The sequence below is a fragment of the Arvicola amphibius genome, chromosome 13, assembly GCF_903992535.2.
Source record: "Arvicola amphibius chromosome 13, mArvAmp1.2, whole genome shotgun sequence".
Lineage (NCBI taxonomy): Eukaryota > Metazoa > Chordata > Mammalia > Rodentia > Cricetidae > Arvicola > Arvicola amphibius.
The window spans coordinates 45,081,712-45,225,260 of NC_052059.1; the positions used below are offsets into that span (position 1 = coordinate 45,081,712).

The following is a 143,549-nucleotide window of genomic DNA, read 5'->3' on the forward strand; positions in this document are numbered from 1 at the left end:
TGGGGCCTCCCCAAGCTGACCCCACCTGGGAAGCGCCCTGTGTGTACAGCTGGCTTCCTGCCTCCTTGCTGGGAAAGAGGCTGGCCTTCTGACCTGCCAGGCTGTTGTTTGTTGTGTTTCTAAACAATGCTTAAAGTCCTGCTTCCTCCAGGGGTTGGGGGAGGTGGGTGAATCTGTTGCCTCCCAGCTCTACTGTCAAGGGAAGCAAGAGGTTTTACATTTCTTCCCTCTCTACGCCTGGGTTTCCTCCTGTATGGATTATAAATGGAAGGATGTTATGCGAAGGTTAAGTAGAGGGTTTAACACATCGCAGCAACATGGTAGGCCTACATTGCTAGCACTTCACCTGCCACCAAACAGATCAGCTACATCTTTACGGTTATAAAATGGCATGCTGAAACCTACAAGAGCAGGGAGCATATCTAGCTTGATGAATGTTAATATTAGAGGCTTGGCGTTGCCATGCAAAAGCAAAGCTCCTACCTCAAAGGGGATAAGAGTTTCTTCTGGAGCTATATGTGAGACCCATGTGACCATGGCCCGGGAACATGGATGCAGGATCCCCCAGATTCCATCTTTCATATGGAAGCAGCTTTGCGAGCTTTTCAAAAATAGTAAGAGAACAAAGAACTTCCTAAAACAAAGAATAAGACCCTTCTCAGATACATTGCTGGAAGCATTAAGGTTACAGAAATGATAGCTTCTGTGGTCCTTGTCTCATCTGTGGCCCCTTCCTCTGTTTCCAGAACCACCAGCAGTCAATGCTCTCTCTAACCAAAGCCCAAGAAGGTTTTCTGTAGGACTGAGGGTGATTATGTCACTGTGATTCCATGCTGAGGGAGAATGGGCTTGCACCCTGCAGGGACTGGAAACATTCTAATTCTACAGAGAGACAATTGTGTTCTCCATGCAGAGGATGGAGCCAGTGAAGGCAATCTGAGGCCTAGCAGGCGGTCTTCCCCTACTAAATAGCCTCACAGCCAAATCTGTGTATTGGATAGGACTCAGCACCCTGTACAGGCATGGGCACATGGTCAACTACAAGCTAGTCATGTAACCTAGGAACAAAGAGAGAAAATAGTTTAATTAAGGGCCAGTAAGACAAGCCAAGGGAGAAAAAGAATGAGCCGAGATGACCGCAGCATGTGGCTGTTCCTCTGATTGGGTCAATAGCATGTGATCCTCTCCCTGGCTGAACCAAGAGGACCTATGAGGAATGTGTGAGCCCACATTGGCTTAGCCTGTGATATAGTCAGAGAAGAACCAATTTCAACACAATTACCTCAGTCTTTGCTCAGTTCCTGCCGTAAGTCCATAAGAAGCCTCTACGTGACACGGCTCAGTGGGCACCCTCTCTTGGGACTGCTCCTGCTCTCAGGAGTCTTTCTCATTTTGTCTCAATAACCTTTCACTTTGTTCAGCTCTTTGCCCAAGTCCCTTATTTCCCAGCAGCTTAAGAGCCACTGTCCCAATGTGGCTCTGGTGAGCTCTGATCATATGGTACCCTAGTCCCTTGGGTTAAGCCCACTAGAGCCACGAAAGGCTCTGCTGCTCTCAAAGATCCGACATCAGTATGTCTTGGCCTTTTCTCATGCTTTCTATAAATTGTAAGACTGCCAAAGACTCCTCCTATGTCTAAACTATAAATGAATTAACTTTTTAAGACCACTTTAATTCCTAATGTCTTTTGGAATTCAGAGGAACTAAGGTGGGGTGCTCAAGATCAGTTGTAAATTATCTCCTCATCTCTGGTTTTTAACTTTAACAAAGCTCACTGTTGCCAGGTGAGATAGTGGGTAGAGAGAGCATTTACTTTCACTACGAAACCTGAAATGGAAATGAAACTTTTAAATGAAAGAATATATACATCCATTGAACATATAACATTATTTACCCGCTTACTTAGTGAGCGACTAAATTGCATGAATCAAGCACAAACGCTGTCCCAGCAGGTCCCCACCCCAACCAGAGGTTTCATTTGCTGTGGTTTCAGTTACCCTTGGTCAACCACTCTCCGAAAATATCAAATGGTAAATTCCAAAAACAATTTACGAGTTTGAAATTGCACAATACTCCGAGTAGTTCGGAGAGATCTTGCACCACCCTGCTCTGGATGAGAATCACCATTTTGTCCAGTGTATCCATGCTGTGTACACTGCCTTCCCGTTAATCACTCAGAGGTCGTCTCAGTCATCACATCACTGCAGTGCTTGTATCCAAGTAACAACCCCAAAGCCCAAGAGAAGTGATGCTGTCAATTTTATTCTGGTATACGTTATTATCTATTTTAGCTAATAGAACCTCTTACTGTGCCTAATTCATAAACTAAACTTTATCATATATATACACGCTTTGGAAAATCACTAATAAATACTAGCATGTATGAATATATGTATGTATATGTATAACTGGCTCCAGGGGTCTTGAAAGGTAACCCCTGGTGATGGGAGGACTACTGAGTACTGTATAGCCCCAGAAGCATCTTCACCACCAGCATAATCCCTAAGATACCAAGAGGGCTCTCCATTGCCTCTGACCCTGGCCTGACCTTTGTGGAGGATCACCCAACAAAACCGTGTTCTTTTTTCTTGTTCCACTCTCAAGTCCTGCAATGCAGCCTTCCTCTTTCAAAAGGTTGGGGTGTGGCTAAGGTGTGCACTGTGGTATAAGGTGGAGAGGAGAGCTGAGCAAAAAGGAGGCCTCCAGGTGGTCTCTCCCTCAGATGCCAAAATTGCTAAGGGTACCCCATTTCTCAGGCTTTGTTGGAATGGGCCTTGTGCTCTGCATGCATTTGCTCCTGCACTCCCAGGGATGCTGAGGTTTTGCTGACTTCCCTCTGTATTTGGAAAGAGAACCTTGGAGAGGCTGTTTGATTAGTTAACTAATATGATTAGAAACAGAGAGAAGAGCAAGGCAGGGCATTCGGAGGCTGTTCTGGAAGCCTGGGAGGTGAGTCTGCGGTGGAGGGAGGCTTCTTTGGGTGACATGGACATCTTTTGAGATGCTTTGATGGGGGCTGGGATTCAGAACCCATCCCAACTGACTGAGCATTGCCTCCTTAGTCAGTTGTCACCAGCTCCTGGAGCCTTACACTGAGACTGGGAATGTGCCACTAGAGGTCACTGGAGTTTGCGGCTCTGCACCTCAGCGCAGCAAGGGAACCAGTGTTGAATGCCTCCGAGTGGAGGCAACCAAATCGACACTGGGACACGGGACAGAGTTTTCAGGGACAGTGAATGCTCTCCCTGGGGAGAAAGTCCACTCTTTTACTGGACAGTTTTCCATGTCATTCACTCCAATCTCCCTCCCATTTATGCTCCCAGATGCGAATTCTGTACTAGGAAGACCTGGCCACTAATGTCTCTGGTGTTTGGGTCACCAGGGCTAAGAAAGGAGGTTTTTAGCTTCATGTCCTGGATCCAGTTATAAGGAAAATATGATCCCTCTGTGGCCCCAGGGGGATTGTGTCCCAAAATGAAGGGTGTTGCTTTCTTTACTGAAAATTCAGTTGTTCCATAATTGTGCTTTGTTTACTTCTTTTAGGCAGAAGGAGGGAAGGCTGGTTTGAGTTTGAGGTTTGGGTCTTATTTTATGAGCAAAGTTCTTCCAGACCTAAGGTCCTTATTTTAAAATTTTATTTTCTTTGTGTGTGTATACGCGCGTGTGCACGTGTGTGTGCATGTGCACACACACACGCACATGCACGTATACACACACATGCCTGATGGGGAGCAGCAGGCATGCCATGCTGTATGCCTAGAGCTTAGAGGACAATTTTATGGAGTTGAATTTCTTCTTCCACTTTTACATGGGCTCCAGGGATCAAACCTTCTGAGTGAATATCTTGCTGGTGTCTAGGGTTCTTTTTTATTCTTGCTCTCTTTTTAATAAAACTAGACTTCTTGCCTGAGAGATCTAAGGGCAATGCGTGACCTAATGTAGTATACACAGCACAGTGTGGCACTCAGTAGATGCTTTCTCATGATCTCATTGCTACTCCTGAGGGATTCAGGCCCTGTTTGTTTACATCTGTCCCCTCTTGGATATCACAGGGTTTAGTATGGCCATCCTTATGTGTCTTTAGCAAACAATTGAACTAGCTCACAACTAGAACTTAGGCAAACAGATTTTAACCAACTATTTTTTAATCTTTGTGGAGGATTCAGAAGGTTATATTAGACTAACATGATGCTGCATGCCTGTGATCCCAGAGCTCAGGAGACAGAGCAAGAGGATCCTGAGTTCAAAGTCATGCTGGGCTACATACTGAGTCAAAGTCAACCTGGGCTTACAGGATACATGAGACTCTGTCTACATCCTTGTCAAAGAAGTGTATCTTATAAAATTCCCATCATGGTTCTTGTTGTGGAGTACTTACCAGAGAAGACTGCTCAGAAATGGATTTAAGTCAATAGAAAGTCTTTATTAGCCAGTTAATGACTACAGTGGGTGTTTGAGATCCTAGTATAGCCCTGAACCTTTCTCAGGGTGAGCTTTTAAGCACAAAAAGCCATGCCCTGGATTGACATACTTCAATGAGCAAGAACAGTTAGCCAGAAACAGAACTACCAAAGCCAAAAAGCAAGGTTAGTAAATTTAGAGATCTGCCCAGAGCTATGGACTTTGATGGCTTAGGTCTTTTTGTTCTCATTTTTGGCAGTTAATGCTGTCCACATACTGAGTTTTACAGTTCAAATGGCACTTCCATCATGGAGTCAGTTGTGCTAACGTCTGCAGGCCTCTAACAGTTCTAATGGCCTAACTGGAAGAAGCAAAATTGAAACACAGCTAAAGGGGCTAGTACAATGGCTCAGCAGGTAAAGGCGCTTGCCAGGCAAGCCTGGAAACTTGAGTTTCACCTCCAGGACCTACATAAAAGTAGAAGAGAACCAACTTCACATAGTTGCCCTATGATCCAAATATGCGCACACTGGCACAGCTCCTCCCCCATCACACATTCGTACACTCGTAATAATTAAAGAAAAAAAACTAAGAGTAGGCACAGAAATGAATACACAGAAAGTGATCTGAACGGTTTAGAACGATACATTATTTTTTAAGCAGAGATCTAAGATGTGTTTATAGCTGGACTCTTGCCAACAGTGAGCTGTGTCAAATGCTGGAGTTGGGGAGAAGGGGATCAGTTATGCGGCAGAGACATGTGCTGGGGAGGCGGATGTTAGGGCGTAGGCAGTATTGGGAGAGCACTTGGCTGCCTGGAGGTGGGGTGGGAGTGCCTGGCTACAGACAAAAAAGCCTTGGAAAAGAGAAGTTAAGGAGAAAGACACCATTGTCTCTTCACCATTTGGCTGTTGATTCCCTTCTCCGTCAAGGTATAATAAAGTTATATAATTAAAATCCAGAAGTGTTCTGGCTGGTCCCACACCCGGTGTGAGAGTCTTCACGTTACAGCTCTAAGTTAGAGCCATCAAATCACTGCTTCATACACCCCAAGTTCAAGGAACTTACTCTCTAGGAGGAAGTCCCACCCCTCCACCAGACAGTTCTAAGTGGTATTTAATCCCCACTTTCCCTCCAGTTTTTGCCCAGGGCAGCTAGTGCCATTCCAGAGCCATAGACTGAGTTTCTTCCCTCTTCCAGGATGTTGACACTTGTCAACAGCTGCTTTCACATCTTAGATATGTGTTCCCAAATGCCACTATCACGATCAAACTACTGTGAAATGACCCCTTGCCTCTAAGCCTGCCACCCTTTCTGGTAGCCGAATGGGGAGCCTCCATCCAGATGCTTTACACTCAGCTTCCCTGCTATGCCATGATTCAACACTAGATGGCACTGTGGACAAGCCCCCCCCCCCCCCCCCCCCCCCCCCCGTACAATGCTCCAGGACTCCAGGCTAACTCATTACGGATGCTTCCTAATCCTGTGTTCTTGAGTGACCAACTGCTGGACTTCTTCAGAATGACTACCCGTGATCCCTTTGCTCTGTGAGGTGATGAGCATATCGGATGCTTGTCTATCCAGCACCCAATCCTCCATTCCGTGACAGCCAAGGAGTTTTCCTTTGAAGAACGATTTCCTCACATGACATGATGTGGTTCTTGTGGGTTCTGCCGCTTGGAGATGTGTCCACATTGGCTAGTCCATGTTGGAATGTATGTTGCTATGGAACCAGGATGAAGAAGGATGGGGACCACATCCATAAGTAGGATAAGTTAGTTATAGCAGGATACTTAGTTTAAGTAGGATATCTGACATTTGAACCCAAGGGTCTTATAACAGGACCTCTTAAATTCCCTTCCCCTCCCTTCTGGAGTGACAAGTCTTTTTGCCCTTTCTGGGCAAATACCATACTCTCTTGTACTCTCATCTTCCTGCCTAAATACTCTTTCTGCCTCCATCTCTGGGTGAACCAGGCTTTTCTTTCAGGACACCAGCAACTTTGAAGACTCCAAGAAAACAGCCTGTAATCCCATGGCAGTCACTAAGACTAATGTTTGCATTTGGTGTAGAGTGCAGTAGTGGGGAATTGGGGGTAGGGCTGAGAAAGAGTCTAACAACAACAATCAAGAGGGAAGGCATATACAGTGGAATGTTCTGTAGTGATTGACAACCATAATCAAGAAGCTGGGAGGTGGTTTAACTAGTAAAAGTGTTTCTTACGCAAGAGTGAAGATCAGAGTTCAGATCCCCAGAGCCTATGTAAATGTTTGTTCGCCAGCCTATAATCCCAGCCCACAGAAGAAACGGGATACCTGGAGCTAGCTAGATACTTAAACTAGCTGAATTGGTGAGCTCTAGCTTTAAGTGAGAGACCCTTCCTTGATACATATGATAGAGAGCCATCTGGGAAGATTCCTGTTTCAATTTCTGACCTCCATATGCATGTATCCAAACTCACTTGCGCGCACGCCAACTCACACACACACATTCTACACATACCCACTTCAAATCCAAGAGATGACTTTATATGAAAAAGTTAATCATTTTCAGTGGTAGGATTATTAATAATTTCCCATTATTTTTAAGACTCTATTTTTAACATTTTACAGTGAGAATGTATTATATATACTGTAGGAAGAAAACTAGAAGATATTTTGATGTATTAATAAAGTATTAGACATTTCATTCCTATAAATGTTTATGAGCATTAAGTATATGAATTCCACCTTGGAGATTTCCTCTAAGGAAGCAATTGAAGTTATAAAATAAGATGTTAATATGGCCTTATTTGTAGGCATGTAAAGTTTAAAAAGTCTAACATTATAGGAATGACAGAATATATCACCTCTTCCAAATCAAAAGAAGACTGTCAAGACTGTGTCTATTTTGCCAGTCCTGGTGGTACATGCCTTTGATCCCAGCACTTTCGAGGCAGAGGTAGGTGGATCTCTCTTTGAGGATAGCCTGATCTACATAGTGAGGCTCTATCTCTAATGAGAATTGTGTCTAAGTTTGTTATGGCAATGACAGATTATGAAATATTATGAGGTAAGAAAATGTAGAATATAGTTTTATTCTGATTATTACTATACCTTTTTAAATGCTTAGAAACGATGCACTATATGAGTCTAGAATACAGGTTATTTTGATTGATGTGACATAAGGGGACTTTAGAGTCTTATTTTCCCTTGTCAGCATTTTTCAAGTATGATCATTAGTCACTTATGTTAACAGGAACAAACATGTAATTATTTGAAAACATGGCATGCTTGAGTGCTGAAGGAATTTATCAGTCTCTGGAGAGCCTCCTAGGGTTGGGTGGAGACAGAACGATAAACAGCTGTCCTTTAGGGTCCCAGAGATCCACTCCCAGAGAACAGGGCCTCCAGCCACCCTTTATCATATAGAGCATACTGATCCCAATCCAACCTGGGCCCTAAAGGTCTATCTCAGGGCTGGGGTTCCTTCTAGGGTTGGATACTACCTGGGAGAGCTAGCACAGTGTCTTCTACCAGCTCACTCCAGCTCAGGCGGCCCCACCACAGTGGGGTGAGAGAGGACTCTTCCCCCATCGCTTAGGCAGCATCACTGAACTTGAGCCTCCCCCAGGCCTCCCTCACCCTTCCACAGAATGGCCCACCCAGCTGCTGGCATGGCCCTTCTTATCTCTAGGCCCAGCTGTGCCTTGAAGGGCCTTTGAGTCCCCTAAGCATCTTGCTGGCTTGATTCACTGGAAGAGACAGCTGCCAGAGTATTAGGTAGTTGTAAGACGGGGGTGTTGTTAGAGGGAATCTCATCAACAGGCACAACAGGTGAAGCCAGGTGAACGATGCCTTGCAGTTTTTTGAGGTGATAAGCTGCCTCTAAAAGCTATGTATGGACACCAGAAGGGGCTCCTTGCTTCCTTAGAGATGGCATTGGATTCACAGGCCACTTGCAGCTATCTGTTTGGCCCTAAGCCTCAGACCATCAATCAGCAAGTGCCCACAAACCTCCACTGTGGACTTGGTGACTTTCAGGGACACAGGGACATCCCATATCCCTGGCCTCCTGGGAACCTCGGTTTCCTTATCTGCAAAATTAGGGGCTTGTCCGAGAAGATCATAAAAAATAAATCATACTTGCCTTCTGAAACTGCTTCACTTAATGGGAAGGTGGGAAACTGAGGCCCCTGATGAGGACTGTCCCATAAAGTAGGTAGAGTACAGCCGGAAAAGAAAACAGAGAAACAAGATGGAGCTTCGACCTTTGGGAGGAAATTGTTTTCTTAGTAAGGATAGTGCTTCACACACAAGGCTTGCGGTAGGGTTCTAGGGAAGAGAGAGGCCGGAGACTTGTTTGCATTAATTCCGATGCACCTGATGAAGTCCTGGTGTGTTTCACCTTAGGTTTGGTATGATGGGGAGGGGTGGGTGTGCATGAATGTGTGTGCATGTGTTGTGTTTGCTCACGCCCATGCACGCACACACATCTTCATGAAGAGGAGAGATTAATTTTAGGTTTCATTTCTCAGATGCCAACCCGTGTATGGCATCTAAGGACAATTTGTAGGAGTGAGTTCTCTCCACTGTGTGGAAGCTGGGGCTCAAACTCAGGTCATCAGACTTGGCACAAGGGCCTTTATCCACAGAGCCATGTTATCTATCCTTTGTATTTTCTTTTTTGGGTTTTTTTTTTGTTTGTTTGTTTGTTTTGAGACAAGGTTTTTCTGCAGTTTTTTAGAGCCTGTCCTGGAACTAGCTCTTGTAGACCAGGCTGGTCTCGAACTCAGAGATCCGCCTGCCTCTGCCTCCCAAGTGCTGGGATTAAAGGCGTGCGCCACCACCGCCCGGCTCCTTTGTATTTTTTTTTTTTCTTTTTTCTTTTTTTTGGTTTTTCGAGACAGGGTTTCTCTGCAGCTTTTTTAGAGCCTGTCCTGGAACTAGCTCTTGTAGACCAGGCTGGCCTCGAACTCACAGAGATCCGCCTGCCTCTGCCTCCCAAGTGCTGGGATTAAAGGCATGCGCCACCACCGCCCGGCTCCTTTGTATTTTCTTAAGAAATACTTTGTATTTCTTCTCTCCCATCTTCCTTCATCTTTTTGATCTCTTTACATCCAGAGATGTTCTTCACACAGATGTCCTCTCATTATGCCTAATGACTTGGAAACCAGCGTCAATCTTCATCTGAGTCCTCAGCTCTGCTAGCTCGGGGGAAAGTACAACAAGAAGGCAAATTTCATCTGCTTCATCGCTTGTAAGAACATGAATTTATGTTGATGCGCTGCTTTTGACTTTTGTAAAGCTAAAAAGAAAAGAGACTCACATTTCACGTCATGCCAAGAGGTGGAGTAGGATGGGCTGACAGTGTAGCAAGGGTTGAACTCTCTCCCCATCCCCGAGACCCTGTGTCTTTAGTCACTGCCTTCATCTCAAGGGTAGCATTACCTAGAAGGTGGTATGGCTTCCCAGGCTAAGTGAACAGTGAAGCCGCCTGTTCCCTGGTCAGGACTAGTGAGCCAGGATTCCCCAGCAGGTACATCATTTCTAATGTTACATCATTTGGCAATGCCATTAGCATGACTAATGCAAACCTTCTTGTCAACCCAACATCTTTTATGAACACTAGTGTATATATACTTTCAGGTCCAAAGGAAACTCCAATTCTCCAAACTCCAAAAGGTAGTCCAAATATCCAAAAATGGGCTCCACCTAGACTACAGCAGGATTTCTGGTGCTTAGATGAAAGCCAGCATTCCTCAGGAACTTGGGAAACTGGTTCCCATCTACCAAGCAGTCATTTCCCTCACTTCTGGTAGAAGGGACACATGGCCTCAAACTCATTCTGCATCAGAGATAGGTCTTGAACTTGGAATCCTACCTCTTACCTTCCCAAGCATCTGCATTGTTTAAACCACCAGTTTGTGGTAATTTGTCAGGGTAGCCATGCAAGATAAGTGCAAATCCTCTTGATTTAGTAAGAAGAAAAACTACTTAAAGACTTTTAAAATCCTTTTACATGTAAATAATCAATGGCAATTTATTACAAAGACTGACTGTTAGGTTAGCTTAGCCTTTGGATATTTGAATTCGAAGTCATTTAAGTTACACATCAAGGCTAAAACTATTAAGTTAGGCTTTGTAGACTGAATTTTGTGTTAGAGGAGTGGAATTTTTCTCTATGAAATTTGCCTTGAAAGAAGACCCTGCATGCTCCCCCTCATATATGTATCCTAGCCAGTAATGTATACATGTGTATATATAAATGAATGTGTGTATGGGCGTAGTATAACATGTAGAAAGGAGAATGAGAAAGGGTAGCGTTAGGTGATGAGGAAGACTGAAGTGCAGGAAGAGACTAATGAGTTGTGCAGAAAGATGCAGAGCTATTTGTTTTTCTAGTGTTAACTGTGGTGGATTGTGTGTGTGTGTGTGTGTGTGTGATAAAAATGTAATCGATAGTGGAAGCATAAAATCCAATGTGAACGTCCACAGCTTCAGAATGGCAAATCTAACAGTGTAAAAGTTCACTGAGATGTGTAGGCTTGTGTCTGGCTAACTTTTATTTGAAAGTTCTTTACAATAAAGTGATTGTTCCTTTTCAAATAAAGTTACAGATTTCTCCTTAAGACTCCTGTCAAGTCTAGCTATACCTATGAATAAAGGCTGCTTAGTAGAGACAACAAAGACTAATGCTGTTAGCAAGGTGGGAAGAAATAGGAAATCGACCCAGATTGCCTCTGTGTGTCTTTCCACTCTGATGAAGAATTACCCATGTATTTCTTCTCTCTCTCTCTCTCTCTCTCTCTCTCTCTCTCTCTCTCTCTCTCTCTCTCTCTCTCTCTCTCTCTGTGTGTGTGTGTGTGTGTGTGTGTGCACGCACGCGCATGCCACAGCATGTATGTGGGGGTCAGAGAGAGTTAGTTCTCTCCTTACACCGTGTAAGTTCCAGGAATCAAACTCAGGTTGTCTGCCCCACTGAGCCATCTCACTGACTCCTCCACCTATCTTTTGAGACAGTTTCTCTCACTGAACCTGAAACCCAACATTTCAGCTGTCCTGGATGGCAAACGAATCCCTGGAGTCAGCCCGTTTCCACATCGCAGCATAGGGCTGCAGGGATGGGCTTCCTGGTGGTTTCTACATGGATGCTGGCAATTAGGTATCAGAAAAGAGCAGAGCAGGCCATGGAATGTGAGGATCCAAGAGCTGGATGCTCTTAGCCTTGCTGGTGTTCATAGGCCCGCTGGGGCTGTGGTATTGTGGTATTGGCAGTATGCTGAACCAAGGCAAACATCTTACATCAGCTGCTGAGTTAGACATGTACACGGAAAACAGTTCTTTGTTTGTTTGTTTATGTGTTTGTTCTTTTCCCAGAAGGAGTAGTCATGAGACTTTCAGCTTTGAAATATTTCTTGGCTCTATTTGTGCTTTGTGTGTAGCTGTAATTTATAATGACACTGTGTGTCACACCTGTTAGCTTATAGAAATGAATACTAACTATACAAATTGCTATTTCTAGTAATGACTGTTTGGACTATAATTCTTTTGTGGATAAATATGGGTTTGAACAATATAATCCCTGAACCTAATTGCACAGTTGAACATGGAAGTTATGAGTGTTGCTCTGTAGAGACCTATCTGCTTTTCAGAGCAGCAGCCAACTGGCCAAAGAGCTCATTTAGCTCTCTGATAGAGACAGCACAAGGATAATGACTGGGTACTCAGCATGCCATTCATGGTTATCTTCCTGGTGACAAGATCCTCAAGTTTTCTTGCAACCTCATGTTGAGATAGGAGTTTTAACTGCCACTCCCTTTGGAACCATAGGTTTTTGCAGAGTGGAGCCATCACAAGCAGAAAACACTGGCATCTGGTTTGTGATGGTAGCAAACACGGAGACAAACAAAGAATTATTTTCTATGTGCACGTCTAACTCAGTTGCCTTGGTCTGGCGTGTTGCCAATACCACGGCCCCAGAGGCATCGGAGACAGAAGGCAGGACTGTGAGGCTTGTACCCAGCATTTGAAAGAAAGAAACTTAGGTCCCTAGAAAGCAAACACCCTGCAAATCTGGATTCGAGCTTTGGGATGAAGTAAAGACCTGCAGGTGACAGGTCAGAGTAGCATAGGTGATTCTCAAGCTAACTGGGGGCCCAGTGAGCATGTCTTCTACCCACCATCATGTCCTGAGGCGAGGACATATATGAACATCACCAGAGTCATTTATGAAAGGCCTAGCTGCTGTTGCTGCTTGCCTCAAGAACGTTCTGGTATCAATGGTAGGGCCTCCATGTCTCCTGCATTCTCATGCAAAGGACTCCACTGCACATTCATTCGCAGCCCAGGCTGGAGCAGACATTCAGAGTGTAGCTGAGAGTGCATTTGGGGGCGATGCTCTATTAGAATGGCATCAGTTGATTCAGAATCTGTCACTTGAATCCCTTCCATCACCAACTCTAGATTTAGGGTCTCTGAGATTGAATCCTGTTCTTCTGTTGCTGTTGCTTGACCCTCCTAGGCCCGCAGGAGTCCATCTAAAGCCTCAATCCATCTGGGTACTGGGGATGGAACCAGGGTCCTTGGTAAGAGCAGCAGTGCTCTTTACCCTCTGAACCATCTCTCCAGCTTCACCTGGAACATTTTAAAGAGTACTTCTTTAAAAGCCCATTTGACTGTGATGCCAATAGATACGTGAATGTCCTGCTGGACTCTTAGAGCTGTGGGAGGACTGGTCATGGGTGACAGCCACTTTCAGGGAGAGCAGGTTGCTCCCAAGTCATAGAGCTGGTTTCTACCACATCCAGACAACGTCAATTCCCACATACAGACAAAGCACAGGAAGTCGGGGCGTAGCCCTCAATCCACTCGGTGACATCACTGAGCTGGAAAGTAGTTCTTCACATGCAGACTGTGGAGCAGCCAGTGTGAATGGTAGGTTAGTCACTGTCCTGACAGTCTTATCCAAGAGGATACAAACAGGAAGGCCTAACTAGATGATCCTGCGGTGGTCATCATCTACAGAGGTGCTGAGCACGCTCCTACTTGGAGTAAGAGGATCTTCTCACCCTAGGGAGGCCCTGTCGAGGGAAGACACTATGCCTTGGCTCCTATAGTAACAGGCAAGGGGTAAAACACAGACTGTTGGCGATAACTTCTAAATTTACTGAGTTGTGACTTGTCCTGCTCTCTTAGTCTCTTGGTTGCTCATCAAATCCATCTGCTCTGCCTAGGAAACCACTTGGCTGGTAGCTGTCACTATTGTCTTATCTTTCCCCAACCTCCACTTGTTGTTTCTGTTGTGTTTTGTTGTAGACGCACTCATCGGGGAAGGAGATCAGGTCTTCCCAGCTGGATGCTATCGTGTATGGCCATGTCTGACTCTGGGGCTCACCCTTCCCTAACAGATGGCTCCTGAGGCTCAGAGATCCTGTTGAGAGACATGACTACATCCTAATCTGGAGTGGCCCAGCCACCTGTGGACCACACAGCTGATGGCAGGCCTCCTGCTTCTACAGATTGCTGGGGTGGCTGCCGAGCACCCCTGTCCCTGGGGCTTGTTTTTGCTCCTGGGAGTTCTGGCTGCTCTGTAGCCAACAGGGAAAGGAAGGACTCTGTTGTTATGTGACCTTTATGGCCTCCAGTCTTTGTGACACCTACCTCTGTGTAGCCAGAAAGCCTCTCATACCCCAGGGACCCTATCTAAATTATCTTGTGAAAACAGAGCTCTGAGAGTAGGAAATGCAAAATAGCAGATTCCTGTTAACATTTTGCTGTTTTAATATGTTCTATGTTGTCTGAATGGCAATGTGTGTGTGTGTGTGTGATCATGTCTCCTGCCTCTCCTGTCTTTAAACAAGGCTTTTCTCATTATGTTATGCAAGCACAAAAAAAGGAAAGCAAAATAATTTCTGTTGAGAATTGACAATATTTTGATGCACATCTTTGGTCTTCTTTTTTAAATTTATTATTTATTTTATATACATTGGTGTTATGCCATGGGTGTCCGTCCACTGGAACTGGAGTTACAGACAGTTGTGAGCTGCCATGTGGATGCTGGCAGTTGAACCTGGGTCCTCTGGAAGAGTAGCCAGTGCTCTTACCCATTAAGTCATCTCTCCAGCCTTATCTTTGGTCTTTTAATGAGCATACTATAGCAAAAATAAAACAGTACACAACTTCATTTTTACATATTTCTCCTAGCTTTCCTCCTTCATATGAATCAGTGTGAATAAGTTTTATATTAAAGAGAGAGGCAGACAGACAGACAGACAGACAGACAGAATGAGTGTATTTGTGTATGTGTTGCCAGGGCTCAAACCTTGGGCCTTATGCAAGCCAGGCAAGCAATCCCCTACTGAACTACAAATCCATCCTCCTTTTTATAGGACAACAGCATACACATGTACCATCTTTGATTTGGCCAGTCTCATCTCCGTAGCCCTTTTGTTTGGTTTTCATTTTTCCCTGTCCTAAACCTGCATCTTGAGGTTTTTCTTGCTCTGTTGTAATCCTTCTGAGGCCCCCAGGATGACTACCTGTAAAGATTGTACCCGAAACTACCTTTGGAAGTCTCTTGCTGTTCTGGGCTGCTACTTTTATGTCAACTTGATACAGGTTAGAGTCGGTTGAGAAGAGAGAACCCCAACTGAGAAAATGCCCCTACCGGATTGGCCTGTAGGCAAACCTGTGGGGCATTTTCTTGATTAATGATTGATGTGTGTGGGCCCAGCCCACTAAGCGTGATGCTAGATCTGGGCTTGTGGTCCTAGACTGTATGAGAACACAAACCGGGCAAGCTGTGGGGAGTAAGCCAGTAAGCAGCACTCCTCCATGGCCTCTGTACCGGCTCCTGCCTCTGGGTTCCTCCCTTGAGTTCCTGTTCTGACTTCCTTCAGAGATGGAGTGTGACCTAGGAGATATAAGTAGGACCTATAGTTATAAGTTGTTTTTGTTCAGGGACTTTATCCTAGCAATAGATAAGCGAGGCCACGGTTATTGTGGCAAGTCTGCTAGGAAAAATGGCATGTACCCTGAGGAAAGAGAAGCAAGCACAAACAGTGGCTTTTGTTATGAACGGTTCAAAATGCTTTCTGTTGCTAACTGAATAGACTAACTTTGTACCACAGTGAAGAGGAGCAGAAGGCTTTGAAATATCCTGTAGTCCCCCACCTGACGCCTCAACTTCCCACTTTCCAGTGCTGCCTTTGTTACAGCTGATGAACCAACGTGGCATCGTTGACGTCCCGAACCCATTTTCTTTCTTTATTATTTGGACTCTTCTAGAACGTTACACAACTGGAATTATATAATATGTGGAGCTTTTAGATTAGTTTCTTTTGCTTAGTAATATGAAAGTAGGTTTCCTATGTATCCTTTCAGGCTTTGGTAGCTCACCGCTTTTTAGTGCTGAGTAAGTTTCCATGGTCTGGATGTACTACTGACATATTTAATCCCTACAGTATCTGAGGAAAGCGTAGTTGAATAACTCAAAAGTTGAGCTATTCAACTTTTATCTGACGACTCGCTGAAGCATAGAGAGAGTAAACATCTCCCTCACAATCACAGAAGTAGGAGCCAGTGGAGCATTGTTGAAAACCTGTCTGGCGTCTGAGTTTATGCCTCTCTCAAGACACAGTGCCTGAGCTGGGTGGTGGCGGCGCATGCCTTTAATCCCAGCACTTGGGAGGCAGAGGCAGGTAGATCTCTATGAGTTTGAGGCCAGCCTGTTCTACAAGAGGACCTGCTCCAGAGCTACAGAGAAACTCTGTCTCGAAAAACAAAAACAAAACAACAAACAACAACAACAACAAAAAGGCACAGTACCCCTGAGTGTGGGATCCTGGAAAAGGTGGCGGGGAAGAATCCAGAAGACTGTGAAACAGGAGTTTGGGGTTCCTGGAGTGGTGAAAGCACAGGACTGGCAGCCCTGTCTCGGTTCAGCAGCCTTGAGGGCTGGAGCATGCAGGTGATGGAGTACTGGATGCTGCCACTCCCCCATCTATTTTTATAGCCGTGGCCTTGGACTCTGTTGTCCACGTTTCAAAGGGAGACCGACTTTCCAGCCAGTGGAGCCCAACAAAGTCTTCAGCACCGCCCCTCTGCTTTGCTGCATGGCCAACGTTAAGAAAAACCGAGCTGTTTTGTAATGTGTTGGTAATTGAATTTGCCAGAAGAATAGCAAGCTGCGTAAGGGGATATGCGTAATGTACTCCAAATACCTTTTGAATCCTGAGGACTTATGGAAGACAAGCCCTCCAGGAGCGAGGGGGTGGGGTGTATGACTAAAAGGTTGCTGAAGAAAGCACTGAGAAGGTGCTGGTGTCCAGGGTTTCCCTCCCTGTCCTTTCTTCCCTTGCTCTGCTCCTCTCTCCCTTGAAAGCCTGCACTTGGTTCCTGACCTATCTTTCTATATCTTTACCAGGATGAAGAGTAACAGCATCCAGAGGCATCTAGCAGTGGGTAGGCTCCCCTTTAGGACTTTGATCTAGGCCAAAAACTTGTTCATTCTCCTGGTCTTTCTAATCTGGAGCCAGCAAGAGAGATCTGATCAGGTAAGACAAGGAAGTCCCCCCCCCCCCATCTTTTTTTCTTCATTTTTTTCCTTTTATTGAAAACAGATTCTTTCCTCATACAATATATCCTGATGATAATGTCCTCTCCTTCTACTCCTCCAAGTTCCTCCCCACTTCTAAGAGATAACAATCAAAGATGACAAAATAAAATATAATAAGACAAAGTAAAAACTATCACAATGAAGTTGGACATGGCGACCCAACCAAGGAAAGGAGTCCCGAGAGCAGACACAGGAAGGAGTCAGAGAGTCAGGAGTCCCATGAAAACACTAATGGCTTAGTATTCTACACAGAGGACCTGGTGCAGACCCATGTAGGCCCTGTGCTTGCTGCTTCAGCCTCTGTGTGTTTCTATGTGCCTTGCTTAGTGGATACAAAGAGACTTGTTCTCCTGGTATCTGTCATCCCCTCTGACTTTTAGAATCTTTCTGCCTCCTCTTCCTCAGGATTGCCTGAGCTCTGAGGGGAGGAATTTGATGGAGAGCTCCCATTTAGATTTCCTCTCTGCATAATGTCTGGCTGTGAGGCTCTGTATCTGTTCCCATCTGCTGCCAGTGGATAGCTCTCTGATGATGACTGGATAAGGCTCTGATCTATGAGTATAGCAGAATATCATTAGGAATCATTTTATTGTTTTATTTTAAAGACCAGTAATATTTGGTTTTATCCTAGATCTCTGGGCTGTCTAGTCTCTGGCTCTTGGTTACCCAAGAAGTGTCAGGTATGGGCGTCTTCTCATGAAATCAAATCAGTCATTGGTTGACTACTCCCACAAGTCCTGTGCACCATTGTCCTAGAATACTTTGCCAAAGGTTTTGTGGCTGCCCCCTCTGCATCTTAGCCTGTCCTTCCAGGACCCTGTCTCTAGTAGTGATCTCACCATGGTCTCTGTACATACGGTCCATTGAGTTCATCTGCCAGTTTTTCTGAGAGAGATGAAGACATGGTCAGAGCCCTGTATGCATAGAGAGGAAGAACCTGACTTAGGCTTCCCACGGCCTCAGGGGCAGTAGTCACAGGTAGCTAGTGCCATGAGTCCTTTGCTGTTGTGCACACATACTGCCTAGATGGGGTAGAGCCAGAGGATGGACCTTGACATAGGCAAGATTATCTGATTTGTAAGTGTAGACATGAGCTTGAGTGACAGATACATCCACTCCTCATTGTCACACAGGCCACTTCCTTCTGGGAGTTCTGAAATTCTCTACATCCACGGACACTGTTCTCCTACTGAGATTCTTTAAGGTTTCATCAAGGGGTTCCCCCTTCTTCATACTAGACTTTGAAGGTTCTTTACAAATGGTTTCCTCACCACAGCAAGTCAGGAGTCCATTCTCCCTCTGTGAAAATCACCCTGTAGAACGTGTGAATGGGGCCTAATAGTAAGGCCAAGAGGAGCTAAAGCCAGAGTTTGCTAACCCCCAAACAAATGCAGCGCTTGAGTCACTCAACCCCAGATGCATCCAACTCCAGATGCATCCAACCCCAGACGCATTCAACCCCAGATGCATTGAGCCTAGAATCATTCAACCCCAGATGCCAACCCCAAATGCGTTCAACCCCAGATGCATTCAACCCCAGATGCATCAACCTCAGATGTATTCATTTAAAGCACGAAAGTATTTAGATTGCGGGATGAGAGTCTCCCGTGCATTGCATCAGTTGGGCGGACTCTGTAAAGGTGTGTTTCACCTTGGAAGGAATGATAAACTACTTTGCAGTTTCCTGGAAGAGACACTAGGTTGCTAAAAGAGGGTAAAATATGTGTTCAAGGGGATAGTTGGAAGAACCAGGAGGAATCAGGATGGAAGAGATGCCATTGAAGGGGAATAGATGGGTACCTGGCAATCAGCAAGGTCTTGCCTGGTTCTTAAAGGCAAACAAAGATCTGTAAAAGGAAAATATGTGTAGATCAAATTTGACATTGTAGGAGCAAGAACTTTCTAGAAATTAGAAATATATATATATATATATATATATATATATGTATGTTATGTGTTGCATAACAGATCCCATGATCATAGTGCTCACACACGACTCCACTGCCTAGCAATGTCCCCAGATAGCCTGGTTTATGTAAGGACTCTCTGAAACAAAGTGAAATTGCTCAATGTGTTGACCTAAAGGCATCTCTGTGATTAGGTGACATATGAGCACACTGAAGAATGAGAAGAATCAAGGGCGATGGTGAGGGCTGTCTGGATGGGACAAGCCACTCAGGCTGGCCAGCTGCTGGGGGACACCGCTAGAGCACAGCCGGCAGATGGACTCTCCTCAGATCTCATTCTAGAGGCTCAAGAGAAGGAGATAGGCTAAAACTTTCAAGCCTTCTTAGAAACATTTTGACTTTCGTTTGCTTATGCATGTGAAAATTCTAACCGAACGAATAAAAGCCATGGTAATATTTCTAGTTCACTTTCAGTATTTTGTATGTCTTTGTATGGCTCCCAGTTTCGGGTCACATTTTCTTCAGCTCGGCCCCTATCCCTACATCTCCCTCTCCTCCCCTTTGCCCGCTCTCTCTTCTCTTTCTCCAGCCCCCTTCCGCACAGAAAGGAATCTGTGCCTTGGTGGCAGGGTTTCGAAACACTTGGAGCAGTGTCATAGCTAGCTGTGCTTCAGAAGTCTCCATTAGTACCTTGTTTAGTCTGAGATAATTCTTCTCTTCTTGTCTCTTCTTGTCTCTCCCCTCCCCTCAGTCCTTTCCCCCCCCCCCTCCCCTCCCCTCCCCTCCCCTAACTCTCTTCCTCTGGCTAAGTTCGGCTGGACTACATTTGGGTTTAAGAAAGAAAAATTGACAACATGGAAAATACTAAGAATATTTCAAGGAAGGGAAACTAGGACTGCAAGGATGGTTTGGAGGCATCAAGTTCAACACAGCTCATGTTGAAAGTCTCCCCCCCCCCCAAAAAAAAGAAAAGAAATAACGAACACCAGATAGACTTAACTCTGTAAACCAAGTTCCGTTTACAGACAGCAGGAAAGAAAGGTGGCTTCTTTCAGAAATGGTGAACTCCTAGAAAGAGCTAGAAGTCCAGCTCAGCCTTCAGACTAGAAAATTAAATTTCCTAAATAAAACTATAGAAGTAAAGGGAAAAGGCATAGATGAACATTTATATAGTCCTTGTGGGAAACACTTTCTTGTCAATCAATCAATGAATTATTGCATATTGATTTTGCGTTATGATGTGTGTGAGAGTCGGCGAATGCTTGTCATAGCACCCACGATGATCAAAGGATAACCTTGGGTGGGTCCGGACCAAGGTCTCTTTTACCGTTTCTGCTGCCTATCCAAGGCTAGCTGGCCTGAGCTACTGGGGGTTCTCCTGCCTCCAGCTCCCATCCCACCATAGGAGAACTGGGTTACAGATGAGCGCCAGTGGCCCCTGGCTTGTGTATAGACTCTGGGACTTGGAACTCTCAGATCCTCATGCTTGTGTAGCAGGTTTCACCCAGTGAGCCATCTCTTCAGCTGAAACTTGCTTTTGAAAAACTTCTTTTCCTCAGGTTGGGTCTGCGATGTAGACAAGAATGGGCAGGAATCTATGGTCTCCCTGCTTTGACTGTCTTAGTTTTGATTATAGATGTGTGCTACCTTATGCCGAAGAAAGTTTCCACTAAAGATCAAAGCTGAAGTGAAAGCTACACATATTTAACTAAAATATGTGAGCCGGGCAGCGGTGGCACACACCTTTAATCCCAGCACTCGGGAGGCAGAGGCAGGTGGATCTCTGTGAGTTCGAGACCAGCCTGGTCTACAAGAGCTAGTTCCAGGACAGGCTCCAAAGCTACAGAGAAACCCTGTCTCGAAAAACCAAAATAAATAAATAAATATGTGCATGCCAAAAACTCAGTTTACATGAAACCAACTGGCAAATCAAAGAAGGAAATATTAACTATACTGCTCCCACTGTGAGCTTAGGCTGGAAGAAATGGGCACTCATGTTCTGACTCGTAGGTGCCAACTGACACCTTTTTTAGAGGTGTATCTAGCAATGTAGCTTACAGACTTTGAAATTTTCAGGTTCTGCCACAAAAGCCCCAATTATGGGCAGAGGTTTCCTCTTCCCCTATATACATACACACATACATACACACACATAGTATGTGTGTGTAGTGTGATATGTATGTCTGTCTGTCTGTGTGGTGTGATACAAATGCGTGTTTGCCTGTGTAGTGTGATATATATGTGTGTGTGTGTGTGTGTGTGTGTCTGTGTATAGTATGATATGTATGCATATGTGTGTCTGTCTGTGTAGTATGAAATGTATGTGTGTGTCTGTGTAGCGTGATATGTATTTGTGTGTGTCTGTCTGTATAGTGTGATACATATGTGTGAGTCTGTGTAGTGTGATATGTATGTGTATGTCTGTGTAGTGTGATACATATGTGTGTCTGTCTGTGTAGTGTGATATGTATGTATGTGTGTGTGTGCAGTACCATATGTACGTATGTGTACAGTGTAATATGTATGTGTGTGAGTGTAGTGTGATATGTATGTGTGTGGCATGTGCCTGCCATGGTGCATGAGAAGAGATCAGAGGACAACTTATGGGAGTCAGCTCTCATCTTTCACTGCGTGTGATCTGGTATCTAACTAGGGCCATCAGGATCAGCAGCAATACCCTTGTGCATCTTTCCAGTCTAGGACAGGGCTTTCTAAAAACACAAACAACAATGACAACAAAATGGTCTGTAGGGCGATATTAATTTTGCAGTAAGAACTTATGCTCAAGCAACCACTTAAGATGCTTTGAAGCTGGAACCCAAGTCGTCATCTAAGAAAGGTGATATCCAAATCAGTCTTCATTTAACCGTGGAATGAGCAGTTGTGCAGGGCCCAGTGCTGAGAGGAAGAAAGTCTGATGTTGTCATGGATATTCTGCTGAAGTTGTTGGAATAACTGAGCTGTCCTTTATGTATCATCTTCCAGTTAGCTTTTAGTTTTGTTCTTTTATTTTGACATAGATTTTTTCTTATATAACCCAGACTGGCCTGTAATTTGTGCTCCTCCCACCTCAGCCTTCCGGTGCTGGGATTACAGGCATGCACCCCCTCTCCCGCCCCCCAGCCTCAGCTAATGTTTAGTAATAAGCTTTGAGTAGAAGCAGAAGTGAGAATTGGATGGTTAAAGAATCAGAGCGGAACCAGGCTCCAGGGGTCCTTGGTACCTCAGCCATCCTCCTCAACAGCATCCGAAGCTGTTGCAGCTCTCCACTGAGGCCATCCTCCTCGACAGCATCCGAGCTCTGCACTGAGGAGCCAGAGAGTGAATAAAACTAGGCGCATTCTGGTGGGTCTGGGCCCTGTGTAGGGAAGGCCTATGGGCGGGGTGGGGAGCGATACCTAGAAGTTGCAGTAACTCTCCCGGCCCTGCTCTGTCACGTGATTTCCCTTCTCTTCCAGGCCTTGGGCTGTTCAAGGCACTCTTCTGTGAACTGCTTAGGACACCATCTGTCCCACCCTCCAGTTTACAGTAAACACATATTCAGACACAAGTGTCTGGAAGCTGGCCAGTGACCCCAGGGCAAACGCTGAAAAGTAGCATAACTTCCTTCGTGCCCTATCCTTCCTTTTCCCAACCCCATATCACAGACACACAGACACTCACAAGCACGTGCACACACACACACACACACACACACACACACACACACGTTTATGCATCTGTATAAAATCTAGGAACTAGTGACATGTGCTTTGTTTTCTCCCCCTGCCTGGTCCCTCTTCCTCTCCACGGCTTCTCTTCACCCTCTCTTCTCTATTGCTCCCCCTCCCCCACAACCATTGTTCACTTATAGACAGGCCTGAGGCCAACACAATTGGATGGAGAGATTTTTTTTTTTAGAAAAAAAAATACAAAATTAAGATATTGAATTTTAAGCGCAGGGCTTTGAAAGCCATCAGGAAGGTGAAGTTCCACTTTGTAAGCTTCATGACAAATCTGCCTTCTACACTGGCTGGGACTTTTGGTACCTGCATGAATTTCCTTTCAGTTTTTCTATTCATAAATTATTTGAAGATTGATGTAAGTTATATTCTCCATGACTTTTTTTTTTGAGATAGGGTCTCACTGTGTAACTCTGGCTGTCATGGAACTCACTATATAGACTAAGCTGACCTTAAACTCACAGAGGCCCACCTGCCTCTGCAAACGAATGCTGGGATTAAAGGCGTATGCCACCACTCCCGGCTCACAGTGATATTTTTATGCCACTTCTCCCCCCCCTCCCCCGCCCGTTCAACGTTTTATGCAGGAAATGTAAGCTTACTGATACACTTAGATACTGTAGTTTTTCTAATTGCCCTATAGGATTCTGTTTTGTGAATCCCAGAATTTACCCATTCTCTTGGTTCCGGTTTTCCAATACAAACAGTAGTTAGTAAGATGGGAGCAGACTACAGGTCCACCTATGTACACACATTCCCACTACACAGCAGGGAAGTCGGCTTCATTTTGTTGTAAGCCTTGAATAGAACTTGGTCAGCCAAACACAAGCCTTAAAAAAAATTGGGAACTTGATGGTGGGGCGAGGCGGGGCCAAGGGAAGATGGGGAGACAAAAGCGTGAAGGGGAGAATGGGGGGAGCTCGGAGGAATGGGATGCTTGGGATACAGGAAAGGTGGATATGGGAGCAGGGAAGCATATATCTTAATTTAGGGAGCCATCTGAGGGTTGTCAAGAGACTTGACTCTAGAGGGGTTCCCGGGTTTCCAGGGAGACGCCCCCAGCTAGTTCCTTGGACAGCTGAGGAGAGGGAGCCCGAAAAGGCCAGATCCTATAGCCATACTGATGAATTTCTTGCATATCACCATAGAACCTCCACCTGGCGATAGATGAAGAAAATGACTGAGCCCCACATTGGAGCACCGGACTGAGCTCCCAAGGTCCTGATGAAGAGCAGAAGGAGGGAGAACATGAGAAAGAAAGTCAGGAACGTGAGGGGTGCGTTCACCCATGGAGACGGTGGGACAGAACTAACGGGAGATCACCAACTCCAGTTGTAATGGAACATGAGACCAAACCAGACTCTCTGAATGTGGCCAACGGTGGAGGCTGACTGAGAAGCCAAGGACAATGGCGCTGGGCTTTGATTCTTCTGCATGGAGGGGCTCTGTGAGAGCCTTCTCAGCTTGGTTATCACCTTCCTGGACCTGGGGGGAGTTGGGAGGACCTTGGTCTTAACATAGAGTAGGGAACCCCCGATGGCTCCTTGGCCTGGAGAGGGAGGGAGGGGGGGTATGGGTGGAGGGGAGGAGAGGGAAGGGAGAGGAGGAGGGGAGTAGATGGAAATTTTTAAATATAAAAAAGTAAACCATAAAAAAACTTCCACAAACATCCCAGCTCTGATGAATTCAAAACCTAATCCTGAAGGTTCAGGAGGTAAAACATGTGCCTTGCAGAAACTGGAGTCTGATCCTCAGAACCCACAGAGAAAACACAAACATGGTGGTGCATGCTTGGAGGAATCGCAGCGTGTGTTGGGGCAGCAGCATGTGAGAGACTGAGGCAGGGGGATCAAGAGTTTGCGATTAGCCTGGTACACACAGGGTTTCAGGACAACCTGGGTTATATAAGATTCAATTTCAAGAAAGAATGAGGATGATAATTTGGACTTCCTCAAGCACATGATACCCTCCAGTGGGGAGTTTAAAGTAGAGGCCACAGGAAGAGACAGCGAAGTTTACTGGCATGCTGTTTGTGGTAATGAGGAACTGTAACCCTATATTACACCTCTTTGTGTTTGTTTTTGTTTGGTTTGGGTTTTCAAGACAGGGTTTCTCTATGTAGATTCGGCTGCCTTGGAACTCCTCTGTAGACCAGGCTGGCTTTCAAACTCACAAAGATCTGCCTGATTCTACCTCCTGAGTGCTGGGATTAAAGGCGTGTGCCACCACTGCCTGGCATGTGCTAGCTGTTTAATGCCAGGTTCCCCCATGGGACTGCGGGTTCTGGGAGGGAAAACCTGCAGGTATTTCTAAGGCCTGCGATGCAGAAGCAAGTGGGGAACACGAAAAGGAAAATAGGAAATTTAATCCATCCTAGCTATTAGTCAAGTAAAATGTGGTATAGTTATAAAATGGAATACTAGATCACATAAAGAAGACATGTATAATTGCTTATATGCAATTTGAAGTTCTTGTAAGAACTATACCTATATTCCCAGGGTGGTTAGTCTAGTGGGTGGAGGAGGACTTGGAATTATGGATAATTTAGTTCTGGGAATAAATGTCTATTTTTTAAGGTACATACATTTATGTGTGACTTGCTTAATTAAAAATATCTTAATATAAAAAGCCAGAAGAAAGAACATTTATAAGCCTAGTTCTTGAGAATAAAATAACCAATGATTTTTCATCATGCTCTTTTTCTTGTAAACATTTTCTAGACTGCCCACAGTGTTTTGTCTATCACATTTGCAATAATAAAAAAACAGTTCTGTTTGAGACTATTACTAAACATTTCAAACATTCTCAGAAAGTTAGATGGAGATCACCCTAACTCTTTCTACCTTGCTCCTGCCGCTTAGTCTACAGAACTGTGTTTGTAAGTGTGGTGAGTTTTACTGCAAAATTACACAAGTCCCCAACATTTGGAAATATAGAGAAAAAAAGATCCCTAGCTTCACTTAGCCAAAGCTAGCCCAGAGCTTGCAGGTAAATGTTCCACTTCTTTAGGGTCTACCAACCAGCACATTCCAAAGATTCCACTTCGGAATGTAGGAGATTGAACTCCAGCTGAACGAACCCACACTCTGGCAGTGATTCCTCTCAGGAAACAATGTTTTATCCTTAGTCGGTGTCCTATTTCAGGGATTTGGGAGCAGAAACAGTCTCAGAGATCCCTCCCAGTTCTCCTTAGCAGAACAGGTGTTCACTCCTCAGGACAGACGGGTGACCAGTGTCTGCCACTGGCTTCTCCTGCTTTCTCTCCACGCCAGAGTGGGCTCAAAAGGTAACCCCGTTCCCAGCACTCGGGAGGCAGAGGCAGGCGGATCTCTGAGTTCGAGGCCAGCCTGGTCTACAAGAGCTAGTTCCAGGACAGGCTCTAGTAACTACAGGGAAACCCTGTCTCGAAAAAACCAAAAAAAAAAAAAAAAAAAAAAAAAAGGTAACCCCGTGAAATTGTTCATGAGATAGCCAGAGGAAGGATTCATGCCAGGATCCCCAAGATGAAAGACCTCACTTTTCATGTAGCTGTTTCAGTTTCCTTTTTCAGTTCCTTTTCCCTTCTTTCCCCTCCCTTTTCTTCTCTTACTCTCCTCTCCCTACCCATCTCTCTCTGCCCTCCCTTCCTCCTTCTTTTCTTTCTTCCTCTCCTGCCCCTTTCTGATTTTCAAGGATGCCTGAAGTTCTGGCTTCAAGTCCAGCAAGTGGTTAAAAGGTAGAAAGCAAAGAACAGCCTCCTTTCTTGCTGAGCTGTGCCTTCCGTGAGCTGGGAAGCTTTCCTGTTGGCACAGGGATCTTGCCACAGAATGAACTGTCTGTAAGGGGATGATCCTACAAGGATGCAGCAGACAGGATCTGTTGTGAGGTTGTGAGGTTGCAGGCAAGAATATGCATAAATGACCAGTAGCAGTCTTCTTAAGCCATGATGGGTATCTATCTTCACAGCTACCAAAGGCCCAGAGAGATTGCACAGGGCCTCTGATCTCTGATGCTCAGTCAGCCAAATCAGAAGACAAGGAATCCAGAGCATGAGGTAAATAAGACTCTTCTTCCTGTATGTCGCTCAGGCAGTCACTGAGAAAGGTGATTCATAAGAATCCCAAGCCTCCGAGTCCAGGAAGTTCTAGCTCCCTGGATGGTGTCAGGTGGGGCTGGAGTAGAACTAAAGAACCATAAATGATGCAAACACCACATGTGCTCTGGAAGGAGAGTCTCATTCTCAAGAGTGCAGGCCTATGCAATTGCTCCTATCATGAGTTTGGCCAACATAGGCTTAGAACAAAACAAAAGTTAGTTCAGACATGGTGAGGAAGGAGACTCCAGGACTAGGTAAGGGTGTCACATTTTGTCCTTCTGGAGTCCCTGGAGTCCAATCTGACCATAGATTAATATCAGTGAATCAGTGATGTTCCTGACCATGATCTGTAGAGGCAGCTTGTGCAAAATTGGAGGTTAGCCTTGTGTCTTTCCAAAGGCCTGATCCCAGAGGAGGGCATCTGATCGGCCCAACTGACCCTCTGGGTTGCAGTTCAGTCTAGGACTATGTGCTGTAGTAGACTTGAGACATCCATACCTTTGGCAATGGCTGGATGGTGGTGGTGGGGGCACTGTAAGTGTGACCGGAGCTAGGACAGGAATGTGGTCCAGAGAGATGGAGACACTTGTCCAAGGCTTGAGCATCCCACGAGTCTGAGGCAGCGCTGCTTTATTTCCACCCCACCATGTTGCCTTAGATGCAGGGAGCTAACACATCTCCCAGAGACATATTAAGAGCAAGTCCTGTTGCCACCACTCAGTGCCTCAGTTAGCCACAGTGAGAGGCAATTAGCTCGATGCCCTTGAAGCCAAAGATACAAGGTTAACATTCACAATAATCAAAACACATCTAAGAAATAATCCTTCCCTCTTCCTTTTCCCTTTCTAGACTAACCCCCCACCTCCCCCACCGCCCGCTCTGCTCCCAGCTCTGCAATGGGTGTGTCCCACTGATCAGCCCCTCCCTGCTTATCCTGGTGCACCTGCCACATCTTACTTCACACGCGAGTCTCTGGCCTGAAAGCAGAACCCACCCTTTTGCTAATCAAGCAACAAGGATGAACAAGTTCATGGGAGATAACTGTGCCTGGGCTCTCACTAGAGGAACACCAGCCTCCTGGGTTATTCACTCTGGCGTGTGAGCATTTGATGGACAGTCCAGCAGCTCCCTCACTGTGCCCACGAAGGACCCTTTTCAGAGCTTTGATGGGCTGAGCTGGGTACTCCCAGCCAGAATTAAGCTGAAAGATGAAACCTCTGAACCCAGCTGGGCTCTTGTCCCTTCACTGCTCAGAGCCTTAGGGAGCTTTGTCTCCTGGGTTCCAGTGCACCTGAATGCTCTACCTGTCTCTAAGCAGGTTCTCGCCTGGATCTGGACAGCCAGGTTGGGTTACTGTATTGTTGCTGGTGGCTGTCTTGGTCCATCCAAGTTGTACACAACAAAAACAGAGTTGGACCTCATTAAGGGAGCCCCTCACTCATAACTACTCCTGTTTGGTACACGCAGCAGAAGCTCCTTTCAGCCTGCAGCAACCTACTTACTTTTTTAAAAGTATGTTTCATTCTATCTCACATGTATGGGTGTTTGCCTGCATATATGTTTATGCATCACTTGTGCGCCTGGGTCTGTTACCTACAGAGAGGTATGGGATTCCCTGAAACCGGAGGCACAGACAGTTGTGAGTTTCCACGTGGGTTCTGGAAATCAAACCTGGATCCTCTAGAAGAACAGCCAATGCGTTAAAACCTCTGAACCATCTTTTCAACCCCTACTTCATTATATTTAAGGATAGCTTTGACGTTTAGGAGGATTGGAACAGTTGCCATTTAAATTTGTCTAAGCTGATGCCCAAGAAGTAGGGGCCTGGTAACACTCACCCTAACCCAACTCAGCCCCTACACTTTAAGGGTGCTCAGATACTATTTGTTAAATGAGTGAACCACTCTTGGGCATTGCCTAAGATGGCTATCTCATTCTGGATAGTGTTCACAAACCTCAGTGACCGGTCACACATGTACAGAATGGGCTGCAGACTTCTCTGCTCAGAAGCCTCTTTTGCTGGGCACACTGAGAAGACTTCAATTTCCACAGACCTGGTTCGTGCTCCAGATTTACAGAAGGGACTAGAAGGCAAGGCCAGCTCTGAGTTTACCAAGAGAAATGAGAATCTAGAATGTGATGACCATGGTGTTGACAGGGTCTTTCTATATAACCCAGGGTGACTTTGAACTCCAAACTTTCTTATCTTAATCTAATATGATGTAATATTTGGTGATGAAATACACAAAGCAATCTCTCACTTTTGTATTTTTAAGTGTGTAGTAATGACACTAATTCTGTTCATGTTATGATGCAACCACTCCCTCTGCCATCTCCAGAACATTTCTGTCACATCAAACTTAAAACCAAACCAGATACCAATTTCCCCTCTCTTCTCAGGCTCTGAGCACCACGACTGTTTCCATGTCTCAGACTCTTCTAGGTACCTCATGTAAGTAAAGTCATATAGCGTTTGTTCTTTTTCTTAATGTTATTCATAACTACTATGTATATGTGCATTATGTGGATATGGGGGTTCCATGTGCCAAGGCCAACATGCAAAGGTCAGAGGACAGCTGACCTTCTCTTGGTTCTTCCCTTTCCACATTTAGGTAGGTGCCTGGAACCGAACTCAGGTTGCCAAACTTGTGGAGCAGGCCCCTTTATCTGCTTGTCCATCTTGCCAGCCCCATTGGGTCTTTTTTGAATTCCTTATTTTACTTATCTCGATGCCCTCAAGGTTCTTCCATGGTGTAACGTGCGTCAGAGTGTCCTTCCTTTGTAAGGCTGAGTCATCTTCCTTGGGATGCACAGTCGACATTATCTCCTTCTGAGAAGAAACCAACCTAAGTGGAGTTGATCTGTACCAGCTCTGGGTACAACGTCTATTATCTGGACACTTCACTTGTGTAGTATAGCAATAAATTCCTTTTTTGGCTATATAGCATTGTTTCAGTCATCAAACATTTTTTATTGGGTGTCTAATAAAGGTAATCAATGGACTCTCTTGGAATTTGACCTCTGGATCTAGATTTCCTGGGTCAGGATCTAAGTCACACCTTTAACCATGCCCCATTCTGCAGGTTTCCTCACTTCGCAGGTCTTCCGGCCCCTTATCTGGCCCACCTCATGGCGCTGTTGTGAAGATTAAATGAACTGGTGTGCTGAAAACACAGGAGGGCCTGGCCTTTCATAAATGTGCTATTTCACTGCCCAGGAAGGGCATTGGCCCAGGTGCTGGGAATGGCAGCCAGTCAGGCTGACCGGCAATAGACCCTTTGTGGTTCGCACTCTAGTGAAATGGCTAGACTGGTAAGCCATTACATGACAGCTTGGATTTATGCATAGGCAAATGTGTAATTAAAAGATGTATTTTTATACAAAGACTAACCTCAGTCAATTATACTTCAGCAAATCTTAGGATCAGAGAATTACAGGGCCACAGGAAAGCATGAACATGGAGCCCCTGGCTTTTTCTCATTTACTTGCTCACCTGTTTATTAAAAATAAGTACTTGTCAGATTCCTCCAGTGTATAGATTTTAGAAAAGGTCAGTACAAAAACCAAAGGATCTTTTCCCCAAGAAGATAGCATTTTTGCGGTGTATGTGTGTGGGGGGAGACAGACAACAAACCATAAGCATAAACACTCCAATTAAATGATGTACAAATCAAGAAATGCAACTGGGTTGTATAATGAGGGGCTTTATTTATTTAGCATGTGTTTGTGTGTGTGTGTGTGTGCTTGTGTAATGTATGAATAAGTGTGGGAGGGTAAGAGTGCATATGCCTAGGTATATGTATATGGAGGTCAAAAGTTGATGTCAGATTTCCTCTTCCATTTTTTTTTTTTTTTTTTTTTTTTTTTTGAGGCAGAGTCTCTCACTGCTCCTGAAACTCACTGATTGGCTAGGCTGGCTATCAATCTCTTGTGATCCTCCTGTTTCTGCCCCCAGCACCCACGCTGGTCTTATAGGCATACTCAGCTCTTGACGTGAGAGCTGGGGATCTAAACTCAGGTCCCTGTGCTTTCAGGGCAAGCACTTTCTTTACTCAGTAGGGACCTTTTCAGTCCAGGAAGGTATTCTGTTGAGGTCAAGCTGTCTTGTTTCTTGACAGGCAGGGTGAGTGTTTTGTGTGAATGACTCGAGACGGAAGGATGATTCCAGGGTTTTTGTTTGAGCTACTAGTGGTAAACCTTGGGCGTTGGGGTGGTTTCCTAGGGAAGTCGACTTCTGTATGGGAACTGGAAGGGGGATCGGCATCCATCTAGTTGAAGAAAAGCAGGAGCCGTGTCCTAGTATCACAAAGACAGTGACAGAAACATATGCACTCCCACCAGTTCAGAAGTACTTTGGCCTGCATAACACATTCTTTATGTTTAGGATTTAAGGGGAGTGTCTCATATATTCGAAAAGTATGTATAATGCTTTTAAGTAGGCGTGTGTATGTGCATGCTCATACAGGTGGATGTGTGTACCTGTGCATGTGGAGGCCAGAGGACAACCCTGGGTATTGCTCCTCAGGTGTTACCCACCTTTTCTGAGGCAGGGTCTCTCTTGAGCCTGGAGCTCACCCTTAGTTCTAGATTTGCTAGCCCGAGAACCCCCAGGGAGCTCCCTGTCTCAGCTTCCCTACCACTGGGGTTACGAGCACACACCATTAGCCTGTTATTTTCACATGGTTTCTGAGAATCAAAGTCAGACCTTCATGCTTGCAAGGCAGGCCCTTTACTAACTAAACTGTTTACTGAGTCTGGACATCTCCAATTTTTAAATATTTAGAGACTTTTAACATCCCAAGAAGCGTTGTGTCTACTGAGAGGCAGGTGAGTCGGAAGTCTGTGGTGCTTTCCAAGAGTTGATTAAAGTGGATCGGAAACTGGTCCAGGAGAGAGTCCTGTGTCACCCTTCTCCTGCTCATGGTATCGCCCTTAGGCAACCGCCATTGGGGGCAGATACACATGGATCCAACCCATTGATTTGGCTTGAATGTCCCCAGCTTACTCTTTAATAACAGCTCTTGAGAGGGAAGGCGATCAGTGATGTGAAAGGGCTGGAAAGCTCGAGAGACCCAGGGACTAAGTGAGCAAGCTGCTTTCTTGGGACAAATGGTGACTTAAAGGACAAAGAGGTGCAACGCTGAACTTTTCAGCATGCCTACCTGTTTCAACGGATAGGAGACAGCGTTCTTCCACGTAACAGGTGCACGTGTCTTGAGCGATATGTCCATCCCCCTTGATAAGTCAAGTGCGCATTTCTGATGGGTTCAGATTAGCAGTTGAGGGTCATACACACCACACACATCCAGCTTTAGCAGATACTACCAGACTGCCTTCCGAAATGACTGTATAATATTAATGCTGGCTAGTTTTAAAACAGGCTAAAAATGCTGTCTGTGTTCACGGCCTGCCCTGATTTTTGATAAATCGTCTCTTGTAGGCAGATTTCCAGGGGAAAGCTGTGGCCGTGTTCTGCTTCTTAGACCAACTGGGTGAATTTGGGCTACATTTTAGAGAATGTATGTATCACAGTAAGGGGACCCCTGTAATTGACAAAGCCAAATTAGAGCTTTACAGTTTGGGTGGAGCTGGAGCTTTAATGGAGGGGGAACATCCCATCCAGTTGGTTCAAGCACAGTCCCTTGGGAACCTCGGATATTAGATTCTCCCACCAGCATAGTGGGTCATTTAGGACGCCTGAGGCTAAGACTCCTTATAGTCTTCCTTGCGCTAGGCTAGTCTTCCTCCCTCCTTCCCTTCCTCTCACCCACTTCCATCTCTCTCTCCTTTTATGTTTTTGCAAGTAAGCAAGGATTCCTGAACATCAGAGGAACAGCTACTTGGAGCATGGAAAAAAATGTGAAAAAGGGTTGCCCTTTTTTGTTTTGGAAATTATATTTTTTTAAGGCTAGCGCTCTCTGTCTCTCTCTGTCTCTGTCTCTCTCTCTCTCTCTCTCGTGTGTGTGTGTGTGTGTGTGTGTGCGCACACACACACACGGAGAGCAGAAGAGGGTGCCACCCCTCGGAGTGTAGGTGGTAGGAATTGAGGGTCCTCACACTCTTAACCCCCCCAACCATCTCTCCACTACCACCCTTTTTTCTTTTCTTTAACTTCCTTTTCTTTTTCCTTTTCCTTTCCTTTTATTTATTTATTTTTCTTTTTTTGTGATGGACTCTCACTGTAATTCACGCTGGCGTGGAATTCACTGTATTTGTTCCACCATATTAACTCACTACATTTGTTCGTGAGCCTTAGACTTGTAGCAAGCCCCCTGCTTCAGCCTCCTGAGTGCTGGGATTACGGGTATGCACCCCTATTCTCTTCTGTCTTCCATTTCTGAAGGAACTACAGATATGGTGACCCATGGTTACCCTTCGTCTCCATCACCTGAGAGTCTCTGGTGTCGACCCCGCTTTGCTAGAAGGTGACACAGGGTTCCTTTGCACGACCTTCTCCTGTGGATTCATGACTGCTCTGCCACGGTGCTCCACCAGCAGCTGGAAGTTGGGAGAGACACGTTCCACATAAACAGAAGCTGCCAACAGAGGCTAGCAGCCAGAAATTCACAGGGACGGTTGTAGGGGCTAGTGTTCCTGATTAAGGGCAGCCCTTGGGGGAAAAAAAAAAAAAGGTGTTTCTTTACTTAATCCTGGTGTGTCTCCAAACACAGAAAGTCTTCTGACTTTCCTGCCACCCCCTCTTCGTTCTCCTAAAGTACACTCTTCTTTGCTCGGTTGTCTGTCTGAGGCATTGGAAATGGGGTACCCATGCTGCCTGGACAGATGTAATTACTGATTATCTTAGCCATGCTGTGGAGCCTCTGTGTAAATCATCTGGGGGAAGTCAGCCAACATGGCTGCACTCCCATGCTGTGTCAGGCGAGTTTATAAGTAACTACTGATTTCTCTGAGCACATATCTGAGATAGGACTATTGACAGCAATAAAAGCTATCTTATCAGCCTCAGAGTTTATTACAGAGGTGAGAATACTGACCAGGTGGGAGTGGCTCATGTCTAATTTCAGCAATTGGAAAACTCAGGCAGGAGGATGACAGTAACTTCGAAGCCATCCCGGATTACATAAGTTCAAGGCTAACTTGGGCTATAATTAAGATCTTGATTAAAGCAAAGCAAAACAAGAAACAAAATCAAAATACCGCCAAAATGAAACAAAGAGCGGGTGTGCAAAGGAGTTGGAATCCATACCTGAAGTTTGCTACTTCTTCTGTACTCTGAGACAAGTTCCTTTACGTCAGTGCCAGGCCTGAAGGTTAACCCGCTAATTTCCCTCCCTCTACCGTCTCTCTCCCTGACCTCCTGCCTCACACCTGCTCTCATGTCACAGCTCCTCCTGACTCAGCTCACTCCATTTTTTCTGCTCTGTGAGGCTGCCTTTGCTGGAGGCCTCATGCTGCTCCATATCCCCTTTTATGTCACCGATCTACTTCCAACAGAAACATGTTTGTTTGAACTCCTTTGTCTCCAACCCAGAGCCTATCCCAAGGAATGTCAATCTCTTACCCGGTCCTTTGACCTGACCTTACATGACATTTGTTATGAGGGCAGGGAGGTTATCTGGGTGGCAGTTCGTGCACACACCAACATTCTTCATGCCCAGGCTAGGAATCATAACCCAGCTGGTACTGTGGCACTTTCAGACACCCACTGGAATCGCCATGCAACGCATATGAGTTCCCAGATGGCTTCATGGAAAAGGCTGCCCTTAAGGCTGTCAGTTATGACAAAAATCTAAGGAATTACTCAACGAGCTGATGAAAGTCCGTTTTTCTTTTTCTCCTGCTTATCCGAAACCATGACCAGATACACTAGTCTGACTCCTGACACCCATGATGGGAGATCATATCTCCACTTTGATTTTATCTCGCTGTCAGTACCTGCATTGGAAAAAAACTCCAGCTATTAGTGGAATGCCCCTCATACCCTCAAAGAGACTTTACAAAACAGCCTTTAAGGTCTTTCATAACAGAGAGAAGAAACTTAAACTCTCAGAGGAGATCAAGCAGAATACCAAATGCTAGCAGCAGCCTCACACCAGGATTTATTGCAGGGTAACTCAAACAGGGGAGTGCCGCTGTTTGCACTCAGGACGAGCCCACCTAGGGCAACTGAGCAAGAACCTGCCCCAGCCTACAACTGCTACTCACTCCTACTCCCCTGAGGGGAGAGCAGGACGCTGGAAATCAAACTGTGCTTGGCGAGATTCCTGCCAAGTCCCAATCACCCAGTCCCAAACTGGGATTGCTGGGATTGCCAGTTTGCTTGAACCCACAACTGCTGCCGACTGACTGGGCCTGGGGAGGTGCTGCTTCTGCCGCCGCCACCCTTGTTCAATCCAGGGAAACGCTGCCTGTAACTGGTAAGGTTATTTCTTTTTAATCTGATAGAAGAGTTATTCTGTTTTACCAGGGGGACCCCTTCCTCTGTGATGGGGGTGAAAGTCTTTCCAAACAAACCTAAATGACTGTGAATCTTTTGGATCATTCCCTTCCCTGTTCCCCGCTGTCTGACCACTCTCCTGGGGCATGACATTCTGGAAAAGTTCCGTGTCTCTCTTATCTGTCCATCACAGGTTCCCTCCAAAGCAGCTCCTCTCCTCCTACTTTGCCACCAGACCTTCCTAGGCCCAGGACACCTTCATGGCTCTTCATTCTCCGAGTATCCTCTGGTCTGGGATGCTGTTTACCACACTATTGCTGCCTTTCAACCTTCCATACTGATTAAACTGTAGGCTCCCTTTGTTTTTGTTTTATTTTGTTTTGTTGTCCGCCAGGCCCAATATCCTCTTGCCCCGACTGGCCTCAAGGAACATAAACCTATAATTATCCGAGTCCTTAAAGCCTCCATTTTAGGACTTACCAACTCCCCCCACAACAAGCCTATTCTGGCAGACTAGAAGCGGATGGTTCTTATCTCCTAGTCCAAGACTTGCCTGATTAACCAAATTGTAAATGTCACTTTCCCCTGGTGCTCCTCAATCTTTACACCGCCTATCCCATAATTCCTCCTTCCACCTGTCAGTTCTCAGTCCTGGATTTCACAGCTGCTCTTCTCCTCCTCTCTGTCTGTCTTCGTCAAGATCTTTCTGAGGTGACTTGGACAGACCCTGTCACCTAAATGTCCATCTAGCTAACCCTGACAGCCTTTCCCCAAGGGCCTCATTTCTTGGGCCTGGAAGTCCTCTTTATGATCTGCTAAGCCTCACACTCCCCCCCGCCCTCCAGTCCCCTGCACTCGTCTCCAACGTGTAGACAACCTTTTCCTCTGCAACCCCCTCATGACCTGTCCCCACAATATATCTCCATCTCCCTTAACTTCCTGGCTGACCAGGAATGCCCAGAGTCTTCTCCCAGGTCACCTACTTTGGCTTCACCCTACCCCCCATTCCCGCGGCATACCTCAAAGCTTCAAAGCTATAATCCAGGACATACTCCCTCCACCAGAAAACAGAACAGAACAAAACAACAACAACAAAACTATGTGGGATCTTCTGTCCTTTCTGAGCCTAGTGTGTAACTTTCTTATATGGATTTCCAGCTTTGGGGTCTCAGCCAAACCAATTTATCAAACTGCTTGTAGTACTCTCTCAGAACCTCTGGACCTCTCCCAACCTCCCTGACCCACCTTCTCCAAGCTTAAGGAGGCTCTGACTTCTGCATTTCTTTTGTTCTGTTTGTCCACTCCTCTTGCAACTTAGCTTTAGGTCTCTTCTGTCAATTTTATGGAGAAACACCCCCAAGTAATAGCCTACGTGACTAAGTAAGACTCAGTAGCATAGGTTTGGCCATTGCTTAGAGACCCTCAGAGACTCCTGTCTTAATGATCCAAGCCCTCAGTCTCACATTCTAAAACTCATTATCCATTACTGTCTCTGTCTGCAACTGTCTCCTTAGGATCATAAGTCAGTGCTATTTTCTTTCCCAGTCACATTAAACAGACACATTCTTTTTATCTCTCCACTGTTCCCAGTTACCTTTCAAAGGTACAAAGCTCTTAATCCAGGCACCCTTGTCCCTAAAGCCTTTAGTCCTCCAAAGGACTCCGACTCTTGTATTGATCTCCTTGACTCTTTGCTCCTCTGTCAACCTGTCAAATGCTCCCATTGCTGAGACTTCTAACTGGGTCATCGGTGGGAACATATATATATATATATATATATATATATATATATACTATAAATATAAATGTAAAATTTAATTAATTCTTTGGCAATTTCACATAATGAACCCCAATCCCACTCACCTCCCTGTCCCTCCATATCCTTCCCTCACCCCTGCAGCATCTCCCCAAAAAGAACCCCCCAAAACAGCTAAAAACACAAATAAAAGCACAACACAAATAAGCAAGAAAACAAAAAAACACATCTCTGGTAGGAGCTTTTTTTTTAAGGATTCATTTTTATTAACGTGTAATTACAAGTGTGTGTGTGTGTGTGTGTGTGTGTGTAGTGTATATACATGTGAGTGCAGGTGCCTTTTGAGGCATGAGGCATTAGATTCCCCTAGGGACGGAGTTACAGATGGTTGTGAGGCACCTGACATGGGTTCCAGAAACCAAACTCTGGACTCTGGATGAGCAGCAAGTGTTCTTAGCCACTGAGCCATCTCTCCAGCCCCATGGGAGGAGCTCTTTTTAAAGACTCCCATTAAGCTTCAGGCTTAATGTCACAGATGATACTATTTAATGTCACAGATGAAACTACTAAAAAAGTACAACCCCTCCCCCTCCCCTTCTGCCTCCCACCACCTCCCAGCAAGCAGAACTCTTTCCTCTTCTCTGGCCTTCACGTTAGCAGGAGACCAAAGGCTACCGTCTACATCACTTCCAAAGTGGCACACTATACTCTAATTCTCATGCCGCAATTTGGCCAGAGAGAGGGGCTTTCAACAGGTCAACAGAGCACCCCTGTCACTCACAACAAAATCCTTCAGGTTGGCTCTCTGCCTCTGGCAGTAGCAGGCATCCTCCACAAGGGCGCCAAGGCAGTTCTGACCAGATAGTCAGAGGCAACTCTCGAAGATGACACCCTCATTAAACAGGTACCACTGGTCTCCGCCTCAGGTTCTCCCAGTCCTCTGGAGTCTGCTCACTCAGAGCCTGTCTTTCCTTTGTTCACTTTTATCTTTCCAGTCTCTGTCCCTTTTCAATCTATCCACCGTGTGTGTGTGTGTGTGTGTGTGTGTGTGTGTGTGTGTGTGTGTGCGTTCGGGATGTCAGGCTACCCTTGACAATTCTTGAGACTCCCATGTCCCCTTTTCTGTTCAAGAGTGGTTCCCCCTTTCCACCCTCCATGGTCACTCCCCTACGGGACATCAACCTCTGCTCACCTTGCTCAAGACATATCTCTGCTCTCCACCTTGTCATAGACCCCTCCCTCCCTCACCAAGCCCCAGGACAGCTCCTGAAACAGAACTAGCAGACAGGCTTCATCCAGCATGCTACCCTCTCCATGACAGAAAATTCCCCAACTAGGTCTAAGAGGACACACGCAGTGTCTCTTATCCTTCAAATCGATCCTTGCTTTGGCCTGCCTTCATCTCTGCCATTTGATGATAGAGCCATGTTTATTTCTATGGTAACACAATACTTGGCTCCTCCTTAGGCCCAAACACTCTTTTCACATCCTCTGTAGACCTCTGTCCTCAGGAAAGGTGTGCCATGCCAATGTTCTTCTCATACCACATTAGCTCATGCTTGTAGTCCACCTGTCCCGGCTATTTTATCTACCTATTGCTTGCCTTCATTTTCAGCTTCTCCCCAGAAAAGCCCCTTAACCCTGGCACCTTAGAATTCAAGTACTACTGGCCCACCACGACCTTCTCTCCAGCACCTCCTTCCCATTTCTGGATGCAGGAACTGCTTTACATTTAACGAGTCACATTCTGTGGTCATTTGGCTCACAGATACTTTCCTAAATTCACATCCATCCTGAGTCTTCTGGGCGGGAACTTCACCAGGGAACTACCCCAACAGTAGCAAAGGTAGAGGCCATCTCTCGCTGGCTACACCACTCTGAGCTCAAAAGGGCTCCAGATCCTAACTTTAAAACTCTTAATCCTTCTGGTGACCCTCCCTCACCTCTTCTCTCACAGGTCTGACCTCTCAACGCATAACCTGCACGGCCTGGGGCCACCTGTACTTACCAGCCACCTTTGAACACCCCGACCGAGCAAGTTCCAGGACTCGAGAATCCACCGGACCAACTTCTCTGCGCCCCACACTACTTCCGGCCACTCCCAAAGCACCATGATCTGCCTTTGGGTCCTCTGTTTCGTCCTTTTCCCCTACTCCTTGTCCTATCCGGAGAGCTGGATGCCCCTCATAAACCTAACCCAGCATATCCTACGTGATACCAACTCTTCCTTTTTTCCCAACTGCTGGGTCTGCTTGTCCACCCGTACCCAGCGCTCTCTAGCGGTCCCAGCTCCTTTGTCCACTTGGACAGACTCACCCATGAAGCTTCACCTCACGTACTCAGTCAAGCCCTTTTCTGGCTCCTATCCAATCACTGACATTGAGAGGCGCCTCCAACTCTTCCACCCATTGACCGCCTCCTATTCTTTCCACAATCCTGACCGACGGGCTATTGCTTTCCTTCAGCTCGTCAGTTCCACAGGCATATTCCCGATCATCACCCGACTCACCTCTGTGATCTATCCTGATAAGGACCGCTTCTTTGAGTCTGCCCAGCGCCCTTTATGGGGACCACTCTTTACTGAGACGCTCCTCATGTCCCAGGCTCCGCTCTGCATATCCCGCTCCTTCAAGGTCCCGGCTCACGCCACTATTGTAGGCACGCTCTCTGCCTCTTTCTGCAACTACACTCTTCATATATCACCTTCCAATAGTCATGTGAACCTAGATCTGTCCACTACCCATCTATTCAAACAGGCAATGAAAAGACCAGATGCCAAATGGAAAAATCCGCTCCGCTTTTCGGGACCTCCCTCCCTAGTCTCCCCAGAACGCTCTTACTATCCGTGCCCAACCGACATCAAACACTGTCATACCTCCCCAGCCACTCCCTGGATGCGCTGTCCTCTCTCCCCGTCTGGCACCTGCTATAATCTCACTCTATTTGAATCAGACAATTTAACCCATCCTGTTACTATGTCAATGAACCCTACCTACTTCAAGCTCAAACTCCAGGGCCACAGAGACCCCTATCCACTCTCCCACTACCAACCCCTCACAGGAGCTGCCCTGTCTGGACAATATTCTGTCTGGGAAAATGAGGTAACTATTCAAGAAAACTGGGGTGTTACCTCAAACACATTCTCCCATCTCCTCACTTTCTCATACACCTTCTGTCTCAACTCCTCAGGCGTTTTCTTCCTCTGTGGAACATCAACTTACATGTGTCTCCCGGCCAATTGGTCCGGGGTGTGTACCCTTGTCTTCCAATACCCAGACATCGAACTTCTCCCCAATAACCAAACGGTGTCTGTCCCCCTTTTTGCTTCAGTTCTTGCCTCAGCTTCTCGCCCAAAGAGGTCCCCTCACCTCTTCCCCTTCCTTGCAGGCCTGGGCATCTCTTCCGCCCTCGGTACTGGTATAGCTGGCTTGGCCTCCTCAACTTTTTATTTCCAGCGGCTTTCTAAGGCTCTTTCGGACACTCTGGATGAAATAGCCGCCTCTGTCACTACGCTCCAGAGCCAGATAGACTCGCTGGCGGGTGTCGTTCTTCAAAACCGCAGGGCGCTGGACCTCATCACCGCCGAGAAAGGGGGCACCTGTCTCTTTCTCCAAGAAGAGTGCTGCTTCTTTGTAAACCAGTCTGGAGTAGTCCGAGATGCAGCAAGGAAACTCCGAGAACGAGCATCAGAACTTGGCCAGCATTCTGACTCTTGGGGACAGTGGCCCGATCCTGGATACTGGCTGTCATGGCTGACTCCCTTCCTGGGACCTCTCCTCTTCATTGTCTTCCTCTTGACATTTGGGTCTTGTCTTCTTAACTGCCTAACCCGTTTTGTGTCCCAGAGACTTGGCTCCTTTGTCCAAGATGCCACCAAAAGGCATGTGGACAGTATCCTTCAAAATGTCCACTATAAAAGACTGCCCCAAGACGCCCCAGATGAAGACACCACTCTTGTGGAACAGGGAGAAACTGGAAGAACACCAGAGATGCCCTCCTTCCTCCCCAGTTAATAGAAACCAAGACGGGGTGTTAGTCACTGCCACAGTGTTTCAGATCCACGACAATTCCAGAAACTAAGTAATTTTGCCTCCAGAACTAACATTACTTATGTTTCCAGATTCAATCCCTTTCTGCCTTATCACTGCTCCCTCCCCAAGATGTGGCCATGAGAGCTAGTTCTCCATCACCTGAGAGTCTCTAGTCCACCATTCAACTTAGTTCCTAAGCTACTCATAGCAACAACCGAGTGGAGGCCAGAAAAGGAACATTTTCAATGTCCCTGTCTATAAGTGGAGAGTGGCCTCTCTAGTTTCTTATACTAGAGGTCTCCGTTCCCCAGGTCTGTGCTGTCATGGAGTGTCACGGAGTGGCTTGCTCCCTTGTCTTTCCTGCTTTCTGACCTCAAATAACATCAAGGTGGCAGGGACTTTCCAGAAGCTGGAAGGGGACAGCAAGGTCCCCTGTGACAGCTTTCAGAGAGAGTGTAAGACGCTGTTGTCCCCTCAACCTTAGGCTTTAGCCTACATAAGTTAATAAGTTTCTGTTGTCTCAAGCTTCCCCTAGAAGCATTTTGGTATAGTCGGCCCAAGACATGAATCAACACTGAGCTGCAGGGTGGTAGAATATTCTGGAGCTGTCTGGGAGCACATGAACCAGGCATGGAGAGTGGAGGGTGGGGTAGGATGCAAAACTGAGATGGGCTTGGTAACTGGGATGGGCAAGAGGACCACGAAAAGGGAAGGAAGAAGGGAGGACAGAACCAGGAGAGGAACGAGAGGTCGAGTGGGTGGGAAGAAAGAATGGAAAGAGAGGGAGGAATTCCAGGGGAAGGATCTAGAAGTTCAGGCTGGGGATGTTACCAGAGTTGTTGGGGGCAGAGCTGGGGCCCTGGCGGCCCTAACAAATTAGACTTGGCCACCTCTCCTCAATAGGCCAATTATCATCACAATTAATAGTGAAAAGCATAAAAAGACTGATTCAGTGTGGCCAGTGTGGAGCAGAGAGGTCCATGGAGTAGCCCCCTCACTCCCCAAGTCCATGCTCAGGGTCCTGACATGAGCTTTAGGTTTAAATAGAAAGCAAGAGGTGGGCATAACTAAGCAGTCCTATTGACGGTACAGTTCCACCTGCCATCATCATTGTCCCAGTTTGGTCTCTTCTGCAAGGTGTTCTGACATGTTGTCATAGCTGTGTGACATCTCTTCCTGGATGGTAAGCTCCTAACTAGGTACCTGGACCCCAGCCTCTCCTCCATCTGGTGTGAGACTCCTGGGGAAGATTCCAATTTCGTAGGAACCCTTTCAACAGCCTGATGGCGAAACACAGAGGTGTAAGTGCCCTTTAAAACATCTTTATTCCTGCCAGGACAGTGACAGGAGCTGGGCTCAGGGGCTCACTTGGCGTCGAAGTCATCAGTGAACCTTCTAAGACTGGGAAGCCACAAGAAAATGGCAGGAGGTAAAAAATTACCATGCAGGGTTTTGAAAAGTGTGCCATAAAGGACTGAGGCAGAGGAGGTAACTCTTTCAAGGACTTTGGGATGGCGGAGGGGAGTTGGCAGCAGTTTAATGTGTGAAGCTGGGAAGAGATATTTTATTAGATATAGGAGACACCGGTATGTTTGTGATAATGGGTTGGGAGGGGGAAGGATTATGGATCAGTTGGCATGGCGGGCGGCTAGTGGACGGTCCATGGTCCACCATACAGAGGTGCACACAGGACTTGTTTCAGACATAGTGCGTTTACCTCTTTGCCTTCTACGCCACCAGCACTGCCTTGCCCTTCCCTTTGGCCACTCGGGGCCTTTAGTCTGCTAGAGGCTTGGCTGTGGAGTGAGAGCAAGGCCCACAGCGGTGCAGAAACATTGGTCCAAGCTGGTGTCTTTAGGTCATGCCGCACAGGGCAGGTATCCCCAAGAGTGGAACTGCATCACCTCTCGGCACTTGGGCTTGGCTGATGTCACGTCTCACGGTGCCTTGTGGACTTGAGTGGCTGAGACCAGGAGAAGGAGCAGACTCTCGTGAGGTGGAGTAGGCTAACAGGTCCCCTCGATCTGCTGCTGGAATTCACAACTCTATCCTCTCCCCATCACCACCTGCCATCAAAGGAAGCCTGGAAAATGACGACAGTTCTGCCCCACCTCTTCGTTTTGTTTCTGTTTCTTCGTCTGTGTCTTGGGGGAAACATAGCCCTGAGGATGAGTCACAGGTCAAGAGGCTATAAATAGCACTGTCCTTGGAAAAGCAAGGCATTCTGGGATTATAGGGGCAGATATGTGCAGTTGTGAGGGACTGTATATGTTCAGAGGAGTTTGTGGTCTTCTTAATGTATACACTTGAGCTAAAATTAGTCAGCATTGTGGATGCTTTCATTCTCAGTCTACCCATGTATTTCACTTGGTGTGTGGTTAAGTATCTGTGGCTATAGCCTACAGAGGAAGCAGGTCAGTCCAGAGGCCAGAGCCTCATTGTCAGTAAATGGTGGAACCAGCGCTGGCATAGGTCTCTGAGCCAAAGTTAGAGGCTGTGCATCCTGCACACTCAGCAACTTCCTCTTTCTAAGCTAAGCCTGGCTTTCAGTTGGCCTGGGGCAGGATGCGTGCTGACATCTTCAGGCCTTCAACAGTCAGGAACTTTATTATGCAAGACTCCAGCAGAATCATTATTCTTCCTCTCCTGACCTGACCCTGGATAGTAGATAAAATATCTATCTACTCAGCAGCAGATCTGATTCTGGGTTCCTGGGCTCCTTCCTTTGTGCGGGTGTGTCCAAAACACAGGGTTCTAGGGCTGGAATGTGGACCTTGCCCAATAGGCCTTCCTCCAGAAGTGGAGGAGCAGGGCTGGCTGCTGGATTCCCATGTCCAGCAGTGAGCCCTCCACCACTGGGCCTTTCTACTGCTATGCCTGGTATTGTTGGAGGTGTGCAGAGCAGACTCCAGGGTAGGTCTCTGAGGATAATGCTCAGATGCACACAGCCAAAGGGAACAACTAACTCTCATGTCCGTGAAGGGGAGGAATCAGGAGGTCATATATGAAGCTATCATGAAGGGCTTGGGAGGCTGCCATCAATCTTGCCATCGAAGTCTCTCAACAGCCGTGTGTCTGGTGGCCAGACACTGTAGTGCTATCCTCCCTGATACCCCAACCCCAAGTGTCTGCATCTGTAAAGGGAGAGAGACTGCTTGTTTCTTTCCTGGACTCCCGGACCCGAAAAATCACACAAAACTATATCAATTACAACACTGTTTGGACAACAGCTTAGGTGTATTACTACCTAGCTTTTATATCTTAGATTAACCTATTTATATTAATCCGTTTATTGCCACCAGGCTGTGGCTTACCAGAAAGGTTCTGGTGGCATCTTTCTGCTTGGGCAGCTACATGGTATCTTTTTGACTTCACCTATTCTCTCTCTCTATCTCTTCCAGCCTGGCTATATTCTGCCTTGCCATAGGCCAAAGCAGCTTTATTCATTAACCAATAAAAGCAACACATATACAGAAGGACACCCACATCATGCATCCTTCTCAGGGAGCAGGAAACAGCAACCAGCAGAAGATGGCGCTGGCTGCATCTCTGTCTTCCAGATCTCTCCAGTTCATCTAGTGGTGGACCAGCACATCTAGAACCCTGGCTGCAAGGGCATTTTAGAAATGTGGCTGCTGCAATGCAGTGAGTGTGAGATACATAAGGGTACACAGTTCATCACACAGAGGAGCAGAAAAAAAATACTGAGCACTTACAGTAAATCCCTCACAGATTTGCACTCTTTTCATAGTTTGATTTTTAACATTGATTTTTGCGTAAATTTGATATATAAGTACTATATACAATTTCCCCTCCAACTCATCCAACTTTTCTCATGTCCCCACACCCCTTTTCAAATTCATGGCCTCTTATTCTTTTTTTAAAAAAGATTCATGACCAGGTGGTGGTGGTGCATGCTTTTAATCCCAGCACTCGGGAGGCAGAGGCAGGTGGATCTCTGTAAGTTCAAGGCCAGCCTGGTCTACAAGAGCTAGTTCCAAGACAGACTACAAAGCTACAGAGAAACCCTGTCTCGAAAAACAAAACAACAACAAAAAGGATTATGTATATGGGTGCTTTGTCTTCACGCACATCTGCACACTGGAAGAGGGTTTCAGATCCCATTATAGGCAGTTGTGAGCTGCCATATGGGTGCTGGGAATTGAACTCAGAATCTCTGGAAGAGCAACCAGTGTCCCTAATAGTTGAGCCATCTCTTCATCCCCAGCTTCTTATTCTTTATTATTGTTACCTATATACATATACATTTATAAATACAACCTGCTGAGTTTATTTAGTGTGGCTCATATGTATTTAGGGCTAACCTCTTTGGGACTGAATAGCCTGTCCGGGGCTCATCCCTGGAGAATCCTGTGTCTCCCTCTCTTAGCAACCATTAATTGCTTGAAGTTCTTCATCTGGGGGTGGAGTCTTAGGAGAATTCCCACATCTATGTTGTCATGTCAATAGGTGGTGTCATTTTTCAGGTCTGTTTAAAGCAATCATATTGTTACAGTTTCCTTGGTGTTGCTTCCCTGTTTTATAGAAGACACTGTTGAAGGGAGGTGGTGGTTCACACCTTTAATCCCAGAATTTGGGAGGCAGAGGCAGAGGCAGGCGGAATTCCAAGTTCAAGGTCAGCCTGGTCTACAGAGTGAATTCCAGGACACCCAGAGTTACACAAAAGAAATCCTGTCTTGAAAAACCAAAACCAACCAACCAACCAAACCAAACCAAACAAAACAAAAAAGGAAACTGTAGTGCCCATGCCACTAAAGGACAGTATGCAAGCCAGGAAGTAGGCTGGAGACTTAAATGTCCACACACACAGAGACAGAGAGAGACACGGACACGGGTCATCCTTGATACAAGAATGCCAACTTTATTGTGCTCAGGGGCAGCTAGGGCTCTGGCCATGCCCCAGCTCTTGTGATTTTTCAGTTGCAGGCCCACCAGAGACCACTCTCCTACCATCAAGGTCTCGTGCTTAGAGCAGGGGAAAACAAGTTATTTACAGGAACTTCAGGGTCTGGGGGTCCACAGCCCCCAACAGAAAACCACTCTTCCTCAGCAGATGTTCTGGCCCCCTGGTTCTTAGAATCTTTCTGTCTGCTCCACCTTCATGTTCTGTGATCTACCTGCATGTTTTGTGAACCTTACATATAGGGGATTTGTTGTATATGTATCAGTTGAGATTGGGCAACCCCTGATCAGTTATTCTTTGAAATCTGGCAAACTCTGGCTTTTTGTAGTGGTATCTACCTGGTTCAAAGAGAAACTTCTTTGATGAGAGGTGAGAGCTACACTGGAATGAATTTTTCAAAAAAATTAAAAAATCTTCTGACTCTGAAGATTATAGTCACATCCACATTTGCAGGAATCTCTTTTAATTATGAAAAAAAGTCCCCAAGCATATTCTTAGTCACTGGTAAGTTGAATTCCTTCCACCCATGCTGACGTTGCAAATTTCAGTTTCCCATTTCCCATCCATTAGGTGTAGTTGGAGGGGGGTGTTCCCGCCCGGCTCCTGTATGCCTGGCTAGTTTATGTCCTGAAATAACAACACACAAATTGTATTTATTTAAACACTGTTTGGCCCATTAGTTTTAGTCTTTTATTGGCTAATTTTTACATCTTGTTTTAACCCATATTTAGTAATCTGTGTAGCACCACGAGGTGGTGGCTTACCAGGAAAGATCTTAACTTGTGTCTGTCTCTGAGAGGAGAGGCATGGCGACTCCCTGAGGCGTCTGCCTGACTCTGCTTTCTTTCTCCCACAATTCTGTTCTGTCTACTCTGCCTACCTAATTTTCTGTCCTATTAAAGGGCCAAGGCAGTTTCTTTATTAACCAATAAAAGTAACACATAGACAGATGACCCTCCTCCATCAATTAGGAGGTGGTATATGAATACTTTTTAAATCACAGAAATGATATATTAACTGAAATCTGAAAAACAGCTGTCACGAGTCAGTTCGTTTTTATTTCTGTGCACAGACATTTTGTGAGTATAATGTTCACAGAAGTGTGCTTTGCCCAGTGGTACATGAATCATTTCCTTTGTGATTGCCTAACAGAACCACCGTTCTTAGGGGCTGCATAATATTTCACTAATACACGTCATCATTTCTTCATTTCCCCTCTTACTGAACACTTAGATGACTTCTACAAATGACACTTTCAAAAGCTTTCTATGTGTCTCAGGCCTTCAGAAGTGGAATGGGGGTTCAAATGTGTTGGCTGGAGAAATGTATTTTTGTGTGTGGCAGGCTCTCGCACTGAACTCAGGCTGCTCTGGGACTCATAAGACAAACTGACCTCAAACTAGTGGTGATCCCCTTGCCTTACCCTCTTGATTGCTGGGCTACATTCTGTGAGTGTCAACAACTTCTGATCAACAGTTCTTAAACACTACTTTTGTCAAAAGTTGAGCCATGTTTTCCGTTACTTTTGTTAAACAACAATCCGGTATCTACTTTGATAATCTTAGGATTCACCTGGAAGCCACTAGGACAGCTACCCAAGACTGGAAAATGGTTCCCTCAGCTTTGACACCTTTATTGTTCTTGTTTGATGTGCCCATCACTGAATCTCAGATCCCTGAGAGCTGCTTGCAATGTGCTGACCTGCAGCTTGGCAGGCACAGTATCTACAGGGTCCCCCCAACCCTTGCATATCTTATTGCCCAGGCTTGCTTGCTGCTCTTGATAAGTGAGAGAGGCCCAGGCTCTGCAGATCAGCCCTCCGCCCTGGAATATGTCCTAAGGCACGTAAGGAAGGAGCCTTCCATAGGCAGACAGACCTCTGCTTTTTGGTTTCTACACTTAACCTCAGGCAATATTAAGTTAAAAATAAAGCATCCTGGGCGCCAATTCATTGAAGGAGCCAGCAGGGATGGCTTTAAAAGAACATTTTAAAAGACAGGCAGACTTTGTTGTAAAGCTTTATTCAGTTACTTGCTGTAACATCAGTTAAGGACTTTACAAACCCAAAGAAAATGCCCACAGAGTTGCTTAGTGAAGGGTTCTGTTCCTGCTATTGCCTTGGTCAGTCCAGAACAGGGCGGACTTGGATTTTCAAGAGAACAAGAGGAACACACTTAGCCCTTCGTTATTTTCAGAAGAGAAACGCTTCCCAATCAATGAGGCTCTCTCCAATCAAAGCTGATCAGAAGGGGGGACCGTGAGTGATAATTGTTCACTCCCTGGAACGTGCCCTAATGAAACACAGAAGGTGCACCCGCTGATATGCAGGTGTGTCCTTGATTCTAGAACACACCTTTCCCTTGACTCCAAGGTCCGTCCACCCACCATGCTTCATAATTCACATTCCCAGTAACTGTCTTCCTCTCCCACTCGATCCCCAGCCTTAGGAATGCTAAAGCTGGGTGAGCAGCATCTGCAAAACTACCGGTTCTGGGGACAGCTCCTGCTCCTAATCTTGCAGCTCCGCGCACATCTCTTCTGCAGACTCTCCCCAGGGACCTGAGTCCCTAGCAGATGGTCACACCCCCTAGGTAGCACAACTTCCCGGGACACCCCAACGTCGGTTCTCGCCCCCATCCGGTTGCTGGGAAATGTGCAGTGGGCTGCGACGTCACACAGGGAGGCGGGTGCCCGCTGCCCGGCGCACCAATAGCGCTGCCGCGGCCGGCCTCTTCTTCTCCAGCCATTGGTGCTTCAGGCCGCTCGGCTCCACCCCAGCCCGCCATGGCGTCAGCCGCCGCAACCCGGGGGAGGAGGTTCCCACTTTAAGAAGTGAAGTTTTCCTCCCCCCCCTCCCCCTTCTGCCCACCTCCTGCCGCCTCCCGCGCCCCGCGGGGCTGCGGATGGAGCTCCACCGCGGTGGCGTGGGGAGCCAGGCTGCGGGCCGGAGGATGGATGGGGACTGCCGAGATGGCGGCTGCGGCAGCAGGGACGCCGGGTCGGAGGACTACGAGAACCTACCGACCAGCGCCTCGGTGTCCACCCACATGACAGCGGGAGCGATGGCCGGGATTCTGGAGCACTCCCTCATGTACCCGTTGGACTCCGTGAAGGTGAGGCGCGCGGAGGACTATGGGGGAAAGGAGCCGGGGGAGCAGCAGTAGCAGTGCGCGTTTTTTTTTTTTTTTCTTTTCTTTTTTTTTTTTTTTTTTTTTTTTTTTTTTTTTTTTTTTTTTTTTTTTTTTTTTTTTTTTTGCATCCCGTGCAGCGCTAGTCCTAGGGCAACCCCGAGAAGCCACGCTGCTGGTCCCTCGGGCGCGGCGACAGGCCAGGGGCTCTCTCCCGGACAGGGCGTGTGCAGCTCTGGCTCTGGGAAGCAAGCCGAGTCACTCCTTCCAGGATGCCCTGGGGGAGTGTTCCCAGATCCTGCTTGGGAGCCCCGCACTTTGGTCCCCGCCTCGGTCGCAGGGGATAAAGTGGTGAGCATTCTGCACAGCCGAGACTGTGGCTTTGAGCCGTCCGACCGCGCGGGTGTAGCACGTGTGCAGCTTCCGAGGGAGCTGGCAGCCGGGAAGCGCTCGCTGCTCTGCTCGCTGCGCTCTGTGGAGAAACCAACCACCCCCCCTCCTTCCCACTCCCCCACCCGGCCGCGCGCCCGCTGGCCCGGCATGCCTGCTGTTCTGGCGTGGGTTAGGGGCTGGGGACGAGTCATGAATGCCAGATCCCCAGGCTCGGAACGGCTCCTTTTTTTGGGGGGGGGGGGTACTGGATCGGTGACATACCCGTGACGCCTCCCTTCCCACCCAATTCTGCTGGGAGGCAGTGGGACCTACTGGGTCATTTGCTGTCTTTCGTTTGCTGTGAGGAGAACCTGCAAACTTGTATACGGCTGTGGGTTGTGTAATAGGCTTCCAGTTTGACCTAGTCACTTCCCTCCGGGTAGTTTCGCGTGTGCTTCTGTCAAGGGGCGACTTGAACAGGTGAGCTGCCTGTGCTGGACCTGGAGAGGCTCCCGAGAGTTCCAGGAAGTAATACCTGTACTGACTTTTAGGGGTGGAACTCATCTAACAGGAGTTGGGTGGGGGCATCTCTGGGAATTAACATATGAATAAACCGAGGTGCAAGGGAGGGGAGCACAGGAGCTTGCTCGGAGTCTTAGCCACTTAATTCTGGGCTCACCCTCCAGTATGGTTTGGGGAACTTGGTGGCCTCGCTAAGTGGCAGTTGTTTTGTAAGGCAGGGGGCCAGGTCTGTACACAACACAACAGTACTTTATTGCTGATGGCGGGGTCCACCTGAGCAGGTGTGAATAATTGGGGTTTTCCCAGAGGTGGCAGTCAGTGACTGGACAGGTCAAGTTCAGGGAGAACAGACACTGGGCATAAGGCAAGGCCTGTCTTCCAGCTCGCTGCTAGACCTGAATCATCTTTTCTGTCCCTCCACTGTCCTAGTGGGGAGTCTTGTAGTGCTCCTTGCCTGCCGCTGTTGAGGAATGAGTTGGGGAAACGTCTTAGATTTTTAAATTACCCCAGAAAGACCTGGGGCATATACTAGATGGCATTAGTATAGAGCAGATCAAATGTAATGACATTTTTACAGTCTAATGTATCTTGAGTTAGAGCGGGGTGGGGGGGGGAGTTAGGAGCTGTTCATTTGAATAGACCATAGATTTGGGAGATGGCATTCCATCAGAGGAACCTGTGAGGCCCGGTGCGTCTTTGTCATGAATTCTGGTTCCGGGGTTTCGCTTACTCTGAAGGTTAGTAGCAGTTATCACTATTATCACTATTTCATTTGACAGTCAGGCCTTTGTCACCTCTGGGTAAGTCCTGTGCTGTGTTTCGTTCCCCCATACTGTTCCCTGCCGGTTTTGATTCAGACTTCATCTGTGGAACTTTTTGTGGTGTGTGTGTGTGTGTGTGTGTGACAGAGAGAGAGAGAGAACGTGTGTGAGAGAGCATGTGTTTGTGAGCTGTGAGCATGTGTGTGCTTGTGTGAGTGAATGTGTATGTGTAAGAGAGACCATGTGAATGTATATGAGCTGTGTTTTGTGAGTGTGAGTTGTGAGCATGTGTGTGTGTGTGTGTGTGTGTGTGTATCTTCACTGTCGTAAGTATTTATTTACCTTAGGGGGCTTGGTTATAAAATGCTGTTTTTCTTTGCCAGTCAGCAAGTTCTCCTAGGTCTGTGATTTTGATCCTGGCTACCGGTAGTGACCCTTGGGCTCTGCAGTTCTCAGCCTGGGTGTGAAGTTCCTTTTGTGTTCCCCTGCAACTTTCTTTGGGTAGCAAGGACTGTTTTTTCTTTCCTTCTAAAAAAGCACAGAGAAAGTTACGTGACGCAGGCTTTTGACTCCAAGTAGGCAGCCGTAGAGCCAGCGTCTACACACACCAGCACGGTTGTCTGTGCCTAGCCTGAGCTGGCGGGGACACAGCTACAGCCCAGTCCTGGAAACGTTCCACGTGGGGAAGACCACAGCTGCGTCCCTCTTTAATATTTTTGGATGATGAAGACTGAGTAACTGAGTCAGGAGGCGTGGGTTGGGCTGGCAGCCCTTCACGCCCTTGGTCTCTGCCTCAAGCACTGATGTGTGCCTTTGTTTTGCTGTGGGGAAAATGGGCACTCCGTTCACCTTTAACCCACCCCTTTCTCTGGCACACCTATTGTCCTTTTGTGTTAATTATTATAACAGAAACCAAGTGTATGTAAATCATGTCTTGGAAAGAAAAAAGTTTTCTTTGATTTTTTTTTTTTTGAAAAGGCATCTATGATCTGTGTCGTGTTCTCCCCCCCCCACCACCACTTTGAGCTTGTTGTTGCTAAAGGTGAGTGTTTAGTCAGTCTGCTTTTTTTAGATTTGCTATCCTAGGATGTGTGAGCTGTGGAACCCAGGGCAGGTTCCTTGCAGCTCTGAGCCTGTGGAGCTCCTTGGTTTTGTGGTCTTACATATAGGAAGAGGACTTATAGATGTTTTCTGTTCTAATACTGAAATTGTTCTTTTCATGAGGCTCCGTCACCTTCCAATGCCACGTTCATGCCCAGTGTTTTTCAAACTGTGGGTTTTGACCCACTAGTGGGCTGAGCCTTTGAAAGACAGGTTGGTGACAGTATAAAAGCAGTTATGGCTTTGGTAGGAAGAGACACTGTTGAAGTTTTGTTTGGGTCATGTTTCTCAGAGACTGAAGGAACACTTCTGGCCAGGCCAGATAGTGTACACATTGAATCCTAGCACTTGGAAGCTGAGACGGGACAGTGGAGAATTTGAGGTCAGCCTGAATTCATAGTGAGTTCAAGGCCAGCCTGAGCTACTACCTAGCAAGACTCCATTTCCAAACAAAGTATGAGCATCTTAGATGGTCCATAATTTCTCTCTGATTCCCCAGCAGCAATAGTGTTAGGTTGTTTTAAGTCCCTATTGGGAAGACTTGCATCAATTTTTCTAACCTCTTTTTTTCCCTAAGTCTTCATAGCCCATGGTAGATACAAATGCTTCATTTAAAGAGAGCCAGATTGGTGAGACCTCTGAGTGCCCCCGACTGTAGCAACCAGCAGAGGGAAACCAAGTCAGGGATCTAGAATGCCTGGGTGTCTGTAGGCTCTTGTCCAGCCGTAGCGTCTCTCTAACCTGGGCTTGGCGGCATTTCCCCAGGAGCCTTTAACTGGTGGGCAAGTGATATGGTGGCTTAGACTGGCCTGTGAGGTGGACGCAAGAGCCCATGGTCAGAAGTGCTTAAGACCGTAGGGCCCATGCCAGGTGGGTGGAGGAGGAAATTCCATCCAGATTAGGCAGAGACCAGGCAAGTCAGCGTGGTAAGCACAGGGAAGAAAGGAAACAGGAAAGATTTCAAGTGGGGAACTTCCGCTGACCCCTTCACAGCCCTTCTTGAGTGGCTTGTCAAGAAAGCACTGCTCAGACTCTTCCTGGGTGAGCCCTCTGTCCTCCATGCCCAGAATGGCTCCTCAGGCGGTCCTCATGGGGGATGGCCTAGGCATGGTCACGATCCTGCCTGCCTCTGGGATGCCCCACAGCCCTTGAGTTTTTCTGGTTGACTGACAGAGAGTGCTAGCAGCTGCCAGAGCGCCCCCCTCACCACCACTTCCTCATGCTTGAGAACAAAGTGTAGGACAGGTGATACCAGTGCAGTTTAAAGGCCATGGAGTCCCGATTTCCTGGAGCAAAATGACGGTGCTCTCCCTCTCTACCTCTGTGTCTTCTCTTCCCTGCCCTTCACTGAGAAGCATGTTTGGATAGGTGGGTGATAAGCAGTCATGGAATCAAAAAAAGGGTTCTCTTCAACCATAGTTCTTTCCTTCTTTCATGACACCCCAGTGCATGCAGATGACCTATCCGCTGCCTGCATCCCATTGCAAAGCTGCTACTTGACCCCTGCTCAGGAATGGAGGGACAGGCTGGGTGGGGCTCAAAGGTTGGAGGATCGCACCCAGAACAATAATGAGTAGTGGAGGGGACTCAGCATTAAAAAGAAAATAAATTACCTATTTTTAAATTGATTTCTAAAACTGATACGTAAACTTTATTTATTTATTTAGATAGAGTCTTTATGTAACCCTACCTGGCCTGGGACTCACTGTATAGATCAGACTGGCCTAAAACTGGCAGAGATTAACCTGACTCTGCCTCCTGAGTGCTGGGATCAAAGATGTGCACTGCTATGCCCCACTGGGGATGCTGGAAAGATGAGGTGACGGGAAGATATCTCTCCTAGTTAGGGTTACTCTTGCTGTAATTGAACGCCATGACCAAAGAAATCTGGGGAGGACAGGGTTTATTTGACTTACATTTCCACAGCATTGCTCATCACTGGAGGGCGTCAGGGCAGGAACTCAAACAGGGCAGGACCCTGGAGGCAGGAGCTGATTGATGCAGAGGCCATGGAGGGGTGCTGCTTACTGGCTCGCTTCCCACGGCTTTCTCAACCTGCTTTCTTACAGAACCTAGGACCACCAGCCCAGGGATGGTACTGCCCACTATGGGCTGGGCCCGGGCCCTCCCCCATCAATCACTAGTTAAGAAAATGCCTTACAGCTGGATCTTAAGGAGGCATTTTCTCAGTTGAGGTCCCCTCCCTTCAGATAATTAGCTTGTGTTAAGCTGACATAAGATTAGCCAGTACACCTGGCCAGCTTTTCAATATGGAGCGGTATTTGAGGTTTAAATTTTTTTTTTTTTTAATTATTGTGCATGGGTATGATGTGTGATTGGGGGCGTGATCACGATAGGGTGCACATGTGGAGGTCAGGGAACAACTTTGGGAGTCAGTTCTCTCCCTCCACTTTTATGTGGGTTCAGGGGATGGAACTTGCATCATCAAGTACTTTATCTGCTGAGTCATCTTGCCTACTGCGTATTTAGAGTTTAATGGTGTGTGTGTGTGTGTGTGTGTGTGAATTGGCTGTGTTTCTTAAGTCACACAGGGGCAAGTGTTCAGGGCTTGGGTGTGTGCTCTCCAAACTTTTTATTGGCCAAGTCTTTGCCACATTGATCACCTCCTCTTGGAAGATCCTTTTTGTCTTCTTTTGCAGTGACCTACCTCAGGCTCCTATTTCCACTCACTCTGTTTTGTCTTGGGCTTATGTATGTATGTATGTATGTGTTTAAAGATTTTTGTAATTATATGCATGTGTGTATTCCTGTGTAGGTATGTGCACATGAGTGCAAGGGACCAGTAGGGGTATCAGATCCCCTGGAATTGGAATTACAGGTGGTTGTGGGTCACCTGACATGGGTGCAGGGAACCGAACTCTTGTCCTCTGCAGGTGTCCCCAGAACCCCTTCCTCCACCTTTTCTTTTAAGGCATGAAACTTAGGCTAGCCTCAGGCTCATGTCAGTCCCACCTTTGAGTGCTGGGATTGCAGGTGGGAGCCAGCAGGCCTACTGGACTTTTGCCTTTTGGTTGCAGATTACTGCCTTTTCTCAATCATTGTATGAGTTACTTGCTCCAATCCCTTCCCTCCCTTCCTCTCCCCTCCCTTCACTTCTCTCATCAAGCCACTAGGGGGGCCTCTCTAGAACCCCAGTGTTTCCCTTTTTCCCATCTCCTTTTGTACTCACTCTTTCCTTTTTGGGGCATTGGTGTTTGTAATCTGAAGCAGTCTGGCTCCATCGGTGCTGCCCAGGGACATAGCACTGCAGCCCTGTGGTTTGGCCTTGCTATTTCCTGCTCTGTCTTGGTTGAACTCCCAAGGCTTACCTTAAACTGACTTTTTCTGTCCTTGGAGTTCACATCCCAGTGTTTGGCTTACATGATTGAGGCAAAGCCCATAGCTCTCCTGAGTAGTTCCTTATCTGATGTGGGATTCCCCTCTGTATGCTATGAATATGTCTTATTACCATTGGTTAATTAGGAAGCTGTTTTGGCCAATGGCTTAGTAGAATAAAGCCAGGTGGGGCATTCAAACAGAGGTATATAGAGAGAGTAGGCAGAGTCAGGGAGATGCCATGTAGCTGCTGAAGGAGAAAGATGCCAAAAAAGAATCTTACCCAGTAAACCACAGCCTTGTGGCCATACACAGATTATTAGAAATGGGTTAATTTAAGATGTAAGAGTTAGTTGATAAGAAGCCTGAGCGAATAGACCAAGCAGTGGTATAATTAATATAGCTTCTGTGTGATTATTTGGGTCTGGGCAGCCAGGAAACGAACGAGCAGCCTCAGATTACAGGTGGCGCCCAATGTTGGTTGCCCCAATGTTGCAAATGAGACTTTGGGTGATTGCCCAGGTAGCCAGTTGTCTCTGTCATTTACTGTACAATTTGAAAGTTGCTTCATTGCATATCCTATTTACTCAAGTCCTATTATTTCCCTTCTCAGGGCTTTGATGGGGTTGAAGACTAGGTAGTCATAGTTACTTTCCTCTTATGACTTAGCCAGGCCATTTCTAACATAAAGACTTAGACTCCTTAGGATAGGCTTACTATTGAAATATTTAGCATATATTTCTTGCTTGATGTAGTTTATGCTGGTTGTAATTCTTTTATACTTGATATTTGTTCTTATTGTATATAGTTTTGTATTGGGCAAAAGGGAGAAGTGTAGTGGGAACTCCTTCAACCAATGGCCTTTGGGATGCTAGCCCACTTTGGGCGTGGTCTTGTGTACTTTATATGCAGATGTTGGGGCATGCACGAGCCCCTTTGCTGCTGGATTCAGTTCCAGTTCCCAGCACATGTAGAGGACTTTGGACCACTACCAATTCTGTGAATTGATTCCCTTATAAATAAACCTGTATTACACTCCATTCTGGGCTAGTGTGGAAATATTTCTTATTGCAACACTTATCTATAGAGGGAGAACCCTAATTTCCATCTTGCTTTCTCTTTCCTGGCCCCACTTCCCATTGATTGCTTCTCCCTTCGTCTATTCGTTGGATCTGTGGAAATGTCTGGTTGATATCTTCCCCTGTCACCGAATGCTGCTACCTCTTGTTCTCATAGAAGTTCGTCTCTCTTCCTAATTATGTTGGGGAAGCATGGGTACCTTTTACCTATCTTGCTGGCAGTGGGCATCAGTTCTCACCTGTGTGATCTTGAAATAGTTTCTTATCCTTTCTGGGCCTGTTTCCCACTTGTAGAAAGAAGACATTGTTCTCTTGGGTGGTCAGAGAGGGTGAGATCCTTACCATGCTTAGAACAGCGATTGATATAAGGGTGTTCTCCAAGAATGAGCCTGTTTTTTCCTCCTCCCCTCAGGTAATGTGACTGTAGTCACTGTCCCTCCTCCAAGGATTTGGACCCTTGGCAATCTGCTTCTCTCCAGATCTCTATGGATAGGTATGGATGAGCCTGACCGTGCAGGCCCCTGGGCCCAGTGTGTGTGTGTGTGTGTGTGTGTGTGTGTGTGTGTGCGCGTGCGTGCGTGTGCACGTGTGCAAAGTACATGCATGTGCATGTGGATTTCATTGGCCTGGAACTTGCTGATTCAGCTAGGTCACAGGGATCTGCCTGCCCCTACGTTCCCCGTGCTTGGATTATAAACATACCCCCACAGCTAGCTTGTGTGCTTGAATGTGTCTCTTTCTTCTCCCTCTCTCTCTCTCTCTCTCTCTCTCTCTCTCTCTCTCTCTCTCTCTCTCTCTCTCTCTCTCTCTCTCTCTCTCTCCTTCCCCACCTATTTATTGATTGATTGATTGAGGCAGGGTCTCAGTGTGTAGTTCTGACTGTCCTGGAACTCCAAGCCAGCCTCTTATTTACAGAGCTCAGCCCACCTCTGCCTCCTGAGTGCTGGGATCAAAGGTGTGGTTTCTGGGGATCAAATTCAGGTTCTTCTGTTGGCAAGGCAGATGCTTTGCCAGCTAAGCTGTCACTCTATTCCCACTCTCCCATTCTTCACACCCTGGAGATCACTGACGTTCACCTCCATGGGTCCTAGTTCTGATCCAGAACCTCCCCGCCTCATCGTCTGTCGCCTTCCTTGGTCCATGACGGCAGCTGCTGCCAGGCCTTCAGTTTCTTCACCTTTACATCTTTGCACTTAGTTCTGGAACTGAGCCCTTGGGTAGTTTGGCACTGCCCCCACTGGCACCCTGTGGGCCCTGAGCTCTGGGTCTGCCCTCCTATGCCCCATCAACTGCCTCTGCTTTCCTCGCTGCCACAAGATACATCTCTTCCTAGCTTACAGAGAAACCGGGACCCCAGATGGGCTCATCTTCCGGTCAGTGTCCTCAGGCTCTTTCGTTTTCCAACCCTCACTGTAAGGAAGCAGGTGTCTTCTTTTTGCAGGCCAGCGGTTCTCAACCTTCCCAGTGCTGCAACCCTTTAATACAGGTCCTCATGTTGTGGTGACCGCCAGCCATGAAATTATTTCGTTACTACTTCATAACTGTAATTTTGCCAGTGTTATGAATCATAGTGTAAATATCTGATATGCAGGATATCTGATATGCGACATTGGGAAAGGGTCTTTCTATCCCAAAGGGTCACAGCCCACAGGTTGAGAACCGCTGCTCCAGGGGTCCAGGGGACGGTGACAGTGACAGGGAGGTGTGATGTTCATGAACCACCCAGATACCACAGCACCGAGCCCTGACTTTACACCCAGGGCATGTGACCTAACCTCTGTCACCTCAGGTCCTTTCCTTGCAGACTGGGGGACATTATTAACCCCAGACGCACCTTGTGAGGTTACTGAAAGAAAAAAAAATGTGGCAGTGTCCGCCCTGTCCCCTGTGTGGTGAGGCTCTCAGTAAACAGTGCATGAGATGGTCATCTATTTTGCCTCCCTTGGGTGACCCAGTCCTCAGGGTCTTGAGCCCCTCCTCCATCCAATGGCTCCTCCAGAGCATTTTTGCAGATCAGGGCCAGCTTTGTTGTCTCAAATAAACAAGTCCATCCTAAACTTTACACCGGCGTTGTGAGAGGACTGTTGTCATGTGATCTCCCCTTCCTCACGTCCCAATTTCCGCACCTGGCTTGTGTTTTGAGACCATGTCTCTTGTCGTCCAGGGTGGCTTTGAACTCACTTTGTAGCCAAGGATGACCATTGTACTTCTGATTCTCCTGCCTATACCACCTGAGGGCTGGGATCACAGGCACCATCCATGGCTCCGCCGGCTTCTGCACCCACCACTCTCTGTTTTCTGCTAGTGATCTTCTTGGCTTTTGCAGCTGACTCCCTCCTGGTCCTTGGGTACTTGCCCGGCACACCTTCGTCTCCCAAGCTCACAGGGAGTGTTCCCGTCTTAAGTTTCCCTCGGGGCTGATAACTCCGGCATCCTTTCTCTCCCCATCTCTAGTCCCGGCGCTCAGGAGCTGAAGTACCACTGGTCTCAATGACATCATGTGTCTCTTTTTGGTGCCCCCTCCAGCCACCCCTGGACTCAGCATGTCTGGACATCATAACCTGTTTGTTGGTTTAGGATCCTGTTCCCTCACCTCAGTGCCCTTCTGAGAGCTTATTCCCAACTCTTTGGCATGATTTCTTCAGCTTCTTCCTGCCTCCTGCTTGTATAAATGGAAGACTTGTGTCCGAGTCCAAGGTCTCTTTACCGTGCTTCTCCACCCCGCTGCCGTGGTCTTTGGATTTGCCAATGGGCCTTGGCTTCCGGGACGCCTCCTCTCTCCTCTCTTGATTTTTCTCTATGGTGTCTTTTCCTTCTAAGACACATTACCATTTGCTTGTTTATAGTGTTTAGAGTTTATTTATTTATTTATTTATTTATTTATTCATTTATTATGTATACAGTGTTCTGGTGCCAGCAGGCCAGAAGAGGGCACCAGATCCAGATCTCACTACAGATGGTTGGGAGCCACCATGTGGTTGCTGGGAATTGAACTCAGGACCTCTGGAAGAGCAGGCAGCGCTCTTAACCACTGAGCCATCTCTCCAGCCCTAGTGTTTAGAGTTTATTTGCAGTTACAGCATTCTTTATTATTATTTGTGGACTTCCTCTCCTCATTAGAATATCCGCTTCTGGTAGGCGGGGCTTGTGTTCTGTTGATCTCTGCCTTTCCATGACCTGAAACCGAATAGCATTTGGCGAATCAGTTTCTGCTGAGACCATTCTCCATTCTGCAGAGACCGCCCTCCACAGCTGCTTCTGGGCACCTGACCTCAGAGGCCTCTGGGTTGATTCCCCTGAAATCCGAAGTGCGACAGCACCAGTTGCGAGTCACATCTGCTGAGACACTGTGACCAGGATTCTAGGCGCCACCGTTTTCAGTAGGGAAGGTCCTAGGCCTGGACTGCCCACAGCATTTATGAGAGTCAAACCGAGATCCTGCTGTAAGGGTCATCTAGCTGGCTTGCATGGTGCCAGGCCCTGGGGGGTGGGGAGAAGCAGCTCTGCCTTCCTGCACTGGACCTTAGGGTCCAGTGACTTGGGCTAGAAGGATGAGGTGGGAGTTGTCGGGTTCTGGGGTAACCAGACTGCTGCTTTCTTAAAGGTCTGGACTTTAGAGCACTGTCGCCTGGCCTCCTTTGTGGACACTGTTGAATAAAGGCAGTGATGGTCGGTCCTGACTGCCAGGTATCTTTAGTCATTCTGCAAGTTGACACTGGCTCACAGAGGCGCCTCTGAAAACATCCCCCTGCCGCGCTGTCTCCCAGACAGCCCAGGATGCTGCAGCTTAGTCACTCAGGGGCCACAGCCTTAAACCAGTGTCTTTTTTTTTTTTTTTTTTTTTTTTTTTTTTTTTTTTTTTTTTTTTTTTTTTTTAGAGAAAATAAAATGTGTTGTAATTGGGAGAAATCCCAGCTGGCTTGGGGCAACAGTTGCATAACAGATTTAGGAAATGTCTGTCCTCTGATGGTCGAGCTTAGCCTCAGTCGCCGATGGCAGTTTCTGTGTCTGATGAGCTCCTGCGTCCATCAGACATGGCTGGGCAGAGCCTAGTTCCGGAACCCGGAGGTCTGGCTATCCACATAGTAGATGGTGCATGCTGTGGCTGGAGGAAGCCCCTGCTCCTGTATTTTAGTGTGCCGATGGTCCCCCACCTCCCTCGCCGGGATGGCTGGGAAGGGTACTTCTGAAATGTACCTGTAGGCTGGGTCTCGGAAAAGATGGGCATATGTTCTGCTTATGGTGGCATTGAAGCCATTTTAAGCTAGGGGACAGACAGCCTTCTGTATTTAATTCCTGGTCTTGCCTTTAAGCAGTTTCAGTGTTGAGAAAGTCATCTCTCTGAGCTGTGTTAGAATTCTCTTGTCCACGAGGGCTGTAGGCTTCTCATCTGAAACTGGAAAGAGTGGCCACACTTGGCCGTCTTCCATTTGGTCCGTTTGCATCTTAGAGATGATGCAGCCAGTTTTGTCAGGAGCCCAAAATGATTTTTGTTTTGTTTTGTTTTGGTTTGTTTTTTTTTGGTTTTTTCGAGACAGGGTTTCCCTGTAGTTTCTAGAGCCTGTCCTGGAACTAGCTCTTATAGACCAGGTTGGCCTCGAACTCAGAGATCCGCCTGCCTCTGCCTCCCGAGTGCTGGGATTAAAGGCGTGCGCCACCACCGCCTGGCTGGTTTTGGTTTTTTGAGACAGGGTTTTTCTGTAGCTTTGGAGCCTGTCCTGGAACTAGCTCTTGTAGACCAGGTGAGAACGCTTTGTTGTTTTGGGGTCCCTAAAGCTCAAGCTCAGCATTCTCCCTCAGTTTCCTTTTGGGAACTTCATGGTGGCTTGCAGAGACCAGCCTGTCCTAGGGGTGAGAACATTGACTGCCTGAGCAGGGGAAGGTGGAAGCAAAGGTAGGAAAAGGGAAACACGGCTGGATCAGAGGTATTGCTTTTCAGAACTGGGCCAGAATTAGTGAAAGCAGGGAGTGACCATGAAGTTCCGGGTTTGCAAGTAACCCTTACTGCCCCAGGTAGGGGGAAGAGAGAAACTTGAAAAGGCATAGCAAAGATGCAAGGGTGTATCATTTTCCAGAGATGCCAAGGACACCGGAGCTTGTTTTGGAGGTGGAAACTCCTAAGTGGTCACTTGTTCTCTGGGAAGGTGAAGATGTGGCTGGGCGTGCTTCCCTTGTTAGCTTTCCTTCCATTTAGTGCGGATAGCTGCACTGGTGCCGTGCAAGAGGACCCTCTGCTCCTGCCGGCCAGTCCTGGGTGAGAGAGGGGCACCTGAAACACGCCCTTGATGGAGTCCCATTTCTCCTGGGGGCAAATCTAGCACCACGTGCATGGACCTCCTGACCACATCACCATGCGACTGTGGCGGTCCCTGGCCCAAGAGGCCTTGGTGACTCAGTTTGTTTTCTGGTCGCTCTGGTGGGGGATGGACCCTTTTCTGTGTCTAGCCAGTACTGGGTAGTTACTCAGAAGAAACAATAGAAGAAGAGATTTAGTCCGATTGAAGTTAAGCCCAAGAAAGCACCAAAGTGTAAGAAGGGAGTCTCTCCCCCCTCACCCTTTCTTGCGCATGTATGTGGTATGCATGTGTGCATACATATGTGTGGACACACATGTGGGACAGATCCAAGTGTGTTTTTACGGAGGCTCGAGCTTGATGCCAGGTATCTTTCTCCATATATGGAGGCAGGGTCTCTCAGTTGTCCCCTCCCCCCAGGGGACAGCCGCCTTCACCTCCCATGTGCTGAGGTTATGGGGGGGACGACACCGTATCTGTCCAGCATCTACATCAAGTTCTGGGGTCTGAACTCTGGTCCTCAAACTTGTACAGCAAGCACTTTGCCTGTGGAGCCATTTCCCTGGGAGCCTGGAGTTCCCTCCTTAATGTAGCCGCACATCAAACTATTTTTCCCCCTTTAGTCTCGTAGCTTTTCCAGAAACATCTGGGTTTCTAAGCACTTGTGCATGCTGAGAAGGGAGAGGGTTCAACGAACTCACTTCCAGAATTATTGAAGATTGGCAAATGTGTGTTAGAGGTTTAAGGACGTCAGCTCAGAAATGGCCTTTAATTATAAATAAAGCAGCCCTCACGGTCTGTGAGTTGCTTTAGCCCTCAGCTACTTGTTTACTTCTGACAGACCCTTTCAAGTTTTGGATTGGAGCTGGAGAAGTTGAAGATGCATTGTGCTGTTATGGGGTGCATAGCGCCATGACTACAGATAGCGGTGGGCTCTGTGGACCCTCAAATGTAGGGTTCCTCTCTCAGACTTGGGAGCGGACCCCCATCACTATGGCCACATGAACCAGACGTGTTTTATGACAAATGACATCCTAAGAAAATTCCTGAAAGTCCCTTTCAGACCTTGGAAATCAAAAGTGACTGTAAAGATGGGCTGTCCCCAGAAGCTGCTGCACAGTGGAGAGCAGATGTCTAATCTCAGAGCAGCCAGAGAGAAGGTACCCGGAAGTATAGGGGAGTGATTTTTTTTTCATCCCAGAGGTAGGACCCCAAGGAAGAGAGGTTAGGCTCATGTTTACTTGTAGTTCAATGGGTATATTGACTGCAGAGCAAGTGCGACTCAAACTCATGGCCTCTGTTCCTTGGGGCAGTGTGACTTCTAGGTGCTCTGTTTAGACTTGGACATTGATCTAAACTCCCAGCCAGAGCAATTCTGCCTTGAGAAGAATGCTGGGATGGAGAATTGCTTGCAGTGCATTTTGGGAGAGGAGCCAACTGCTCATGTACCTTTTTTTTTTTTTTTTTTTTTTTTTTTTTTCTGGGCTTGCCTTGTCCCAGAATTCCAAAGTGCCCGCCTCAAAATTATAGTTTATTTTGTTGACTTGAAATCCCCAGCAAGAGCGCAGGCCCTTCATTCGGGCAGCTCCAGAATGTTGACTGACTCCAGCCCCGCCCTGGAACCTAGGGGAGAATGCCCCAGATGTTTCTGGAGGGCTCTGTTTATAGCGCTCTGACTCTTGCCCGCCGGAGACCTTTCACAAGTTCATCACCGGGAAGCTGAGTCATCCAGGGGTCAGCTGGCGTGATCAAAAGTCATCCAAGCTGCCAGCAGCACAGATAGCGTTGGCTCGGCATTTGGGGGGAGCAGTGTAGGAATGGCCAAGTGGATAGGCTCAAGCTCCTCCTCCCACAGCATCCCCTCTCGGGGTGGGGATTGGGGTGGCAGCTGCACATCCTGGGGTAAACAGCAAAGATCCATCTCCTTCCATTCACTCAGATTCTTTCCTTCTCTGAATTCAAGGCTGAGGTCAGAACCAGACAGAAACACAGTGCAGAGGATAAAACGCCTTCCTTATGTCTCATGTTTGGGTTCAGCTCACGCTCTCGGTCCCTTGGCTGTGGTCCCAGGCTCATCTCCCCACTCTTACCAGGTTTAGGGGACAGCAGTCCCCTAAGTCACCCATCCACATTCCTGTTCCACAGTCCCACGTGCCCGAGTCCGTTTCTTTTCTTTCCTGTGTGTGTATGTGTGTGCACGCGTCTGTGTTTATATAGAGAGGCCAAAGGACAATGCTTACTCATTACTCCTCGGGTGCTGTTCCCTGTGTGTGTTTCATACACACCAGCTTCACCTTCCCCAGCTTTGGCGTTTGTTACTGCTTTGAGTCAGGGTCTCCTATGTAGCCCAGGCTGGCCTAGAACTCACAGAGATCTGCTTGTCTCTACATCACGAGTGCTGGGATTAAAGGCCCATGCTACCATGCCTAGCATTACCTTGCCTTTTTGAGACAGGCTGTCACTAGGCTAGGCTATTTGGCAAGCTAGCCCCAGGTTTAACCTTCCTTTCCCCAGTGCTGGGATTGCAAGAGTGAGCCGATGCACCTGGCTTTTTTTAAAAATGTGGATTCTGGACGTCTGACTAGGGGCTTTTGCAAGTACTTTACCAATGACTGAGCTATCTCCCAAGCCACAGGCCACTTTCTCTCTCCTACACATCCCCAACTTTCTCATCCTCACCCTTGGTTGTCTGTCTACCTTGCCATTGCTCCCTAATCTAAATTAGGTCCCCTGCACCTCATCTTATAGCACTGCCTATTTAAGACAGCGTTTGGGGTTTGGGGTTTCCTATTTCTCCCCTACTAGATCATAAATACCTCAAAGGCCGGAACCCCACCCACCTTGCTGGGCTTTGCCCCCAGCAGCGTACTTAATTGGTAGCTCTTGGGAATATCTCTGGCAGGACAGCCATTTTTTCCTACTGGGGACTTCTGCAACCTGGGCTCACTCTCACCCGAGTCCCTCATCTTTCTGTCACCTCTGGGAGCCCTTCTCTCAGGCAGCTTTGGTTTAAATCACACACCCTCCTCGTTCCTTCTTCCCAGGGAGAAGATTTTAGTTGGCCTTGACTCTCACCTGTAATGGAAGCTTTCTGCCTTCTTTGCGTCCAGAGAAAACCTAACTCTAGTGTCAGGAATACATTGTGCATGTCACATAATGTCGGTTTAACAAGCGGGCCCCAGAGGCTGAAACCTGAATCTTCTGATTGATTCTTTGGGGTGTCCTTTCCCCAGGCCTTTGCATGTGATGCTTAGGGTTTCCTACCTGGTGTCACCTTTTCTGGAGACAAGGTAGAAGGTTCGTGAAGGAAGGACACTGGTCCAGGTAGCATGGCTGGCCTGACTGCGCGCGCGCGCGCACACACACACACACACACATACACACATATGTATATATCCCCCTGTCAAGATTAATAGTAGAGTTTGTGCGAATTATGGCCCGGGAACTTATCTCCAAACCTTGGACCTCTGGGATCCCCTGAACTCTGGGACTCAGCTTTGCTGGTGCTCATGGCCTTGGCCGTTTCCCTGTGTGTTGTGCCCTGGACTCTGGAGGCACACATGGTGGATAGTCTGGGGAGCACTTAAGACCCTGCTGTGTGCATGTGGGCGAAACCTTGTTGGCTCCTGACTCCTTGGCCATTGTGAGGCACGGTACCAACAGTGGATGATTCTCACAAGAAGCAGCCGCACAGATGCCTCGCCTGATATAATTACACGCAGAGGAATGAGCAAGCGAAGGCTGGCGACAGGACCGCTCTGAATGCTGCTTTCTTCCTCTGTTTATTGGGCTAATCACTGGGCACACCGTAGAAGGTGTGGTGGCTCTGTGAAGGGTGTGGAAGCCGGCCTTGTAGAAGCTGGCAGGGCCGCACCCAGTTTGGAGGCATGCACAGGGTGCCCGTCTTCCGATGCAGTGTAGGTTTCTGCTGAGCTGCACCCCCTCAATTCCAGGGCCCCCCTCCCTTCCTTGGTATCAATGCCAAGGGCTGTGTCTCAGGGCCACCAGCCTTGTTACCCACCTGGTCTCTCACAAAGACACATTGCTGGTTTTCGTCCGTTCCCTTGTGCCTGAACAGCTGGGATATGTGCTGGGAGGGTGTCTCCTGGGGTGGCAAGTGGCTGGCACAGGCTGGGGAAGAAATGCTGTGTCATCCAGGCAGGTTGGCCTATGGAAGGAGCAGGGCTCGGGTTTTGTGGCCTAAGCATTTTGTCTTTCTTTTCAGATGCTTTCTCCATACACTTCTGGGCTAGGGACAGTGCTGTGTGGGGCGGGGGTGGGGGAAGGGCTGACCCCGCAGACAGCCTGGGCAGACAGATAGACAAAGGCTAGCTCCTGGAGGGCTGGCCTGCAGGGGACCTCAGGGAATTCTGAGTCCAGACTTTTGAGATACATGTTTGGAGCAAACTGTAGATTAAATCTTTTTGAAATTGAGACTAAATATACATATACATAAAATATGTTGTTTTGCCCTTTTTAAAACTCTGTCTGTGTGTGTGTGTGTGTGTGTTCACGTGTGGGAAGGCCAGAGATAACCTGGAATGTTGTTCCTCAGGAGCTGCCCATCTTTTTTTTTTGTAAATTTTTAAATTACATTGACACATACATGCACACACATACACACATATACGTGTGTGTGTGTGTGTGCTTTGCCTATATGTATGTCTGTGTACCACATGTGTGCCTGGTACCCACAGAGTTCAGAAAAGGGCATTTGATATCCTAGAACTGGAATGACAGATAGATGTAACCCACGATACTGGGAACCGAGCTCAAGTCTTCTGTAAGAACAGCAAGTGCTCTTAACTGCTGATCTCTCTAGCCTCTGACCATGTCTTTTGAGAGAGGCTCTCTTTTTACCCAAAACTGCTAGGCTGGCAGGCCAGAGAGCTCCAGGGATCCTTACCTTCATCACCAGTGCCTTTTATGGCGTCTACATAGTTCTGAAGATTGAGTTTGGGTCCTCAGGCTCGTTTGGCAAGCACACATTACTGACAGAGCCATCTCTTGCCTTTTCCACACATACCCTTCACTGATGTTTAATGCATTTCCTTTGTGATGTGGCCAGACTCAGACATCTTTTCATCTTGCAAAACGAAACCCTAACTCTTAAATAACGAACTCCTATTTCCCTGCCCTCCAGACCCTAGCAGCCTTCATTCTGCTCTCTTTGAATGCCGTTCCTTTAGTGCCCATGTAACCAGAATCTGCCCTTTTGCGATTGCTTATTTCAGTCAGCATAATGTCTTCCAGGTTCCATTATGGAACATGTCAGAATTTTCACCCTTCCTAAGGCTAGACAGTATTTCATTGTACGACTAAGATCACATTTATCTTTGTCTCTGATGGACAACTGGACTCTTTCTGCCCATCCAAATACCCCGAGATCCTGTTTCATTTCTCCGTGGTATATTCCCGCAAGTGGAATTGCTGGATCCTTGGAAACTCTGATTTTAACTTTATTTATTTATTTATGTTTTTTTTTCGAGACAGGGTTTCCCTGTAGTTTCTAGAGCCTGTCCTGGATCTAGCTCTTGTAGACCAGGCTGGCCTCGAACTCAGAGATCCACCAGTCTCTGCCTCCCGAGTGCTGGGATTAAAGGCGTGCGCCACCACCACCCGGCTTGCTTTTAACTTTTAGAAGAACTGCCTGGCTGTCTTTTAAGCATTACTACCAGTAGTAAATAGTGTGTTTGAAGGAGAATGGCTCCCATAGGCTTCTGTATTTGTGTGCTAGGTCTCCAGTTGGTGGAACTGTTTGGGAAGGATAAGGATTAGGAGGTGTGATCCTGTTGTGGAAGAGGTGTGTCACTAGGGGTGGGATTTGAGGTGTCAAAGGCCCTTATCAGATCCAGTCTCTCTCTCTCTCTCTCTCTCTCTCTCTCTCTCTCTCTCTCTCTCTCTCTCTCTCCCTCCCTCCCTCCCTCCCTCCCTCCCTCCCTCCCTCCCTCTGTGCCTCTATCTTGAGAACAAGATGTAGGGTTTCAGCTAGTGCTCCAGCTGCATCCTTATCTGTGTGCTGCCCTGCTCCCCACCATGACCATCTACCCTCGAAAGCTGTAAGCAAGCCCCCGGTTAAATGCTTCTTTGTATGAGTTCCTTGGTCATATTGTCTCTTCACAGCAATGGAACAGTAGCTAGGACAAGTGCACGAGGGTTCGGGTTTTCCCTGGTTTTCAGCCTCTCTACACCCTTGGTTCTTTTTCTGACAGCGTCTCCCTGTACAGTCCTGGCTGAGCTTGAACTTACATGCTTCCTGCCTTCACTTCCCAAGTGCTGGGATTTCAGGTGTGCACTACCATGCCTGCCTAGGTGTGTTTAAAAACATATTTTTAAATACGGGTGTTTTAAAGCGGCAGATAGGTCCAGTGTATGTTAATTAATGTGCATTAATGCTGGAGGCTTACCTCCTTCAACTAAACATTCCTACACACCGATGCACCTTTGTTTATCAATGGTGCCGCAGTTACGCAGATTCTGAGGCTTGACATTCTCAATGTGTCCTTAGCGACAGTGTTGGCCCCGTTTCTTCCTTCAGCCTGTGTTTGTAGTTGTACAAGATGGTGAACAAAAGCACTAGGAATCTGCCTGTCAAGCCTCCGTGCCAGTGGGCTCCCAGAGAGGTGACATGATTACTCAGTGTCCCTGTGGTGGCCGAGCTGCACAGGAAGTTGGGTCTCTTAGCTTCCAAAACATTTTGGGGGACCATCTGTTTAGCAAAGTGAGTCCCACCACCACGGCAGCGTTTGCACCGGGTGGACATTCCTAGAGAATCTTAGGCCAGAACACCTGCATCCCATCTCTGGGCTTTGGGGAGGCTGAAGTCCTCCAGTGCAACGGGGGTGGGGGTGGGGGTCATGGGCAGGGGAGGGAGGCTCTCCTGTGTGCAGATCTGCAGCTGATCTTGACCCTCACTTGTCTGCCATCCTGCGGCAGCCACCCTTCCCTGCACTCCAGAAGGCATCCAACCAGGCCAAAGGCTTGCCATTGAGGGGAGCTTGGTCATCACACACCACACAGTGGTCTCAGTGTATCTTATTGCTCAAGGACCCTCTCCAGCCCTGGGCTGGATGGAACTTTAGCACCCAGTAAAGGTGAGCCAGGAGGCCAGGTGAGCGAGCTTCCTGGGGCACTTTTGTTTGCCACTCTTTTAGCCCATGTAAACTGATATTAGTGACAGCTCCCCATCCCCCACACTAGGTAGCTGTCCAAGTTCCCTTTGTTATATAACCAGGATTAATTTAAGCAGCTCTATCCCTTCATTCAGAAATGGCAGGGAAGAGGAATGACTGTGGGAGTCGTGAGTCTTGGTCTCCCCCATGGGACAGCCTGGGCAACAACTTCGCTTTCATTCTGTTGAGTGGGATGGCGGAACGGAAGGATACCTCAGGTGTGCCGGAGTCTGCAGGCAGTGTTTAATGGGTGGTTTCGCTCCCATCCCGGGCAGATAGATCTCAAGAGCGTCCTTCTCCAAGGAAGGAATTAGCATAAATGACAGTTCCTTCGACTCTGGTTTTTTTTTTTTTTTTCCCCAAAAACCAAAACCAAACCAGGATTAGGTAACTGCTTGCCAGATCCAAAGTGAAGGGCTTTCGTCTTCACACCCTTTCTGGAAGGTGGTGCCGCAAGGATCCCCACACAGGCGAGGAGACACATCATTGCCTGAGACCATGGTTGGTGGAGGAAGAAGCCTTCACCTGAGATGCCTCTCCAGAGTCTGCCCTGTGGTCGTCAGGAAGTGGAGGTGGCCTAGCCTCAAGCTCCTTTGGTCAGAGAGGATATAGGAAATTAATGCTGTGGCCTGGAGTCCCCACCCAGGGCCCTGTGGCTAGGAACTTCCCTTTGGGAACCCAGAACCTGTTGTGTGGTTTATTGTCATCCTATTTTGTAGCCTAATGGGATTCTGTTTATACCTGTCCTGAAGTCCTGGGTGCCAAACATCTAGTCCTTTAGCAACCAGCTGGGAGAACACTCCTCCAGGCTAGGTGACGCTAGTCTGCATCGTGGATCCTGGGGAGAGTCCAGGCATCCATATTCATAGAGGTGGTTTCTCTCTCCCACATAGGGAACACACTGGTGGTTTTCCCCCCTCTTAGGTTGGGAACACACTGCAGACTTCCTAACAAGTCACTGTAGCAGAGACAAACCCTTATCCATCACTTGGTCCCTGGACTAGCCGACCAACGTGCTCCCGTTTCCACGTTCCTTCCTCTTGGGAAGTATACAAGCTAAGCAGGTGAGGCAGCCGAAGGACAGAGAGGTCAAGTAAGTTGCCAAGCTACAAAGTTGAATCAGGACTTCAGCGACTAGGTGGCAGAGGATTGGGCCATCTTTGTGTCCCGGCTTCAAATCAGCTTTCGCTGTGCACCTGATGGATGGAGGCATGCATTGGTGGTGGATGAACTTGTAACTGCCCCTGCCAGGAATGGAGATATCCTAAGGAGCTGCATCTGTCCTTCCCTTTGACTGTCAGACTGTTGAGACAATGCAGCCCAAGGTATTGGGATTTCCCCCAGAAGTCTCCCGCTTGGAGAAATGAAGAGACTTGGAGGCTGGTGGCAGTGGCAGCTGCGGAGGGAGCTTATCTCTAGGAGAAGTTCGCAACAGTTGTCAACATTTCAAATCACCTTGTAGGAGAGACCAGAGCTGAGGCAGTGATTGGCACTTTGCCTAAAACTGCCTAACTCTACATTCCTCTTCCTTCTGTGCAAGCCAAAACCTCACAGCAGGACCCCGAAGACGGAATGGGGGTACCACTGGGCCTCTGTGTTTCTCTTCCCAGCGTGGGCACCTTGAGTAAATCCTCTTTCCTCTGCTTTCCACAATGACTTGTGTATTTAGTTGATCCATTTAAGACAGATGCCTGAGCCTAGGTTGCTAGGACTGACCCTAACTTGGGTAATGAACCTCCCCAGCCTTGTGCCCAGTGCCCCAGAATGGTCATCCTCGGATGTGAGGCCTCTCACCTGTCTCTGACCCTCTGACCCTGTCTCTCTATTCCATCCCATCCCATCTCTTCCCTTCCAATCTTTATTGCACTGAGCTATCAGTTAGCATCCCCAGACAGAGAGTAGAAGCTGTGTCTCCGTGACGCCTTGTGTGGATGGTTGACTGTGGGCTTCCACCAGACCCTGAGACTGGGTTCTCCAGCAAGATATAGTTGGAGGGCAGGCAGAGGGCACGGTCCCTGACCGGCTAGCTCTGTGTTACTTTTCCTTCGGAGCGGAACAAAGCGGGAGGTCCATGGTGGGGGGGTAGAGGGGGTAGCACTTAGAAGGCAAATGAAAACCCTACCATGCCAGACAACCATTGCTGGCGGAGCCTCAGCATAAGACCTTGCTTATCTTTCTGGATCCTTGTTCTCTCATGCACGCAGAGTGAACCTGCCCGGTACAGGCCGATAGGCTTCTGTGGTGCCTGCATGGGGACTCTTGTGTTAAATTTGTTCTTTTGTGGCCTGCCAAGCTTACCTATGCTTTGTGAAAATAACATGCTGTTTCTCCAGTTTGTCCTGATATCTTGTCCTTACTTGTGAATGGAGTGTTTACAAGCCATTCAACTCCTCGAGACTGGCTGAGTCAGTGGGAGGCCTCAGAAGTGCGCTTTATTAGCAGGGACTTGAACTGTGTCTCTTGGACGCATTAGCCTTTGGATACTGGTACGTTTTGAACATCCTGTTTAAAACCCAGTGTTGGAATTGAACTGCTGCTGTTTGGATCATGGCACCTGGCAAGGTGGGCAAGTGTCGTGGTCTCTGGACAGCCAGGAAGTTCTGCAGTCACCAGTGGAGACCACAGTGGCAGGATAAACAATATAAGAAAGCCCACATGGGCACAGCCCTGAAGGCCAATCTTTTTAAACCTACTTCTCATGCAAAGGGAATTGTGCTGGAAAAATCAGGGGTTGAAGTCAAGCGGCTAAATTCTGGTGCCGGGAGGTGTGTCAGGGTGCAGCACATCTGGAATGGCAGGGAGATTACAGCGGCTGTGCCCAGTGGAGGCTGCTTGACCTTCATTCACTGAGGAAAACCGTGAAATTTTCATTGCTGGACTTGGTCCAAATGGTCACGCCGTAGGTGATGTTCCCAGAGTCCTTTCTAAGGCTGTTAAAGGAGCCAGTGTGTCTCTTTTGGCCCTGTTCAAAGGCAAGAAGGAAAGACCGAGAGCATGCATTTTGACAATGGAAACACAACAATAAATTTACGTTTTCTGGAAAATAAAAAGGAAAATGAACTGCTATTATAACACAGTTGAGAAACAGGTCCTTCAAGGCGGAGGCTGATACAGGGCTCTGACCTATTGAATGGATTGATGCCCCATACAGAAAGAGGTCACTTACCATGGGAGTGGGGGAGGGCCTGATGAGAGTGTTTGGCTGGATTTACTGTGTTGCTTGCCTTTGCCCTTCTGCCTTCCAAAATGCAGGGACCCTTCCCAAATATTGGCATATGCGCTTGGACTTCCTGGGCTGTGACCCCCAAAACATGGCTGCTGTTAACAGCCAGTTGAAAGTGTTCTGTTATAGCAGAAGATGGCCCGAGACAATTACTGGTTCAGCTCTGTTTCCATCCCTCTAGATACCCTTCCTGCCCCTGACCTCAAGGGGGTATCTGGCCCAAATTCTTTTTCCAGAGACCAAACGGTGATATGTTGATTTAGCACTATATCTAGTTCGACTGGAGACAGCGGCCGTGAGGTCTTTGGGGGAAGTGGCTCATGCCTTGGCCTGTGAGGACGCTGGTGTAGGCAATCATAGGCATAGCCCACTAAGAGCTGCCAGAACTTGAACTTGGGGGAACTGGGGGAACTTAGACAAAGGAGATGGTTCCGTGTGACTAAATGTGATCATAGAAGCGGTGCATGCTGGGGACAGGCAGGAATTTGGTTTAGAACATCCCTGGAATTGCATCGCTTGGCTCTCTATTATGATTTCCTCATTTATAAAATGAGGATAGCTTGCCATTCTTTTCTTGTTTTTATTATAGTATTTTCTATAAATAGAGATAAGGGCATAGAGTCTACCAGTCTGTCAATGACAGAAGCAGGACTAGAGCGGGAAGGAGTGACCTGTGTCTCAGGTTTCTCTTCTGTCTCCCAATGAGGTCACTGTTGCCCCTACGAGATCCTGGGCCTGCTATCTGGTATCCTGGGAATTTGCCCCACCTGAAGGGTAGAGATCGGTTAATCCTTGGGGTGTGTCTCACTTAGGGTGTTCTGAGTGTGTCTTGAGTAAACTGGCCAGGCATGGATTCTTTTGCCCCTCCCTGCTGGCTGTCGGGCCTTCTGGAGAAAGGATTAAACCCAAGTCCAGCTCCTGGGGTCGGGAATGGGAGCGGTAGCCTCGGAACCAGAGGCACGCTATGAGCTGCTGCCCTAGGTAGAGGGGAAACCCGAGTGGTGTATGTGACAGTGGCCACAGCTTTGGAGAGAGCAGCCAGCCTGTCTGGGGACCCTAAAGGGAGGGTTTCTGTCTGTTCAGCCAAATGTCTGAGATTTCCTGCTGGCTGTTTTAAGTAGCATATAACCATGCCCGGGAAGTCAGCTGATTGAATTCCAGATTCACAGGCTCAACTCTGTCCCTCCTTTCCGTTGTCTGGTCCTAACCTGCCTTTCCTATAGCCATCTTCAGATGCCCATGTAATGTTCCAGCTCTTCCTCTGAGTCTTGGTCAGTGTTCCTACTATCCCCATACCTTCCTGAGGGACATCCCTACACATCATATCCCAGTCACACGATCTTGTCTGCCAGATGACTCTGCTTGTCCACATGATCCTCTTTCCTCAAATACCCACCCACCCCCATGTCTGTGCGCTCCCCCAGCTGGTTCATTGTTCCCATACCCTCCGTGAATATATGCTTTATATTTTTTCTCAGAGAGTCTAGAAAATTAAATAGTCTAGAAAGAGCTGTAGTGACAAGTTCTGACAGCTTGATGCCCTGTCCCTTTTCCTAGCTGAAGCTTGAGTGGCCCCTCCCTGGCCACCTTGGAGGTGAGAGTCTTTGTACCCTGGTGCGCCCCTGTGTGGCCATAGGGGGAGAAGCAGGCTTGGTTCTGTGACTCCTTCACACAGCCTGAAGAACTTTGCTATTCTGGCCAAGGTGGAATCCCATTCAACACACGATGCAGTAAGTGTCTCGGCTGGGGCCTAGTTTAGTCAGCAGAGTGTTTGCCTGGCATGCACAAGGGACCTGGTTTAATGGCTAGCACAGCAAGCAAAACTAGCATTACCACCGAAAACACACCCTACTGGACCCTGTGGGTTTCAGTGCTGTCCCTACACGGAGAGTGGCCGGTGTGAGGATCCTTCCTTGTCGTAGGTAGCCAGGAAGGCAGGACTGGAGAACACGGACATAAAGCCATTCAGAGGATGGGGATCCCTGAGGGTCATGAGTGAAGGGAGGGCAGATGAACACACTTTCTCTTGGCTGCCTCCTCACACTGGGGCCACCTGAAGAAACTCAGGAACTTCGGCATGGTATCAGGCTCCTCGAGGCCCGCTCTCCTCACTGTTTCTAACTCCGTCCTTCTAGCTGGTTTTGCAACTGGACCAGCTTTTTCTGCTTGCTCCCAATTAGAAGTTCTCAGCAGAGACCTTCCAGCCAGCGTGGGAGGTCTCTGTTCAGAATACATGTTCCGAGCGCCCCCTGTGCGTGCTGTGTAGACTCCTTTTTCCGCCACCGTTTCAGAAGACAGCAGTGACCACTCGGGGTGGTCATCTTCTCCTGCTGCTCCCTAAACATCACAGGACACAGTTTTCCTCCTGATTAAATAGACACATACACATGTCTTTGTTTTTGTGCATCTGGAGAGGGAAGTATGTTTTGTGGGTGTGGTTTGTAAATCGGGTGGTGTAAATTCAAAGCACAGCGGATGAGTTAGAGCAAAGCGTATCGGCTCCTGTGAAAGCAGGGTGATAAAATTCTTTACTTTGTGTGCTAATTTTAAAGATTAACCTTTTGCCAAAGCAAAGCCTGAGCTGGAGTCGAGAGCTCATGGGTGAGCCGAGGTGCTTGCAGCGCATCGTTGATGCCATGGTTTCTCCTCCCGGACTTAGCCCATTGCTTCATTCTTGGTTAGTGGGTATGGGAATGATGCTGGCTGCTGGCTGTTCATACAGGATTTCAAAGGACCAGGATGGGACCATTATGAGTCTGTCTTCTGTAGAGCAGAATGAAAAGGGGTGCAGGTTCTAACTGAGTGATGCTGGTGAGTCAGGGGTGCTGGTGTGTTTTGGATACTGGTGAATTAGGGGTGCTGGTATATAGGGGTACTATGAATTAGCAGTGCTTTTGGGTTAGGGGTACTGGTGAACTAGGGGTGCTGGGGTGTTACGGATACTGGTGATTTGGGGTGCTGGTGAGTTAGGGGTGCTGGTGGGTTAGCGTATTGGTGGGTTAGTGTGTTGGTGGGTTAGGGACATAGATAAATTGAGTATTGAGGGCTTCACTGCTCATGCTGCTTCTTGTGTTTTGGGGTTCCACATTTGTAGTATCTGTAGTCTTCCACTATTTGTAGACGTCCCAAGGATTCCGGAAGAACAGACATGGCTCTCGAAGGCCTTGGTGAATTTATAGCTTCATTCCAAAAGACATTGCCTCCCACAGAACACTTAGCCAGAGGAGCCTCTTCCTGCTGGCCTTGGGCCGTGATCCGCGGTGGGGTGAGTCATGGGGAGGTCTCTACTTGGGAATGAACTCCTAGCCCCCATCCTCTGTGCTGTGTAGGTGGCTGTTGGTGGAAGATGGCCTTGTGTGTCTGCAGGGCAGCCTCAGCTCCCAGTGTGGAGGGAACTCAGTGGAGTGCATGAGCTGAGTGTGTGTGTGTGTGTGTGTGTGTGTGTGTGTGTGTGTCTGTGCTCGCGTGTGCATGTTCACACCAGGTGGAGCCCGTACCCTGGCTGAATCCCCGTTGTTCTTGGCTTTCACATTATATTCTGACCCTGGAAGTGCCACCTGTACTATGAACCCGGGAAGGTCCGCTCTCCACCCTCTTTTGAGAAACGTGAGATGGGAGATTGAAAGTGGCCAGCGGCTCTCGGGCAGAGTGCTTTGGTGATGACACACTGGTGCCTGGGCTGGGCAGCGTCCTGAGCAAGCAATTTTGGGAGCTCCCTGGCCTCCCTTCCAGATTTTCTTTTGTTCTTTCGGGCTGGACCCAGCTTCCATACTCCCCATGGATCAGGTGGTGGGGAAGGTGCTTCTGGGGTCCTATGTTTTCTGTCTAAAGACAGGGCTGAGCTCCACGGGCTTGCCGCCTCTGGTTATATGATCCACAAGCTCACCTGGGACAGCACACACATTTTCCACTCTCCCTCCTCCCCTCTCCCCGCCTCCCCTAGGTAAGAGAACAGGCTACTTGTTTTGTCCTGGGGAGGGTATGGGAGAGAGATGACCCCTCTCCTAATCTCTCTGGACGCTATAGGAGGAGCCTGGCCTATGCATGTGTCATTGCCTGAAATCTTTTTTATAACTCAAGTGCCTGGTGCCCAAGGGGGCCTGAACGAGTGCCACACTCATGAGTGACAGAGCGAGGCCGAGCCCCAGAGCATGTTGCTCTTTGCTGCCCCCTTGAGAGTGAGTGGCGGTAGTGCAGAAGAAGGCTGGGGGAAGCTCAGAAGCAGAAGAGGCTGCGCACCTGCTGTTGGCTACTCCTGACCGCTCCCTGCTGACCATCCTGTCCTCTGTCCTTCCTTTAGAGGGGCTGCCCCAGGGTCTCTTGACACATACAGACTCCCTGTATTTCCTGCCTCAGAGGTTTGTCTGTTGGCTCCAGCTGTGTTTTCACAAGTGTGCTTGGCCAAGTGTGACTGCTTATTAAATGAGAAAAACCGCTTGTGCTGCCAAAGACACATGTTTAGGAAGTGCCTGGTTAAAACGAGCTAAACAGGTTTCTTTTCTGAAGGGTTTCCCAGAGCCTACCGCATGCTGATTTGTGGAATAGATTTCTGAGAGGTAGGAGTTACAGCCCAGACATGGAAACTGAGTGTAAGGAAAGGCATCTAGGTCTAACACAGGACCTGAAATCCAGATGGGCTGGGGAGCTTTGCTGGAGAAAGGCACTTGCTGCGGAGCTTGTGGCCTGAGTTTGAGCCCCCTTACCCATGTGGTAGAAGGACAGAATTCATCCTTAAAGGTTTGCTCTTGCCTTCACATGTGCACCATGGCACATGCGTGCTCACATACGTACACACATACACACAAATGAATGTAAAATGATGAAGATGAAACTTGGTCAAATTCTTTCTCTGGTGCGTGTGCATGCGAGCGTGTGTTTTCTGCATCTTCGTGTAGCCACATTTTTTCATTTCCTTCACTTTTCTCATGACTTTTTATTTTAAAAAATTGTAGTTATATATAGTATATAGATCATATATATCATACCATAATGCACATGTAATATGCAATATATATGTATACACACACACATGCCATTTTCAAGTTTTCAAGCTGGGGCCAGAGAGCTAGTGCTTGCCTTGTAATCATGTCTAGAATTTGGATCCCAGCATCCACATAGCAAGGCAGGCTTCCTATGCAGGTCTATGACCCCAGCTCCCAGGGAACTGGAGATGACTGGGGCTTGAAGACTTCCAGCCTAACTGAGTAAATATGTCCCAGGTTCGGGAAGAGACCCTGTCTCAGAGGAAGAGGTGGAGAACACTAGGTGACATTTCAGACACAGCACATGCACCACACACACACACACACACACACACACTTGTACACATGCACACACACACGCACCACACTTGCACACATGTACACATGCACACATACATACACACACTTGTACACATGCGCACACACACATGTACACACACACGCACCACACTTGTACACACATACACATGCACACATGTACACATGCACACATACATACACACACACACCTTTCATACATGTAGCCATCCTCACCATTGTTAAGTATCTACACAGCTCAGCATCATCTCCCAGATTCATGCTGTGGTGTAGCCATCGCCACTGTCAACCTACGGAACTCTTCCTATTGCAGAGTCAAACTCCTGTGCCCACTAAACCTGTCTCCATCATCCACCCTCAGCCTCTGCCCCCGCCTGTCAGTGCAGTACTCTGGGAAGTGGATAGCCACATTTTCGCTAACCCCCCTTTTTAATGTTAATATTTTAAATATCGATATGTCTTGTCTTTATTAAAAGTGAACAATACATTGATTATTAATATGGTTCAGCTTCGGACAAATACTGATTTTGTGATAAATCAACCATGAAATAACATCTTTTCCCCACGTGCCTTCAAACCCAGAAATTCATTTTACTTTTTGTCTCATTTCAATGTTATGGATATCGATGTATTTACCTTTCTGTATGTCATCAGACTAATTATTGGAACTGGAGTTCACTATTTATACATTGTTGGAAAGAGTTATTTTACATCCAGTGCAATACATAAATTTTCAATATACCATTTAATGAATTCTAGTAAAATACATAGTAAAAAAATCAGTTTTCTCTTGTTAAAGTGCTTTTTAAAAAATTTTTTTTTAATATTGCTATATATTTTTTCTGCTCCCCTCCCTGCCTCTCTCTTCCCCACCTACCCTCTCCCATGATCCCCATGCTCCCAGTTTACTCAGGAGATCTTGTCTTTTTATGCTTCCCATGTAGATTAGATTCATGTATGTCTCTCTTAGGGTCATCTTTGTTGTCTAGGTTCTCTGGGATTGTGAACTGTAGACTGATTTTTCTTTGCATTATGTCTAAAAGACACTTATGAGCGGGTACATATGATATTTGTCTTTCTGGGTCTGGGTTACCTCATTCAATATGATGTTTTCTAGTTCCATCCTTTTGCCCGCGAATTTCAAGATGTCATTATTTTTCCTGTTGTGTAGTACTCCATTGTGTAAATGTACCACATTTTCCTTATCCATTCTTCGGTCGATTAAATCCTCATTCTTTTGGGTTGCTTTTACCCACCCCTTCTCCACTTCTGGCCCATGAGACAGAGACTGTCAGCTCTCTTGTTTACATTTAATAGACAGAGTTACTGAGAATTGAAAAGTAAGCGGTTAAATTGATTGCCCTCCCTCTATCTCCTGCATCTGTCTGTCTTGCTCTTCACCCACCTGGCTCCCGCCTTTCCTCTGAAGCTATGCCAACTTTCATGCCATCTCTGGATGCCTCAGGGGTTATCTAACCTCTTCCCTTCCTGTCATATGCTTTTTTTTCTTTTTCTTTTCCTTGCTGTCTTCTTTCCATTTTGCGAATCTGGCTCCAGGTGTTTGCTCTTTGGTGAGGGCCTAGCTGGGCCCAGCTTCACGTGCACAGCCACCTGCTCTACTCCAGGTGAGTATCATCGAGCATTCCCCATGGACAGAAACACCCACCAGAGTGCACAGATGCCCCCTTTGACTTTGCCTTTTTCTTAGGAGGTTGGCATAGTTAGGTTGAATAGTGTTTGGCGCAGCCACCATGTCTTTATCAGAACAGGGGATGGAAATGCAAAGTTGCTGCCAGACTTCTGGAAAGCGTTAGCACTGATGCTGTGCCCAACGAGCTGTCAAGGATATGTGTGTAAAGGAAAGGCCTGCGAGATGATCTTGCCTTTATAGAAGGGGTGAAGGAGGTATAGGTGTTGTTCCCCCAGGAGCTTTCTGGGTGATCATTACAGCGGAGGACAGCCACATGCCAGGGTAAGCCACCTTAGGCTGGTTCTGAAGCCTACACTGTGGACCCCACTGTTTCTCTTTCTCACACTGCCTGGCTCTGTGCCCACTGCCATCCCTCAATCCCCTTCCTCCTCATAGGACCAGCGATGAATCCCATACTGACGTGGAAGAAGTTATTGGAAAGTACCAGGGGCTGGGTGGGGCCTAAAGAGTCCTTTAATGGGTCTTCCTACCCTGCAGGGATTAGATCAGTGGAGGAATTTTGGAAATAAAATTGTTTTTAATTCGTACATGTTGAGGTGGTACCCATAGATCTGGCCACAGTTTCTCCCAGGTGATTCTGCTCGTCAGCCCCTGCTTCACTCCCTGCTTTCATTTTCAAATCAAACCTGCTGGGGACCAGAGAGGTAACATACTAAATCAGAACCCCCTTGGGCCTGCCAGAGCTAGCATCTGCTCTAGTCTGAGGTCTTGCAGCAGCGACTCCTGCTGTCTCTGTTTTCTCACCTTGTTGCTCCTACTTCTTGCCCTGGGCTCTGTGGTTTCTGCCTACTTGGATCCAAGGAAGTCCTCAAAAACCCTGGCAGGACCCTGCCCTAGGCCAGGAGCTCAGGAGGAGGCAGCAACCCACCTGTTTGGCCAGTATCATTTGCCGAGAAGAGGCACAAGACAGCAGACCCCTTTAGGAGGCACTGGGGCCTCTGCTCTGGCCAGAGTCGCCCTTTTCCCTAAGCCCAGATTTGTCTTCAGGAACAGGTATGTTCAGGGGGGCACAGAACAGCGTGAGGACCACAGTGGATTGTAGCCTTAACATCAACTAGGGATGGACAAATGATGCTGACAGTAAAGGGATAGATTTAGTCCCTGAGAGTGTGGTTCTTGCTGGGGGAGGTGGGCCAGGCGGCGCAGAATCCTTCCAGTCCAGTCAGCAAAGCTGCATCGTCAATTCCTAGATCCAATGGGTGCCCGGGATCAGTACGTCTACCAAGCCTGAGTCCCTGCCATGAATGAGAGCCAGAGCCCAAGGTAGGGGTGGTGGGGTCTCAGCTCTGAGGGAGATTATATCCTGGATCCACATTAGTCCCCTTTATATACCCACCCCCCCACCCCTCCCCGTGGGTAGCATGATTAATGAAAACTCGGAGAGAGAAATTGGAGTTCAACCTGAAGGTCAGAAAAGCAAAACAGCCAGCCCCGACTCTTATCTCTACCTCAGCCCAAAATGGCCATCCTGCCTCCAAGACTCTCAGATGAGACTGTGACTGAGAGCTGTCTCCTCCTGTTTTATAATCCTCCTTGGGCTGGGATTAAAGGCCTGCACCCCCTGGTTTCTATATCCACTAGTATGGCTACTGGGACTAAAGGTGTGTGTTATTCCTGCCTGGTCTATAAGACTGACCAGTGGGACTGTTTTACTCTCTGATCTTTAGGCAAACTTTATTAAAATATTAAAATAAAATATTTATTCAAAATATTTATGAAATACCCTTACACCCATGACTCCTTAATCACCAACTACAGAAATGGAAATAGACACAATGCCATTTCATCCCCCTCCCCCACCTCCCCAACACCCTCCCAGGGAATGAACTCATGCTTAGAGAGATGAACTGGCTGACCAGGGTTGCAACAAGAGCCATACATAAGATCTGAATCCACTCCAGCCCCACGCTGCCAAGGCCCAGGACCACAACACAAGATATTGCGCCATCTGTCGGACTGAGATTTTGGCGTCCTGACAGCCACAGGAGACACAGGCTGGTGAAAGACAAGACCTCATTTGCTTGAAACTTTGAGTGATTTCAGATCTTTTCAAATAGAGAGAGAATGAGGCTGAGGGATTTGTTTTAAGGAACTGGCTCACATCATCGTTGGGTGCTGCACCCTGCAGGCCAGCAGGGTGGACAGCTACCAACGCCACACAAAGTCAGGAACAACTGACTTTGTTAGCCTTATCTAAACAAAACAAAACAAACCTTAGAGAATTGTTTAGAGCACGCTGATGTTTTTTGATCAGGTAATTTGTGCATCTCAGCCTCGCCAGGTTGAAATGAGGAAATTAACTCCTATCTCCTCCTGTGCCTTTCATACCTGTGGGAGTGTTGGAGGCCAGCAGAGCTGGGGAAGCCGTGGGCTCTCCTCACGTACACTTTCCTTTCTGTGCATAGGAAGTGGTAAGAGCAAAGCCTAACCTACTGAGGGTTGCTTCATAAAAACACAGTGTAAAAGATACTTAGAGGTGACGGTGTGAGTGAGGCCCATGGGGTCTGGGGAGATAACCTGGTAGGGCCTGGGGAAAAATGGACAGGACACAGAGGTTCGGGGGTAGAAAGGTACATAAGACTTGGGAAGCAGAGCAGACCAGAGGATGCTGGGAACCAGAGCAGACCAGAAGGATGTTGATAACTCAGTTGGTTTTCTCCAGACTAGCAGCTGCAGCCAGAAAAATGTGTACCTGTATTAAACACGTGCAGACCGTTAGATCTTGTCTTTAGTGCCTGAACAGGGCACTCTGATAACTTCCTATAGCACTTCTTTTGGTGGCGGCGGCAACTTTTGTTGGTGGGTTTTTAAATTGTTGGTTGTTTGTTCGGTTTCGTGGAGACAAGTCTCGTGTAACCAAGTCTCGTGTAACCGAAGCTGACCTTGGCCCTGCTGTAGCCGAGCATGACCTTGAACTTCTGATTCTTCTCCTGTGTCTCCTGAGTGCTAAGATTGCAGGCATGCCCACCGTGCATGGTTTATATATATGGTGCTGGGACTCAAACCATATGGCCTTGTGCACGATAGGCAAGTGTTCTCCCAGCGGAGCCACATCCCACAGCCTTCACATAGCATTTATATTACATTATCTATCATCTGGTGACAGGCGCATAGGCCGAAAGCACCATAGCGTTTTATACAAGGTTAAACATTGATGAATGTTGGTGTCCTTAGTGGGGGACCCCCCACAGAGACTGGGGGCAAGCGTCTGTCCTTACTAACTCCCCTATTCATACCTACTTTCTGTCTCCCTCAGACACGAATGCAGAGTTTGAATCCAGATCCCAGAGCCCAGTATACAAGCATCTATGGCGCCCTCAAGAAGATCATACAAACAGAAGGCTTCTGGAGGCCCCTGAGGGGCCTGAACGTGATGATGACGGGCGCAGGGCCCGCACATGCCATGTATTTTGCCTGCTACGAAAACATGAAAAGGACTTTAAATGACGTTTTCAGCCACCAAGGAAACAGCCACCTCGCTAATGGTATTTTGAAAGCGTTTGTGTGCAGCTAGGAAGCTCTTCTCTTCAGTGTTTGCTCCCTGGGTCTTCTTCCTCCCCAGGACCCAGCAGCCTTCGTCTCTTCGGCAGCTTGCTCAGGAACAGAGAACTCTAGGGTCACGTGATTGCACATGCACACACATATACACACACTCGTACATGTTTTATTCATTCCCTCTTTTTCTGGGGAAAGCTGATGGTAGAGGTGTTTTGGTATTGTTGTGTGGGCTTTTTTTTTTTTCCTTACAAAAACCACTCAAAACAATTAATGATCAGTCATAGGAAAAGAAATCTTTTGAATGCTGGATTGCAAAACAAACAAAAACGCAGAAAAGGACAGCTTCTTTGAGACTATTTAAAAACTGGTCCAACAGGTCTCTCCAGCCCCAGGATCTAACTAAGTTTGGAAAGGTCAAGACGGTTTATGCTGACAGAGGACCTGTGCCACAGCGGAAGGCCTTCCCCGCTTTAAGCTGCAGGAGATTCGGGCCTTTGACCCCCCAGCCTCCTCCGTGTGTCTGAGTCGCATCTTTCTGCAAGCCAGGGCCGAACTAGTTTCCTGTGGTTAATCTGGGGGTGGGGGTGGGGGTAGGGGTGGCTGGGAACTGGGCGTCTGCCGGCAACTATATGTGAGTCAGGAGCCAATGAGCCAGGTTGGGTGGTAGCATGGGGCAGGACTTTAATGGGCTTTTCAGTGGGTGAGACAGGACTGTGGATAGCAGGCAACATAAGGTATGTTTATTTTGACAACATCCATTTTGAGACACTGGAGGAATGGATGTGACCATCAGTAAAGCTCGCCTTTGCTTTTTACCCTACCCAGAACAGAATGCGTCCCTTCCGTCAGCCACCCTTAGAAACAAGCATCCTTGGCTATTTTGATGATTTGGCTTTTCAGCTGGCGACCGTCACCAAGCGCCATGCCCTCGTGCATCTCTGAGGCTTACAGGCCCAAACCACCTTCCATAATGGCTCAGCTCTTTGAAGGAAACCGTCTGCCCAGTGCTATCCCCGCAGCCCCTTTCTGGGGTCTGTGTGTGCAGTCGGCAGGAGCCGCTAGGTGCTTTCCTGAGAGGTGACTTAGTTTGTCCCTCATCCCTCCCACTAGTCATTGTAACTGGCAGGCAGCTGCGCGGCAGTGGGAGGCACTAGGAAGCCAGAAGCAGAAATTCCAGGGGCCGGTTCAGGCTTTCAAAGCCAGGCCAGGAGAGACCTTAGATGAAGATCACTCACCAGTCCAGTCCTAAGCGTGCTTGGACTTCAGTTAAGGCAGCCAGTCATATGCATGATGCTATCCCCATCAGTAGCCTCAGAGATTTATCTGTACCGAAAGGCTCAAGACAAGAGAATCAAAGTCTAGGCAAAGTGTGGTTTCTGGCTCCAACCTTTCCCACGGTTGACTTACAAGGAAAGGAAAAGTCTCCGAGATGTGTAGAACAGACACCCTGGTCCTTGTTGTAATTCAGCATTCCTACCTCCACTTTGGGGTTTTAAAGTTTGCTCACCTGGGCTGAGCCTCTCGCTAGTCAGCTTTGAGCCTTAGAAAGCTATGTTCATCCGACCATAAGTTCAAGGAACTTTCCGGGGCACCTGGAGTCAGCGGTTGATTTTCTGGAGTTTGTTTTGCAGGGATAGCTGGGAGTATGGCCACCCTACTCCACGATGCAGTAATGAATCCAGCGGAAGGTAATGTTCCACGGCTCCAGGGAGGGACAGTGGGGGACAGGTAGAGAGGCTGGAGGAGCTGGGGACAGGAAGGTGGGCAGGGGCTGGCTTTATCAGCCTGCAGGAAGATTGCATTCTTTATACATTACTGGGAGGTCTCAGGAAAGCCAGGGAGCCCTGGGTTTCTAAGCGCTTCCTGCCATGGAAACAGCTAAGCAGAGCTGTTCTGCCTACTTGGCAGCATCCTAGGAGACGTTAGAAACTACCCTTCAGGCCCTGCCCCAGGCCCACTGGGGCAGAATTCTTGGGGATTGCTTTGCGTGGTTTTCAGTACAGCACAACCTATGTGTTCAAGGGTGTGCTCAACAAACACATATACACGTCGGACACTGTGCGTGTTTAAGGGCGTGATCAATAAGCACATATACACATCAGACACTGTTCGTTCTTTCCAAGCACAGATTTTTTTTTTTTGTCTCCATCTCATTCACTGTGGGTTGTATCACCCACCCCCTTCAATACAGAATCTCACCATACAACCCAGGATGCCCTGGAACTCCCCTGAGACCCAGGCTTGCCCAAACTCCAAACCTTTCTGCCTTAGCCTTTTGAGCACTGGGATTATTGGCGTATATACATCACCACACCCTTGATTTTTAATGATTATAGAACATTTCAAGAAAAAGTAAATATATAGAATTATTACCCCTACGTACCTCTAAAATTAACATGTGGCCATTTTGAGGGGGGCTACCTTTTCTTATTCTTTTATTTGGGGGATCCTCTTATAAAATAGGGCAGTATTTATAACCCACTTATTGTCCTTATGCATACTTAAGTCATCTCTGACTGATTCCTAGGTTTTCGTACTATGTAAGTAGATGTTGTATGATGTCCCTTAGGGCATAATGCCAGGGAAAAGGTCTGCATGTGTTTGCTGCAGACTGTTTTCTTTCCTGCTTTTTTTGATGTACAGTTACTTAAATCTGTGCATACAGAATTATGGTATAGAGGGACTGACTAGCTGTATATATCTTGGGATTCCATCTTTTTTTTTTAAAAAAAAAAAAACTTCATACAGGGACCCGACAATGACAGTCACATGGTCAATATTAAGTAAGCAGAGTTTATTTAAGTAGTACTTTTGTTTGTTTTTGTAACCCAGGCCGGTCTTGAAATCTCTACCCCCCTATCCCAGCCTCCAGATTTCTGGGATTGATTCTAAGTAAATGCTACTACACCTGGATGTCTGTATTTTTTTAAAGAAGTAATTATGTCTATGGGTGTTTTGTTGGCATGTATTTATGTGAGCCTGGTGCCCAGAAAAGGGTATGGTTCATCTCTCTTGCCCACTTGGCTTTACTCTTGACTCAGTCGGGTCTCTGTTTAAAGATGGACCACATCATGAGGATGCTCTTGGCCGTGTGTAGGTGCCGTCCAGACTCTAGGGAACGCACTTCATTTTCTCTGGTCCTATGAACCAGAATTTATTTTGTCTTTAAGCCAGAATCTGCACTAGGGGGTGCCACTCAGCTTGGACAGATGTAATTCTAGTGTTGTCCCAGGTGAACTGTGATACAGATTAGAATCAGAGAAGTCAGCGTTTTGTTTTGAGACAAGATCTCACTATGTAGTCCTGGCTGGCCTGGAACGCCCTGTGTAGACCAGGCTGGCCTTGAGCTTATAGAGAGCCACCTGTTTTGTGCCCCCTAAGTGCTGGAATTAAAGGCATGTGCCAGCAGGCTCAGCTCAGGGACACTCTTAATAGATGGGCCAAGGATAGGTCAGGGAGACGGAGATATTCGTGGCCAATGTGTAGGCGGCTAGGACCTGGGGATCAGGTTGTCTGATCGAACCTCAAGTGAATGCCTGATTTGGGGGTGACCTCTCATTCGAACTTCAGACAGGAAATTCTTTAGAAGTTCCCACTTTCCTGGCACGGGGTCCTGGAGGCAGAAATGGAACAAAGTTGAGTCAGGTTGCCTGGAGCTGGCCCTCCATGGCTTCTTGGCTGGGGCTATGTGTGTGCTGTCTTGGTCCCTGTCACCAGTGTGCGTTCTAACGTGCTGTTTCTCTTTATTGGTTGGCTCCCCATTCCACTCCCATCTGGGACGGGAGGGGGCCAAACCAACCACCTGCCTGTCGGTTGCTCCTCCCGACCCGGACACAGTGGTGAAGCAACGTTTACAGATGTACAACTCGCAGCACCGGTCAGCCCTCAGTTGTATCCGGACAGTGTGGCGGACCGAGGGGTTGGGGGCCTTCTACAGGAGTTACACCACCCAGCTGACCATGAACATCCCCTTCCAGTCCATCCACTTCATCACCTACGAGTTCCTGCAGGAGCAGGTCAACCCTCTCCGGAACTACAACCCCCAGTCTCACATCATCTCCGGAGGCCTGGCCGGCGCGCTGGCTGCAGCCGCCACCACCCCGCTGGATGTCTGCAAGACCCTCCTCAACACGCAAGAGAACATGGCGCTCTCCCTGGCCAATGTCAGTGGCCGGCTCTCGGGCATGGCCAACGCCTTCAGGATGGTATACCAGCTCAACGGCTTCGCGGGCTATTTCAAAGGTCTCTATGCGCGAGTCATCTACCAAATGCCTTCCACCGCCATCTCCTGGTCCGTCTATGAGTTCTTCAAGTATTTCCTTACAAAGCGGCAGCTGGAGAATCGAACTCTGTACTAAAGGAACGGGCAGTGGGAAGTGGTTCCAGCATCTTTTGTTCCTCCCTCATCCCCTTGTCATCACACCCAGGCCCTGTCCTACAGGGTGTTTGCGCCGGGCCCTTCATTCTCTGGTGCCCTAGAAAGGGAATGACCAGCCTCCACTGCTCAGAAGGCTGGCTGTGGGGACACCCCGGGTGGTGGTAGGTGGGGAAAACTTGGGAAGGAGAGTGAGAAGTTGCTTTTTCTCCTCCTTCCTGGAGAGGAATGTAGCCTTTCTGCACCCCTGTGGCCTCCTCCCTAGATCTTTAGATCACGCCACAGAGGAGAGCAAGGACCCAGTAAGAAGAGTTCGTATACATAAAAGGACCATTACCCAGTCTAAAATAGGTGGATAATGTTTATCCTTTATTTTTCTACATAGAGATTTTTGAAATTGTGTGTGCTTGTGTGTGTGTCCATAAATAGTATTAGAGTTGGGATGATGTACCTGTTTTTGTTTTTTTTAATAAGAGTTGAATTCTTCCATCGTGAGAAGTAAAACAAAACAGGGAAAAAAGGCACCAAAGTACTAAGCGGCTTGCTGCTGTGGCCTGGAGTTGTGTGTAGCAGCCCTCCCAAGGGAGTTTAACTTGAATGTAAAATAATAAATACAAAGTTTATATTTTGAATTTCTCTTTTCATGGGGGAAAAAGGTACGTTGAAAACAAGTCAAAATAATGATCTATCACTTGGAGCTTTTTTTTTTTTTAAATCTTTTTAAACAAACAACAAAAAGTCACCTGTGTGTGCCTTTCTGTCTCTCCTAAGATTTCCAGGACCGAAGCTATGGCCCTGGAGGATTTGCCTCCGTCTGTGGACACAGCCGTACAGTACTAAGCATGCTGGCTGTCCACACTGTAGGGTAGTGGGCCCGGGAGAATAAGAATGTCTGGCCTTCACCTTTCCCGAGAGTGATGTGAATGTGTGCCTCCCCGATCAGCACTTAGCACTGGGTGCGCCATCATTTGCCTAGCAAATTAGCGGGACGACTCCCGCCTTGGTCTTAGGACTGATTTCTGTAGCGACCTCAGTCTCAGGCACTTCAGCTAATTTGGTCATTATGTGTTTTTATTAAAGTCACCCCTTAACCCATTTCCCCTGCAGTCTAGGGATTTTTGAAAATCATAGACTATTTCCGGCACTCATCTGTCCCCTGCCCTGTTTGAGACCCGGGTCTTGCCCATCACTGCACTGAGGCCGGCCTTCCAGCCTGGACTGCACTGCTGGAGCCTGCTAGGACCCTCTCTCTCTCTGCCTCTCCAGAGCCTCTCAGCAGCCTAGGCTCCTCCTGCGTCACTTGAGAGCCTATGTCCTCTCTGCTTTGTTTTCTGAAATGGAGTCGATCATCTCTGAGAGAACACACAAGCCTGTGTCTTCTAGTCTGTCACTCTCATGGAGAGGACAGAATGGTCTCCATGTCCCTCTTCCCGCTTGTCTATGAACGGGCAGGGGACACACTGGCGTTTTCATTTCCTTGGCCCTGGTCTTGTTTGGAAGCCATGGCTGGCATGCTCCTTCTCACTGGGGAAGCGTGGACCTTAAGTTCCTGTGGCTAGGTACCACTGCCTGGGAAAAATTCAGCTTGAACTTGGAGACTTTTCATCTTGGGGCCACACATCACCCAGTGCCCTTGGGCACAGGTTTTGATTTTGTCCGCTAACCGTGAGAAGTTAGATGATGGTCAGCTGTCTTCCTTTTTTCTGCTCAGAAGGAGGAGAGAGCCGCCTCGAGTACTTAGACGTTCTCCACGAGGGCTTGGTGGCTGGCTGCTGAGCTGTCATACCACAGGGTGACAGGTTTCTGTGCTTGCGGGTGTCTGAGACTAGCTAGGCCTTTTCTCACTGATTGTGTTTCTGCCGTCCCCCCGCTAGTGTTGAGTAGTGTTAAATATAAATGGAAGGGGGAATCAAATCATAGAGTCTAGAGTAAAATGGGAGTCAACTCTGAAACATTCCTACCACACCCTGTGGTCCATCTGGTGACGAATCCTGCTGCAAAAACAATATTCCCTGTTGGGTTTTCTTTACCGCTACCTTCTTTTGGAATAGCCAGGGCCATGTAAGATGAAGAAGTAAGACTCGGACTTCGCAACTCTGTGGGCTTAAGGTCCAGGGGTCCAGTCCTTGCTGTCGCCTCCCTGTGGTGATGGGTGGATCTACAGAGAGGCAGCTTTTTAACCAGCCCGACCCACCCAGCCATTACAGGTTGAGCAAGTGAAAGGTTGTTAAAAGTTGTGAAGCCCTAAACTTGTTTCTCACTCCTCTAGGGCTTACGTTGTCCCCTCTCACCCTTTGCTCCAGGGTTGGTATTGTCCGCGCGCCAGGCGCATTAATGGCCTGTGATTTGTGATTTTTGACATGGCAAAGATCTAAATAGGAAAATGCTTCCCCTGTCCAGTGGCCAGGTTAATAGAGTTATCGGCATCTTTGGAGTGACACCCAAGGATGGACCATGTGACCTGGGTGCACTGTTAACACTTTAGCTGTGTGTGTGTTCTCATGATCAGGGCACATGACAGTCAACCACTTAATAGATGAGTGTTAATTTATTATAGAATAAAACATTGATCTTTAAAAATGGGAATGTTCTTAATTCATGACTATTTTTTAAAATTGGAATAACTATAATTACTTTTATGTGTGCTTGTGTGTGTCCCCCCCACCATGTCTTACAGCCATCCTCCTCCAAATGTTACCCCAAGGCTGTATCTCCCACACACTGCTATGCCAGTAAGGTTCTATTTAACTTTATTTATGGGTGATTGTGTCTGTAAACAACAGATGTGCCGCCGCCCAGTCGCACACTGTGGGATAAGAGTGGCCCAGTGTTATTCTCTGAACGTCTTAAAATGCCTGTGGTCAAGATTGTTTTCGCCTTGTGACTTCTGAGCGCGGGGAGCTGCAGCGTGTTCCCATGTGGGGGTGTCTGCTGTGCTGCTACAGTTGTAACACTGGAGCTGGAGAAAATAAAGCATTGTTCTGGAAAGCGTTGTGGACTCTTTGTGAACATGGGGCGGGAGGGGGAGGAGGGGGGAGTGGTCATAGAGGAGACTGCTAGACCGGGAACTAGCCCAATTGACTGCAGATCACTACTTTGCCAGCAGAGGGCGCGGCTGCACATCACCGTAGCAGAGGGTTCTGTACATACACCACATTAGCTGGAGGTCTGCCGTTTTTTCTTTTTCCTTTTTTTTTTAAAATTTATGTGCATTGGTGTTTTGCCTGCACATATATCTGTTTGAGGGTGTTGAGTACCCTGGAACTGGAGTTTTAGACAATATGTGAGTTGTCATGTGGGTGCTGGGAATTGAACCTGGGTCCTCTCGAAGAATAGCCAGTGCTCCTAACTGCCGAGCCATCTCTCTAGCCCCTCTTGCTTACGTTGAATCACTGGGGGATTGTGACTTTTCTCTGCGTATACCTTCGTGGAGAGTCAGTTGGGAACCTCTTACAGAAAAAGCCCCCAATTGGCCAGAGTCCACACTCCCAAACCACAGCCAAAGCCAGAGAGTAGAACTTTCACAAGAGGAGCAAGTGAGGAAGCCTGAAAGGAAAATGTTTGCTTTGAGAACTCTGGACGCTGCCCACAGGGTCAAGGTCAGTAAGACTGCTGAGTCCCTACCAAAGGTACAACGTTAGAATGGAGGCTGAGCCTGGGGTCCAGCTGTGAACACGGGTGCCAGGTGGGCAAAGGTGCTGGGCAAAATGTGTGGGTAGCAATTTTCTGTCTTGCCCACAGCCAACCCCGAACTCCTCAAACTTACCTCATGGCTTGTAGCGGCTGCGTCTTGGTATGGGGTGTGGTAGAGTGGGTTCAACCTATTCTCCGGGCCTGGATAAACTGAGCCAGCAAATACGTAGTAACTGCTGATAACAGAATCCACGCTGGAGCTGTGGGATGGATGTAAAAGATGTCCTTACCCTCAGAGACCCTGAAACCCAGACTACAAAGACAGCCAGACCCGTTGGCGCAGGCCCGTCATCCCAGCTACCTGGGAGCCAGGAGGTGACAAACTCAAAGCCAGCTAAAGTGCCCATTCTTGGCGAGGACCTGGGTTCAGTTCCCGGCACTATGGGTGACTGACAACTCTAGCTTCAAGGAGTCTAATGCCTCTGACCTCCATTGATTTCGGCGCTTACGTGTACATACACATAATGGGAAATAATTGTAAAATAATTTTTAATGTTTGAAGCGGTCTAAGGCTGAATGGCAGAGTGCTTGCCTAACATGTGCCGGAGATTCTGGCTTAGGTCCCTACCACCAAAAAGCAAGATAAGGGACTTTCTTATTGACACACTTGAGTCCCCATTCCCTAAGATGGCAGTGGAGGAGGTTGCTATGGAAGTTACATGCAGTGCAGAACCTCTTTATCTGCTGGACGGCCATCCCAGCCTGAGGTGACGTTAGGCTGGACCTCTGCAATCTGCTCCAGTGGGGCTGTGTTCACCACAGAAAGTAGTAGCTTCTGCAGATCTCGGCTTTTGCTTTCCTGAGATCTGGCAGTATACCAGTTTGGCCTCTATAGCACATGTTCGGTGTGTAGTGACATTTTTGTGGAGAGTGAGAAAGCTTGGGGTCCTCTCTAGAGCACCCATAATTCCTGCCTTAAAGGGTTCTAAAAGGAAGGGTTTTCTTTTTTCCTCAGCTCAGATCTCCTGTTGTGATTTTTTTTTTTTTTTTCCCGTGGGTTAACTACTCTCCTGGGAAGACCTTAAGGGGCCAGGGCCTCGGGGAGAATGTCTTCCTAATACTGAACACAACACTCAGCTGTGTGTGTGTTGGGGGCGGCAGGGGAGGAGAGGAAGAATATTTCCAAGTAAGGGGCTTGCTCACTCCTGAGAGGAAGGGAGGGACGGAGCAGAGAGATGAGAAAGGAGTGCGTCTGAAACTTTTGGGGTAATCCCCCCACCCCCCTTCCAGGTAGGCTTCACTGCCCAAAGATTCTGCCTCCTCCAAAGAAAGCCATTAGCTGAAGATCAAGTGTTTAAACACTTGCGCCTGTTGGAGACATTTCACACCCAAACCATAGTATTGCTCTTGCAAGAAGTTTGACCCTTAGGTAGCAGGTTATGGGGTGATGCTGAAGGTCTTTGGAAGTCACAGGGTGAGTGGGGTTGGTGGGCATCCTAGGTAGTTTGGTGTCATAGTGAAATTTCCCAGAAGGATGGCTAAGGGGCAGGCCAAGAAGATTGGAATGAAATGCTAGGATCTGAGATTCGATGGAGATTTGGGGGTTGGGACTGTAGTGCTGGCTGAGAAACACTCCTGAGGGCAAGAAGGACCTCACTAAAATGATCAGCAAGGGGCAATACCAGATCCTCTCCAAGTAGCTGTGCCTCAGTGGTCACAGAGCACCTGAAGCCAGTGAAGAGAAGAGAGAGGCTGGGAACTGAGTGACCGGGGAAGGGCAGAGAGATAGGAGCCAAGCTAAAGAGAGGACCAAGTGTTCCCCATGTACAGAGAGAACCACCATGGGAAGGCCTCGGAGCTCAGCTCCTCAGCTGCCACCTGCTGATCCTGGCCTCCACTTGCTGGTCATACACTAAGTGCTGGGATTACAGGCATGTACACCACCTGTTTTGAAAAGTTTTTGACTTGAGAGAAATACATGTGGCTGTAGGAATGATTATTTTAAAATTACCCCATATTCCTGTCCCATGTGTCCTGAGTAGGGTGGGGAGGTCACAAGAACATAGAAGTGATAGAGGTGGATGGAGAAATGGGGGGGAGGCACAAAACATTTTTCTCAAAGCTATTATAATGGTAGCTAATGTATATTGACTAAAATATATAATTTAGATATATTTTATGTGTATAAATATTTTGCCAGCATGTATATATGTACATCACTTGTGTACCTGGTACCCTAAGAAGTTAGAAGAGAAAGTTGGCATCCCTAGAAATGGAGTTATGAATGTTTATGAGTCATCTTTCCAGTCCCATATTCTGTTTTAAAAAATGACCAGAGGGCCTCATTTGACCAGAAGTGCTCATGAAAATAAAATCTACTAATAAAACAATTTATGAAATGCAAAGGATTCATCACCATATTCTGCTGAATTCTATTTTTTTCATGACAATGTTCTGAACTGTCCCAATCTCGGATTACTTCATATAGCCAAGTTGCTGGACAATAGCTATTCCTTTGTCCCTGAGATGTCGTCACACAATAAAATCGTATTGCTCCTAGTTTTTATGTCAATGTCTGGAGTGTCGTCGTCTTCACAGATGAACATCCTCCGGTGTTTGTCGTGAATAAATCCACACACGTGTAAGTGAGGACCCACTCCGCAGATAAGAGCAGGGAGTTTAGGAGCCTCTGAGACGTGTGTGCACTAAGAATCATGGAAGCAAGGGGAACATATTAGAGCAGAGACATAGTTGAGGTTTTAATGTGGTAACACACTATTTTTACTGGACTAGTACACGTAGTTTATGAAATGCAATTTAATATTTGATTCCCAGCTCAATCCTGAATTTCTACTTCTGGCCACAAGGTGGTGTCTAGTATTCATTAATGCTGGAGTCGGGCACCTTATTTGTTGTTGGCTCAACCCGGAAACCCACCCAGACCCACCTCTTCGCCCTTCCTATACCTTTTTGCACCAGATTTTTTTTTCAAGTGTCAGCATTTCTAAAAATAAAAAATAAAAAATTGGTGACCATGTTTTGGTCAATCGTATCTGTGGTAAGATACGCATATGTACTTTCAATGTTTTAGTTCATCCTTGATCGTGTATCAGGGTCTCATTCATACAGCCTAGAACAGAGGCATGTATGCATTTACAAGTGCCTGTCTTAGGCTGCGCACTGGTTAGCTTGCGAGGATGATGTTCCAGAGGGGCCTGCTCAGAAGGTGACTTTACAACGAGGTATACCCAAGGTGCATACACAAGATGGCCATAGAAGGAAGCACACAAATCCAGGTGTCTAAATTCTAGACTGTGTTCAGTGTAAGGTCTCTAGATCCATGGGGGATTAATTATTTTAGATCTACATATTTTATGTGTATGACTATTTCGCCTGCATGTATGTATGAATGCCTTGTACATCCTGGCAGAGGACAGGAAAGGGCATCAGAGCCTCTGGACTAGAGTTGCAGATGACCATGAGCCATCACGTAGGTGCTGGGAACCAAACTCAGGTCGCTGCGAGAGCAACACACCAGCACCCCTCATCCACCTGCATGCACCACGAAGGTTTAAGATGGACAGGGGCTCCCTGATGCTTTACACGGTGATGTCACCACATGGAACTAAAACCAACAATAAATGTTGGTTTTAGAAAAATTAGAAATTAGAAGAAAAATTTCACAGGTGACAGTGATTTAAAATAGTGGATGTGCCTCAGTCTCCCTAGTGCTGGGATGACAGGCAAGTGTCACCATGTCCAGCTGTGACCTGTATGTTCTTGGAAAAGGAAATTTTGGACAAGAAAGTATAGACCAGGGAGTATGGATATTATAAGCAGATCTCTGAATGACAGAGCACTATGTCATCATTGAGATAGGTACATCTTTTTGGTGTGTACACCTGTGTGTGTATTTTCACAGGTGTGTGTGTGTGTGTGTGTGTGTGCATGCACACATATGTAAGCCGGGGGACTGTCTCTGCTGGTGTTTTTCAGATTTTGCTGTGGTTGTTCTTAGTTGCCAACTTGACATACCTGGGACAAGGGACTCTCAACTGAGAAACTGCCCCATCAGACTGGCTTATAGGCTTTTCTGTGGGACATTTTCTTAACTGCTAATTGATGGAGGATAACCTAGCTCACTGTGGGTAGTGCCACCCTGGGAAAATGGTCCTGGGTTATATAGGAAGCAGGTGAACTGAAGCAGGAGGCAAGCCAGTAAGCAGCTTTCCTCCCTGGTTTTGCTTTAACCTCTTGCCTTGAGTTCCTGTTTTGGCTTCCCTTGATGAGGGACTGTAAACTGTTACAATAAACCTTTTCCTTCTCAAGTTACTTTTGGCCATAGTGTTTACCACAGCAACAGAAAGCAAACTAGAACAGTTGGTGTCCACTTTTTTTCTGAGACAAAATCTTTCAATGGCCTCAAACTCACCAAGTAAGCTAGACTGGGCGCTGAGGTCCTGGGATCCAGTGGTTTTGGGTATAAAAGTGTCACACCTTGCCTGGCTTTTTTATACGGTTCTGGGGCTTGAGCTTCTGCTCATGTGGGTAAACCATCTCCTCATTCCCCCAAATTAGCCCATCTCATTCTAACTAAATGTAAGGAGACAAAGCTGTGACCTTCTGCTACAACTGCAAGAGTTGAGACTTAGTTAACATTATGGGCTTTTCAGCCACGAGATGGTCCGAATGGTCACTTTGTGGTAGAAGAGGCACTGGGCAAGTCATCACGAATTTCTGTGCTTCATTTTCCCTCTGTACACCACAGGATAATAATTCCCAGCTCAGAAGGCTATAGCAAAGATACTATGAACAATACAAGGGCAACAGGTTGATCACTGGCATTAGAACTCCGTCTTTTGATTCAAAGGTGTGGGGCCACAGTTGGTGGAAGCGCAATGAGCCTGCCTGGGCCTTGGAAAGAGTCCGTTTCTGGGTTGTTGTGTGCAAGGTGGTTGTTTGCATTGTGCACTAGAGATCTAGGACTTAGGAAGGGCAGCTTTAGAGAGGAAAATAGGAATATCTGAAAACCAAAAAGAAATAGCTTGGTTTCAAGCCGTGGAAGCAAAAATCCAAATCCATGAATATTTCATTTTAATGTATCTGAAACATTTTATCAGTTTGGTAACTGCTTCTAGTTATTACATAGCCATGAAGAAATTGTATTTCATGTGAGGCATAGTTAAATTTTAAAATATTGGTTTGCTGTGAGATGAGAACTCCAGTGTAGGAGACCCATGTGGCTAAAAAATTTGTAAAACAGATCCTATGGCTGGTTCAGGTCAATAGATTATTTTAGTCCCCCTGACCTAGCCTTTTCCTTGGACCCATTGAAAATTAGATAGTTAGTTTAGGGTGAGCCCTGAGCTATTCATACTGACATCACAAATTTATTTATAAGCAAAAGAAACTTATTTTGCACCATTTGGAGGCTAGGAAGCTCTGTCCTACACAGGAGTCCTGAAAAAGAATTCCAGTACGTGTGTACTCTATTCCTCCTGAGTGAGTCAGTTGGCCCAGCTAAGAGGCTGAAGAGATGGCTCCATTAACCAGAGCACTTGCAGCTTTTACAAAGGACCGAAGTTCAGTTCCCAGCATGCACATGGTGACTCCAGCTCCATGGGATCAAGCGCCCTCCTCTGGCCTCCTTGTGCACTGCACGCCCAAGGTGCACATACACCCACACAGGCAAACCACTCCAACACATAGAATAAAAACAAAGGCATCTTCTAAAATTTTAATTAAAAGTTCAATTGTCACTGATCCCACCCAAAAGAGAAAAAGGAAGAGAGAAAATAACCCTTAATAGTGTCTGTTGTTTTATATCCTAACAATCTAGCAATTTCTTTTTACTTACTACATATAATCTTCAAGGGTATTATTCCCACTGGAGTTAGGGTACCATTTTCCCTTTTCAGGAAGGTGTGTTCAGTAGGTGGGATCCTGGTGGAGCTGTGGGGGCTTCTGGGTGGGAGAGGCAGCAAGAAGAATAGAAATGAGAGACATGTCTTTCAGACTAAGGCTCCTAGAGGTGGTTCTGACATCCAGCAATAACTTGAATGTCCACCTGCCCGTCCCCCAAGATACTTGGTGCTAATATGGACTTAGTAGCTAGAGAGATTGGCAAGTCCGTGTGTGCGTGCTTGTTTGTGGTTGGGAGGGGTCTGGGTTGTTCCTCTACAAAAAGAGACTTCAGAGGGTGGAAGGAACCATCCAGGCTTGCTTTCTGAGACACCCCCTGCACATTTGTTATGCTGTGTGATTGGTAACAATGAGATTTGCATCCATTGTTTTTTCAGGAAGTTACTGAGAAAGGTGAGGAACCCCTTCCTAGGAGGGGCCAAGGCACAGGTGTCTTGCTGTGTTTGAAGAACCACTGAACCTGAAACAGAGCTTGGGGAAGCAGGGCCTGAGGAAATGTGTCCAGGATGTAGGGACTGGCCAGATGGAGCACCTGAGCTAACTGCGCGGCCTGAAAGAAGCCAAGAACAGGAGTGGAGAGTTTACCTGCTGTATTGAACAGGTGTCATCTCCAGCAAACATAGCTAAGCACAATCCTGAGACAAAGGCGACTTCCTCCTTCTGGTCAACCTCATGTTTGCATTTGACATCTGGGCAGTTCTAACACTGGCAGGCTAATAGGAAGGATGTGGCCATGGTCTGGCTCACTGGGGCTCAGGCCCAGTGATCTTAAACTGTGAACAGAATTTGAAAGAAACGATGAAGCTCTTGTGCTCTCGTGGCCCACCTCCCAATAGCCTTGCTGCTGACTTCAGTCGTGATGGGTTTCTCCAGTGAGAGATACTGGCTAGAAGAACTGTTGAAGAGGGGCTCCAGTTCCTTCCTGGCACAGATCTCACGTGGAACAGACAAGGAAATCCCAAATCTCTGTTTATGTAGATAACAGAAGTATTGAATGTGCTGACCAGGTTTACTTTGCAAGAGTTTCCACCAAGTCCACACTGGAAGTCATGTTCTGTCGATGACTTTTTATATAGTTAAATTTAGGAGAATTCAGTGAACATTTGGCTTCTAGATATTGTATCTATTGTTTTAAGAGATGAACACATGGAGTAGAAAGTTTAACATACCTTAAAAATTTATATTTGCTTACTAGTAAATTATAAATAAACTATATAATAAATAATATAAAATATTACAAACAATATAAATTTATGAAATAAGTACAAATAAAATAATATAAAATATATTAACTAAATGTTTTGGTATTGGCTCTGAATTTTGAGAATTAGGCCAGGTGTTGGTGGCATATGCCTTTAATCCCAGCACTTAGGAGGCAGAGGCAGGTGAATCTCAGTGAGTTCAAGGCTAGCCTGGTCTGCAAACCAAGATCCAGGACAGCTAGGACTGTTACATGGGAAAAACCTGTCTCAAAAACAAAAACAAAACAAAAAGCAGAAAACAAAACAACAAAAATAAAAGGGGAGGGAGAGAGAATAGATTAAGAGTTGTCTAATTACCACAATATCCAAAGGCACAAAATTTCTGCTGCCTCTCAAATTTCTCTTGTGCTGCCTCGGTGATACCAATTACTTTTTCTGCCCTTTACTCTTAGCAAATCTGTCTTCATTCTGTACAGACTTGTCTTTTTCAGAATGCCATAAAGGCTATTATGGGTTTGTAAGACATGCCAATTTATTAATCCATTCTCTAATAAAATCTTATTTATATTGCCCATGCTTTGAAATTATGTTGAATAAAGCTGATCTAATAATATGTAAGTAAAATTTTGTGTTGATGTAAGGTTTCCTTTTTATTTATTTTTATGTGTATTTCTGTGTTCCTGCTTGTCTATGTGTATGCAGTGCCTGTGTCGGCCAGAAGAGGGCGCTGGATTCCCTGGAACAGAAGCTACTGGAGGTTGTGAGCCACCACCATGTAGGTTCTAGTCGGTTCCTCGGCAAGGGCAGCTTAACTGCTGTGCAAGCTCTCCAGCCTCCTCGTTTTCTTCTTTCCTCTTTTTATATGTATTCACTGTACATGGCTGTGTTGCCTAAGAACATTTTCATACACGTACACGTCGTACATTGACCATGTTCCCTCCCCTCTCCCCATTCCCACTGGGTCCCACTGCCCAATTCCCCCCCCCCCACCCCGGGCAGTTTAGCTTCTACTTCCATGTTGTGCAGACTCGCATGATTTTACATGTGTTTGTAAACAAAGAACCACATCTGGGAGAAAACATATTTGTCCTTCTTTCTTTCTTCCTTCCTTCCCTTTTTTTTTTTCTTTTTTGTTTTTTGGGGTTTTATGAGACAAGGATTCTCCGTAGCTTTGGTGCCTGTCCTGGAACCAGCTCTTGTAGACCAGGCTGGCCTTGAACTCACAGAGATCTGCCTGCCTCTGCCTCCCAAGTGGTGGGATTAAAGGTGTGCGCCACCACCGCCTGGCTATATTTGTCTTTCTGAGACTTGCTTAATTCCTTTGATCTCCAAGTCGGTCTTTGCACCAGTACCATGCTGTTAGTATAATTAAAAAACCCAGTTATAGTGATACTTCCAGTGCTTTTCTTGCTTAGAATTGTTTTGGCAACCAGGGATCTTTTGTACTTCCATTTGAATTTTGATATTCTTGCTATTTCTTTAAAGAACGAAGCTGGAATTTTGATAAGAATTGGATTGGATCTGATTTTGGAAGTATAGTCATTTTCATAAAGTTAATTCTTCCGATCCATCTTCTCATTCTTGCAAACATCCTCTCCTTCAGCACTAGAGAAGTGTTTCCCATTGTCCTCGGGCCTCCAGGTACCTCCTGAGAAACTGGCAGTCATTTGAATTGATGTCTCCCATCTATCATTTGCTGTTTGCGTGACTGTTTTAAGTACTATTTTCTTCCTATATGGTTTTCATCCATTTGATTATAGTTTGTTGGTCTTCATTGAGTTTGTGTTATCGGGCTTCGATGAGACTTTTACATTTATATCTACCTATCACATCATTTGGGAAGTTCTTACCCTTATTTCTTGAGATTTTAGTTGTGTCCATGTGCCTCATCTTTTATTCTGTGACAGTAAAGACTTGAATATTAGAATTGTTTTGAGGTGTGGGTGGGTGGGCTGAGAGAACCTCAGATGTCATTCTCAGAAGCACCACCCCGCCTCCTTTGAGACAGGATCTCTCCTTGGCCTGGAGTTTACCAACTATGCCGCGATCATCTTGTCTCGGCCACCCTGTGCTGGACTTACAAATGCTCGCTGCCAGGATCATCATCTTTGTGTGGGTGCTGGGCTTCAGACATGGGTCTCTGAAGGCTGACCATCCTCTCCACTTAATATTAGCACTTTTGATGCCCATCTCACAGCATTTTAAGACATGATTTCTTTCTTTCATATCTTTTTTTTCCCTCAGAATGGGAAATTACTATTAATCTATATATAGAGTTATTTTTTTCTTTCCTTTTATTTTGGCTTTTGGATTCTGATATCAGGCATGGTGGCACACCCCTGTAGTCCTAGCCCTTGAGAGGTGGTAGCCGGGAACGCTGCAAGCCCAGGTCACCCGGCCCTACATAGTCCAGACAGGGAGAAAGGGAAGGAGTACGGGAGAAAACTAATTTTACATTCTTGTCAAAGGTGTTTATCTAATTTCACAGGTCATTATTCCAGCAGCGAAGGCATAAGCAGCTAAGAGTTGGCATCTTTTAGTTGTTTCTTAAGAATTGATTATTTCATCGTTGACACTTGGGTAATAGTAGGTAGCATCTTGAGTTCTTGGAATGCTAGAGTCTGAGTGAAATTAAAATCCTCTGGTGGTTTCGTTTGTTTTAGTAGATAACCAACCTCATCATATTCCTAGTCCAAGTTGTTTGCCTCCTGTGGAGAAAGGGGGATGTCCACTGAGTTTTCAAAGCCGTTTTTATTCACCCTTAACCTTCACTCGTGCATGTATCCTGATCGTTCAGTCTTGGCGGTGGTCAGCGGAGATTTTAACCAAAGTTCTGTCCTCAAAGCCTTTACTGTACTTCATTCTGAGCTCTGTTACACACCTGTGAGATTCTCAGCTCTATTACACACCTATGAAATTCAATAATAATGTTGGGGTTATTAGTGGCTCATAGACAATTACAATATTTAATTCTGCTCTTCTCTTTTCTACAAATTTTTCTCATCCTCTGATGCTGTGAGTTTCTTTACCTGGTTCTTCTGACCGGAAGTATGAGTTCTCTAAGAATCTTAGCCTCTATCCCCTGCTATGATGTCACACAGTTGTATGCAAATAAGCTACCATGGATACAGAGCAATTGAAAGAACAAGGTTGGGAGTTGCTCCCATCCTCAATAAGTCAGGAACTTCTCTCCATGGTTTGTGAGTCCATGTTACAGGTGTCACTATAGTGGCTGTCGAGCTTTGTGGCTGAGGCTGAGGCCAGGACAAAGCCTAGAGAGAAATAAAAGTCCTCCCCAAAAGAAAGATATGACGATTTCTTTCCTATTTTTCTGGTAGTCCTTTTGTTCTTTTGTTCGCTAATCTACTGTGAAAGGTTTCTTGTTCTTTGTGCTAACTGCAGTCAATGTGCTCGGCCCACCCTCAGGTCAAAGCCAGATTAAAGTGACAGACCCAAAGAAAAACTACAAAGCTACCCTTGCCTTGGTCAGTCTCGTCCCTTCTCCAGGAGGTGAGAATTGAACCCAGGGCCTTATTGCTTGCTGAGCAAGTGCTCTACCACTGAACTAAATCCCCATCCTGCACTGATCCATCTTTAAAGTTGTCTTTCTTATCTACCTGCTATTGTGGACTTTCCAGAGCCCACAGGTAGCAGTGTTTTATATCTTGTAGAATTGTGCTCAGCGGAAGAAATAGGGTGTTGTGAGTCTACCCCAATTTACCCAGTGCTGGAATCCTTAGGCTGATGATGTTTGATGCGTGGCACATCGTCTGTCTGTGCCCCAGGATTAGGGCTTCTTTAGCAAGGTATGAAACTCCCACTGTGGCTGATTCTTTCCAGCTCCACACTTACCTGAGCACCGGTAAGCCCTAGACACTGCTTTTTCTAGAAATGTTGCATGAACCAATGTGCCCATGCCTTCCAGCCCTGTCCGCCTTGGCCAGGCCCCAGGAGGAAGCATCTCTGATTTCTGTGCTCTCCGGTGCTCTCATGTTCACATGCTTGGTGCCATCTCTCCACCACCTCAACCTCTACTTCAAGTTCCATCACACCTTCTAAACACAGTAACACCTTAGTTGCTTCCCACAATATCTCATTTACCTCTCAACTAAAGCCTAGTGTTCAAATGCAGGGGCACTTATCTCACTTAAGTCTTCCCCAGAAGAGGTTACTATTTGTGGTTTTCCATCTTCCTCGGGATCATGGCCACTAGACCTTGAGGAGGATGGGAGCAGAAGCCAGTGAGCAGGGTGTCAGACGGCTTGTGGGTAGCTCTCCGGGAGACAGCTTCAGTGAGTCAGCTCAGGTTTATTCCGGAGTATAGGGAATATATAGGACTGGGGACCGTAGCTGGAGAATCCCCTAATTTACAGTAAACAGCATTCTCCTATTCCCAAAGCTCTCAGTACAAGTCTTGGTTATCGTCTCTAGAAGCATGGCCCTACTGAATGTTCCTAGTCCAATGAGGACTCTCTGGGAGGGAGTGCTCCACACTGCCAAGCTCTGAGAGAGCTGCCAGGCCATGGTAGATGGCAACCTCTGACCAGCAGGCCTCTGACAGCTATTTCTCTATGGCTTCTCCACACACCACTATTCATACTCTTCCACAGAGGTACAAACAACCAGAAGGGAAGGCGTGGATGGTTTCTTTTCTATTAATTTTTTCAAGTTGGCATGAAAAGCGACGAACCTCATTATGGCGCGTACAGATAGCCTTTGTTCTTCCTCATCCCCGTACCCGGCTGCCATGTCTGTACACACATACTCCTCCTTTGGTCCCTTCCTTTCCTCAAATGGTCCCCCTTCTGTCTTCATGTGGCATGAGTTCCACCACCCTCTCTTCTCCTTTAAGGTTTTTTATTCCTCTCATCTCATGGTCCTACTTTCATGACTTTAAACTAATTTAGATTTTTTTCATATAAAAATGTGATATTATCTTTCTGACTTTGACTTATCTTGCTTAACATCATGATCACTAACTCTATTCATTTTCATACAGCTGTTTTATTTTTGATTACATCTGGAAAGAACAATTGTGTGCACATGCTACATTTTCTTTCTCCACTCATCTGTGAGGGGGCATAGTTGGTTCCAGCTCTTAGCTATGACGAACCGTGTGACAATAGGTTGGATATGTGGCGTTGGTAACGTAGAGTCTTCAGGTACACCCAGAAGTCTTGGAGTGGAGTCGTATGGTAATTCTATTTCCAGTGTTGTGAAGAAGCCTCACACAGACTTCCCCAGCGGAAGCTTACATTCCCACCAGCAGTGATTATTCTTTGCACACATCTTTACCAGTATATGTATTTTTTTCTTGATGATAGCCATTCTGACTCAGAGGAATTCCAAAGCAGTTATACATGTATGACAATGCCATAATAAAACCACTGGTTGTGCATAATTAACACTGGCTAATGTGTTAAGATTCGCCTTAAGGCAGGCCAGAGAGAGGAGCAAGCTTGTACAGAGAGAAGAACATCAGGAGACCGTAATAGGATGGAGGTTTGGGGAGTTTGGCATCTGCCTTTTACAGAACTTGCGAGAAACCATCAGAGCTTTTCAGGATAATCATAGAAATCTTTGTGGGGTTGTGGGGCTCTGGTAATTAATTATATACAGAGAATGATTCTGTCCTAGTTTGACTTGATACAGTCTAAGAGTCACCTGAGAGTCTGCACTGAAGAACTGCCTGATGAAATTGGCTTCTGGGCATGCCTATGGGGAATATCATGACTATTAACTGATATTTGAGGGCCCAGGACATGGTGGGAGGTGGCCCAAGGCTATATAAGGAAGCAAGCCAGAATTCCTCCAAAGTTTCCTGATTTGGTTTTGTTTATTTCATTTTGTTTTGTTTGAGACAAGGTTTCTCTGTGTAGCTTTGGTTGTCCTAGAACTCACTCTGTAGACTAAACTGGCCTCAAACTCACAGAGATCCACCTGTCTCTGTCGCCAGAGTGCTGGGATTAGAGGCATGCACCACCACTGCCCGGCTCATCCACAGTTTTTGCTTTAAGATCCTGTTGAGTTCCTGCCCTGACTTCCCTGTATGATGGCCTGAGACCCAAAAGTGTAAGCTAAATAAATCCCTCCTCCCTTAACCGGGTCAGAGTGTTCTATCACAGCAAGAGAACCAAACTAGAAAGGACGCCTAAATGGTCAGAGGAAAGGATGGCACCCCAACATCTACTGCAGCTTAGAAGAGGGCATCTTGAACTGCATCATACTCTATGGTTTGTGTGTCTCCTAGCCCCTTTACTTTGCCTGAACTGCTCACATGTGTTCTGGTTTCATCAAATGGCTGACGATCATTGTATGGGCTTTATGGAGAAGTGCCTGACTTGGCGTTCTGCTCCAGAAACTTCAGTACAATTAACACGGCATTTACACGTAAGAAACAGAGCTAAATCCAATGTACTTAAAACAAAACAAAATAAAAAAAAAAAGTAAAACCAGCTTTCTGGAATTGTCAAAGACCTGATGATCTAGAGTTGTGTTTCCTCGGTGTAGGAGAGGCTGTTTCTTCAAACACATGGCAACTTTGGTGAAGACTTGTGTTGGTAGTTAGCTCCAACACGGTAGCTCCCTAAGGACCTAGCGAAATTTGTGCAGAGGACAATTTGTTTCTGGCATCAGAGCCATATTTGCTTTATTGTGCCCGTATTTTATGGCTCTTCTACCTCTTCCTTTGTAATTGGCTTTATCACTGTACCTTTTAATTTGCTGATAATTATCTAGTATGGGTTGGAGAACAATCAAACCGTTTTTTATGGGACGGCCATGTCAACAGTCCAACAAGTTAACCCCGAGGAAGTCTATGAGCTTTGTCATCTGGAAAATGTTCAAAAGTGGCAAACGGGCTGCCCATAGCTCCCTCCCTTCTTAGTCTCAACTTTTTTTTTCCTGATCCTTGATTCTGTGACAGAGAATTCAGGTGTCAAGTGGCTGGAGCCATGGCTTATTCAGTTAAGCGCTTGCCTCTCAAGCATGAAGACATGAGATTGATTCCCTCAGACCCCATGAAAGGAAAAGCACGGTATGGCAACCTGCTCCTGCAGTCCCAGGGCTGGGAGACGGAGGCTGGTGCGTCTCTGGGGGCTCATTGGCAAGTCAACCTCACCTACCTGGTGAGGTCCAGGCGAGTGTGCCGGAAACCTTATAGATTGATAGTATCGAAAGGTGGGGCCTTTAGGGAGTTATCAGGGTTACACATTTGGGACATTAAGATTAGGATTTCATGGTAGCACTGGTGGCTTTATAAGAAGAGGAGAAGCTGAGCTGTCTATGTGATGCCCTCCGCAGCATGAGGCCTTCCACCATTTTCTTGACTTCCCAGCCTCCATAAATATGAGTTAAGTAAGCCTTAGTTCTTTGCAAATGACCCAGATGATGGTATTTAGATACAGCAACAGGAAACAGACTAAGTGAGTTTTAAAATCCCTTTCTTTTGGCAAGCTACTAACTGCGTAATGAGGGAAGTGTAGCAAAGAGTGTTGCTGGCCTTCAGGAAAACCCCAGATGGAATCTTCTCATAGCCATTCCGTAGTGTTTATTAGAGGCCTTCTTCGGACCAACGGCGGTGCTATGGAGGTACAAAGGTGTTCTTTGGCTCCTGCAGATTAGATTTAGCACTAGATCTATAGAAAGATCATATTGACACATGGCCAGTGAGAGAATGTGACAGGGCAGATGTGTGTTAGGGACTCAGCAAACGGAAAGAACTGTGGGAAGCTCTCCAGAGGCAGTGACCCCCAAATTCAAGCTTGAACAGTAACGACATTGACCAGAGCATCGATTCTTCTGTTGGACTCCCCACATTGTGACTTGAACTTTGGCACCTGCATTTTTAGTTCCTTTTTATCCAGGGTAGGTTTTTCCCCCTCATTTCAACTCCCTCTGCATCACCAAGTAATTCTGGGATGCGATGTGTAATTGTCATTCAGTTTGCTTCCATATTTTCCAGGATCCCATTGGATGTCATAATGGGAAGTTGAAGGAGCCAGAACTAGGAATGGTATCCACCTGTCACTTGGTTGATGTCATTATATTGCTATCCTAGGCATCTCAGACCCTCTAAATGTTCCCTTCATGGTTTCAAACTGTGCCAGCCCAGGGTAAACCAGATAATCTTAAAAGAAGAAAGCAAGCAGAATGTGCCAACAGTTTCACCACCAGTGACTTGTTCTGTTTCTTCCTCCCTTGCACAAACTGGATTTTAAGACATCAAATTGTCTCATGTATTAAAGGCTGGCCTCAAACTTACTACAGAGCTGTGGATGACCTTGCACTTCTCACCCTGCTGCTTCCACCTCTTAGGTGATAAAATTCTGAATGTGTGTCACCATGCCTGCTGGTATGGTGCACGCTGCAGAGCAAACTCCAGGCTTTGTGCTCACCACACAAGCACACTACTAATTGAGTTATAGCCCCAGCCCACAGCCCAACAGATACCTTAAGTAACTTTAAATAATTAGCAAAAGTTAATTTGGGGCATGCCATTGCCAAACGGAATTTCATGAAATACCTGATTGGAATTCACCCAATTTAGCTAAAAGAAAAAAAAAAGCCGTAGCCAGCATGTATTAGAACTGACTATATGCCAGATGCTGCCCTAAATGCCTTACCTGTATCCCACTCAGTGATGAATCCCAAAGGATGCTGGGACATGATCAGATATAATCATGATACATTCATGACTAACACATAGAAATGGACCAGTGCTCCTTGCTGTGCTTGCAACCAACCAAACTTCATTCTCACAGGCTGTATCTGGGTCTGGAGTGCAGCCTCATCAGTTAAGAGCTTGCCTTGCAAGCTTGGGGTCCCGAGCTCAATCTCCTGAACTATAGATAAAAAAAATTCTGGGCATGGCAGCACCTGCTTGGAACCCAAGTTCTGGGGAGGCAGAGACAGGCAGACCCATAGGACTTGCTGGCCAGTCCTATCCTACTCCATGAGTTCCAGGCTAACCAGGGTGGACCGTATCTGAGAAGTAACACTGAGGTTGCCTTCTGGCCTTCACATGCGCTAGTACATACGTATGTGCTTGCACACACGCATGCGCGCGTGCACACACACAGACACACAGACACACACACACACAGTCCTATTGGAAAGGGGAAACATTCCTGCCTATGATCCTGCAAATATGTATTCAGGACTTCTGCGGTGGCTTTGTTTACCTAACCTCAGACAGTGGGACATGTAAACCCTGCTCTTCAAGCTTTCTCAGGATGGGTTTCTGGCCCAGTGGACCGTAACCACTGCTTCAAAGAACAGGATTTCCTTGAAGCAAAACCTGCTGAGCAACAGGCAGGGCACACGGTGCTTCAGGAGCTGCTCACAAAGCTGATTCAAATGGCTTTCGTCAGAGCTCCCAGCCAGGAAATCCAGGTACTGCTCAGATCTGAAGATCCACAAACATGAAAGCCGAGCGTCCCCTAAAACAGATGAGAACAGGATCAGCATGGTTCTTCACGGACAGTAAATAGATAATGGGTAAGAAAAAGTCAGTTTAAAAGAATTTGTACAGCCAAACCAAACACACAAGGCGGCAGAGTCATGGCGACACTGATGACAATCGGGGCTAGCATGAGTGTCTGATCATGTGTAGAGCCAAGCCTCACCAAAAGTAAGAGCGTCCTAAGAGAGGATGAACTGACCCAGAGCGGCTCACCTTGGGTTGTGCTGTAATGTTTTACAAAGAGTCACCTCTTTTAGAATTGTCTTATGGATATATGATACCGTGCCAAGAAAGCCCGCTGTAGCACATGTAGCTCTCTCCCGTGGTTGTTACCACGAAGAACTGCACACAGCATAACTTAAAACCCAGGGGCACATTCTCCCACTCCCTCTCCCCTCCCCGTCTCTGGAGGCCAGCAGACTGAGATTAGCATGTGTTTACTGCCAAGTCCCCATCCAGAACTTCCCTGGCTTCTTGCTAGCTTCTCCTGTTTGCTGGGAGTGCTTGGCCATCTTGAAATCTGTCCACATTGTCCCATGGCATCTGTATATCCTTTCCTCTGGGTGGATCTGTCTTCATGTGGCATTATCTTACCATGGCTTTCCCAAATCCTCCTTAAAAGGATGCCAGTTATATTGAATTAACCACCTACCCTGTTGAGGTGTAGTATTATCTTACCTAATTACATGTGCAAGGATCCTGTGATCCAAAATGTCACAGCCTGCGGAACTGGGAGACAGGAAGTAGGTCACCAGCATATCTCTTGAGACACAATCCAACCCATCACAAGTCTTGTCTCTTCAACAGGTCCTTACCATCAGGTGTGAAGGTGCACATCTATACTACCAATGGTGAGAAGGCCGAGGCAGGAGGATCATCTGAGACCAATCTGAGCTACATTGTAAGACCATGCCTCGAATAACAAAAACGAAGACATGGGCCATAACCAGCCACTGACCTTTCTAGCCAACACAGCTCTGTATTGCCACAACTCTTGGTTCTCCATCCCTGAGCAGAGCTTGCTCATCCCCACATCTCATGTGCTGCACAGCAATTTGTTACATATTATTGTGTACTGTATGTCTTGTCTCTCATTTTTGTCTTTTTTTTCTCTCAGTGCTGAGGCCTTGAACCCAGGCCCTTGGACCTGATAGGCAAACACTTTACCACTGTAATTTTTCCTTTGTGTTGTTTGGCTTTGTTCCTGGTGCTGGAGATTAAAGCCCAAGCCTTGAGCATGCTCGGCAAGTGCTAGACTCTCCTGCTGGTTTGATTGCAAACTCTTCTGTAGGTAAAGGAGACTTACTGGAAATTCCTTCTGCTGGCTCTTGAGACAGCGATTTCACATTGGCAGGAGTGGCTCTCTTTAGGTAGCTTGATACTTTCCAAGCTTCTCACATGTATTATTCAGTCAGGTTCTTTCCATTGTCCTGCGTGGTCGTGTGGATTGCCAGCATATCCTACTTCCACATCAAAGAGAACGGAGAGACTGGACAAGGTGATGAGCTAGATGGCCGGGATGGCTGCCAGGCCTCCTTTTATTGAAAAATTTCTCGTTGTTTCTTTTATTCCTACTGACTAGATTATTAATGAGCCAAGAATCCTCTGGGAGAACAAAATAAAACTCCTCTTCTTATCAAGGCAAGGAGAAAGAGAGGCAAGGGGGAAACTCACAGGGACCCAGAGCCCACCTTCTGCACTAGTACAGACAGGCTGGAAGAAAGTCACAGGGCCACTCAGGGCCACGTCCGCCCTTCATCAGCACCCGGTCTCTCATTTTCTTTGTCCTGGTTTTGAAACTGGATCACATGTAGCCCAGCTACCCTCTCTATGCCACCGGAGAATGATCTTGAACTCCTCATCCTCCTTTCTTCCTTTCTGGGAATCACTGGGAAAGCTGGAAAAGTTATAATTTGCCTGTGGGAAAGGAGGGGAGAGGGAGAATTCAGTTTGGGGGACAGGGGCAGCAGAGAGAAAGAACGAGAGAGAGATACTGATGCTAGGAAAAACCACTAAGCAGCTTTTCTCTAAGAAGCAGACAGTGCACAGTGTGTCTTCTGCTGCCTGCTACTTCTAAGGGATGTATTGTAGCCAGGCTTTGTGACCTTGACATTCCTCCTTGGTAACTTTGTCTTCAAACTCTTTTCCTATAGACTAATCAATGACTGATAAGGTAATTAAAGATTTAATTAGGTAAATGGGAAAAGAGACATAGAGGGAGGGAGAAAAAGAAAAATGTAGGGAGGAGAGGGAAAAAGTACATAGAACAAATTAAACTGGCTCATATATTTGAACATCTGTTTAAGAAGGATTAGGAGGTGTGGCCTTGCAGTGGGTGTGGCCTTGTTGGAGAAGGTGTGTGGGGGTGGGCTTTGAGGTTTCAAAAGTCTGAGCAAGCTGCCCAGTCTCTCACTCTGCCTCCATCTGGTAGATCAGATGTAAGCTCTCAGCAATTGCTCCAGCACCTGTCTGCCTGCAGCCATGCTTCCTGCCACGATGATCAGAATGCCCTTAAGAAGCTTGGAGATCTGTGTGGAGTCACTGTTCCCCCTACTGCTTATGCTGGAGTCTTTGGACTTCGCATCAGTTACTAATCTGTACTTTAAATGATTATATCCAGTCTCAGGATGGGGTTATAATGTTATTTTCTCTGGTCTCTTGTTTCCCATCAAATATTATTCCTCCTTCACTGTTGGGAGCAGTGAGACCCCAGATCCTGAATTTCTTGTAATCCCCTGATCTGAGTGCCTACAGCTGCTCTAAGCACGAGACCTTCAGGAGTTCCTGATGGCAGGAGAGTGGTTTCTGGTGGGTTTGGCTGGGGCGTGGCTATCTCTATATAATCTGCCCCTGAACACAATAAAGGGGGGCATTCTTGGGGAATTCAAGGATGACCCGTGTCGCTGTCTCTCTGTCTGTATGTGTCTGTGTATTTTAACCTCCAGCCCCCTGCCCGAAGCTCGCGAACTGGGTTCTAGTGCACAGAGCGCAGACACGGGGGAGAGGGGTCCGTGCGCAGCAATTGGAGGTCCCCACGGAGATTGCGGCACTTCACAAGAGGCTGACTTGAAGTACAACTCAGTAGGCAAGCGCCTGAGACTTCACAGTTGTGTGGTAACCTTGGTTACTGAGTTTCCATCCAACACAGGACTGGAAGCTTTTCTCAGATTGCCCCTGCCAAGGCTGCTTCTGGAATCATTGGGGAGTTATTTCAAAATGCTTGTCTGCCCAGCGTTCCTGAATATTCCCTTTCTAGCAGCTTACTGTCAAGGTTGGGAGAACAATGGCCCCAGTTAGAAGAAGCATTGCAAACAAAGTTTTGAGGTCAGCTGTCCTGGGCTTCTGTAGGTGGGCTTGGTGTTAGCCTGTCTCTATCTCCTGGGAAGAGGGCTTCCATCAAGGACAGTCAACTCTGTCTTTTCCAAGTAGCAGATTAAGAGGAGCAACAGAGTAGCCTTTGGCAATGACTGGACTAGGTGTTATGTGGACAGCTGCCACGACAATGCGGTGAAGTCATCATTTCAAAGATGCTCCCAGTTTTAAAAATCTAAGACTATGAAATAACAATGCATTTGCTTTTTAATTTGAGGAGTTTTTTGCAGGTAGGTAAAAGAGAAGGGCCATTTCAGAAAACAATCTGTCACCACCAAATGGCATCGGATCATCAAAGAGCCGCTGACTCAGCAATTATGCTTCTTGGTTCCCAGCCTAAGAAATTCACATGTTCTCATAGGCAGGAATAATCTTCCTTAATTATATTCTACCTTAGCTCCTGTGTCAGTCTTTTACTGAACCTGGCCCTTGGCTGGTTAGGGAGTCCCAGGAATCTCCTGTCCCTGCTTCCCCAGCATAGGAACTACAGCCATGTGCCAATGTGTCTGGCATCTTTCTTTTTTTCTTTCTTAATTTCTTTCTTTCTTTCTTTCTTTCTTTCTTTCTTTCTTTCTTTCTTTCTTTCTTTTTCTCTTTCTCTCTGTCTTCTTCTTCTTCTTCTTCTTCTTCTTCTTCTTCTTCTCCTCCTCCTCCTCCTCCTCCTCCTCCTCCTCCTCTTCCTCCTCCTCCTCCTCCTCCTCCTCAAACCTACTCCCCCATCACACCCCTGAAGGACTATACAACCAGCTCATCGGGTCATACAGTCTCAAAGATGTGTCTCCAAACTTTCCTCACACTGCTCATTTTTCACAGAAGACACTTCTAGGCTAGGTGTGGTAGCTCATATTTGGGTCTTTTATTCATTTTTTCATATAATATATTTGACCACATTTCCCCCTCTCTCAACTTCTCTCAGATCCTCCCCACCTCTTTATCCAATCAACTTTATGTTCTTTCTCTTTTTGAAAAAGAAAATCCCACAAAAATGAAAGTGAAAAACCAACAAAATCCAGTAAAACAAGATATGTCATTGTACCATGCTGATTACTATGGTCCATAGATATCGTTGCTACAGCTTGCATGGTACAGTCCTTAGGCAGGAGTTAGTGAGGTCATTTCCAGATCAGGGGCCTTTGGGCCTTGTGTCTGAAGTACACAGTTTGGGTTTTTTTGTTGTTTCTTTTGTTTTTTGTTTGCTTGTTTTAACATGAGTACTGAGAAGCAAACTCAAATCCTCACTTGAGTTCTATAGCTTCTACAGTCCTCTTCAGACACATCTTAATGTTGGATAAGGAACAGTGGTTACAAAAGCGGTTACTCATATGTGTTACACATATGACGAATAGATTGGTTTCAGTAGAACTCAAGTGGGCCAGATGGACCAGGATGGCATACTCACATGCTGGGTAGTTAGCAGCTGCAGCCTCTCTGAACTGGAGGCTCACAGTGAGATGATTATCTCTGCTACACTGAATCTCATCTCCCAGCAGCATCCTCACAAGCTAGTCTTTCCCCAGGTAGCTTCCAAAGGGTGGGAAGAGAAACTGGAGGGTCTCTGGAGGTTTAAGCTTGAAGGCCACATAGCGTCACCTTTGCTAACTTCTGTTGGTCAAAGTAAGTCACGGGGATCTTCCAGGTTTGAGAGATGGAGAATCAGCCTTTACTTCTTGAGGGATGAGCTTTCTTGATGAGTTGCGTTGCAAAGAAGTATAGGTGTAGGGCTAAGAAAAGAAGCAACTGTTTTTTGAATTTTCATTCCCCCTCAACAGGCAAACGTGACCTCTAATCTCCTTTAGCATTTGCTCAGTCCATGGTCTTTCCTCTCTAAACCAATGAGATGAGAATTTGAGCTTTCTGGTGGCTCACGTGAAAATCTTGCATTTGTTCTTGATTGTTTTTCTCTCATATGCCACATCCTAGACATTAAGAGGCAACTTTGCTACCGGAGAAAGATACATCCAGTATTCCTAGTATTCTCTCCTCCTTCTCCTCCTCCTCCTCCTCTTCATCATCATCATGTTTACTTCCTCTTCCTCTTCTTCTCCTTCCCCACCCACCCACCCTGTTGCTTCTGGCCTGGTGTGAGCCACCATCAGTTCTCAAGTGGATGTGTGGAATAACTCCTAATTGTTCTTTTTATTTATACCTTTGCAAAAACCCCCTCAAAAACCACAATTACGACTCTTATGATAGGCTGAATAATGATCCCCTAAATTGAATACCCCATAAAGATGCCTATATCCTAATGTTTGCAATTATTAAAGGTATCACTTATATGACAAAGGGATTATATATATATTCAAGATAGAACCATTATCCTTATAGAACATGAGCAAAGGAGGGAGGCTCTAGATGGAAGAAAAAGCTAGGAAATAGACTTGCTTACTTCAGAAGATTCATCCTTGAGAACTTGACATTAGCCCAGAGAGACCACAGATAATTCAGTTACCAAATGACATCTTGGCTCTTCCTGTGTTCTGCTGATTATAAATAAAGCTGCTGTGAACACACTCATGTCTGGGGTTTTGTGAGGATTGTGCAATTATGATTTTTTTGGTGTGTGTGTGTGTGTATTGTGTGTGTACATGCACGTGCACAGAGGCCAGAGGAGACAGCCAGGTGTCCTGCTCTGTGACCCTCTGCCATATTCGGGTGAGACAGAGTCTTTCTCACTAAACCTGTCTCCATTTTCCACAGTGTTGGGATCACTGGTACCTGCATGGCCACACCCAGCTTTTTATTTCTTTTCTTGAGACAAGGTCTCAATTTGTGGCCTTTGCTGTCCTGACACTTGCTATATGGACCAGGGAGACCTCAAACCCACAGAGACCTGCTTGCCTCTGCTTCCCAGTGTTGGGATTAAAAACACATGTTACATGCGCAGCCACACCTAGCTTTTTCTGAGAGCGCTGGGGATCTGAACTCAGGTACCCATGGTTGCGTAACAAATGTTCTTCCCCCTGACCCATTTCTATAGTCTGTGACTGGTTTTCAAACATTGACTCAGTATCTCTTGAGCAACATTGTAAAATTCTCAATAATTCGAATGGTTTATCTGCACAACAGCATCCTCTACACAAGTGAGCATGCTATCTATGGGTACTCATCTTTTTTTTTTAAAGATTTATTTATTTTCTGTATATGGTGCTGTCTACACATAGAGCCTACATGAGAGATGAGGAGAGCATCAGATCTCAATATAGACGATTGTAAGTCACCATGCTTGCTGGGAATTAAGCTCAGGACCTGTGGAAGAGCTGCCAGTGTTCTTAACCACTGAGCAATCTCTCCAGCCTCAGTACTGGTCTCTATTGCCTTGATTTTTTATGTCTTTTTCCTTCTTGCTTTCCTGTGCTGAAGAGACTCCCAAAATCTGGGTTGCAGATTTCATGTTCAAATTTGATGTTTAAGTATTCCAAGATATTTTAATTGGGAAGGACATCCCTTCATCTCATTAGCTTGTTGGGTAGTTTTGTAGAAAGACAAACAAATGGGTGCGAGCATTCTGAAACCTACTGTTCTGGAGTGAACTAGATCCGAAGGATGGCGTTGAGGGAGTGTGGGAAAAGAGCAATATGGGGAGTACAAATCTCCTTACCCCATGGCTTGGGGAAGTGAGGCTTTAATTGCACCATGGGGACTCCATGGCATTAATATGGTATATGTACCTTTCCAGTCTAGAACTTATGCGTGTGATTCATGTACTTTTATGTATGTGCATGTGTGTGGAGGGCAGAGGTCAATGTCAGACGTCATTACTCGGCAACCATCTACTTTGATTTTTGAGACAAAGCCTCTCGTTGCCCTGGAGGTTGCTGAGTGGGCCAGAATGGATGGCAGGCAGCCTGCCACCTCTACTTAAGAATGCATCATCACCCAGGCTCATTTATTTGAGCTATGGGAATTGAACCTAGGACCTTGAGCTTGTAAGCCAATCATTTACCATTACCAAATGAGCCCTCCAAAACTAAAAGTTAAAAAAAAATATTCCCGCCTTTTCGTCAAGATGGCGCCGAAAGTGAAGAAGGAAGCTCCTGCCCCTCCCAAAGCCGAAGCTAAAGAGAAGGCCTTTAAAGCCAAGAAGGCAGTGCTGAAAGGCGTCCACAGCCACAAAAAGAAGATCCGCACATCACCCTCCTTTTGGCGGCCCAAGACCCTGCGGCTACAAAGGCAGCCTAAATACCCCCGGAAGAGCGCGCCCAGGAGGAACAAGCTTGACCACTATGCCATCATCAAACTCCCCCTGACCACCGAGTCAGCCATGAAGAAGATAGAAGACAACAACACACTTGTGTTCATTGTGGACGTCAAGGTCAACAAGCACCAGATCAAACAGGCTGTGAAGAAACTCTATGACATCGATGTGGCCAAAGTCAACACCCTCATAAGGACCAACGGAGAGAAGAAGGCGTATGTCCGGTTGGCTCCTGATTATGACGCTCTGGATGTTGCCAACAAAATTGGAATCATCTAAACTGAGCCCAGCCGGCTAATTCTAAATATACACTTTTCACCATAAATAATGCTGCTTGTCTTTTTTTTTTTTTTTTTTTTTTTTTTTTCCGCTTTCTGGTTGGGCCGCTGACATTGCTGTACTGTGGTATACACTAAGGTAACAGTGCTTATACGGGGTGGGTGTTGGGAAGTGTTTTCCCAGCTCTGAGCAAAAAATAAATCTATTTACTCCACTGGAAAAAAAATATTCCCATGAAGGTAGATATAGGTTGAACAATTAAGCCTGCAAATGATGAATATTTATCAATGTATCATCCAGACTCCGTTTCACGAAAGGGCTTTCGTTCCAGTTGGTGAGATGCTCTCAATGAGACTGAGACTAATGTCTCAGCATCAGAGAACAAGTCATGCACCCCAAACTTCCTGCATGGCCAGTCATTGCCAATGTCTGTTGGAAGTTTCCCATTTGGGGATAACACGGAGCACCTGCGACAAACCCTGCTTGAGTCAGTCTCCCTGATGCTGACCCTCCTTTGTAGTGTGCCTGTTTCTCTCTGGCCAGCTCTTCTTTCTTCTACATCCCGGGAATGTCACCTGCACACAAAATTTTGTTTCAGAGTCAGCTTTCCAAAGAGCCTAACCCTGAGGTACACTCACGACCCGGATGAACTCATTGGGGTACTGGGAACGTGTCACCTGACTTGAAGGGTGAAGAAGGTAGAGATTTAGGCCCTTTTGTTCGTAGACCCTACCCCTCTTTACTTGCATCAAATCTAGTTTTTTTTTTTTTTTAAAAATCTCATCTTAGAGAAGTAGCATGATAGAATTTCTGTTAAATATTATTTCTTAAAAATTCATGACATCATCATTGGGCAGCCTATCTCTTCATGCGATGCCTAAACTACATGCATGATACGGCAACAGTGCTTCTGATGCTTTGGCCATGTTATGAGAATGAATGACAGCAGATTATGGAAGATAGCATTGCTTGGAGAAGTGCACGGGATAAGAAGAACAAGACTGGCCCAAAAATGCTGGATAGACAGCATAAAGGAAGACTGTAGAACCTTGGGTGTGACAATAACGCAAGCATCTGGGACTGCCCAGGATAGGAACAACTGGAGAACTGCTATAAACGGGCTGTCCTTGCATGCTTAAACATTGCCGGGGCATAGATGATGATGATGATGATGATGGTAACTCCAGCTCAGGCTATGTTGCCTTAGTTTACCCACAGAAAAGCAAGGTTTCAAACATAATCATAAGCTTGTAACACTGTCTGAGGAACTGAAAAAGAGCATGTGGTCTGTTGAGAAGGAAGATAACTGGTTTAAGAACGCACCACACTGTGTGAGTAAGTGAATCAGTCCACCCAGGAAGTGGCTCAGAGAGAGGATAAACAGAGGACAAGGTGGCCTTGATTGATAGAACAGGTTAAACCTTCCAGCCTGGGAACCTGTTATTAGCAAAAGTTTGCTGGTGCTGACCTAGCAGGGAAGTGCTGGCTGGGGGTTGGAAGACATCTATCCAGATAACCCTTCTTTTCTGGCTTGGCTTTGTCTCACTGAGGTATAAGCTAAGAACATCAGGCTGATAATCCTCCTTGATGCCCCCAATAGTCACAGGACCCCATAGGTCTACCAGCTCTTCTGCTCAGCAGTGGAGTGTTAGTTGCTGGGGGTGGGTCTGGAGGTAGAGAGAGATTGGTGACTAATCCTAGCTTCACCATTTACTAGTCTGCAAGGTCTTTGGAAGATTATTAATATCCTCTAAGAATCAGTTTTTCTGTATAAACAGGAGTGATAATGGTAATAGGTCTCCCTAATGCAGTAAGCATTTTGGATTGAGCAGTAAGCAGGTTAGTCAGCCTATTATGGTATATAACTTTAGGGCCACAAAATGGATATTCTAAAATGTCTATAACCACAGTGCTATCTTACTTGTACATTCCTGTCATTTTAACTCTATTGACATATGATCTGTAGCCTAAGGTATGGTGCATGCTGGGAAATGCACTGCGCCCCCGTGTCTGCGTTCAGTGTGCTGGCACCCAGTTACCGAGCTTTGGGCAAGGGGCAGGAGGTTAAAATACACAAACATAGACAGACAGAAAGACAGCGACATGGGTCATCCTTGAATTCCCCAAGAATGCCCCCCTTTATTGTGTTCAGAGGCAGATTATATAGAGATAGCCACGCCCCAGCCAAACCCACCAGAAACCACTCTCTTGCCATCAGGAACTCCTGAACGTCTCGTGCTCAAGAGCAGCTGTAGGCACTCAGATCAGGGGATTACAAGAAATTCAGGATCTGGGGTCTCACTGCTCCCAACACCCACATGCTCTGGATGATGTGTGCTCTGTTACGTCTGCTAGACCTCATTGGTTTGTTATGTTATTCCAGTCACCTCCCTGTCTCTGTCTTCTTCTCTCCCTCTCCCCACCACCCTCTTCCTGAGACAAGCTCTCACTACGCAGCCCCCATTGACATGGGACATTGGCTATGTAAACCAGGCTGGCTTTGACCTTAACACAAATACTTCATTTCTTTGCATCCTTCTGTCTGCCTGCTCCGTCTATTATGGAGCACACTAGATACTGCACCATCCATTACCATAGAAGTATCTGTTCCTTCTGTTGGTTTTTGCTATTACATTTTGATGGGTTCTCCTTAGGTCCATAGATGTTTGCAATGGTTTTATCTTCTTGTTGTATCATATTCTTTAGCAATGCATAGTATCCCTTGTCTCTTGTTCCTTTGATGTAAAGTCTATTAGCAGAGATATCTCTATTTCCTTTTGGTTATTGTCTGCAAAAACCCTCTTGTTCCCTTCTTTCATTTTTAACCTGTTACTGCATTTGGATCTCAAGGGAGCCTTGTAAACAACATACTGTTGGACCAGGCTTTCTCTTTAATTCCATTCTGCCAACACCTGTCTATGTGCATCTGTACCCCTCTCCCGGCATGTTCATGCGTTTTGTGAAAGTATATTAGTGTATGTATGTCTGTACACATACATGTGAAGGCCAGAAGTCAATCTTGGGTCTTGTTTCTCAGTTGCCACTTATTTTTGTTTTTGGAGACCAAGCCTTCCCAACTATCCTTTGTTGGCTGGCCAGTGAACCCCAAGCTCTGCTGCCCCTGCCCCCATCACGGGTGCTACAGAGTGCCACTATGCCTCTCTTCTTTAAAGTGGCTTCTGGGAGTCAAACTCTGGTTCTCATGATGACAAACTCTTTACCAAATGAGTTACCTCCCTAGTTCAGATGCCATCTTTTGATTCAAGAATTTAAATTTTAAATTTAAATTTAAAATAATTTTAAATTTAAATTTAAAATAATTATTGAAGAAAGACTTCTGTCACTTTCCTGTTTTATCTTCAGAGCTTTTAAAAGATCCCTCATTCTTTACAGTATTATCAGCTTTTGGGCTAATTTTTGTACCAATTTTTTTTGAGACAGGGTTTCTCTGTGTAGCCCTGGCTGTCCTGGAATTCACTCTGAAGACCAGACTGGTCTTGAACTCACAGAGATCTGCCTGCCTCTACCTCCAGAGTGCTGGGATTAAAGGTCTGTGCCACCGCTGCCCGGCTCTCATTTGAATTTTTAACAGCTCAACATTAATAGCAACGTTAATAACAAACACAAACTCACACTGTACAGCTCTGACTCCACTCTGACTTCAGTGTGACAGTTTCCACTCTCTCCAAGGTCACTTAGAGCTGCATCTCTGCCTTAAAGTTGTTTCAAAGATCTGCAATGCCATTAGCTTCCTTCAGTCTACATTCCTTGGTGACCTCTTAAGTAATTAAAAGAAAGTTAAGCCAAGCTTGGTGGTACAGGCTGATAATCCCATCTCCTGGGGAGACTGAGGCAGGGGGATTGCCTGTTCAAGGACTTGCTAGACTGAAGAATAAATCCAGGCTAGCCGCAACAACTTAGTGATCCTCTTTCTCAAATACAAAAGAGTAAAGAAGAGGGGTAGAGATATAACACAATCCAATGGAAGAGACTTGCCTAGCATGTATGAGGCCCTAGGTTCAGTCCTCAGTAGAACACAGTGTTAGCGAGCCCATACACACACACACACACACACACACACACACACACACACACACACACACACACACACACACAGTATGATTCTTTCTGCTGGAAGGTCCCAAGTGTTTGACAAACATACCATGTCACATATTCACATCACAGCACCACACAAGTTCCACGGCCCTAAACCCCCTATGATTCACCCATTCACCCTTCCCTGACTTCCATCCTCCAGGTTGGCACCCTCTGACCGTTTTCCTGCCTTTCCCAGTGTGAAAGGGATCACAGCTGTTTCATTCTGTCTTCTACTTTGCGATGTGCACTTCAATTCTGCCAGTGTCTCGTCATAATTTGGTGGTCCCTTGCTTTTCACAGTCTCATCATACTGTGTCACACCAGATGGATGCACCGCAGGCACACACTGGAGCGACTTGGTTGCGTCCACTCTTTGGGAAGTAGGAATCGAGGGGCTAGAAACATTCACATGCGTGTTTGGGTGTGGACATGAGTTTTCAGGCCATCTGGGTAAATACCTGGGAGACTAATGACTGGGTCGCATGGACTATCTTCATATAAAAATGCAGAGCTGTCTTCTAAGATAATAGCTATCATTTGCATTCCCACATACAATGAAAAGTCTCTATTCCTTCAACCCCTCGTCAGTATTAGACATTGCCATCTTTTTAGGTTTGAACAGTTCTAATAGGCACATAGGAATATTTAGTTACTGTTTTGCTTTGCAGTTCTCTACTGGCAAGTGATATTTAGTCCTTATTTGCCATTGGTATGTCTTTGGTGAGGTGCCTGTTCGAGTATGTTTTCCCCCATTTATAAATGGATTATTTATTGCTTCAGTAAATTCTGAGGATTCTTGGTATATTTTGGACACAAATCCTACTGTATACATTTGCTGAAAATGCCCCCTTTCCATAAAATCTGTTTGATTGTTCTTTTGTTGACGATCAGTTGACTATTTTTATGTGGGGCATTTATGTGGCTCTGTGTGCTGATCCTTTTCCACTCGTGGTCATTGTCACTTCAGTCAGTCTCGACGTCAGGCATCCCCAGTCCTCTAACTTTCTTCTCAGGTTCATCACTGTGTCGCCTCTTTGGGTTTCTGCATTTGATTTCCCAAGCCATCAAGATCAAGCTCGGATCCTTATGTACAGACTTTAAGTTAATCTCGTGCTGTTTGGTAGCTAGCTATTTTGGTAAAATACCCTGACAGGAGAAACTTAAGGGAGAGCGGCTTGTTCAGCTCACTATTGCAGGTCATAATCCATGGTGTCAGGGAAGTCACAGAGGCAGGAGCATAAAAAGACTGAACATAGACTGTCTCAATCAATAAATGTGTACGTGTTCACACTCAGCTCACTTTCTCTGTGCTTAGACAGTTTAGAATTCCCTGACCAGGGAGTGGTGCTTCTTCCCACAGAGGGCAGGTTTCCTGACTCAGTTAACATAATCAGGATAATCCCCCACAGACATGGTCCCCCAGTTAGTCTATACTGTCCGTCGCTGAGATCCCCTTCCCAGGTGATTCTAGACTGTGTAGAAGTGGCAGCTAAAACTAGGTCCCACGGTAGCTACAATCATCATTAGACTGCTTGGAAAGTCCTTTTCAGATACCTTCACTTTCCCACTTGAAAGTTTGCCTGCACTGAATTTTATAATGTAATGCAAATAAATTATAACTACTATTATTAGGTGGTATCAGAATTCTTCTTTGAGGCAAAAATAGCACTGTTTGGAAAACATTTTGATAAACTACTTAGGACAGAAGGTAGAACATAGGGAGGGGTAAGCCAAATCCATAAAAAAAGAAGAAAGGAAGGAAGAAAGAAAAGAGAAAGAAAGAAAGGAAGGAAGGAAGGAAGGAAGAAAAGAAGGAAGGAAAAGAAAAGGTGCCAATATGCCCCACTAGAACCAGTACAGAACTCTGTGTTCTCAAGGGGGAGAATACAGAAAGGGGGAAGCAAAGAGAAATAAAAGGACCTAGGATAAAGAGTGGATGATATGAAACTGAGGTCTCTATGCAATGAAACAACCAGCCCAACCCCCCAATTTAAATGAAAATATTCAGTTTGAAAATCTCAGGTCCCTGTGGTACCCTGACCACCACCTCAAGCCATTCTATTAAATCCACTACACTCATGCTTGAGGAACACAGCTCAGTTTTGTTCCAACACTGAAGAACAGAGGCCACATTCGTGTGAGCAGAAAAGGAATTAGCAATCATCTTGTTGAGGGTCTGGATTTTGACACAGCATAAATGGTAACTTGGGAAAAGCTTATATGGCTCTCAGGGCATCTTAGCCAAACTGCCACGTACATCAATCACACCATCAACTGTATGACACCATCATCTACATCACACCATCTATATCACACCAACATCTACATCACACCATCATCTACATCACACCATCTCCTAGATCACACCATCATCTACATCACACCATCACCTAGATCATACCATCGTCTACATCACACCATCATCTAGATCACACCATCATCTATATCACACCATCATCTACATCACACCATCTCCTAGATCACACCATCATCTACATCACACCATCACCTAGATCATACCATCGTCTACATCACACCATCATCTAGATCACACCATCATCTACATCACACCATCATCTACATCACACCATCTCCTAGATCACACCATCATCTACATCACACCATCACCTAGATCATACCATCGTCTACATCACACCATCATCTAGATCACACCATCATCTATATCACACCAACATCTACATCACACCATCCTCTACATCACACCATCCTCTACATCACACCATCCTCTACATCACACCATCCTCTACATCACACCAATATCTACATCTTACCATTATCTTCATCACAGCATTGTCTACATCACACCATCATCTAGATCACACCATCATCTAGATCACACCGTCATCTACGTCATACATCACAGTAGAGAGACCTCCATAGGCTGACAGCACTATAAAGTGCTGTTTTCTTTGATGCTATTTAACGGCTGTGTGTAGCTCTTTGTTTAGAATGGGATACTGGGTTGGCTGTTGTGATAAATGACTAAGGGTTTTCTTGAATAATGTTTTATATGTAAAATCTGTGATTATGAGAAGAGGTTCACAGGTTAAAGACTAGAAATCAAAAGAAGACTGGTTGGCATGGTTTGAATGTGAAATGTCCTCTGAAAATTCATGTTTTGAACACTTGATCCCCAGCCACTGGTGATATTTGGGGTAAAATGAAGATTCTTTAGGCTGTGGGGCCTCACTCTAGGAAGCAGGTCACTTGAGGACAAGTCTTAAGGTTTCAAGAAAGACTCTATTCTGGTTGGTTATTTGCTTACTATGCCTCTAAGACATGGAATTACGAGTCCTAGGGGCACACCTCTGTAACTATGGAATGACCTACTGCTATACCTATTCAAACTATGAGTCACAACAACACTTCTTCCCCTAAATGGTTTCACAGAGATGAGAAAGACCACTAATACACTAGTAGAGTGGAGAGAGACACTGAAGACTACAGAAAAGGAAGCAAACGAATAGAGGAGGAAGTGACTTCTCAAGATCATACATTTGAGCAGCCCAGTCATTGGCTCTATTTTCTTTGCTGGAAGAATTTCTTTCACAGGTCTTTGTTCCTTCCTGTAGTATCAACCAGCCATCTTGGCCATAGAAAAGCCTCAACTCAAGAATGTTTCTGCCCGGGCTAGAAACGTGGCCCAAGCAGTAAAGAGCTTGCATGATCCTTGCAGAGGACCAAAGTACAATTCCCAGCATCCGTATCGAGTGGCATATGTCTGCTTGTAACTCCAGCGCCAGGGGGTCTGACACCTCTGCCTATTTGGACCTAAGTGTGCATGCACATGCATGTGCGTGCGCGCACATACACACACACACACACTTAAAAATAAAATGAATTCAAAATTAATTTTAAAAGGATGTTTATATTCCTTGGATAATAAAGCAATGATAGAGAAAAAAAGATGATGCACATAGACATGAAGTCTTAAGGATTAGCTTTCCTGAATTCTCTGTGTAGTCTAAACTTTCTCTTTCTTTCTTTCTTTCTTTCTTTCTTTCTTTCTTTCTTTCTTTCTTTCTTTCTTTCTTTCTTCAGCTGGGGCACTGGCATACAATCCTCTCCCAGGACTGGGAAGGTCCACTGAAAACCAATCAATACAAGTTTCATTTTTGTTTTCTGTACAAATAGTTGTCTTATCTGAAATGACCTTTCTCCAAGAGCTAATAGTCATAAATTTTGCAGCTAGACATGTTTAGAAATGCCTCTTAGCTATTTTTGTTGATTTATTTTCTTTGTCTGTATTTGTGCAATCCAGCTCTGGACATGGAGGCAAGCAATTCTTGTCCCTGTTCCACCAGCTAATGATTTGAACTCCGAGCGCAGAGTCCGTCTCACGTGGGAAAGGGGCCCAGTGGACATGCATGAAGGTAGAGCTCAGCCAGGAGAAATGACAGCGTCTGAGAGACCTGTCTGTCTGCATTTCTCTTTGTGACAGCTTCTGCTGTTTGTCCCCCCCCCCCAAGCATTTCTGAAATATATCTACCTACCCACAGACTTCCTTACAACATAACACGGTGGTTCTGTGCCAGGGTGTATTGATCTTCTGACATATTAAATTTAAAAAAAAGAAAAATTTGAAGTTGAAGTTTAATTTGGTTCATTGATAGACCTTTCTTTGGGACTGTAGGGATGGCTCAGTAGTTCAGAGCACCGGCTTGTAGAGGACCTTGGTCGAATTTCCAGCATCCACATGGTGGCTAGAAACTGTTTATAGTTCCTTTTCCAAGGGATCTGACACCTGCTTCTGGCCTCTGTGGGCACCAGTCGCACAAGCAATGCACAGACAACATGCATTTAGGCAAAACACCCAGGCACATAATAAAGAAACAAAGAAGAATGACTCCATATGGGACGGAATCTCAGCTACCAGTCAGTAGCCTTCAATCAAGGAAAGATCTCCATTGTCCCTTACACAATGACTCATTTCCCTTCTAATCATAGATAGAGCTGGTTTGATTTAATGACCATCCAAGAGATGTTCCTTAACATAGGAATACTGTAAGCTCAAAGAAGCTGCGGGGAGTGGGGTCGACTTATCTCAGCTTAGCAGGCCATTTGACCTTGGACAGCAACATGTCTGACATCTCAGCAAATGGATTGGAGTGTCCCCCCCCACTCCTGATGACACAGAAGTTTGACACTGATACCCATGCTTCTCTGCAGGATCGTAGAACAGGGTTGGGGTGAGGAAGGGATCTTAGAGGTAACTGGTATACATCCATTCTTCTTATAACTTCCTCACAAAATAGCCTTTCCCAGGAGAGAAATCCCACAGCAGCCCTGTGATCTGCCAGGCATCACTAATCTGACCATTTGGGGATTTCTGAGGACAACGTATAAAATGTCCGACCCTCCTTCTACCTGGCCCCTGGGTTCTAATGTCAGTTTCCTAGCTTAATTGGCTCGCGTGTCTTTCGCTTTTTCTTCATGCCTTAATTTCATATGATGACATCAACCCGCTTATGTTCGTCTGAACCTGCTAGGATGCAGGTTTTGTTTGTTTGTTTGCAGAATACGACCCTTAGGACCAAGCCTAGTGTGACAGAAGTGGCCTGGGCTCACTCATTCACTTCTCTGATCATTTATTCAGCGGACACTTGGTCGTTCAGTGCCAAACTGTGTGTGGAGGGCCTGCTTAGCCCCCGTCTTTGGAAATATCACTTTTGTTTGCTGTCAAAAATGAAATGAACTCTGGTCTTTAGGAGTTTCTGGTCCTTTCCCACGGCTGCCTGGGAAATCCTGACCCCCCCCCCCCCCCTGCTCACCACTGAATAAATGCCTCTGTGTGAAAAGCTGTCCTTGTCTCGCCACAAACCCATCCTGCTTCTCTGGGATGCTTGCCGGCACAGGATCTTATAAAACCCACTAGGGTTGTCACAGGGACACCTTCCCTCAGATCCTCGTCCAGCTTTTGTTCCTTCCTGAAGCCACAGTTGACATGCCCCCAGCCTGTCTCTAATAAAACCTAATCTTCAGGACTTGGAGCCTTCGCTCGACTGCTCAGGGGTCAACGAGGAGCCAAGGAAAGGAGTCATGAGTTCACACGTATACGGAGCCGCTTCAAGAGTCGGTGGAAAATTACCCTGCCTGCTCTGTCCCCTCTCTGTCTGGACTCTTCCCTCTCCTTGGTTCTTCCCATGAACTGGTTCAGAGGAAAGGAAAGCAGTAACTGTGGCATGGGACCTGGCTGAATCAAAGCCTATCTGCTGTTTCCAGTGAAAGGGTTCTGAACAGGGGAGGCTCCTGGCTCTGAAAGCTGTGTTTTTACCGAGCAGTTAGCCTCCCCTGTGTTCCATCTCCCTTTCTGTCTGAAGAGCTCTTTCCATGAGGGTTCCTTAATGCCATTTGTACTTGTACAGAGGGTCTTGTCTCTCTCAGGGAGAAATCCAGAAATTTAGTTTGTAGATCATGTCTTACCTCCAGCCACGAAATCACTCTTCAGATTTGTGTGTTTCATTAAGTGTGTGTGTGTGGGGGGGGGGGGGGAACGATGACAAACAAACAAAAGAAAAACAAACCCAAATCTGCAGCCTCTGTAAGTGTGTTGCTTCTGTAATCTGAACCTAAAGTCTTGGGACTGGTAAAATGGCTCAGAGGGTAAAGGTACTTGCTACCCAATCCGACGACTCTAGTTAGACTCCCAAGACCCGCTTGGTCTTGCAAGTTTTCCTGAGTCCACACATGCGCTGTGGCAAATGTGTTTGACCACGCTCCCCCAAACAAATTCACGCAATTAAAAGGACTTAAAAGTCTGTCTGCTGATTGGTTTCTCCATTAAAATGATCCCCCCACCCCCTGCAACCTCACTTAACACACAGCAAGAAGGTGGAGACCATCTAACTAGCTTTCTGCTAAAGCTGAGGACCCTGGCCACTCCTGGAGCCTACTCCCCACATCCTCTCAGGACCCTCATCATTGTAAGTCACACGACAAGAGCCTGCACGAGTTAGCCTTTGATACAATGTAGGTAGCATCTAACCACCCGCAAACTTCAAGCATGCAGCAGAGATTCCAAAGTTTTCCGTGAGCGAACACTGGTCACCGCCCCCAGCCCCGCCCCCACCCTCGTCGCCCCGCCCCCAGCCCTCGTCGCCCCGCCCCCGCGCAGTTTTCTATTGTGAAACTGCCTGGAGTGGACTCATTCTCCTCCCACTTCTTTTCGGATGCTCTGAGGGTCAGGTTGAAGCTTTTGTAACTTTGGGCTAGGGTTCAAATGCCAACTGTGCATTTGCTGCACGCAAATTTTAGTCAAAATCGTATGGCCACAAGGCATGTTTTGTCTCCTTGCATAGTCTCCACCAGCCTCCGTCTCAGCACGAATACTGCAAGGAAACGTTTACCGTTACCGGTTTGGCAGAAAGAAGTGTAAATGTTATGTTAGTGGTAAGACTCTACTTAATCCTGGCCGAGGAGTCGCTAGGGAAGCGTGACACAAATTGACAGATGTTAAATGGCACCTGCTGTCCCTGGTGCAGCACAAACAAGGCATGTGGCTCCCAGCAGGTGAAAACTTCTCTGAGGAGTGGAAGGTGGGACTGGACTGCCGTTTCTTTCACGCTGTCAGCCCAGGGCCCTGGGAACGGAAGTGGATAAGGGTCTTTGGCTTTTCAGGCTAGCAAGACACCCACATGCCTTAGGTCCTTCAGCTCTTAGTGAGTGGCTTCCTAGACTAGGTGGAAGTTTCCTCAGATTTCAGAAGGCCTTGGATGACGTCAGATATCCCCAAAGTGTGGCTGCTTGGAACGAAGGCAAAAAAAAAAAAAAAAAAAAAAAAAAAGGTGGAGAGTTGTTTTCTGTAAAAAGAAAAATCAAAGGGCACTGCGCGCGGTTCTCCCTGGGCCTTGGCACCAGCGAGGTTGAAGGGGCAAACAGGTTGTAAAAAGACTAACGGTTTGTAGCACTAAGAACACAGACGCTGGAGCCCTGCTTCCCAGGGCTCACCCTACAATCAATGTTGAGAGGACTGTTGTGCCTTTGTCTGTTTTTCAGTAACTGCTAAGGTCCACTGAACTCGGGCACACTCTGTAAGTGCACCTGTGGGATGAGGGTCCTCCTGGTGTTTGAGAGAGAAGATGCAGATATTGGGTATCTACCTGAAGAAAGTAAAATCGGCATTCATTCTGCCATGCGCCAAAATACGTTTCTATGTTATTGAAATTTTGACTGCACATATCGCCTGAATTTTTGCTGTTGCTTCAGTGAAATACCAGAGACTGGACACGTTATAAAGGAAGAAGGGCCATTTCCTTCCATAGTTTCGGGATTCCAAGAATATGAAGCCAGCCTTGGTTTCTGCTGAGGGATTCATTGTGTGGCAGGAACATGTGTGAGCTGTTCCATGGATAAATAGGAAGCAAGAAACAAGAGGAAGGTTAGGGTTGCTCTTTTTTAACAACCCATTCTCTTGGGAACTAATCCACTCCCATGAGATCTGACCCTCTCCCACAAGACTAATAATTCATGAACTCTATGACCTAGTTATCTTCTATAGGACCCAATATCTTTAAAAAAACTGTTATATTTTATCTATCTATCTATCTATCTATCTATCTATCTATCTATCTATCATCTTCTGTCTGCCTATCTATCTATCTGCCTCTCTCTCTCTCTCTCTCTCTCTCTCTCTCTCTCTCTCTCTGTGTGTGTGTGTGTGTGTGTGTGTTCCAATGCACACATGTGCAGAGATCAGAAAACAGTTTTCAGGAGCTGGTTCTCTTCACCATGTGGGTCCCAGGGATCCAACTCAACTCAAGTCATCAGACATGGTGGCAGGCACCTTTACCTTCTCAACCATCTCACTGGCCCTGCACCCCACCTCTTAATGAATCTGTCTCTTCAAACCTGGAACACCAGGGACCCAGCTTCTCACACATGAACTTGTGAGCCTGTGGGGCATACCATATCCAAACCACAGCGAGTATCTTATAGTTGTTCACGGAACAGATGGGACTTCTGTCTGTGCCTTTCCTTTTTACCCATCAGCTCCTCGGGCAGGGTTCTACTATTACTGAACTCAATAGAAACAGGTGGAGGCTGTCCAGCTGAAGGGAATTATCCTGGAAACCGATTGGCTGGGTCTAAACCCTGTGCTTTCAGCCTCCCGTCTCATCCACAAGCTCGGGACACAGTCGAGAGTACACCTGGAGGCTCTCCAGAGACCCTTGGAGACAATGAATCAGTCTTTTCATGAACTACTCTGTCTGGGAAAGTCCTCAGGGAAGCCAAGTGTATGGCTAAACTCAGAGCCATTTCTGTCCCAGGACTCTGGCTCGTGCCCTTTCTCTTGAGCAGTAAATTACTCTTGGCATTGAAAAACATGCTTTGGTGACATATTCCTGATGGCCATGGGAGGAACAGAGTCTGGATGTCTGAGCGCAGAAGCCATCACTCACTCCAAGCTCAGTCTGACCCACCTGACGCCAAGTTTGCTAGTGTGAAGATTGTCACTGACCGTGGCCCTCAAGGTGACCAGAAAAAGAATCCAGTGACTCACAGTGAGTACCATGGTGTACAACACATCTCCCCAGATGGAGCTGATGTACTCCTGACAAGCTGCTGTGGAAATTACTGCTCATATGAGCCTATGTGGCAGTGATTGGCCACAGGGTCACTTAGTGGCTGATGCTCTATTCCCAAAGAAACCGCATTGCTCAAGGTTCCACTCACCTTCAGGACACAGCTGGCGCTGGGGTCAAATGTCCCATCCCACTTTCCTCAAAAGGAGGCCCCTTGGCTTTCGTAGAGTGGTGATGGATTGCTAGTTAGAGTCGCTCTCCTCAGCTCTGCCGGTCTCGCCACCTCCCAGGTGCACCTGCCAAGATCCTCAAAGCTTACGTGAACATCTCTCCATCACAGGGCTCGATGTCAGGACACCTCAGCTAGGTGACCTTCTCTTTGTGGAAGCTGCTCCTCCTAGGGTAGCTTTGCTGGGTGTGGCATTAATATCATCCTAGAAAAAAAATGATGTGACTTGAATAGTTAAAAGGAAACTATATGTTGTTGGATATAGGTCTCTGACACATGTTTGACCTTACAGCCACAAAAGACCTCTAAGGGAGGCCTCAGGAGAGCCAGCAGCATCTGAAGCATCAAAACTCTGAAGCTCTAGAAACTTCCACGGGAAGTAAACAGAAAGGCAGGTTGACGATGTGTTTCAAATAGCATGGATATGTGGCATGCCAGGAGGAGCCGCTGGGGAGAAGATGGCTGTGAGATTAGTTGAGATAATGAGGAAAGTTGGAAACAGGACAAAAAAAAAAGAGGAGGCAGAGAGAGGGGACTTTCTTTAAAGATGGGAGAGTGTGTTTAATTTCCTGCATTAGTTACTTTTAAATGGTTTTCTTTCTTTTTTTTAAGAGGACATCTGTTAATTTGCTGCAAGAAGCTTTGTAATTGGATAGCTAATGGCCTTCTACGGGATGGGAGGGTGGCTATAGATTTGTGCAAATTAAACCTCACGATGCGTGCCTGCTACAAGAAACCCCACCTGTGTGTACAATGCACTTAAAGGATTAGGGCACACTTTGAAATTATGATATGTTTTACCTAAAGTAGCCGTCTTCCCCCTTAAGCTTTTATTTCCTTGGAGGAGGGAGGAGACCACCGCCTGCCTCTCACAGGCTATCAGGCCCAGGAGGTACTCTGTGGGCCTTCAGGAAGGTTGATGGGCAGGGGGATGGGGTGGGGTGTGCTGTATACGTACGTGTGTGTGTGTGTGTATGTGTGTGTGTGTGTGTGTGTGTATGTGTGTGTTAGCGCAGTAATAGAACTCACCTTCACCACTTGCCGTCCCATTTCAGAGACTGCGTGCCTTCGTGGTGGGATAGCAGGGATTCTGTTTCAGTCACTTACAGGAAATTAATAGGACTTTAGGTACAGGGGATCAAGTTTAGGAGTGAGAGGGCCAGGGAAGACAGGAAAAGGGACTTCTTGAAAATTGCTGTGGTCACCCTGTTTCCTTGGGGTCACTAAATACATGAAAAGTCTTCATTTACACAGAAAACTATGTGTTCTTAGTTTTGAGATTTCTTTTTTCTTTTGAGACAGGATTTCACGTAGTAGGCCGGCCTCGAACTTTCTATGTAACCAAAAAATGGCTTTGAACTTTTGATACCCCTGCCTCCACCCTTTGAGTGCAGCAGCAACACCGATGCAGGCTCATTATTCAGCTCAAGCAGAGAAGTCTTTACCTCCCTTCGATTTACCAGTACAGGAGAAGAGGTCACTACTGAAAGAATGGCCCTCATTGGCTACCTTGGTCCTCATTGCCACTTTGACTGATTTTGGTGACCCATGGACTTGTCAGGCCAGCCTAAGGGGCTGCAAGAACATGGTCCCTGGGAAATGCACTGATAAGAAACCAGTTTGGAAGAATCTGAAAACCACACGCAGGCGTCTAATAAAAACATAGAGGCTTTATTTTTTTTTTAAAAAAAAAAACACTCATCTGCTGCCAAAAAAATTACATAGAAAAACAAAGTTTGGTTAGAGTACTCTACCAGACTTCAGCTCACAAACTCGTCTGCTGCAGATCAGAGTGGAGTTTGCTAACTGACTTATGAAACGGGATGGAGACGGGTCACACCCCGGTGACATGGTCCAAGGCACAATCCCATTCAGAGGGTCGAGACAACAGATTCCATGTCAAATATTTTCTGCCAGTTCAGGTGTGGGTGAATGACTAGTTCCAGTGGGGAGGAAACAAGATGGAGTCAAAATAATTTTAAACACACACTTTTTCTTTCTTCCATATATATATATTGCCACACACAATGCACTATAGTCATTTAATCCTAGGTGAAGTGCGTGCCGAAAAGGATTCAATTCAGGAGAGGAGAGAGAAAGCCAGCACTAACCTTTGAGCTTCAAAAGATGGATAAAAAGGAGAAGTGAACTGGCCTCCTCTGCCTTTTGTGTGGTCTAGTGCTGCCCCAGTGGTCAGCAGCAAGTGGTAGCAAACAATACTTATTTAACAGGGAACCTGCGGCCTGGGCTGTAAGAAAGAATGGGGTGCAAGCGGCCAACTTTCTATCAACTCCCTTTGGCAGTTTTGCCACCAGCAGTAAATTGGCCCGTTTAGAAGGAGGAAATTAAAAAGATTTCTCGCGGCACTGAGTGGCGGGATAAAGGGATTTCCTGGCCCCAGAAAGCCTCACTTGTAATAGCTGTGCCCCCACCTCCCGAATCTCCTATCTAGCAGGTTACCTGAACTAACAGGATGGAAATGGAAAGGCAAGCTTTTCTCTTTTCCACTCTTTTTTAGCATTTTAGGTGAGTCATCGAACTCAGTTCTCCAAGCTTTGCCACAGTTTATCTGGGCATGGAGGCAGGGACCGTGCTCTTAGAAGACAGTTCTCCCCTCCCCCGCTTGCTGGTTGGCCTGGGCTGACAGCCATGCCCTGCCCAGGACCCCTGCGTCTTTCCTAGACCCCTTCATCATACCAGCCCTTCATTTTGGACTTAACCTCCTCTGCCTCTGAGGATCCCAGGACCCCAAGGCTGTGGGCCTCTGAACACACAGCCCTCAGAAGCCCCATGAAAGCTGCTCTGATTTCAATGGTGAGGTTTTTCAAAGGAAAGAAGCAAGAGCTGCTAGTTTGTTTCTTTTTAATTACATTTTTTGGTCAATTTATGATCTGTCTGTGGTTAGTTGTTTTTTTTTTTTTTTAAACCAGGAAAGCAAAAACTTGAGAGTGGGGGAGCAGATCTTCAGCTAAATAAGTTAGGCATGCGCAGATTAAAAGCCTGAACTGAGATGTCTTGTAGGGAAGAGAGGGGGATAAAAAGAAAAGAAAAGAAAAAGAAAGAAAAGATAGGAAGGCCCCTTGTTATAAATTCGGCACCTCTGTCATAACAAAGTGTGAATCCAGTTCCTGACTCAGGTTCTCCTGTGAAGACAGAAAGGGAGGGCAGAGGCCTTTTCTTTACTAAGTCATGACTGAGGCGCTCACCTGGAGTGGGGAAAGCCCTTAGGCCCTTGCCTTGGACAGGTAGAGCCTGTTTTGAGGCCCACCCCTGGAGGCACACAGTTTACACAGCTTGTCTGAAACCCCTCACTGTGTGCACCCTGCTCCACTCTGGCCGCCCTGTAAATCCTTGAAGTGGTGTACCTAACTGCAAACCCCGGGGAGAGGTTAAAAGTCCCACCTCCCACCCCCCATTGTGTCTCAGGCCGACCTCCCTCAATCGCTCAGGTCTGTTTTTACTTCTTCAAATTTCCCATTTACCCTCACTTTTACAAGGGCAGAGAGAACCCCTGGTCATTGTTCAAGGCCAACAAGAGACTTTTTAACCCAAGTTTAATTCAAGAGGACATCCTCATCTAAGGGGTCCTTCACCCCCTTGCTTGGTCCTTCTGTGATGCACAGTTATGGGAGAGGATGGAGTTTGCAGCAAAAGACTTCTTAGGATCCGATGTAGCCGTTGCATCCAAAGTCACTCTAAGTTCTAGAAACGGAGGAACTTGTCTGCCTCTCTCCAAACAGGGAGCAGAGAGCAGTGACCTACACACTTGAAACTGTGACTAGATACTAAAAATAGCCACTGCCCCAGGTCTTTCACCGGCCCACCAGAGAAGAACTGGAATATTCCCTGGAAAACCCCCAACCAGTTTGGGTCTGCACACTTCTTGCTCCTGACTCCTTTGACCTCAGCCATTTTGGCGGGTTTTTTTGTTTGTTTTTCCCCCCAGAGACCCCCGGGGAAGGCAGTTTCTGATCTATGAACTTGTCCTCTGAACTGCTGTTACCAGAAAGTTGGACGCCAGCTGCCCAGACAATAAAGGTACGGGTAATAGGGGTAGCTGGTGTACACGGAAACCGAGGAGGCCCTAGACAGGCTGTCTTCTTTCAGGGCTGGCAAAGACAAAGGCGAGGTCTTCTCCAAGACGCCGAGCTCTTCGGACAGCTGCTTTCGCTTAGTCTTGTAGCGTCTGTTCTGAAACCATATTTTCACTTGGGTTTCGGTGAGCTTGAGGTTCTTGGCCAGGTGAGCCCTTTCAGGGGCAGACAGGTACTTCTGATGGCTGAACTTCCTCTCCAGCTCGATCACCTGAGTGTGAGAGAAGGCAGCCCTGGAGCGCTTCGGAGGCTGCTTGGGGACCTGGGAGGTGGTGCTTGATAAGTCGCTTGGAGTGTGTTCACAGTCCAACAGATAGGTCTCAAAATGCCCATCTGGAGAAGAACAGAGGAGGAGAGAATGAAAAAGTTACATGTTAGCCCAGAATTCAATTCTGCTTTCAGCCGCCAAACAAACAGCCCACTGTCATCTTGGATACATTTCATTTTTTTCCCTTGCCCGACTAAAGAACTACCCCGAAGGAGAAGTAAGTAGGTTTTGATACTATGTATTCGTTTCTAATAATCAGTGTGAACTAAGCTTAGGTCTTAGTGTTTCACGGTTAAACTTTCTGCCATGTTATGTCATTGAAACCGGGATCCTGGATGTGTGTAGCAAAGAGAGGTGGGAGACAGGAACAGGGAGAGCGAGACATCACAAGGACTAACTAAGGCTTGTGGGGATAAGCCAGTTCATCTTCTTCCCAAACCCAATTCCCTTTCTGTAACTACGGCTTAGTTGCATGAGAACTGATTGGGGGGTGGGGAGTGGGGGGGTGGGGTGAAGGACAAAAGGCGACTCGACATTATTATAAAGACCTAAAGGGACATTCATAATTTTATGGCTCGTGGAATGGACATGCAAAGGGAGCCTGGCCATGGGCTTGATTTATGAATATTAATGGATTTTTTGTTGTTGTTAGTTCTAGTCGCCACTGTCTGGAGTCGCTAGAAAAAGAGCCAAGCCGATGGCAAAAGTTGTTAGCGGCCCTCAAGGTTGATGCCAAAGGTGGTTTGGTGCCGAGGACGGTGAAGTCCCTCCTGTGGCCATGAACCCCAAATGCCTGCATTCGGAGCTCGGGACCACCAACGTGGGAGCAGTCTTATTCCAGCGCAACGCGCCTGCCTCTAGGTCTATTCCGCTTACCTGTCTCAGGTTCAGCCGGCGTCTCTGCGGGGCTGTGTCGGATATTTGGCGGGTCCCCTAGAGCCACGCCGTGACCTCCTGCTTCCTCAGGTTCCCGAGAGGGTTCCCTTCTGGGGTCTGGTTGGCGCTGATGCTGCGGGCTGTTTGCGTGTCCCCCGCGCCGCTCCGCGCAGTCTCGCAGGATGTCCTGGATGAGGAAGGAGGTGAGCCGCTTGGACTGCGAGGGTGGCGCTGCCCAGGGACTGCGGCCACCCGACTCTACCCGCGCATCTCGGGGCTCCAGGGTCCTGAGCATCTCGACTCTGCTGTGCGTCGCTTTGCTTTACCCCGGCCGCGCGCACTTATAGCCTTGGGGAGAACCGCGCCGCCTGCCCATTGGCTGCAGGGACACAGCTGCGCCCCGATTGGCTGCCGCGGGCTCCAGGTGACCGTGAAGAGGCCAGTCCTGCGCCTGGTAGGCTCCAGAGTCTTTCCTTGTTGAGCTCTTAACTTCCCTGGTTCCCCCACTCGCCATAAGCAACTCACACCCTTTCTGCAGTCTGGACATAAACCCCGAACCCTTACTGTAATAGCGATGTGGAAGACCTGCGTGTAGCTCTCAAGAAGCTGTCAAAGCGCGGTGGCCCACCGAGCTGAGCAGGCAGGTCTCTGCCGCCTACCCTAACTGTATAAATAACAAGAAAAAATGATAACAGAGCCAGATCTACTGAGTTTAAGGCTGTCCTAGGTCTGGTAGCCAGGTAAATGCTAGCACCACCCTGGATTCCCGGCTGCAAACAGCAAAAATCGAATAGGGAAGGACATAGTATGGCAATGTCACATTTACTGAGTTGACCACATACTGTGACCTCAGGAAAGAACATTCTTAAGAAATAAACTCTCAAGTCGGGTGTGGGCAGCTCATGCCTTTAATGCCATCAAAGGGAGGCAGAGAGTTCGAGGCCAGACTGGTCTATATAGAAAGTTCCAGGACAACCAGGGTTGCATAGACGCTGTCTTAAACAATAACAACAGAAACAACATCACACACACCAAGAAACCCACAAAAAATTGAAAAAGGAACCGAACGCTCAAGCCCAGACTCCCTTTGTACGTCACTGAGATGTCACAGGGTGCGGAACAATGCTCTGGACTAGAAAAGGAGTGGGCTAAAATACTATAGCATTCAGTACAAAGTAGGAAAGCCTACGCTGATGTTCTTTCGAATTACTTTATGCAGCTTGTATCTACATTGTCTAAGGCAGCTCCCACTGACCTGAAATCTGCTCAGATGGGTTCGCTGTATGTCTGAGAGGAGGGAAGGGGAACAGGTTGTTGAGAACGCAGCAACTGCCCAGGGGAAACCGAGATGAGTAACCGAAAGGTCTTGGGAAAAGCTGCCTTTCCTCTTGCATTTTACCTAGACTATTTTCCTTTAATATATATACATGTATATATGTATATATAGCTTGTATATATATATATATATATATATATATATATAGTTTGAAATAGTTATAGGTTCACAGGAAACTACAAAAGTAACAACCACAATGGCCCTCATTATCTCATCTTTTTATTTCATTTATTGAGTCTGTGTGTATCCCCCTCCCTTCCAGGCCCACATATAAATGCTGCTCCCCAGGGTTGTACTTTGGGGAGGTGCTTTGGACCTCTAAGAGCTGGAGCCAAATGAGAAGTCCTCAGGTCCTGGAGGATATAGGGATTTTAGAACCTCTGTATCCCCTCCTTTCCCGGCCCCAGTATATGAATTCTCCCACCGGCCCATGCTCCTGTCGCACTGTGCCGTCTTCATTTGAGGCCCCCAAGTCTTGGACTTGAACCTCTAGACCCATAAACTAAAGCAATCAATCATCCATTTACCTAACTAGTCTGCATCTGGGGTTTGGCTGTAGTGACAGAAACCTAGTGCAGAAAGTCGCGTTCCTTTCCCTGGGTGTGCAGTGGCCCTGTGTGTGGTAGGGCGAGTTATGTGATGGTTCCTTTGGGTCACCAGCTTGGCCAGGGCATTAGCGAGGCTCACCTTTGGGTGCGCCTGAGAGGGTGCTTTCAGAGAAGGTTAACGGGGGTGGGGGAGGGGCAGATATTTAGCCTGCATGTGTGTAGTTCCGTTTCCGCAGGTGAAGACAGAATAAAAAGGGGGAGAAAGAAAAGAGAAAATTATGTTTCTTGGGTGACGGAGACGTGAACAGCCTCCTGCGCCTCCCCCGTGACAGACTTATCCCCTCAAGCTGCGAACCAAAGTTAGCCTTTTCCTCTAAATTACTTCCGTTGGATGTTTGGTCACGGAGTTGAGGAAAAAATTAGCAGATACAAGAGGTGCAAAACAGCAGTCCAGCTCTTTGAGCGTCTGTGGCACTGTTTCCACAGCAACGAGGGTCAGTTCCTGGGCATCCTCTTCAGCATCTGTTGTCGCTGGTTTATCTCAGCCATTAGCATATGTTCAGTGTTGGTTTATTTGAGCATGAGTTTTGTATTTGCACTTGATGGCTTGTGATGTTGTTATCAGTCAGGCACGGGTCTTCATTGATGAGACAGTATAAAGTTCTAGTCTCAAAATAAATGCCAGATGAATCAAACACAAACAGGCACACGGAGACTTTTTTTTAAAACCATGCTTATTAAAAAATTGCAAATCAAGGGGCTGGAGAGATAGCTCAGTGGTTAAGAGCACTTACTGCTCTTGCAGAGGATTGGGGTTCAATCCCCAGCTCTATGTCAGGCAGTTGTAAATTGCCTGCAACACCAGTTTCAGGGGAGCTGATGCTTCTGACCCCTGCAGGCACCTGCATGCACATACATACAGATATGCAAACATAAACATTATTTTTAAGTATTTTTTTAAAAGAAGAAGAAATGCATACCAAAGCCACATTGATAGCTCCTTTCTAGCCATCAGACTGAGAAAGATCTTGTTAAAGTGCCACCCGGACTGTGAAGAACCGCTGTGCACAGAGAATAAACAGATTTGCGTACTTGGATGGCAACTTGATAGTATTTCTTTTTAAAAAAAATATTTATTTATTTATTATGCATACAATATTCTGTCTGTGTGTATGTCCACAGGCCAGAAGAGGGCACCAGATCTCATTACAGATGGTTGTGAGCCACCATGTGGTTGTTGGGAATTGAACTCAAGACCTTTGGAAGAGCAGACAATGCTCTTAACCACTGAGCCATCTCTCCAGCCCTTGATAGTATCTCTTTACACTAAAAATGAACATATCCTTCAACACAGCTAGTTCAGCTTTTGCCCTGGAAACTCATAAATACACAATGTCCTGACCTGGGAACCCATTTTTTAGTCCAGTCACAGAGAATCAGTTGTGTATATAAAAAGTGTAACTACTAGTGATCCTTATAATTTATATCCAGATGTAGATAAGGAGCGTATGTTTATTCAGTAGGACAGTTGTGCCTGCTTGGTGACATGGAGTCAGTCAGGCTGAGAGAAGGAAGGGAGGGAGAGTTGAACAAGGTCTGTTCCTTTCTACTCACTTATAGTTTTTAAAAATTACAAACCTGGCGTTGGAGAGATTACTCTGTGGTCAAGAGCACTTGCTGCTCTTCCATAGGACCTACTCAGCTCCCAGGATTCATCAGTTGGCTTTACACCTCTCTGTAATACAGATCCTGAGACTCTGATACCTACTTTCTGGATCTGCAGGTGCCTAAATGTGTGTGTGTGTGTGTGTGTGAGAGAGAGGGAGAGAGAGAGAGAGAGGGAGAGGGAGAGGGAGAGAAGAGAGGAGAGAGAGAGACATGGACACAGAGAAAGAGACAGAGGGAGGGAAAGAGGGAGAGAGAAACAGAAAGACAGAGACAGCACACACAGAGACAGACAGAGAAAGAGATGGAGGGAGGGAGCGAGGGAGAGTGAGAAACAGAGACAGGACAGGACAGCACACAGAGAGAGAGAGAGAGAAAGAGAGAGAGAAAGAGAGGGGGAAGGGAAAGAGACAGAGATAGCAGAAAGAGAAAGAGAGAGAGGGAGAGGGAGGGAGACAGACAGAGAGACAAAGAGAGAGAGATTGAGATTTTTAAAAATTACAAATAAAAATTACAAATCCAGGGGCTGTTTTTGGATGGTTTTGTGGTTAAGAGTGTGCACACCTCCTCCAGAGGACCTAAGTTTGGTTCCTAGCACCCACACTGGGTGCTTTACAACCCCTGACTTGTATTATCACTCACAACTACTTGGCTCTTGGCATCCGACAAGCATTTAATAAAGGCTGACTATCTGGATACTCAACGTCTGTTCGTAGGAGGCCTCGTCTCAGTGGCTGGTAGAATTCTCCATTGTGTCCCAGGAAAGTCACAGGAAGATAAGTCGGCTTCATCTCCTTGTTGTGTTTGTGCAGCTTAAACTGAGCCAGAATGACCAAGGGCAGCAAAGAAGCCACGGGAGACGGTGGGAGGCAGAATAATGGGCGCACACAGATGTCCATCTACGGGTCCCTTAATCTGTGAATATCCTCTGCAAATGGCAAGAGACAGGCTGAAGGTGGTTGGTATTGAGCTAGACTTGAAGTGGAAAGATTATTTGGGAATATCAGATGGAGTAGGTAGGGCAGTGGGTCGGAAAAGGATACAGGGCATCTGAAGCAAGGGTAGAGCAAAAGGATGTGAGGGAAAGTCTGTCTACCGGCTGTAGTTAGATTCGATGGTGAAGAAGGTCATTGGTTAAGGAATATGGTAGCCACCGGAAGCTGGAGAAATAGCCTGGGGCCTGCAGAGATCCAGTAAAGGACTTCTAACTTCCATGCTTAGGGTAATCCATCTGTTCTGTTTATTGGAACTTTAAGTTCTTTTTTTTTCTCTTTTTCTTTTTAAAATTGAAGCATATATTTAGGCGCTTGCCTTTTATTGGGACCTGCTTTTATTCGTTGTCTTTCAGCCTTTAGCCATACTAAATCCTCAAAGCCAATGAACATTCTAGAAATTATCTCAATAGATGCTAGAAATAGAAGGCACACCGGAGCCATCAGCTTCTTGTGTTCTTCCGACAAAACCTCAGGTTTGAAGAGACTGACTATGAAGTATAACCAGGCATGGAGTCTCAGGAAGCCCCAGCTCAATGCTTCCCCCTGCCCCGCACGCCTGCATTATGTCCCTCCTTCCATCCTTCCCCAACAGCATCCAGTCCCACCCTCCAGCACGTGTCCAGGTGACACGTGCAGAGGTTACAGAACGGTCTGTCCTGTGCACGTGATCGTTTTTTAAGTGTAGGAAGAGACACAGTGACAGAAATAACTCTTACCAGAGAAAAACATTTATATACTCAGAAAACAGCACCATGCTGGGTCATGGGAGAGGTACCAGGGCTGGGCAAGAAGCAGAAAGGGTGCAGAGAAAGCCAGGTGTTTATAGTGGTTAGCATGGGCAGGAAGGGGAGAGGCAGGGCACCAGTACTGCAGGCTTAGGATAACTGGAATCATTTGGCCTGGTTGTGTGCCTGGAATCTGAGCAGACTTGGGCCAGGGAGTATGTTGGCTTAGTCTGTGAGCATTAAAGTGTTTGGGGACTTGATTCTGGTTGGCAGGAATTTGTCAGTGCCATCCCTCCTCTGCAGAGCCCCAAGTTAAACTATCATAAAACACAGATTGGAATTTTTTTCTTAAAGCTTGATGTATATTGCCCAGCAAGACGGCTCAGCAGGTAAAGGTATTTGTTGTGCAAGCCTGGTGACATGAGAGCCTGGATCCTTCGTGAAGGTGGAAGGAGAGAATTGTCTCCACAAAACTGTCCTCTGACCTCCACACATGCACCCACAACAGAAACTGAAAAAGCATTCTGAGAGCATCATGTGTCACCGGATGACGTTATTTTCACAGGCTAATGTTTTCCTGTTTAAAATACCTTTCAAGACCTTCAGAATCCCGTTTCCCTGCACATACACTGAGCTGGGGGTGTGTCCTGGGGAGCCCCTGTGCTCATTCAGAGAGAGTAAAAAGGAAAAAGAAGGGAGAGGTGAGACCCTGGGAGAGAGGAGTGAGACAAGTCACGAGGGAGCACTCTCAGCTGACCATACCAAAGCAGGAGTGGAAGATCAAGGCTGACATCCAGCTGCCTGAGAAATGCCCAGGCCCCACCCTTATGTTGAGATTTTTCTTTCTCTCCCTTCTTCACATTTTGACAATGCGGTCTTCTTTTCTCTTTTCTCTTTTCTTTTCTTTTCTTTTCTTTTCTTTTCTTTTCTTTTCTTTTCTTTTCTGTCCCTCTCTCTCCCTCCCTCCCTCCTTCTCTCCCTCCCTCCCTTCCTCTTTTTCTTTCTCCCCACTTCAGAGCTCTGTTCCAGTCCCCAGTCCTCACCAAGAGAGGATGTGCTGGGATGTTTCTCTCAGCAGAGACCCTATCTCCCTCAACATGAAAAGGAAAAAAAATTCTCCTAGCACAGTGCTCGCCCCCTGATTTTTTGCATCCTGGGGTGGAGCAGAGAACATTTCCCCAGGGTTCTTGGATGCTCAGCAATATTGGTGTTGAGACTTGTCCCTCTGTTATTTGGGGAACTGACCCAGAACACTAAATTTTGGGGTCTGCTTCTACTAAAACAACTTTGATGCAGAGGCAGTGAGAAAGACTTATGGTTTTAGAGTTACAGAGCCCAAGACCCCAAGACTTAGGGGCTTTGCGTGGGCTTTGCCTGTGATGACTTCTTGCTTATTCATAACAAGGCAGATGGCAGTGAGAGAAAGGTTAAGACAGGAGGAGGGAGGGAGGGAGCTCCCAGCCAAGCGTATCCAATCAGGAGCCCACTTTCCTATTAACAGTGTTAACTCATTCCCGAGTACATCTAGAACCTTTAGAGCCTTATCCCTTCTAAGATTCCCACCTCTTTATATTGTTACCATGGCAATGACCTTTCCACATGGTGGTCCGAGGAGACATCTAAGCCATGGCACCCCAAGAGGACAGAGATAGGACCCTGGCCCCTGACAGCCCGTCTCAGAATCCAGGGTCTTACTAGACAACAGATTGCTCCTCAGCAGGCCTAGGTGGGCAGTGCAAATCTTCATTTCTAACAAACTTCCAGGCAAGACCCTGGGACCCCCCCACCTGTAACTAGTGGAAGCTGTTCTGTGAGGGAGAGAGGATGCAGCGTGATTGGATGTGTGTGTGGCTATAGCACACATGTAGTGAGTTCCAGACCTCCCACATGTTTGGACCCTTACTCTTACTGTGAAACTGGCCAGCCTCCCTATCTCATGCCTACCTGAAGGCTCCTATCCTTCTGTCTCAAGACTTTATGAACCTCCAAATGCCTGCCCACCAGTTTTTCCTGCACAACTCTCTGCAAGGACCAGGGAAATCAGGCTTTGGAGAACTTTGGTGGACAGATAACATCAACCTCATGATGCCCCTGATCCCATCCGTGCTTAGCACCCAAGGAAAGCCACGGAGAAGATTTATTAAGCAATAGGAGCCTAAGAGTATTTTGCTAATAGTGCCCTGGTCACCAGCCCCCCCTCCCCCTCCACAGCTGCTGGACTGTGTCTGGAGAAATGTCTGTCCCCATCCTCTGACTGGGTGGCCGCTCCTGATCTGTTCAACAGCTTAGCCGAGGCCCTCACCTGGGAGACACATTGGGGATGTTTGTCTAGGGGAGGGTCCTCTGACCTTCCCCCAACACTGACTACCCCTGGTAACATGATACCTTCCCTCTGCCACTCTTGCTAGGAGAGTCTCCCATGACACTGGGTTGTCAGAGCCTTGGGTGCCCTAGAGTGATGGCCATGATCAGAGGGAAGATGGACACCTGAGAAGGTAGCAAAGCTGGTTCTTAGACCTGGGGTGGGGACATGGGCAGTGACACTCTGTGGCTCTGCAGAAAGTTCTACCCACCTTGAACTAGACAGGACCCAGAAAACCCATAGGGCTGTCTGGAAAGAAAACTACTTTGTTCTAGGACATTTTCCCAAACTCCGTTTTGGCTGGGACAGCCTTGGCCCACAAGGAGGTATGGAAGCTGCTAGCAATGAGTTGGTGTTGGGCCTGTGTCGAGGCCTGGCATTCTGGGTGACAGCAGTGGGGACAGGCTGGGCCCGGATGGTGTTTGGACAGCTTGGAAGGGAAGTGACCACCCAGCGTTGGGGTTGGATGGAAGGGCAGACCCTTGAGACCACCCAGCAGCAGTGCCCAGGGCCTGCGAGGCTTTAGGACAGAGGACACCTTGCATTCTGGTCGGTCATGTGTTTATCCAAGCACCCTTCCCCCACAGCGGGCTGGAGAGAGGAGAAAGGAGAACAAGCAGAAAGGCACGGGTACAGACAGGAAGTGTGCAAGATTCCTACTTCTGTGCACAGACTTAGGAGCCTCGGGACATGGTTTTGGAAGCAGGGAAACAGGTTCTGAGAGACCTGCCTGAAATTAGACACTAGTGACTTGGCTGTCAGCGCACAGGCCAGTTTTATTTCTGTCCTCTGGAGCATTCTTTATCTTGTTGTTTTTATTGCTTTAAACCGAAATGTGTTTTTTTCCTGTTTGTTCAGTTTTTGTTTTGTGTTGTGTTTTGAGACAGGAGCTCATAAAACCCAAGCTGCCTTCAAACTTGCTCTGGAGCTGATTTTGGGCTAACCCTCTTGTAACCATGTCCAGAGTGCTCGGGTTACAGGCAAGAACCATCATACCTGCCTCAAATGTGAGAGAGAGAGAGAGAGAGAGAGAGAGAGAGAGAGAGAGAGAGAGAGAGAGAGGGGAGAGGGGGGGGGGGAGAAGGAGAGAGAGAGGGGGGAGAGGGGAGAGGAAAGAAGGAGAGAGGGGGCAAGGAAGATGGGAAAGGCAAAGATAATAGCGATCATTTAATTTGTTTTTGTTTTTTTTTTTTACTTTTTTTGAGGGGGAATAAGTAAGAAAATTTGGGGGGTGGACAGGACAGATGGCACAGTGGTTAAGAGTGCTTGCCATTCTCCAGAGGACCTGGGTTTTAATTCCCAGCACACGTGGGTAGCTTCTATCTGGATCTGGCCTCAGAGGGTATGCCCTCCCACCCCCGACACGGCTGGGGCTCACAGATATCCACAAAGAAATAACATGGTGCAGTCCCAGCTAAAGCGCCCTTGTCAGGATTTTTTTAAAATGTGTGAATGTGTGTGTGTGTGTGTGTGTGTGTGTGTGTGTGTCTGTGAGAGAGAGAGATGGAGGGAGAGAGAGAGAGAGAGAGAGAGAGAGAGAGAGAGAGAGAGAGAGAGAGAGGGTGCACATATACCCTGATAACTTTGAGTCCCTTGGTTGAGCTCAGGTCGTGTTTTGTGCAGTGAGCAGCTCTGTGCAGGGTTGCTGCTCTCTGGGTGTGGTGTGAATTGGTGGGAAGCCTGGTGTTCAGCATGGCAGTGGGGAGAAGTTGGGGTGGGTACATTAAGAGGTGGCGGGTCACTGGGTCGTGCTCTCAAAACAGAGAATACTGGTCTTACAGAGTTTGCTCCTGAGAGGGAGATTATGAAAAAAAAGAAAAGTGACCCCACCACCACACACACTGTTTGGCTTCCTCTGTTCCGATAGGCTCCTACCGTGGGGCCAGCAACCTCCTGTTGCAGCCAAGGTGGGGCCTTGCCAGGGCAAAGGGGCGACCTGCTCTTGGATCTATTACTTAAATATGTGAGCTTAATAAACTTCATTTTACACCATTCTGTCTCAGGTGTTTTACTACATCAGTGAAGAGATCAAATGATTCACCTGCTTCTTGGTGGTAGACCT

At 46.8% G+C, this 143,549-nt stretch overlaps 3 protein-coding genes and 1 pseudogene across 4 annotated transcripts; 3 read left to right on the forward strand and 1 right to left on the reverse strand.

The window, feature by feature from the left end:
- Positions 1 to 38,967: 38,967 nt before the first annotated feature.
- LOC119799802 (syncytin-B-like) lies at positions 38,968 to 40,936 on the forward strand. Its single transcript, XM_038309677.1, is given in 2 exon segments — positions 38,968 to 40,791; positions 40,793 to 40,936. Coding segments are annotated over 2 exon segments (1,968 nt in total).
- Positions 40,937 to 48,597: 7,661 nt separating this feature from the next.
- Positions 48,598 to 89,671, forward strand: Slc25a37 (solute carrier family 25 member 37). 2 transcript variants are annotated; one of them, XM_038310352.1, is made up of 4 exons: positions 48,598 to 48,924; positions 82,067 to 82,295; positions 83,940 to 83,996; positions 86,146 to 89,671. In XM_038310352.1, exons 1-4 carry the CDS (start codon positions 48,715 to 48,717, stop codon positions 86,664 to 86,666), a joined length of 1,017 nt encoding a protein of 338 aa, XP_038166280.1. In that variant the 5' UTR covers positions 48,598 to 48,714; the 3' UTR covers positions 86,667 to 89,671. The 2 variants fall into 2 exon arrangements, with proteins under 2 accessions (XP_038166280.1, XP_038166281.1); XM_038310353.1 differs by lacking the exons at positions 48,598 to 48,924; positions 82,067 to 82,295 and adding an exon at positions 82,329 to 82,822.
- On the forward strand, positions 71,124 to 71,601 carry LOC119800284 (annotated as a pseudogene).
- Positions 89,672 to 132,617: 42,946 nt separating the features above from the next.
- On the reverse strand, positions 132,618 to 134,151 carry Nkx3-1 (NK3 homeobox 1). Its single transcript, XM_038309578.1, has 2 exons — positions 133,857 to 134,151; positions 132,618 to 133,045 (listed from the first exon to the last, which is right to left on the reverse strand). Exons 1-2 carry the CDS (start codon positions 134,149 to 134,151, stop codon positions 132,618 to 132,620), a joined length of 723 nt encoding a protein of 240 aa, XP_038165506.1.
- Between the last annotated feature and the right edge of the window lie 9,398 nt (positions 134,152 to 143,549).

Coding starts and splice junctions, on each gene's coding strand:
- Nkx3-1 (XM_038309578.1), bottom strand. CDS start 134,151: ATGCTCAGGACCCTGGAGCCCCGAGATGCGCGGGTAGAGTCGGGTGGC. Junction 133,046..133,856: donor GCCGGCTGAACCTGAGACAG/GTAAGCGGAATA, acceptor GTTCTTCTCCAG/ATGGGCATTTTGAGACCTAT.
- Slc25a37 (XM_038310352.1), top strand. CDS start 48,715: ATGGAGCTCCACCGCGGTGGCGTGGGGAGCCAGGCTGCGGGCCGGAGG. Junction 82,296..83,939: donor AAACAGCCACCTCGCTAATG/GTATTTTGAAAG, acceptor TTTGTTTTGCAG/GGATAGCTGGGAGTATGGCC. Junction 83,997..86,145: donor AGTAATGAATCCAGCGGAAG/GTAATGTTCCAC, acceptor ACCCGGACACAG/TGGTGAAGCAACGTTTACAG.